The sequence below is a fragment of the Miniopterus natalensis genome, chromosome 6 (assembly GCF_054644295.1).
Source record: "Miniopterus natalensis isolate mMinNat1 chromosome 6, mMinNat1.hap1, whole genome shotgun sequence".
Classification (NCBI taxonomy): domain Eukaryota; kingdom Metazoa; phylum Chordata; class Mammalia; order Chiroptera; family Miniopteridae; genus Miniopterus; species Miniopterus natalensis.
In genome coordinates, this window is record NC_142086.1 from 54,153,523 (window position 1) to 54,297,701 (window position 144,179).

At 42.9% G+C, this 144,179-nt stretch overlaps 1 protein-coding gene across 3 annotated transcripts; it reads right to left on the bottom strand.

Moving 5' to 3' along the window:
* Positions 1 to 14,747: 14,747 nt before the first annotated feature.
* On the bottom strand, positions 14,748 to 96,832 carry ST6GAL1 (ST6 beta-galactoside alpha-2,6-sialyltransferase 1). Of its 3 annotated transcripts, XM_016200074.2 has the most exons (8): positions 67,627 to 67,741; positions 67,023 to 67,140; positions 52,134 to 52,268; positions 47,373 to 48,027; positions 35,284 to 35,381; positions 21,605 to 21,703; positions 20,285 to 20,459; positions 14,748 to 17,725 (listed from the first exon to the last, which is right to left on the bottom strand). In XM_016200074.2, exons 4-8 carry the CDS (start codon positions 47,974 to 47,976, stop codon positions 17,484 to 17,486), a joined length of 1,218 nt encoding a protein of 405 aa, XP_016055560.2. In that variant the 5' UTR covers positions 47,977 to 48,027; positions 52,134 to 52,268; positions 67,023 to 67,140; positions 67,627 to 67,741; the 3' UTR covers positions 14,748 to 17,483. The 3 variants fall into 3 exon arrangements, with proteins under 3 accessions (XP_016055560.2, XP_016055559.2, XP_016055561.2); XM_016200073.2 differs by lacking the exons at positions 67,023 to 67,140; positions 67,627 to 67,741 and adding an exon at positions 96,704 to 96,832; XM_016200075.2 differs by lacking the exon at positions 67,023 to 67,140.
* Positions 96,833 to 144,179: the final 47,347 nt, after the last annotated feature.

Here is a 144,179-nt window from a genome sequence, read left to right on the forward strand (position 1 = left end):
ACTTTAATTGGTGCTGAAGCAATTGGACATACATAGGCAAAAGAAAGAAAGAAAGAAAGAAAGAAAGAAAGAAAGAAAGAAAGAAAGAAAGAAAGAAAGAAAGAAAGAAAGAAAGAAAGAAAGAAAGAAAGAAAGAAAGAAAGAAAGAAAGAAAGAAAGAAAGAAAGAAAGGAGGGAGGGAGGGAGGGAGGGAGGGAGGGAGGGAGGGAGGGAGGGAGGGAGGGAGGGAGGGAGGGAGGAAAGAATCCTGTCATAAGTCTCACATCTCACACAAAATTAACTCAAAATGGGTCAAAACTTAAATGTGAAGTGTGAAGCTATAAAATTTTTTGAGGAAAAATATAAGAAAATCTTCAAGATGTAGGGCTAGGCAAAGAGTTTGTAGGCTTAACACCACAGGCACCACCTTAAAAGGAAAAGTTGATAAATTGGACATCGTAAAAGTTAAAAATGTTTCCTCTGTGAAAGATGCTGTTAAGAAAATGAAAAGACAAGCTACACGATGGGAGAAAATATTTTCAAAACACATATCTGACAAAGAACTAGTATTTAGAATATATAAAGAACTCTCAAAACTCAACAGTTAAATAGGGAGAGGTTGGTAAAAGAGTAGAAACTTCCATTATAAGACAAATAAGGTCTGAGGACCTAACGTGTAATGCTGTGGATATAGTTGCTAACACTGTATTGCAGTGATTTTCAACCTTTGTCATCTCAGGGCACATAAACTAATTACCAAAATTCTGTGGCACACCAAACAATATATTTTTTGCCCATCTGACACACAAAAATAGGTGTAATTTTGATTCATTCACACTGGCTGGCTATTGTGGTGTTGGCTGGCGTCATTTTTTTATTTGCCTATCCAAGGGAAAAGAAGTCGGTGCCGCTGACTAGTCAGGTGCAGCATGTTTTCAAAGTTCTTACCCAGTGGTTGAGCATCACCTATGATCCAGGAGACTGCTGTTTGATTACAGTCCGAGCACAGGTCTGGGTTGTGGGCTGATCCCCAGTAGGGGGCGTGCAGGAGGCAGCCAATCAATGACTCTCTCATCACTGATGTTTCTCTCTCTCTCTCCCTCTCCCTTCCTTTTTCAGAAATCAATAAAGACAAATTTTTTTTAAAAAATTCTTGCTGCATACAGGTTGAAATTAGCTGCTGTGTTGTATTATTAAAATTTACTAAGAGAATAGAACTTAAATGTCCTCACCAAAAAACAAACAAACAAAAAACCACGTAAATATGTGATAGATTTGTTAATTAACTTGATGGAGGGAAACTTTCACAATGTATACATATTAAATCATCACATTGATTTAAGATCTGTGCGATTTATCCTGTTGTGATCGTCTAAAACAACCTCAGTCAGTATTTGCTGGATAACATAGGTAGATATGATACCTGTTCTATCATTTCATCATTTAGCCAGTGTAATTGGAAATATCTAACATAAACTTCCTTTTTTTCTTTCTTTCTTTTTTAAATATATCTTTATTGATTTCAGAGAGAGGAAAGGAGAGGGAGAGAGAGAGATAGAAACATCAATGATGAGAGAGTCATTGATCGAGCCCACAACCTGGGCATGTGCCCTGACCGGGAATCAAGCCCCGATCGCCTGGATCCTAGGTCGACGCTCAACCGCTGAGCCACGCCCGGCTGGGCTAACATAAACTTTCATATACACTTATTTGGAAGGACAATACACTTATTACAAAAACCTGTCCAACTACGTATTTGTTTGAAACAGGTTTCAACGTACCATTGCAGCTGCTGCAGAAGTGAGCAACACCTAAGCTGTTAATAGGAACAGAGGTTTGCAACGCCTTTAAACTTAGAACTAAATTAATGCATTGTACTAACAGGAATCTTATTTTGTCAATATTTTTAAACAGAGTGATTCATTTAAAATTTCGCTAAGAAATCTGATGTGAGACCGGCATCTTGACTCCAGGAGGGAAAGGAGCCAATCGTGAGCGATGAAGAGACAGAAGCAGGTGTAGTTGGTCCTGGTGTCTGAGAGCGCGGCGTTCGCAGGATGGACGAGAGGGCGCCCCCTGGAGGCCTTGGGAGGGGGTCCTCCCCGGTTGACTCGAGGCCCCGCCCTCCTCTGCCCCCCCGCCCCTGCGCGCCCCTGCCCGCCCTACTCGCGAACCTTTCTCTGTTGACCCAGCGCATGAGATAAGCCGCCCGCGCCGAGCGTCCTCGCCAAGGGGCCGACAGGCGCTGCGGCCACACAGGGAACTGAGGGGTAACCCGGGGCCCAGGAGGACCCAAAGCGCGGCGCACCCGCAATCGTCCCCGGGGTCGGGAGAATGGGGTCTTCGTGGCTCAAGGACACCGAGGCCCCTACGACAGTGCGGCCGCGACAAGGCCAAAGCCGGGCAGTAGCGAGGCCCTGGCCTCCCTTGGAGCAGCGGCCGCGGGTCCCAGGGACGATAGGTGCGGTTAGGGTGGGTTAGGGTGGGCTCCCCGTACCTGCTGGCGGCCGTCCCCGGCCCCCCCCCGCAATCTCCTGCAGTCGAGGTCTGCGTCGCCCTAAGGAGAGGGAAGCAGAAGCGCGGACGGCCGCGGCTGGGCGGGAGGCCGGCCGCCGGCTCCTCGCTGTGGCCGTGCCCGGGCCGGGCCGGGCCGGGGGGGCGGACAGGCCGCGGCTCCGACTCCCGCAGCAGCGGCTCCTGGGGTCGCGGCGTCGCCGCGGGTTTCTGGCTCGGAGGGGAAAGCTGACTTCAAGCAGCCTCGGAAGGGTTCCTGCTCAGGCCCCAAGTTCCCCTTCGCAGGCGTCAGTCTCGTGCTGCCAGCCCGCGCGCGGCCCACGGGCGCTTCACCCGATGACGACCGGGCGCCGATTAACCGTCGGTTTAATCACAAAGGCGAGCGTCCCTCCCACCCCCCTCAGCCCTGCCGCCTCTTTCCAGGGGTTTCTCACCGGCTCAAAGCCTCTCCCTCGGGAAATCCAGGAGATGGGATTGTGGAGTCCCCTGTAACGGCCGGTTTTCTGCGATAGTCCTGGAATCTCACCACGTCCTTGCTTCCTCCAGAGACACCAGCCTAACGGGGACCAGCTCCTGAAGGTCCACCCTGTGCAATCACAGGGGCCTGCATGCTCAGGGGGACACTGTGCTGAGACAGCTCTGTGCTTGCTTTAATGCTCTGTGGGTGCAATCTGGAAGCTCTTAATTTTTTTAAACAAAGGGCCTCATATTTTCATTTTTCACTGGGCCCAGTAAATTATGCCCCTGGTACTGGCCCCAACTCTCATCTTTTCCCAAAGGCCTTCTTTGATGACACTCAATTATTTTTTTAAAAGTAGTTAAAAGGGATTCTTTCTTCTCTGGACTTCTCAGTAGCTGTTAAGACATCAAGAGACAGTGAAAAGATTCTATTACTAAACCGAGTTGTTGAAATCATGACACCTTTGTGACCCAGAGCTCACCCCCCACTCCCACACCCATTATATTTCAGGGCCTTTGAAAAATGTGCAGAATGTGGAAGTGCCACACCTCTGAGGGCAACAATGTTTGGCTCCTTGCCTAAAGAGAGCCTGCAGGTGAGGGCTCAGCTGGCCATGTAGTACTGGCTGCTCCAGGACTTCTTCCTTCCTGGAAAGGTGGGTGCAGAGGGTGCAGAGAGGGGAGACTACATTGTTTGACATGATGTGGAGGAAATTATTTTAAATTCCCTCTCTCCTACACTTGCTTATCTCTGAGTTCAGTTCTGTTGACTGCTTTTTATTTTGATGACAGTGTGTTGATTTTTCTTCCTTTTTTACGATTCTCAATTTTTCATTAAATGCCAGGCATCTTGTGTACCACAATAGAGATTAAGATAAAGAGAGTGGCCTTGGCCAGTGTGGCTCAGTTGGTTGGAGCATTGGTCTGTACACCAAAGGGTTGCAGGTTCGATTCCCAATCAAGGCACATAACTAGGTTGCAGGTTCCAGCCCCAGTCTGGGAACGTACAGGAGGCAACCCATTACATTTTCTCTCTCACATCAATCTCTCTCCCCCTTCCTCTCTCTCTAAAATCAATAAAAACATATTCTCAGGTGAGGATTAAAAAAAGAGAAAGAGAAAGAATGTATGCCTTAAAATAAGCATGTTTCTTCTTCTAGGTCAGTAATGTGGGGTAGTGAGTCAATCTAATCAGTAGTTAAGCTGGGTCTGGGTGTTTTGTTTCACCTTCAGTACACCACTGGTTTCAGTTCCCTCTTGTGTTACCTTGTGTTTACAGTGTGGGCTGGAGGGGTTTTCGCAATGTGTTTGTTTCCCTGTCAGAGTCTAGCCTTCCTTATGAACCTGCACCACAAAGGGACCTCTCTCCATGCTTTTGCCCTTCCTCCTGCTGGTTGTTACCTGGCGCTTGCTAGTTTGGTGTCCTAACTTTTCAAGCTAGTTTATTTTTACTAGCTAATTACACTAGAAACTGATGTGAAGGAAGTTACAGCTTGGAACTTTAAAACCCTTTACACTTTTTACTTTGGGGGTTGCTTATAAATGAGGATGGGGGATATAGTGGATGGGATTAGTACAGTGGCATTTGACTTATATGATTGAATGGGAAAAGGACAACCACCGATCTCATTATGCCTTAAAATATAAACATATACTTTAATGGTTATACTTGTGTAATCACCACCAAGATTAAGTAATCAGAAATTGCCAGCATTACAGGAAATTTCTGCATGTTGCTTCCAAATTGCAGCCCTTTTCCTCCCCACAGGTGACCACAAGTCTGACCTGCATAGTAATTCCCTTTTTTATACCAGTGTTTCTCAAAGTATGGTCTGGCATGAGCATCATCTGGAAACTTGTCAGAAATGCAAAGTCTTGGGCCCTTCCCCAACTTAATACACTTACACATTTTTCTGTGGGATGCATATTTATGTGATTAAAGCATAAAGCAGTATTCCTCAAGCTTTAGCTTATATCAGAATGACCCAGGTGACCTATTAAAACACAGATGCTGCCCAGCTGGGCATGGCTCAGCAGATGAGCACTGACCTAAGATCCAGGAGATTGAGGTTCAGCTCCCAGTCAGGGCACATGCCTGGGTTGTGGGCTTGATCCCAAGACAGGGGCGTGCAGGAGGCAGCCGATCAATGACGACTCTCTCATCATTGATGTTTCTATCTCTCTCTCTCCCTCTCCCTTCCTCACTCTGAAATCAATAAAGATATATTTTAAAAGAGAAAACACAAAGATGCTGGGCCCTATACCTAGAGTTTCTGATGACCTTCTGCTGTTGTCTAATTTGTTCACTGATTCTAATTTTCTGGGTATATTTGATTCTGTGCTAGTTATTCCATTTGAAATGTTATTTTGTAAGAGCAATTGTGAGGCCTGTGATGAAAACGCTTTGCTGCAGACTGTTCTGGATTTGCATTTGCTTCTTCCAGGCACCTGGAGGCACGACCAGCCTGTACCACCTGTTCAAAGTTTGCTATGTCCTGGATTACACAAGGGATTCTTGCTATTTTTAAAATTCTCTTCAGATTATTCCAGTTCTTGTTGACCTTCACTCTGGGATCCTGGAACCCAGATTGTTGGGGGGGAAGATCTCCCCTCAGACTCCACCACTGTGTACACCCAGCGTTTTGTTTGCTGTTCCCTTCTGTGTCCTGAAAGGCCATCAGAATGGAGGTTCCACTCTTCTGGGATGAGCTAGTGCTATCAGGGAAAAGGTGGCTTCGGGCCTGTTTACGTCTCTAGGTCTACTTTACTTTTGGCCTGATAATTGTTTACTATTTTATAATCTCTTTGATGCTTTTAAAAGAATTCATTTAAATACATTTTATTCAGTCTTTTAATTGTTTTCAGCTGTAGGACTGATGCAAACAACCTGAGCCATAATTACCAGAAATGGGAAATCTGAAAAATAAATGATTAATGCATAGCATTTTTCTCAATATACTGTGGTTTTTTTCAAAACATTAAGAATCCATGGATGTCTAGTATATCCTTGAAAAAAACTTCTGTTTTTAGCTTACAACTTTACCCAGACATTGGACACACAGGAGGGTTTTTGTATAAAACCTCTCCTTGTGAGAAGATTCCCAGGGCTGCATATTTAGGACCTTTAACCACGCCAGAGCGCTCTGATATTTACTAGTGGGCTCCAAGGAATGCCTCCCACAACCACAGAAAGCCTCACAGAATGCAGAGGTGTGCCTGGAACAGAATCTGTTTCACAGTTCGTGGCACTTTCTATGAAATTTAAATGTTCCATGGCTTTAACACCACATTCTGGAAGCACAAACAGCTTGTACTCTTATCCCTAGGAAGGTCTCTCCATGGGATAGCATATGGAATGCCCAAACTTTATTTACTGTCAAGTTCTAAGCATTTGATGGATAATATTGTTATTGAAACACTCAAGTTCAGCTGTTTACTCCTCCAAAACCATTACTCGAGAAACACATATGGGGTGGAAAGGAAAGGTCGCTTTACTCAGGATGCCGGCAGCTTGGGAGGATGGTGGACTAATGTCCAAAGACCACCTCTGAAGTTGCAGACCAAGCAGAAGGGTTTTAAAGCGGAAACAGCAGGAGCCACGCACTGCTCAGCACTCAGTCAGCATGCAGTTAATCGTTTTCTTGATCATGAGACTTGCCAGGCTGCCGGCTTCTTGCTATAATTTTTGCACACTATCACCACCCCTGCCACCTTAGGGTTGGAAAAAAAAACCTTTGTCACAAAAGATTCATACTGCTTGCATGTCTCTAACATTGTTTGCAGTAAGACTGTGCTGCCATAATTTAATTACTCTTGGCATCTCGAAGTTAGACTTTTTTTGTACCCAAATCCTTTTAAAATAACAATGTGCTTCTTTGTCCCAAGTTCAGAATATGACTTTTCTTATTAGTGGAAGGTCGGAGATCCTCCAGTGGAGTGGTGCCACGTGTTGAAAGCAATTCAGAAGACAACAAGTTGGCCAATTTTGACAATTAGGTTAAAAAAATATCTACAGCTACTGGCTTTTAAAATAATAGTAATATGAATGTACTGTTAGATGGTTTTACAATGTATAGCCTGTTTTAAATGTGTAGATTCATATTTTAATTTTTATGGAGATGAATTACTTTCTTTTTAGATTCCGATTTATTGTCAGCCAGTTATCCCAGCTTTGTACTATTTGTAATAGTGGAACATTGGGACAGAATTAAGATCGCAAATATAAAGGGTTATTGTGACAACTTACCAAGTTCCAAAGTCACGCATTGCTTGGATGAACTGTGGTTACAAAATAGTGTCTACAAATGTCTCACTTTATAGAAAGGTCATTCCTGTGTGTACATATATATTGTCCGGAAGGCTATTATGTCAAGCTGTTACTGGTTTTTTCCTAGTTAAATGAATAATAGTGGGGAGTTTTTGTGTTCTGTTTCTTTTATTTAATCTTTCTGAAATGGGCTGTTATTAACTCTTTCATAAGAACAATTTTTTGAAAGATGGAAAAGTTCTTCTCGATGGACATTTAACAAGCGAAGCAGGAGAGTGTTTCTAAGAAGTGAACAACAGGAGTCAGTCAGGAACAGCAGGAACCAAGGACGCTTGCTTTTGCTGCCGAGACACCAGCATGGCCAGAGGACTTAGACGGCAGGGCCCGTGAAGTGCTCCTGAGCTCCCGGGGACCTGAATGACGAGCCCTAACTACAGTGCTGGGGATTCTCTTTCTTACCTGCTTTCACTTCCTCATATTACCTTACCCCATCCCATGTTCACATGTCTCTCTGGTCCTTAAAAACCGTACTTTCATTTTTCAATGAACACTCTCTGAGTTATATGCTAAACCCCTGAGTAATGCTGAGGCTATACCAGTGAGCCAAACAGATCTTCATGCAATTACTGTCTGTGGTGGGAGGGACAGATGCTAATCAGATGACACAGATATATAGAATGGGACACAGTGGGATAAAGACTATGAAGAAACAAGCTGCTGAAAGGAGTTACTGGGCAAGTGGGGGCACCCACATTACATTATGCTCTCTGTATGCACTCAGAACTCATTCAAGCTGAGAACTGTAGGAGGGGCAAGAGTCAGGTAGGCAATGGCTGTTGTTGGGGGATTATTTTAGAGGGAACAGCATGTGTGAGGGCCCTGGGGACAATGAGCCTTATAGGCTAAGGAGGTGAAAGGGTGATGGCTAGAGAACAGAAAGCGAAGAGAATGGCTCTAGAGGAGTTTGCAGGGGTAAGTAGAGGCCAGGTCACACAGGGCTTTGTAAACCATGATAGGATGATAGGATTTTGTCTTTTTTCCTAAGCAATCAAACCATTGAAAACTTTTGAGCTGAAAAATACCTTAATCAGGTTTGTTTGCACACTTCCTGTCGTGTGGGAAATGGATTGGAGGAAGAGACAAGAATGGGACTGGAAAGGACAGGGATCAGTAGAGGGCCAGCCACAGTGTTAGTCACTATGTTGCTACTCTGTTTAAACGAGACAGTATCCAGAAGCAGCTGTAGACTCTGGCCGAGGATTTGTAACCTTGGCTTTTATAGTTAGCATTCTCTGCTTAGTGAAATTGCTGACCGTCTTCACTCTCCTCTTTCTGGGTCCCCATGTTTGCCATAGATAAACTTGTGGACAGCAGTCACGTTGGAGAGTATAATGTAGACATTTTGTTCTTCCGAAAGTATTGAAGCCACAATTATGAAAAGAATTGAACAAATAATGAGAGCTTACTATGTGCCAAGCACTGTAGTAGGAACTGGCATTTTACTCAGGGAGTGAGTAAAAACAGAGTCCCTACTTTCATGGAACTTACTAGACTGGAAGCAAATATCAAATCTTGTAAATGTAATTACAAACTGTGAGATGTTTACTTGTCAGACACTAAAAAAAAAAAAAATCTTAAGATAATACTCTTCATGATCCCAGACCCAGGGCTACCTTGTGTGATTGTGTGTTTTGAGTGTTACACAAAGATGCCTGGCCCAGGGAGTTAATGGGGACTGCAACCCTACTAGAATAGCCCCTGCCAAGCCACACCCTGTGCAAGGCTACATCTGCCCAGAGGAAGGGTTTGTTTTTCTTTGTACCAAGGTATCATGTGGATAGCACATCTCTTCCTCTGATATTAGGAGGGAATTCCTAGTCTCCAAATAGAATGGGAGGCTCTACCTTATAAATGTATAGCTGCCCTGAGCACAGAAATGTATCTGAGGTGAATGTCAGAGGCATGAGCAAGTGTAATTGTAGGTTTACAAAATATGAAGTATAAAGCTCTAGAGCATAGATATTTTTTTAGGACATAGATAATTTTTAAAAACAGATCCTGCATTTGCAGGAATGAGAGAAATATTATATAGACAGACCTAAGACTATGTGGATAAAGACAATCCAGTGGTGGGACAGTGGAGGAAACAGCTGGCTGTGCATTGTGAGGGAGGTTGTACTTGGGTGGTGGATCTTGTGGGTATCACATTGGGAAAAGCTGTGGTGGAGGAAAAATGAAAACATATATAAAATTCTTTATTGGTTTCTGTATCCTGAGCCTGGCTGATTAAACAAGGCTTTACTCCCATATTACATTTTTAGACTCAGATTTGAAATAATGGACTCTTAGCTTATGGGAGTGATTCTGCTTCTGGGAAGAATCCTGCCAGAATGAACCCAGAAACAAAATGCAGAGGACTGGGAGCCAGGTATCTTAAAGTCTCGTCTCTTCCAAACAGTTCCATATTGGACAACTGGAGTAGACTTCTCTGAACCTTAATTATTTCATCTGAAAGTAAGAGTCTGCCTTTCTCACTGTGTTATGAGTCTCAAAAGATATTGAGAAAACCTTTATAAACTGTGAGGCAAAAAGGGTAATTTTTAAGTGAAATTTTGAGTTTCAGAGTTTCAAAGGCCTGCCTTTGAGCTGGGTGAAGCTGGCAGGGTTGGCTGGATCTCTACCTTAGAATAGTCTGTTTCTAAGGAGAGTCTGGGCTCACCTGTCTTTCAGTTGTGACAAGGGCTTTGACTACACTCTAGCACTGATGTTTGAAAAATTTAAATAATTTGTCATACAGACCCAAGACAGTAAGTAGTTTCCTGAGTCAGGTTGTTTTGACCAGAGAACCTGTCTTTTATTTTGTTTTTTCCAGAGAGAGGAAGAGAGAGAGAGTTGAAACATCAGTGATGAGAGAGAGTCACTGATTGGCTGCCTCCTGCACGCCCCCAACGATCTCTTGGATCCTAGGTCAATGCTCAACTGTTGAGCCACGCTCAGCCAGGCAAGGACATCTGTCTTCTAATGAAACCTGTGGTCGATTAGAGAGGATATTTTCTTCTTTTGATGGGGCCCATAAAATTGAGGTAACTCTCAGGCACTAGCAACAACCATAACAGATGCACTCAAGAGCTCCCTTCTCGTTGGCTGCTGGTTTGTTGGGCATCACAACCTGCACAAGACTGGTCTGCTGTCTTGGCTGGCCTGCTCCTCAGGCTCAATTCCTTGCTTGCCCTCTTTCTTTGACAGATATTTTGAGCTAGTGAGGATCATAGAAAACAGTGGCAAATATAATATAAACATCTATATCAGTCCTTTTTCCTCTTGTGGTCATTACTGAAGCAAGAGCAGTTCATTCCTCTGTTAGAGCAAGAACCCTAAAAGGCATTTCAATGCACCTTCCCATATTCATAGGAAGATTGCCTTTCCCCTTCACAAAGTTGCTGAGACAAATGTCTGACCCATACCCATCCAAAAGGATGTTGAAGTTCAGTTTGTGAGAGGACACTACAAATGTCAGTAAATTGGCAAGGTGGTCCAGGTGACAGGAAGGCCTGTCACACACACTGAACAAGTGCAGTGGGAGACAGCAAATGAAGCTACTGTCCATGTGGGCATTCACCCTCACTAGGCCCAAATTGGACCAAAACTACAAAAAGAGCCTTGAATGTAAGCCAAATATTACCCAGTAGGGAACAAAAAGGGAAACGATAAGGAAGAAACAAGTGAGATGATAGAGAAGTAAAAGAAATCTTACCTACAACTGTTATTAAAGAAAGGCTAAAATATATATGAATATGTATGTATATATAAATATATATACTATACATGAAAATATATTCATATTTATATATTCATATACATTTGTATTAAATATATATGTGAATATATCTCAATGTCTTTATGAAGACCTATGGGAAGGTTTTCTTGACTCCACAGCAAAAATAATTTTGCTTCTCATGAATGATAGCTTTCCCTATTTCATGAAGCCCCAGATAAAGTTTCTCATTTTCATGGACTGCTCTGATGCCCAGAGCACACATATTATAGAAAAATGGGCAAAATACATGAGTAGATTGCACGAGCACGCACACACACATGCGTGCGCGCACACACACACAGAGGATATAAAAATGGTCCTTAAACATATGAAATGATATCCAACCTTACTCAAACACAGAAATGCAAGTTAAAATTACAATGAAATACCATTTTTCACCTTTTAGATTAGGGAAAATTGTATAGTATGATAACATTTGAACACATGGTTATGAGGAAACAGCTACTCATATATTGTGGGTTAACATACAAACCAATAAAATTATTGTGGAGAAAAATTTAATAGTATCTAACAAAACTACATTAATTGCCCTGGCTGGTGTAGTTCAGTTGGTTGAGTGTTGCCCTGTACACCAAAATGCCACTGGTTCAATTCTCGGTTGAGGCACTTTCCCATGGTTGTGGGTTGCAACCCCATTTGGGGTGCATGCAGGAGGCAACCAATTGATATTTTTCTCTTACATTCACCTTTCTCTCTCTCATCCTCTCCCTTCTTCTCTCTCTAAAATAAATAAAAACATTTTTTAAAAAGTTGTAACATACATGCAATGGAATGTCAGAAGAAGAAAACAAGAAAGGAACAGAAGAAATATATGAAACAATGACTGAGAATTTCCCCCAAATAAATGTCAGGCAGCAAACCACAGATCCAGGAAGTCTAGGCAACATCAACTAGGATAAATTCAAAAAATACTACACCTAAGCATATCATTTTCAAATTACAGAAAAATCAAACATAAAGAAAAATCTTAAAAGAAGCCAGAGGACAATCTATATAATCACAACTTTTTAAAAACTTGTTAGATAGCTGAGGTTACTGGATAACTGGTTATCCTAACTTGAAATACAGGAGTCTCTAAAGAGAGACAAGATCCAAACATGGCCAGCTGTCTAATTATTGATCTTTGTGTGGGTACAGAGGCTGAGGTCTTCTATGTTGTCCTTTTGGTGATGTCACTCTCCTTGTCATTATTGTTATTATTATTTTGGTAACTCCATCAAGTGACATTAGGACTGGGCACAATGTGTGTACACCAATATTTATCAGCTGGATAACAGTGGTTGGGTAGATGAGTAGATTGATGAAGAATACATTTAATATATTTTTTAAAGTTCTAAAAGAAGAGAATGCAAAGATATAACTGGCAGGATGAGTGGGCACTAGATTCCAAGAGTATACAATGAACTTCAGGTATGGATTAAAGAGTCTGTCCTAAGTAAAGGCTGCTTAGTTAGGCAAGAGCAGAAACTTCAATGTAAGGATAATTTTAAAAAATGTTACCACTCTTGAATAGTGGCCTGGCAGTATCGGTACCCTTCCAGCTGGTAAACATGAAATACTGCTATGTGGCTTCTGATGGAATTTACCATGGTCTGGTGAGAAATAACTCACATGCGTGAAACTGAAGGGACTAAAAGCTGAGATTACTAACTGCTGGCCAAGTAAAACAGACAGTGAGATCAGCATGATCACCGCAGGCCAAACCACCAACTCCCTCCTCTTGGTAAGCACAGCCCGGAGCATTATAATCTTCTACGGTTGGATTACTTGACTGTAAAAGTGGCTGCCCACAGTTTCTCTGTTTTCACTTCCATCTAGGACTCTCTGTTGAATACTTTATTACTCAGTGGTGCCCAGGGCCACACTTTCCCTGTGCAATATGTTCCAAGAATGGTTTGTTTCTCCTTTGGAAAAGAAGTACTCATGTAAGAACAAAGCAGGTATTTCCCTTTTGATCTCCTTCCACAGAGATTTCTGAAGGCTCACAGCCTTTGTCTCAACCTGAGCTGAAGAGTTTAACAGACTCTTAGCCATTTTCATGCCTGTTCCTGTGTGTGTTCCTTTTCTATTCATCCAATCATGCCTTCAGATAGACCTTTGGCAAGTGGGTTTCGGAGTGTCCCGATAAAGAACTTTATGTAACATTTTCTCGCTCACTTTAAAGCTCCTTCGATCTTTCTTTGGCAAGAGATTAAAACAAACATCTGAAGAAGCACAGTGAGAGCTTTGGGTGATGCCAGCACCTGAGCCTTCAGTTCTGGCCCTGTTTACTCAGCTGGACCGGCCGACCTGTAGGCTGCCCCAGAGCAGAGATGTTGTCACTAGAGACAAACACAGACTTCATCACCACAGATTTAGAGCCACTGTAATTTGGCAAGCATGAATCTCAGTTCCCAAATACACTGAAATCTGTTTTTCTGTCATTTCTATTTTGAGCTCCCATTTTACTGGGATCCAGGCAGAAAGCCAATCTCAGTCAAGATGGTGTTACATCTGAGTTCTGGGGAACTTACACTAAGGTGCAGGGGTCGGCAGGACAGTCTTTGGTGTTATCTGGTCACTCAGCACTGCTCAGGTGTCCCTCATTCATCAAGAAGGGGATTCACTCAGCTGTTTCTACCTCTGCAGGCATGGGATCTCTTCAAGGCTGCCTAAGGTCCCATCTGCATGAACATGCATCCCTGTGAAGCCATATCCTCCAAGGACTTGCAGGTCCTTCCCAGAGCGTTGGCTGGGGAGCAGGGCACAGGACCCTCTCTCTAGACCCTCAGACAGCCACACTCCTTTCATTGTCCTTTCCAGACCCAGGGGACTCTATTGTAGGTGAGGACTTACAAACAGGAGTGCTTGCTAGGGCTGCTGTAACCAAATACCACAAACTGGGTGGCTTCAACCACAGAAATTTATTTTCTCATTGTTCTGGAGGCTGGAAGTCTGAGATCAAGGTGTCATCAGGGTTGGTTCCTTCTGAAGGCTCTGAGGGAGAATCTTCCACGCCTCCCTTCCCTAACTTCTGGTGATTTGCTGGCAATCTTTGGTTTGTAGAAGCATCTCTGATGTGATCTCTGTCTTTGTCTCCACATGGTGTTCTCCCAGTGTGCATGTCTATCCCCAAATTTCTATAGGGACACCAGTGACATTAGATTAGGGGCTCACCATACTCCAGTATGACTTGATTTTAACTAATTACCTCTGCAATAATCCTATTTCCAAATAAGTTCACATTCTGGGGTAAAGGAGATTAGGACTTCAACATAGGAGTTTAGGGGCATACTCAGGTCATAACAAAAGGTGGGCAGGTCATTGGGTAATGGAATTCTTTCTCCCCTTATTCCTGCTTCTCCTCGGGATTTTTATCCAAACATGTTGGCTATTCCCTTAGGACATCATTCCTTTAAGAGTTTTGGGCTTTTGGAAACCAAGGCAAGTACTTTCCTTTCATTTTGCTTTCTCCCCTAGGTGTTGCACAAACAGCAGCTTAGTCGTGTGAATGCAAGCAAAAGGAAGAAAAATCAATAAATCAGTCAATATCTCACAGAAGCTATCCTGACACATAAGTGAGCATTCCTTTTCCTGGAGTACTGAAGAGGAGCTAGTGGGGGAGGATTTGGTGATTCAGGATTCCAGCCACGGCCTCTTTGGAGATGAGAGTTGACAATCAGCAGTCATTCAAATAAGAAGAGAGGAACACACTTTTAAAAAACACATTTATTTTAAAATTTTACATAATCTTTGGGTAATTCAGAATTAGCTTAGGCATTTTTTTAGAAGATGTCTCAATTCCAAACCATGCCAACAGCTATTTGAGTGATAAAATGATTAGAGACCTCATGACAAAGGATGAAGAGATGACTACTGAGGGAGACAGAACCCCTTAGAGACAGGGGCTTTCCTAATTTTAAATTATCTGTAACAAATATGAAACATCTTGCCAGACCAACAGTATGTGAATTTTACCAGAGTATCTATGTAGAGCATAGAATCACACTTGAATTCATTTGATCCCTTATATTAATAATAACTAAAACTAGCATCTACCCAGTGTAGTCTCAGTGTCCACACCAACATCTATCTCCTGAGGATGGAATGACACATTCCTCTGCACTCAGTGTTCATGATTCACGGATCGCAATGAGAGAATCAAATAAGAGCAAAAAGCAAGCCAGGAATGTATGGGCCCTGGGAGGCAGATAAGACTAGTTCCACACAGCAGTTAGCGGCCCAAGAGCTCCTCCACCCATCCCAAGTGGTATCAGGCCCGGGCTGGGCTGCAGATGGGGAGGAGGCATGTTCTACCCCCTCTATTGCCTCAGATGGTTTCCTGGTTGTTCCAAACAGGGTAGTTGTTTCCCAACAGGACAGTTAATTTCCTAAGGACAGGACCCCATCTCTAGCCTCCTTCAAAGAAGGGTGCTGCCCAGGTGTGAGCAGAGAGCAGGTCCTTAGTAAGGGAAGGAAGGAAACTGCCATGTACTGAGCACCTGTTAGGTGCCAGGAACAGAGCCAGGGTAGGTGTTTCATGTGACCCTCACAACAGCCCTGTGAAATAGGCTCATCACCCTCAATTTACAGATGTGGCAACAGAGGTTCAGACAGGAGAATTTGCCCATGGTGGCATAGCTAGTAAAAAGGGGAACCTCAGCCTGAAAACCCAGGGCTTCTCACTCCAGGCTCTTTCCACTGCCTATCGAAGCTGAGCAACTGGCAGCAGGTGAGTACTATAGCTCCCAGGTGGCTGGCCTGGAGCTCAAACATTAGAGGCCCTTGAGCACGAGGGTCCTGCTCCAGAAGTCCAGAGGTCTGGAGATAGGAGGCCTGGCTCTACAGCATTATTTAGTAACCTTGAGTAAGTCCTGTACTTTCTCCACACCAGGACCAGTCCAGGGTGGTTCTCTACCAGGGAGCGGTGGTGAGCAAACTATCTAGAATGTATGTTTACAGACCACAGTGGGGGAGCTTCTGCTGGGAGATTCTGTCCCTGACCCCTTGCTAGAGAGGCAGAGGACAAGGCTATCATCCACCTTGTGAAAATCAGTTATGGTCTCTGACCTCTGAGAGCAACTTTAAGTTCTCAGGAACCATACCCCCACACACTCCCTGAGAGACCTTTCACAGAAGGCCCATGAAGGTCAAAAACATCAGTTCAGGATACTTTTAAAGGAAAAAATGCTTAGAAGTAATCTAGGAGGGGGAAGACCACTTTAAGGGGGAAAAAAAAAGGATGGCAGTTAGAGGGAGGTTTGGGTTGGGCATGAAAAATGAAGTGGTGGATCCAGTTATAAGCCCAGCTAGTAGGACAGGGTCAGGGCAGGCCAAGCTGAGCCTGGAGAAATCAGGTTTTTGGCAACATTTTTGTCCGGTATCTGCCATGGGGCTGCACTTGCTGCCTCACACATGGATTGGGGTTTCCCTCAAAAAATAATTTGAGCCTGTAAGTTCAAGTAGACTTTAGAGAATAAATACGAGTAATAAAGGCAGAAAGGGAAACACAACTCAAATGACTCAGACAAAATCTGTTGGGCATGTTTCTCTTTTTTCTCTAAAATCCATTCCACGGCCCAGCTCTCTGAAGCCCTCTATGACCCACAGACACAATAAGTGTGTGCCCTCCTCTCTGGGTACATAGACAGACAGCTCAAGCACAGCAAGCCCACCTCTCTACAGGCCCCCAGGGCACTGCACTTACTGCATCTACCTGTCTGTTGCTCCCACTAAACTGTAAGCAGCTTGAGGATGTAGACTGTATGTTTCTGTACCTCCATCTCCATATGGAAAGAAATGTAGGGTTCTCAAGACCCTTTACACATAAGAACCCAGGCTAAGCACCTGCCAAATCAGCCTGAATGACAGGAACACTGCCTCTCCCAGGGGCAGGGACCTTAGGAGCAACTTTGTTCTGGAGGAACCAAGCATGTTTCCTTCACCCTGTACCACTTATTTGCCCCGCCTCCTTCCCTAGAGCCACCCGTTACCAGACACAGTCATAATTTGGGAGAATTTCTTTAACACATGAAATCAACGTCTAGGTGCAGATTTCAAGCAATATGGAGTGCTGGTTTGTGAGAATAATATTATTCAGATGGAGAAAACAACCCAGTTTTGGCAGTTCTGGGAGGAAAGGTGGATCTTGCATTTACCCGTGTGGAAGGAAGGGAGGGCGCTGTCTGCATAGAGTGCTAGGTGTGTGTGCATGTGTGTGGCAGGGGGCTTTGCGCTCACACCTCTATAGAAATAGGGCAGGCTGGACCTGGTTCTTCACCCTCAGGGTCCTAAAGCCCCAAGGCTCTTGCAGGCAGAAGGCCTAGAGTTCAAGGAGCAGAAGGGGATTGTTCGGGAGCGTGGTCTTCCCAGGCCCAGGGTGGCCAAGAGAGGGGCTGTAAAATCCCCAATGGAGAAGAGTGAGGGCACCTGTCTAGGGAGCACACCTCAGCAGTGAATGCTCCGGAAACCAGGCAGTGTGGCTTTTCCAAGCAGGTAAATGTCCTTGTCTTTGCCCTGGTTGAGGTACTTCACCATATTCTTCTCAAAGAGGAGCGGGTGGTAGGCGCCCATGGTGCAGGCGCTGTCGAAGAACTTCTGGTAGTAGTGGCACAAGTCTGTCTTGCGCTTGGATGGGAGGAACTCGTAAATATCCACCTGGTCACACAGTGTCATCATGATGATGATCCCTGGAGAAGGGAGCAGAGGTAAGTCCTGCCAGACAACCCATCCCACACCTCGGAGCTCTGCCCAATGAGTCTACAGCTCATGACCCCAAATTTGGGGAGATATCTATCTGGAGTTTCTAGTTATTACTATGGTTCTCAATCTGAGTCCTTCTGGTAAGTCAATGTGGCAAGCTGTTCCTCGAGGGTCACTGAGCGCGATGCACCTTTGTATCCCCAGCATGTAGGCCAGGACCTGGTCATGTTAGGTCCTCCCTAAATATTAGTGGATTGAAGGATTCCATCTACCCTCAATGAATTTATCAATGTAAATAAGCTATATGAAGAGAGAGGACACAGTGAATGAGAAGACAGTACTATCACATGTACATAATACTTTCTAGCACTTTTTTATCCCAGAGGAGCCTCTTAGATGGTGCTATTTGGGAGAAGGTATTTCTTATGGTACTTTTAGGGAACAGTTCTCCCTCCTCTGGGAGGAAGGACATTTAGAACAGGAGCACACCATGGTCTGTATTAATGAGCTCTGCTCATTCGGGCAGGAGATTGGAACCAAGGGGTGGGGCCAGGTTGGTGCTCTTGGGGAGACGGTACAGATACTGAGATGCAAACCCAACAGGAGGCAGGAGACTGCTGCTACCACCCACGCTTGTCCCCACCAGTCATCTCGTGCAGGACACACCCTTCTCTGGGCCTCAGGTTCTTCATCTGCCCCAACAGGGTGATATACCCACCTCCTACCACACAGGCTATTATTGTTAGGAGGCGATAAGATCATGGCTCTAAGACCCCTTTTGTCAACCATAAATATAAAGAATCTTTATATGGAGTGGTTCCCACTAATAGCAAAACTCTAAACTGCTAGCAGCAACTTAGTTCCAGAAGAATCAGACATGGCGAAAGCCCCCCTCTGCCCTCTGGCTGCCCCTGGTCCAATGGGGGAGAAAAAATATCTCTGCAACTAAGGGGTGTATGCCCAGCAAGAGTGCTTCTAGAAATTATGGGAAAGAGTGCTTCCTGTGAGAGAGGGCTCAAGTAAAACTCCTGGAGCACTGGTGTGGGGCCTGGCAGGGGCCATCGCCATGAGGGATGGGCAAGGGGGGAGGACTGGTGGTGGGGGGGGAGAGGATGGGCAAAGGCAGGGCAGTAGAGCAATAAGAAAATATGTTCCCCATGATGCTTCCCCAACTATTCCTGCTCAAAAGGGCTCCAGGATAAGCCCCAAATGCACCCATTCAAAAGTTGAAGAGGAAGATATGAAGATGTGAAACAAGAAGAGACCCTGCCTCTTTTTGTAAGGAATATCTCTGAAATTAAACACTTATTTGTTCATTTACTCAGAGAGCATTTAGCACAGGGCTGTCCTGGGCCAGATCCACAAAGGATGAGTCAACCACAGTCCCCACCCTGAGGGAGTTTTCAGTCTAACGGGAGGTCACAGTCCCCACCCTTGAGGAAGTTTTCAGTCTAACAGAGAAGGTCACAGTCCCCACCCTTGAGGGAGTTTTCAGTCTAACAGGGGAGGTCACGGTCCCCACCCTGAAGGAGTTTTTAGTCTAATATGGGGACAAGTAAAGTACACAGTGATGAGTGGCTGGGGCCATTGGTGGAAAGTGGTCCACTGCAGGAGCCCAGGGGAGGGAGCTTCCCTTCCCGTGCACATACGAAGGCTCGAACCTTGGATATCGTCCATGGTTCAGCCAAGCTTAAAGTGAAAGGACAGAGATGTCATGAGGGCCAAGAGGACTGCAGAAAGTCCAGGGAGAAAGTCTGTGGCCAGCATTCAGGGCCCTCTGCACTCTGAACCCCAGCCCACCCCATGTCAGCTCCCACAGCTCCATTTATGGCTCCTGAACCCAGTCAGGCTTCTCTGCTCATTCTCTCAGGACCACATCTAGCTGAACAATTTTTAGAATTTTGATTAAAGTATTATTGATTTTTCCTTTATCTTCTGATTTTAATATAGCTCAGCATAATATCATTACTGATCCTGTCTTTATTTAAAATATTGATATTTCATGCATCATAAAATTTTGCATTAATTGTGATTTTTAAAAGATAATGTATTAAGATACTGAATTGTTACTGAATTTGGCACCTGTTTAAATTGTGTGCCTGGTGCCAGTGCCTCACTCTTCTCAACTGAGTCCCAGCCCCACTCCTCCAGTGCTCCCGCCTCCCCTATCTGTGCTTTTCTCTATTCCATCTCCACTTGCCAAATCTGCCCCTCTCAAAGGCCTGATCCAAAGCTACTCCTCCACAAAGCTCTTGGACTGTCCACCTAGAGGGGGTCCTTTCTCCTGTGGCACTAGGGTGGTTGCTCCCTCCTGGTACAAAATAAATGTTTCCTCAGACACCTGACTGAACTCTCCCACTGAACACCCTAAAGAAGAAGGAGCCTATCTTATTAATCTCTGTATCTTAGCTAGAACTGGAACAGTGTACAAACCCAGCAAAAACCTAGCAATTGTTTGGTGCACGAATGAATGAATGAGACCCCAGAAGACAGCTAATCTCTTCTAGAAACAAACACGCGAGGTCTTTCCCCAGACATGGACTCACCAAGCATCCCAGAGGACGGGGGGTTTGGCTGAATCTTCTCTGAGGAGATTTCTTGAATGATGTCCCACAGCTCCCAAGGCATCTGGGGTCTGAGGATGTAAAAGGGCTGATCGGGATGGAGCCTACGGTAGCTCTTGTACTTATCAAAGAACCTGTAGTCGGGTTTCTGATACCACTGAAAAATAAGGAAATGGTCTCAAGGAGAGAAGCATCCTCAGCTCTTGGGGGGACCCTGGGGGAAGGCAGCGAAGGAGCAAAGCAGAGCCTGAGGCATGGCTCCTTCCTTGGGCAGCTTCCAGACGTCCCTCCACATCACAGCTCTCACTTGATAGCAGCAGGGAGCAACACGTAGCTTGTGCTCACAGGGAATTTTGAGGTTGGTGACCCTGGAGCAGCTTCAGACTTTAAGATCATAGAATCTGGGAACACTATCAGTGCTGAAAGGGGCCCTTGGCACCATCTAACCCCACTGTCATTTTTATTTTTAAAGGGGTGAAAACTGGGACACAGTTTGTCACATCTATGGGTCGAGAGTTTTTGTCCTGACCCTAGCAAATTTCAGTTTTAAGTTAGATCAATTAAAACTGTAGAAACTGAGGTAGTGAGGGTGCAAAGGATCACCAGAGCCTGTCAGCTATTGCTATGTCCAACTTGAAAATTCAGTGTCCTGAGAATAGTGCACTCTTTCCTTTCTAAAGCCATTCTCCTATGGCCACTGCAGCCCACATCAGGGACAGGCCAATTGCCACACATGACAGAGAGAGGGCCATTCGGAGAGGCCAAGAGGCCAACAGGCCTGACACTCTCTCTTCTTCCCTGAATGAGCGGTTACGCATCTGGTCCTTTGCTTAGGAAATCAAGTCCCGGAACAGGTAACTTTCCCTCTCCACATTCTAGTTTCCTCATCTGCAAAATGGGAACAACAACACTTCTACCTACTTCCTCATGTTGTTTTAAGAGTGAAATGAGGAGAATTCTGGAAACTGAAAGTGTGGGGCAAGTGTGATGATGTGATTTACAGGACTAATAGCAACCACTGTCCATTCCTGCTGATGCTCCATGCCAGATGGTAAGCAGAACCCCTATTCCTCCTGATACAAACCATCATCAGGAGACCAACAGATGGCAGTGTGGACCAGAGCACAGCGAGCACTGGTATAGGACAGGAATACTTCTGAACTGCCTGCCAGTCCAGATGAAATAGAGTGAAACAGCCAGTCCTCGTGGATGGCCCAGCTGTGACTTTAAAATCCAGGAGCTCAGGAAAAACTATTGATAAATAAGAAACTCAATTCCTGTTTCCGAAAGATACCCACTTACCTTGGAGATATCTGAATGGTAAATAGATGGGTCCCATACAATTAAGATTCCTTCATTGTATAAACTGTCTTTGAGGAAGTTCTTTTCTGTGGTGACCAACTGTAGGAAGAAACAGACAAGCTGTCACGTGGGCATTTACATATACATGTTTGGTGTGGACCACATCGCAAGGACCACCTGAGACCTCAGAGCCCCATGAGGCTTCTAAGTTTTCATGCAGCACTTAATTTCAGTGAGGAGAAGGCAAAGATGCTGGAAATGTGTGGCCCTCAAAATCAATTATGATCAATTTTGTTATAATTGATCAGCCACAGAGTAGAAAGAGTTGCACTCAGACTTTGATATTACTGGGGCGAGGGCACAGTAAAAATAGCTTATAGATAGTCCCCTGCAGTTATACTTCAAAAGAGGGCCAAAGGGGTGAAGTTTAAGGTCAGAATTTCAAAATAATATCTGGAAATCCTTTTAATCGCCTATGAAGTCCAGTACACAGTATTTACACATTGTGATGGAGAAAGATATATTATCTCTCATGAGTCCAATACAGCCAATGATTTCTGCAGCTGTGTCTGTGGTTGAGCATCAAATAAAGTCATCAGTTTGTGTGTAGGGGCCAGGGTATATGCAAAAACATGTATCTCTAAACACAAGAATCTCACCAGGCTGATGAGATGATTACAAGTAACCTACTGGAGACCAGTCGCAGCTCCTCTCCTCCCCCACATTCCCATTCTGGCCTCCATGCGCTAGTTCAACCCAGCTGGGCAAAATGTGACTAGCATAAGACTCCAAGGCCAGCTGTGCTGGGTCAATTTTGCAAAATGTATTAACATCCTTAAAAAAATAGTATGTATGCCCTTTGACTCAGTAATGTCACTTTTCAGTATCTATCCTAAGAGAATTTAAACTCAGGGAGAAAATTATGCACAGAAATGTTAATTAAATTACTTACCAGCATAAAAAAAAGTATGGTGGCATCAGGTGAAAGATACTAGAATTGGATACAGAAAGACCTGAGCTTAATTCTTGGCTTTGTCACTAACTTATCTGGTGACCATGAGCAAGTGGGGTGATCTCCTTAGGCCTTCATGCTCATTAGATTGGCTACAGGAGCAAATGAGGAAGACAGAAACGGGGCCCCAAACATTGACAGTGAAAGAAGCCAGGGCCTCTCTTAAGAACTCCAAAACCGAGACATGAGATCAGCTGTCAGACCTTAAAAAGCAGGTGGGAGATGACGTTGCCCAGGTAGAAACTGAGAGGGACATGTGACAGAAATCAAATCAAGAACTGACTGAAAATGAAAGGAAGAATCACAACAATAACAATAACCCACCCCACCTCGGTCACTCGCCACGGAGAAGGTGGAGACTAATCAATGCCACTGCAGTGGCTTCAGAACAACTAGGGGTGTACACGGTCTGTGTACAACCCGAAGAACAGCAATTTGCCACAAGCCTCTTAGGTCATTTGGCTACCTCGTCTCTATACCTTCCCCAGATGTAGAAAGGCGCTGGAAATCTGAAAAATATAATCCTGTTTCTTCAGTATATCTTTGAGACAAGAAATATGGGTGGTGGGCCCGCCTTGGCCAGGGATTGTGCAATTATACAGGGTGCCAGGGTGAGGGTGGCCATGAGGCCAGTGAGTGTTAAGGAATAAATAAGAATAGGCAAAGTCAGGGGAGTGTGACGGCAAGAGGGAGGCTCCTCAGACAGAAGAAACACCATGTGCGAATCTTCACGAAACTACAAAGAGAGTACGTGGCAGAGACTGCTCGGTGTCCCCCAGTAGCCATTCTCTCTTTCTTCTGGGTAACAAACATTCCTGATGTTTACCTCAAAACAAGCTAACTAAAATAAAGACTACAAAATAATACTGAATGTAAGCTGTATTTCAAAAACACTTTTAAATTTAAAATAAATAAATAAAAAGAACAGAGAAAGTAAAAATAAAATATTAGAAGCATAAGTTTTTTCCTGAGTTCTGCTTCTTTCTATGCAGAGTGCTGACAACAGGTGATTTACAGTACTCATGAGGATTAGTGATAACTGGGATTTTTATAAATGTCTCCTCCTGCCACAGCCCCTCTCCAACAGTTTTCTTAGTATACAAAACTGGAGGCGAGTGGCAGCCACTTCTGGCACCCTGAGACCTTCCTAGGATCTGGGGCTCCACTGTGCTCAGAAATCTCAAGAGATGCACAAAGTTTTCTCCTTTACAGTAAAGGGTAACAGTAATGATAACAAGAGATGCTGTTTAATGATAATTATTCCAAGTCAGATACTTTCACATATTGTCTCAATTCATTTTCACGATAGCCCTAGGAGGCAATTATTAATCTGCCCATTTTTATAAACAAGGAAATAGAGATGCTAAGTAACTTGCCCAAGCCAAGTTAGCAAGTAAGCCGAGGAGTCTGAATTAGAACCCTTTTGACTGACACCAGAGTCCACACTTCTAATCTACACAGTGCACTGCCTCATGCAAGGACGGTAGGATAGGACACCCTTGGCTCTTGCAAGGAAATCAGAAAGCAAGCAGGTGGTGAGGGGTATGGAAGTGTCATGAGAATTTTGCTTTTTGTCTGAGTTCTCATGTGTCACAGCTGGAAGATCCTTGAGGGACTAGATCCAAATCCATCATTTTCAGATGGGAAAGCTGAGGTCCAGAGAGAAGAGAGACTGTCTGAGGCTTCAAGGTGAGTTTAAGGCAGTCAGAACCAGAGGTCAGCTCCTACCAAAGTGTTCTTTCTGCTCCCACAGGGCTACATTCATAAACCACAAAATATTAAAACAAGCCAGTGCACTATCAGGATCTAGGCCATCCTCAGTTCTCACAGTACCCAAAGAGGGAATGATCATTCACTTGAGCTAGTTGAGGCAAACAAAAAAGTAATTCATGAAACTACTAAGAAGGGGAGATAAATGCTAGTTTCATCCAGAAAGAAGCAGCAGAAAGTGGCTGGGGCTGGGATCTGGTGGACAGAAAGGGGAGAAGCCAGAAAGCACCCCTCAATCTTAAATAGATATGGCTCTGAACTTAACACATTAATTCTGACATCAAAGAGTCCCTCAAAAAAACAAAAAAGCCTCAAAACTGCTCAGGGAATTGGGAGACTGCTTTGAGTCTAACTCACTCTGTGGTCTTAAGTGGGTCCCTTCACCTCTCCAGGCCTCAGGTTCTTTATTTATAGGACATGACCATCCTGTAGGGTCCTGCCTAGGTGACCAGCTATGCTCAGGGCACATCTCAGTCTGTCATTTTTTTTTCAAATGCAGCAGAAGGGACTTGGGAGAGAATAAAGCTCCTCTCAACTGCACCTATACTCACCCACAAGCAGAGTCTGGCCTGAGTTCAGGGATCCTTGGGGACTCTAGATGAGGAGAGTAAGTCATTGCCAAAGCAACAGATCCCCAAAGAGCACCTGCCAGGAAAAGGCTACACAAGGGAGATGGAGTGTTGTTGTTTTAGCAACCTGTTTAAAACAACCTTCCTAGTCATAAAGTAAGAAATGCTCCCTGCAAAAAGTTAGAAAATACAATATACACACACATTTATATCTATAGAAAGAAGAAAATGATAACCACCCATAATTGCATTCTTCAGATATTACCACTGTGACTGTGTTAGTTTTTCCCTGTTATTGACTAAATTGTGTCCCCTGCTCCCCAAATTCTTATGCTGAAGCCCTAACCCCACATGTGACTATATTGGAGATAAGGTCTTCAGGGAGGTAATTAAGGTTAAATGAGGTCATAAGGATGAGGCCCTAAACTGTTAAGACTGATGTACTTATAAGAAAAGGAAGAGACACCAAAGAGCTCCCTCTCTCCCTATGCACACAGAGGAAAGGCAGTGGGAAGACACAGGGAGAAGGCAGCCATCCACCAGGCAGAAAAAGATCTCCACTTTGATAGTGCCTCAATCTTGTACTTCTGGCCCCTAGAACTGTGAAAAAATAAATCTTTGTTGTTTAAGCCACCCCATCTATTGTGTGTGTGTGTGTGTGTGTGTGTGTGTGTTAGACATTGATATATCTTAACTATAGCATCTACATGTAGTGGTTTTGTTAAACTCACACAACGATCCAGGTCAATGCCTTCTTATTTATTCCTCACAATATTTCCAAGCTCCAAACAGGCATGAAAAGGAAGCTTTCCGAGGTTATGTAGCTGCTCAAGATCATACATCTAGGTAGGGATAGAGCTGAGATACAAAGCAAGGTCTGTGGGATCTTGTCCCACTATACCAGGCAACCTTAATTCAAAAATGTTAAGTTATAAGAAAACGAAGTGTGTGCTCTGGTTGACAGATCTGCAAATTTGCCATAGTTGCAAAGAGAGTCAGTGCTATAGGAAGACATACAAAAGGGTGGTCAGTGTTTTGAGTAGATATTAAAAATCATATGGAGGCTCTGAGCCTTCAGGGAAGGCCTGACCTGAACAGGATGTGCTCTAAAAGAGAGAAGGGCTCCACAAATTGAACCCCCCCACAAACTCCAAATCAGAGGGGCCTGTAATTCTACCCAGCAACACAGGAAGTCATCAAAAGCAACTATAAAATATTGGATGAAGTTAATGTTGAAAAGTACTTAATGGACGCAAAAGAAATTGGTAGAATAAGCTATGAAACTTATCCACAAAAGAGTACCATTCAGCTATAATAAACAATGAGAAAGATTTCTATGAACTGATACGATTTCCAGAAGATAGTGGAAAAAAGCCGAGTGTAAAGAATAGAGTCCACTATATTTTGTGTAAGAAACGAGAGGAATGACAAAATGTATATACATCGATTTGTCTTTATTGATGGAAACAAAAGGATAAATCAGAAAACAATAAAGTTGGATACCTACAGAAGTGGTGGTGGTACAGGGTGGAAGGAATTTGGGAGGGAATGACCCTTCCCTGAGTATACCTTTTTGGATAGTTTGAATTTTGGAAGCATGTTAATAATCTGCATATTTTAAAAAGAGGAATGAAAAGAAAAATCTAAAACTGAAACACAATGAATACAATTGAATTTCAAATGAATTCAGTAATTTTGGTGAAGAGAACCAGGAGGACTAATCCAGGTAACTTAGGTGCATATAATTTGACTCTGTAAAGTGAGTCTTGGGCGGAGTGTGAGGAGAACTCCAAACACATCTGGAACTCTCTTTAGCAGGGTTGCTTTATGTAGAGATATGCAAAGCAATGTGCAAAGAATTTTAGATGTATTATGAATTTGAACAAATAGATAAATGTGCTGAGGTTGTTAGAAGCAGGATTCTCACTGTGAAAGAAGGAGGAATACAAATACAGAATGGAGAAGGCAAGAAATACCTTTAGGTGGATGGACTGAACTTGAAGGTATCAACTTTAGTCTATCATTTCTAAAATAGGCATATTTGCATGTACATGCCTGTGTCTATAAAGATGTGTATATATACACACAGGTATATGTACATATATAGGTAAGTGAATGAATACATGCAGATATTATATATGTACAGGTATACTTGTGTGTGTATACATATAATTCCTAGCTCTACCTGTTTAAAAGGATCAAAAAACAGACACCTCAGTAGGCATGAACACACCCACCTACTGCCCAGATATTGATTTCTAATACCAGTTTTTACTTAAAGGAAACAGGGCTCCTTGGAAAACAATGATAAATCCCAGAGCTAGGATAGAACAGTATGGAGAAATAAAACTTCCCTGGATCTCTCAGTGCTCCTAAAAAAAGAGCCCTAGACTCCTGAGACTCTTCATTTACCATGAGAATAAAACTGTAGCTATTTGTCTAGCTAATTGCTTTGCTCTGATTCAAAACATAAGCCCTGGCCAGTGTAGCTCAGTTGGATGGAACATCGCCCCGTGCATCAAAAAGTTGAGGGTTCCATTCCCGGTCAGGGCACATACCTAGGTTGTGGGTTCAGTCCCTGGTCAGGGCATGTATAGGAAGGCAGCCAATCAATGTTTCTCACATCAATGTTTCTCTTTCTCTCTCCCTTGCCCTTTCTCTAAAATCAATGTGCATGTCCTCTGGTGAGGATTAAAAAAAAACATAATAAAACTTTTCTTATCTCCCCAAGAAGCCAAATGGTTGTAGCCCAGACTATATCTATAGGTTAATATAGAAATAGTCCAAGAGGCCAGGAGAGCTGGAGCAGGAGGAGAGGCCCAGGAACTGAGAAACATCTCTAGGTGAGCTTATATACCAAGGGCTGGGGTAAGAGGGGGACCCTTTCAGGAGAAGAGGGTAGTTACCTCCTGTCCTTTTATAAACAGGGGGAAAATCACTTAATTGTTGTCCCTTGTGCACAAGGTATCTGGCTACTCATGGAGGATAACTGATCTGGCTTTTGTTGCTTTGCCTTATGAGTAAGAACTTGGACAAAGAGGGATAATGACTTAATTATTTATTGTAAATATTTAAGAAACCTGTCTCTGATCCAGAATATTTTGTGTGTACATTTAGGATAAAATTAACAAAGATAAAATATTAAAAACCCAATAGATAGGCACAAAATGAACTGGAACATCTTGTTATGCCAGAAAATATAGAAGAGTTTAAAAAAAAAATGATGAGGGCATGCACACCACAGAGAAACAAGAGCTGCCAGGTTGAGGGAATTCCCACTGGCTAAATCTGGGATGACTGGAGCACCAAAGTAATTAGAACAGTAATGAATTACAAACCACTAAAAAATTAGAAACCCATGAATTCTTACCAATAGTAAATAGAGACAGAAAGGAAAGAAAGTTGGAAGGGAGGGAAGGAATAAATGGAGGCGGGGAAGGGAGGGCTCTCGCTTATAGTAGAATCCTGAGTGCTAAGCAGACGATGTGGAGGAGAGAAAGCTGGGGTTACAAGGCTACCATTTTTCAATCATCATATTAAAGGTTAGTTCAGGCAAAAGTGATCAAAGCATGTTAAACATAGAAGGAAATTTTGATGAGGAGCAGAATAGTGGCACAGTATTACAGGGTTCACACGTGGAGCGAAAAGGAAAAGTGAAGAAATCAGACACCACCTTATCCAAGTGATGATGAAACTTTTTCTAGCTGAGGGGCAGATGCCTCCTGGTATGTGCTCTTAGGAAGACACAGCAGTATTTATGTAATTTTCCAGCCAGGAATGCATAAACTGAATTTAATATAAAAATAAACAGAATCTCATATCAGACAAACCCAAATATTTTCTTAATTTTTTTAAAGGATTTTATTCTTCAAAAACGTCAATGTCTTAAAAGGCAAAGAAAGTTTATAGAAATTTTCTAGATTAAAGGAGATTAAATGCAATACTTGACCCTGAACCATATCTTGGACTAGAAAGGAAAACACATGCCATAAAAGTCATGAGCAAGTCAGTTAACAAAACTGGGATGCAGAGAGATTAGATAAGAGCATGATATCACCATAAATGTATAAAGTTGACAACTATGCTTTGGTTGCATAAAACAGTATCATTAGGAATACAGACTAAAGCATTATCTTAGTCATACTATATAGCTAGTATAAGGAAATACCATAGACTGGGTGGTTTAAACAACAGACATGTATTTCTCACATTTTTGGAGGCTGAGAAGTCCCACCCTGAGGTACACACTGTTTTTTTAAGTTTTTATTGTGGTAAGAACACATACCATGAGATCTCCCATCTTAACAAATTTTTAATTGTACGATACATCATTGTTATAGGAACTGTAGGCACAATGTTGCACAGCAGGTCTCTAGAACTTACTCATCTTGCATAACTGAATCTTTATACCCATTGACCAACAACTACCCATGTCCCCCTCACCTCAGCCCCTAGCAACCACCACTCAACAATCTGTTCCTATAGACTGTTACTCAGCCTCAAAAAAGAAGGAAATTCTACCATATACAACAACACAGATGAACCTGGAAGACAGTATGCTAAATGAAATAAGAGAAACACAGGACAAATACTGCATTATTCCACTTATGTGAGGTATCTAAAATAGTCAGACTCATAGAACAAGAATATGCACAGCTTTTGCCCTGCACCTTTACGGCCTTTGTGTGTGTAGGTGGGGGAAGAAGAGGGAGGTCTTTTCTCTTCAACTAAATGGAAGCCCTTTGCCTTCTCTCGCTCTCCCCCCATACCAAGCAGGGTCCTGTGGGAGCTTATTTGCTTGACTGAATGGAATCCGGGCAGCTGGCTGCACACCTGATGGAAAGGTCACACAAGGAAAGACTGAGAGCAGTCTGACATGTTCAAAACCACTTGTGACTCAAAGCTTAGAAATGAGCTGAATCTCACATCAAATTACACCTCCTTCTCTGGTTCTGAAGAATATCAGCCACCTAGATTGTGTCTGCTGGCCCAAATCCATTGTGTCTAAATTTCAGCTCACAAATCATGATGTTAAAGTACTATATCAAGGGAGGCTGGGGGTGTCCATCAAAATTACCAGCTCACCCTAGCAGTCTTGAGATCTGCTATTGATAGAAACCACCCCACCACCACCACCTATCCAGACGGTCGGCATTTTGAGAAGGAAAATTTGGAGCTTAAAAGAAAGTTTAGGGGATTTAAAGTGCTGCTGGCAAACAAAGCTAGACCCAGATCTATGGTGATCACGTACTCTCTGCACTACCCAGAACAACTCACATAAATTCTTCTTTTATTATTAAATTTACTGGGGTAACATCGAGTAATAACATTATATAAATTTCAGGTGTACAATCATACAATACAACATCTGTCAAAGAAGGGTCCAAGAGCACAAGGTGAGGGAAGTAGAGGTGGTGAGCATACATAAACTTTGAGCTTCAGTGGCCTCATTTAAGATAATGGTTGGCGCCCGGCCGGGCGTGGCTCAGTGGTTGAGCATCAGCCTAGGATCCAGACGATCGGGGTTCGATTCCCGGTCAGGGCACATGCCCGGGTTGCGGGCTGCAGCTGATCAATGACTCTCATCATTGATGTTTCTCTCTCTCTCCCCCTCCCTCTCCTTTCCTCTCTCTGAAATCAATAAAGATATATTTTAAAAAAAAAAAAAGATAATGGTTGGTAATCACACCTCACATGAGTATCAAAAAAATAAAATATGCATGGACCTTAGACAACGAAAGTATTTACTAAGTAGCAATAGCTACTTACTCAGGAAAGCCCCTTTGAGTGATCTGAGGCTGTCTGGTTAAAGTCCAGTCAGCATACACTAGGGCTACCCACAGCACCTAGGTTTTCTCTCCCCAACCTATATGAGAGCTTCTTAGGAAGCCACTAGGCCTTTGTGCCCCATTGTCCCCTCCCTCGGGGCCACTGGGCGCAGCAGGGGCTGAAGCTGAGTTTCAACCTTCTTACACTAAAAGTCAAAAATGAATTTATTTAAAGACTCACACATGTTTTGCTATATATGATTTTCCTGTTGACTCTCCCAACACCGCCTGGCACATACACGCCTGAATAGGTTTGCTGAAACTTCACAGTATGAGACCATTCGCTATAAAAAGCTAGCTTCTCAGTAAGAAAACCACCTTTTGTTTTCCGTTGATTTGTCTCTGCCCAGATGCACAAAAGGTGCCACCCAAGGGAGGTGGGGAGCTGAACAAACCCGGGCCCAGCTGCCATCAGAGACAGCTGCCATCAGGAAGAGCTCTCCCTGTGGGGAGAGAAGGAGCTGCTCCCAGGTAGAATTTACTAAAGCGACAGCTCCTCTCCCAGTGCCTTGGTGCCAGCTGCTCTCAGTGTGCAGTGGTGGCACTCACTTTGCTCCTTCACAGAAACTGACACAAAATAGCTGGGATAACCAAGACAAAAGATAGAGAAGACAGACAGTGAGGAAGGACAGTGGTAGGAAGGTGTCGGTCACAGGTCAGTATCACAGGAAGCGCTGTCATGGAGCGGCCTGGAAAAAAAGTGTTAAAGGAACAGCCCAGAGGCATAGTGCCATGTATGGAAGGAGAGGGAGGAGGGTCGGTGTGCGTGAGGGGGACTGGGAAAGGCTTTCCTGAGAGTGGACAGTGTGGTCACCCACCTCTCAGCCCTGGCAGAGGGAACACAGCGATCTGGAGGCAGAGGGAAAAATGCCATTCTCAGTGAGAAACGATGCACTGTCCTCAGCACCCCCTTTCTCTTCGTCAGATTCCAGTCCTATGGCAGCTGTTTTACAACTCTGTAAACTGTAGTTAACTATAGACATGTTTACCCTATCCTGCCCAGTAGTTTCAACTGACTTCTCGCCTCCTCCTTTCCACCTCACAGATAAAAAGTTTCACTCTTTTACTCAGAATTTGTGCTCTTTTGACTTTTCCCCTGAACTGGTTAGAACATCTGCCTGGTTCTCTCATATGAATAACATAGACTGCTTAACCCAAGTTCATTTTTATATCTATATGAAGGTCATGATCTTACTTTTTTTCTAAAAATTATCCTTTTGTAGAAGTCTTACCTCACCTTGTGCTGGGCACCCCCCCAAGAGGCCCCCAGCCAGTTGACCATCCCTGCCAGGAGACAAGAGGCCCATTTGTCTGGGATCTGGGAAGGCACAGTGATGTCCCAACAGACACAGGCGAGCTTCACCGCCTCTTACAGAGCACTTGCAGAGCACTTGGAGCTGCATACCAGCCTCCAAGTGAAAAGCTCCATGCTTAGTAACCTCATCTGCTCCTACAAAGACCACGCATGGTAACATTTCTTATTTTCCTTTACAAATAAGGGAACTGAGACTCAGAAAGATAAAACAACTTGCTCCAGTCACTCACCTAGGAAGTACTGAGGAGGGAATTTGATCAAAGTCTGTCTCTTAATTCCCAGGCAATCTTACCTTGGCTTTAAATAAAATTCCAGAATCTTTGTGGGATGGAGATTTAGTTCCTCACTAAACACCTGGAGAGATGCCCAAGAAGCAGGTAGCCTCCCCAATCTGAGTTTGCAGAGCTCCTCCAAGCTCCCTCTCTTTATTGCTGTTACCTACTGACCATACCAACCTTGATCAAACAGAGCTTGATTTCTCTCTGAATTCATGCTCTCCAGCCTCAATATGGCCAGCATGGCCTGGAAGTTTTACCCCATTCTACTGGTCTACTCCTTCCTCTACTCTCCCCAAACAATTTCAAACCTTCTTGGCTTACACATCTCCTCTACTAAAAGCTCTCCTTCTTCCCCTCCTCAGCCTCCCTCTGACAGGGCCTTGCATTCTACTTTGCAGAGAAACAGAAGCCCTTTCATGCTTCCATTACTAACTCCCCCAGCTACACCCCTCTTCCTTTTTCCTTCCGACTCCCTCCTGCTGGGCTTTGGATCTACCCCCTCTACTGCTTCATTTACTTCTCTTTTTAGCATATTCAGTTTCTCCCTTTATCGACTGATTTCCCCTCACTGAGTTAATTTTTTTATTGTGGTAAAATATACATAAAATGTGCCATTTTCACTATTTTTAAGAATATGGCTCAGTAGCATTAAGTACAGTCACACTGTAGTACAACCAGCACTGCCATCCATCTCCAGAAATTTTTCATCTTCCCAAACTGAAACCTTGTGCCCATTAGACAATAATTCCTCCCTCCTCCAAAGCCCTGGAAACCACTATCCTACTTTTTGTCTCTATGAATTGACCACTCTAGGTACTTCATATAAGTGGAATCATACAATATTTGCCCTTTTGTGACTGTCTTCCCATTGACTCTTAAACATACTCAATTCTCTCCCATCTAAAAAATAAAAATAACAAAATCTGGCCCTAGGTCCCTTAACTCTCAAGAGCAATTGCCCTATTTCTCTCCTGCCCTTCAGAACCAGACTTCTTGAAAGAACTATCCACTTTCTTTTTTCATTCACTCCTGCCACTCGGTCCTCCATACACTCCAATCTGGCTTCTGGCTGGCTTCAGCACTCTCCTAAAGAACTGTTGCTAAGGTCACCAGTGGTTTCCATTTTTCTAAAGAGAGAACAATGGCTGGGCAGGCATGGCTCAGAGACTGAGCATCAACCTAGGATCCAGGAGATCAAGGTTCAATTACCAGTCAGGGCAGATGCCTGGGTTTCGAGCTCAATCCCCAGCAGGGGGCATGCAGGAGGCAGCCAATCAATGACTCTCTCTCATCATGGATGTTTCTCTCTCTCTCTCTCCCTCTCCCTTCCTTTCTCTGAAATAAAAAAATATTTATTTTTTTTTAAAAAAGAGAGAGAGAGAACAATGCTTTTCCATCTTCATCAACTGGTCTCTCAGCAGCATTGGACAGTGCTCTGTTTTCATTCCCCAAAGCCCCTGCTTAAGACTTCTCCTCTCCCTTCTCTACACACTCTCTAGTCCTCTCATTCAGTCACACTAGTTCATTGCCACATAGATAGAGATGATTCACAAACTCTTATCTCCAGCCTAGACCTTTCCACTGAACTCCAGTCCCATTTGTACAACTGCCTACTTAACACCTCCTCATAAACATTTAAAAAGCAGCTCAGATCAACCATATTCAAAAACCAAGATTTTATCCCTACCCAATCCCTCTGATCCTAGCCCTCACAACCCAAAATATCTTCAAGTACTTTCAATCTCAGTGACTTTTAGCCAGCCAGTTACACAAGTCAGAAACCCATTATACCTGTGGTCCCTCTTCCTTCACCTCTCACAGCCTATCCAACACTAAAGCCTGTTGACTGCACATACCAAATAGCTCTCAAATCCAGTCTTTTCTCACATTCACCTTAATTTCTACTCTGGTGCAATTACCAGCATTTCTATTCCAGGGTGCTCCAAAAGCCTCCAAACTGTGTTTCTCCATCCACTGTAGGGCTTTTGATCACATGGAAGCCAGGGATGTTTACAAAATGTAAGTCTGAAAACATGGATGGATATTGAGAATATTGTGCTAAGTGAAATAAATCAGATGCAAAAAATCAAGAACAACATGATTTGATTTCATTCATATGTGGGATATAAAACTGAAAGCAACAAACAAACAAAAACTCAGAGACACAGACAACAGAATGGGTGGTACCAGAGCTAAAGGGGGTAGAAAAGGGTAAAGGAGGTCAAATATATGGTAATGGAAGAAAATATGACTTTGGGTGGTGAACACACAATGCAATATACAGATGATGTAGAATTATACACTTGAAACCTATATAATTTTATTAACCAATGTCACCCCAATAAATTTAATAAAATTAAAAATACTTAAATGCAGCCCCATAGCTTGGTACCTTCTTGCCTTCAGCCTCATCTCTCACCACACACCACCCCCCCACTACCCCGCCCCACATACGTTCATCTCTTCCTAGGTCCTCTTGCCCCTGCTCCCCTCCACAAGGCCTTGCCTACGCCATTGCCTCTTCTTGAAAACTCTTGCCCCCACCCTTCTTGCCTTCCCCCTCTCTTCCTACACAGCTATGTAACACCTCCTCACTTTTCCTGACTTCCTTAATAAGGGAAAATTTCCCTCTTATGGGCTCTGGAAGCATCCTGACCCTCTTCTTTAGTTCTCTACAGCAACTTTAAATTTCTTTGTATGACTATTTGATTGTATCTGTTAGTAACATGAGAACAGGGGCAAGTCTGTTTTGCTCATCACTGTATCCCCCGCATCCATCTCAATGTCTGCACACATAAATACCAGAGTACCTAACTTTACCAACATATGTGCCAGGTACTTAGTGCTTTGCATGGATTTTCTCACTTATTCCTCAAAACAACCCTGTCTGCACAGAAAAAATTTTACCTGAGAGTTCATTAGGCGAATGGTGGTTTTCATGCCCACATCCTGTTGGAAGTTGGCTGTAGGAGCCCCATTAAGCCTCAGGACTGCATCATGATCATCTATAAACCACAAGGAAACAAGAAGTGATGAGTACCAGAAATATGAAGAAAGAGATAAGTTGTGGAGAAATAGAGGGCAGGAGGGGAGGGAAGAATATAACACTTCCCAATCTTTATCACATCATGATACACAGGAAGAAATTATCATATTTTTATGGTGCATTGGATAAAGTTCATAGACAGAGATGACCACCTGTCTGCTTGGCCACTGCAAGGGCTAAAGAGGTCCATATCATGGCATTCCTGAAATCCATTCAATAATACCCGTATGGCCCTGCTGGGCATGGCTCAGCTGTTGAGCATCGACCTAGGATCCAGGAGATAGAGGTTCGATTCCTGGTCAGGGCACATGCCTGGGTTGCAAGCTTGATCCCCAGTGGGAGACGTGCAGGAGGCAGCCGATCAATGACTCTCTCATCATTGATGTTTCTATTTCTCTCTCTTCCTTTCCCTTCCTCTCTCTTAAAAATATATTTAAATAATAATAATAATACCAGTATGTTTAGGGACAGTGGAAAAGTGACTGGGGCCATTGGGATCATTATTCCAGTTACCAAAGGAGCAAAACCAAATACTCTCTTGGTATTACCAGGAGGTTACACTTCTATCACTGTGAGAAATACGAAGACACTACCATAAGCTCGGTCTAACCTATAAGTGCAAAGCACCCCATTACACTCTTAAAAGCTTGCAGTGCCCAACAAATGGGAGGGATTCACTATGGCATCCAAGAACCACACCCCAAGTGTTCCATTTAAGAATCTGAAGCCTAGAAAGAGTCACAACCTGGTGGTGGCAGAGAAGGGAGAGAAGGTCATAGAGCTAAACTAAACCCCATATTTTTTTTTCTTTTCTTTTTTTTAAGTTATTTATCAGAAACAATGTCCTAAACCCAGCCAAGATCAAACAGACCATTTTTAAAAATCTACTCTCTCTCTGGCTCTAGTTCATGTAGCTGCTTAAGCAGAGCTTGGAAGACTTGGAGAAATTGACTGGCATTGACCAATTCAATGGGGGAGGTAACTGTTGACTTTTATGATTCATCCCAATCCTAAACCTCTGTAATCTTATGAGAGTTCATCCCAGCCTTACTTGATCAAGCAAGTTTGGGTTCACCACTGAAATCTGCACAGATTTGGAGGTCAGGTCAATCTTCCGTGGTTCTATTTCTCTTCACATAAGTTTATTTTGGGTGGTTCTTTATCCACAAAGGTGGCATCAGGAGAAAGGGGTTGGGGGGGTGGGCATATAACTCAAAACAAGATGATCTGAAAAGAGAATACCCTCAGAATTAAAGGATGAAAGCCTACTTCTTTACTTCAGTTCTAACATACTTACGAAACCTGAGGAATCTAGACCTCTCTTTCACAACAACCCAATCTTCCATCCTTGGACAAAATCTTATCAAAAGCACTTGAAAATTGCATGACCTGTGCATAGTCCAAACCTGATAAGTTTACAGGGCAAGCACACTGTACTACAAATATAGCAGAAGGTACATCTTTACACAATTCAGATTGCACTACTTTTGGTCAGAATCAATCTCTGGTTTCACAGGTGACTAGTAATAATCATGCTAGAAATGAGGATCCATCAGAAATTTCACTTAGTCAACTTTCTTTTCTCACAGGTGATAAATGATTCATCTGAGGCTCCCAACAGGAAAGAATGACAAGCTCAAAAGGAGTACTAATCGAGAGTTGAAAAAAAGGACTATTTACAAATTGTAGGTAGAGATTAAGGAAATCAGCAAGGAATGAAGCAATACCCCAGGGTTGGTAACAGCAGGGAACCATTACTACCTCTACAGCGAATGTGGCAAGAGGAGCAGAAGGCCACCTGTTAGGAACTGTGGACTCAAGAATACAGCTACTGCTAATGTCCTGCCAGCAAGAGAGGAATCAATACCCCAACCTCTCTTTCCTTCTTCCTGCTGATTTCTAGGCCCTGAAGGGGGAAAGGGGAAGAACAGGACTCAGAGGCCGTGAGGGCTGTTTGAAAAGGGCTGAGACTTTCAGTCAAGAGAAAGAAGCAGCCTATGGTTACTCTGCCAGGACAGACCCTGGGGGACAGATAGCTTGACCTCACTCCCCTTCTTCACAGTTTCATACCAGCACCTTTATTATTCAACACCAAATAAAAGCCAGAGGGCGAGGAAGCCTAGTGGACACAGTACCAAATTTTAATTTCCCAGGTCACATAGTCAGATAGAAAAAAGTAGAGTGGATTTAGAAGGGCAAAAGGAGAACACCCAGCACAGCAGGCTGAGACTAGGTCCTTGGTGTCCACCATAACAAAGGAGAATGTTTTGTTCATTCAACAAATACTAATTAAGCACCTGCTCTCTGATAGGAATAGTTTTGGGTGCTGAAAACAATGGGTGTGAGCAAGACAAGATCCCTGCCCACAGAGATCTCATAATCTACTGCAAGGAGTGAAACAGTAAAGAAGCACAACAACCTATACTCAAGATAATTACCGATTGTAATTAATACTATGACACAAATAAACTGAGCTATGTAACAGAGACCCTGCGAAATCTCCTTCAGATAGGGTGATGTTTCAGAGAATGCCTCTAGCTGAGACCCAAACAGTGGTTGGGCTTGGAAAGGGCCCAACAAAGTACATTTCAACCAGAGGACACAACAGTGTGAAGACCCAAAGAGAGTAAGGACTTGGCTGGAGACCAGTGAGTGAGAGGCAGAAGAATAAAAGATGTAGTTAAAGAGGTAGGCAGGAACCAGATCACACAGGCTGTGGAGGCCAGGTATAAAGTTTGGATTTTATTCTAAGAAGAAAAAAAATCAATCATAGACAACTTTAAAACAGGCCACTAAATTGGGCTGATAAGGAAAGAGGACAGGATCTTTGTTTGTCAAACTGCCTTTTGCTATGAAGGCTTAAGAGCTTTAAAACCCAAACAGAGGGAACCTTAAAGATTCTACCAAAAAATGGCTAGAATTGATAAATAAATTCAGTAAAGTAACAGAAAGCAAAATAAATATCCAGAAATCAGTTGTATCTTTATACACCAACAATGAACTTCTAGAGAGAGAAACTAAAAAAACAATACCATTTACCATTGCAAATAGAAAAATTAGATACCTAGGAAGAAACTTAACCAAGGATGTAAAAGACTTGTACTCAGAAAACTACGGGACACTGAGAAAAGAAATAGAAGAAGATATAAACAAATGGAAGAATATACCATGCTCATGGATTGGAAGAATTAATATCATTAAAATGTCCATACTACCCAAAGTAATTTATAAATTCAATGCAATTCCTATTAAAATACCAACAGCATATTTCACAGATCTAGAACAAACATTTTGAAAATGTATATGGAACCAAAAAAGACCCCGAATAGCTGCAGCCATCTTGAGAAAAAAGAACAGAGCGGGACAGATCACTTTACCAGACATCAAACTGTACTACAAAGCCATTGTAATCAAAACAGCCTGGTATTGGTACAACAACAGGCATATAGATCAATGGAACAGAACAGAGACCCCAGAAATAGACCCACACCATTATGGCCAGTTAATATTTGACAAAGGAGGCAAGAGCATACAATGGAGTAAAGACAGTCTCTTCAATACATGATGCTGGGAAAATTGAACAGTTACATGCAAAAAAATGAAACTAGACCACCAACTTTCACCATACACAAAAATAAACTCAAAATGGATAAAAGACTTAAACATAAGTTGCAAAACTATAAAAATCCTGGAAGAAAACATAGGCAGTAAAGTCACAGACATCCCACATAGTGGAATTTTCACTGATACAGCTCCTAGGGCAAGAGAAACAAAAGAAAAACTAAACATATGGGACTACATCAAACTAAAAAGCTTCTGCACAGCAAAAGAAAACAGCCTCAAAATGCAAAGGAACCCCACGGTCTGGGGAAACATATTTGCCAAGGATGTACCTGATAAGGGGCTAATTTCCAAAGTGTACAAAGAACTCATACTACTCAGCAAAAGGAAGACAAACAATCCAATTTAAAAATAGGCAAAGGACCTGAATAGACACTTCTCTAAAGAGGGCATACAGATGGCCAAGAGACATATGAGAAAATGCTCAACGTCGATAATCATCAGAGAGATGCAAATTAAAACCACAATGAGGTATTGCTTCACACCTGTCAGAATGGCACCATCAACAAATCAACAAACAACCTGTGCTGGCGAGGGTGTGGACAAGGGAACTCTAATACAGTGCTGGTGGGAATGCGGACTGGTGCAACCACTATGGAAAACAGTATGGAGGTTCCTCAAATATGAAAAATGGAGCTGCCTTTTGACCCAGTGATCCCATTTCTAGGAATATATCCTAAGAATCCTGAAACACTGATCAGAAAGAATATATGCACCCCTATGTTCATAGCAGCACAATTTACAATACCTGAGATCTGGAAACAGACCAAGTGCCCATCAGTAGATGAGTGGATAAAAAAACTGTGGGACATTTACACCATGGAATACTACGCAGTTATAAGAAGAAGGATCTCGTACCCTTTGGGACAGTATAGAAGGACCTGGAGAATATTATGCTAAGCGAAATAAGCCAGGCAGAGAAAGGCAAACATCATATGATCTCGCTTATATGTGGAATCTAAAGAACTTAATAAACTGATGAACAGAAATGATTCAATGACATGGAAGCATGGATCAGACTGATGAATCTCAGAGGGATGGAGGAGGGCGGGGGGGGGGAGATTAGCCAAAGAATTTATATGCATATATGCAGAACCCAAGGACATGGACAATGGTGTGGAGAGGGACTAGGGAGGAGGGTGGGACTGGGTAGAATGGGTTAAAGGGGAGAAAAAGGGACATCTGTAATATTTTAAACAAAAATTAAAAATTTAAAATAAAACAAACAATCCAATTAAGAAATGGACAAAGGATCTTAATTAACCCTTCTCCAAAGAGTATATACAGATGGCCAATAGACCTATGAAGGGTTGTTCAACATCACTAATCATCAGAGAGATGCAAATTAAAAGCACAATGAGATATCACCTCACACCTGTCAGAATGGCTGCCATCAATAAGTCAACAAACAACAAGTGCTGGTGAAGATGTGGAGAAAAGGGAACCCTCATGCATTGCTGTTGACAATGCAGATTGGTGCAGCCACTGTGGAAAAATATATGGAGTTTCCTCAAAAAATTACAAATGGAACTGCCTTATGACCAATCGATTCCACTTCCGGGAATATATCCAAAGAAACCTGAAACACCAATTCAAAAGAATATAAGCGCCCCTCTATGTTCATTGCATTATTTACAACAGCCAAGATTTGGAAGCAGGTCTGCCCATCAGTAAATGAGTGGATACAAAAGCTGTGGTACATTGACACAAAGTAATACTATTCAGGAAAAGGAAGAAGGAAATCTTACCTATTGTGACAGCATGGATGGACTTGGAAAGTATTGTGTTAACTGAAATAAGCCAGTCAGAGAAAGACAAGTACCATATGATTTCACTTATATGTGGAATCTAATGAACAAAATAAACTAACGAAATGGAGACAGACTCATGGATACAGAAAACAGATTGACAGCTGTCGGGAGGGGGGGGTGTTGAGGGCTTGGTGAGAAAGGTGAAGGGATTAAGCAAAGAAAAAAAGGAAAGACTGAAGGACACAGACAACAGGATGTTGACTGCCAGCGGGAAGGAGGGTGAGGAGAGGTAGAAGAAGGGAAAGCAGGGAGTGACTTGGGGTGGTGAACACACTATACAATATACAGATGAGGTATTGTAGAGTTGTATACCAGAAACCAATATAATTTTATTAACCAATGTCACCCCAATAAATTCATTTAAAAACAACAACAACAAAACTCAAACAGGACTCCAGGAAATCACCCAGAGAAACCCATAGATACCGGGATGCCAGCAAACAAACCTTGCAAGGAGGAAGGCTGTAGAATACAGATGTTACCACTTCCCTTTAACTTAGCATTAGAGAGCAGAAAAATGCAAATTAGAAAAGAAGCAATGCACCATTATATGCACAGGACATAACTGCATGCCTAGAAGATTCAGCAGAATCAGCTCCTCAGTAAATTCATAAATACATCAAAATTCACTGCCTCCAGGTGTAGTAACTCTAAGAAATTTTATCACAACTGAACCAAACATTTTTTTATATTTTCAAATTAGCTTAATGAATAATATAACTATCTGTGGAAGACTACATTCTGACTCTGGTTGGGGAAATTAGACATGTAGGTCAGGGTTGACAAGCTATGTTCTGTAGGCCAAATCTGACCAGTCCTCTGATTCTGTCAAGTTTTACTGAATGCAGACAAGCCCCTTTATTTACTATTGCCTATGGCTACTTATGCATTGCAAAGCAGAGTTGAGTAGTTGTGAAAGATAACTGTATGGTTTCAAAACCAAATATATTTACTCTCTGGTCATTTACAGAAAATGTTTGCTGAATTCTAACATAAACAATCATGCTCTGAGTTCCTCAGTCTAAGGGTGTCTTCTCAGTCCTGGCTCTGCCAAAGAACTCCATCTGCCCAAACTCCATACCTCTTTGCCTTCCATTGCATGGTCCCCTCCTGGTTTTCCTCCAGTGCTTCTCACTGGCCTTTCTGATTTTTTTTTGGCTTGGTCCTGTCCTTTCCCTGTCCTTTAAATGTAAACTATTTTCTACGTTTTCTCATCAGTCCTCTTTCTTCCTGGACTACAACTATCACCTCGATACAAATGACTCCTAAATCTGATCTCCCACCCTGACTCTTCTCCAAAAGCATATATCCAATTGCATAGCCCGGCCAGGCGTGGCTCAGCGGTTGAGTATCGACCTAGGATCCAGGTGATCGGGGTTCGATTCCCGGTCAGGGCACATGCCTGGGTTGCAGGCTAGCCGATCAATGACTCTCTCATCATTGATGTTTCTATCTCTCTCTCTCCCTCTCCCTTCCTCTCTCTGAAATCAATAAAGACATATTTTTTAAAAATAAAATAAAACAAAACAATTGCATAGATGTCTACCCAGGGAAATCCACAAACACTACAGACTCAGGACATCCAAGATAGAACCTGTGATTTCCAGAAGCATGCTCCCCTGTAATATGTTATAGCCAGCTCCCAGGCCAGAAACTCCAGCTTCTGCCTCTCAATCAAGGTCATTTCTAGTTAGAGACCAAGTTCTATGTCTTCTACCTCATGATGTCTCTCAAATCAGCCCTGCTCTTTTCACTATCACTACGACTGCTTAGACAAGCTTGGCCATCTCACTTGGATGTGGCAATAGTCCCTGATAAGGAAGAGATGATATAGCAGTCCCCATTGAGAGGGGGACTCAGAGAAGGAGAAATCTCTCCAAACACACACGATGCCATCCCTCACTTGCTCAAAAGCCTTCTAGGTCTCTCTGTGACTTAAGAAATGAAATCCAAAGTCCTTAATGTGACAATCCACAGAACTGAGCCCTGGCCACCTTCCTCGCCTCATTCCTCAGCCTTTTATAGCCCACATCCCAGCCACACAGGATTATCTGTGATGCCCAAATGCACTCTATATTTTTCCCCCTGCAGCTTTTGTTTCTCTTGCTTTTGCCTCAGCTTGAGTGCTCTTCTTCTTTCCTCTAGGGGAGCAAGTAAGCAAGAACATCAAGGGATTTTTCTTAACCTGACAGACACCTCATACCAATGTTTATTGTAAAGCTACAGATACAATGAGACACAAGAGCAGAAAGGCTAAGTATGAGGGCCTTTGCAACAGTGACTGGGTTTCAAGTCCTGGTCGGCTGTTCACCAGCTGTATAACCTCTTTGGGTCTCAAAGCTTAGCGCATCAGTAGAATGGGCACAATAATCTTACTGACCTCCCAGGGTTGCGGGGAAGGTGAAAAGAACAAGCAAGGCATGTTAGGTGCACAGTAGGTGCACAATAAGCATCACTCTCCTCTTGGTTATAGCATTTAAAATATACGCTATTGTTTGAAATGAAAATCCAAACAAATCTAAGATACTTTATATGTATACCTATCAAAAATGATTGAAAATGACTGAGCCCCCATTGGCTGATTTATGGGACTGCTGGAGGCACAATATGTTATTATAATCCCTTTGATAATTTTGCAATGGACAAAATAAAGAGCCATAAAACTTACCTTACTTTGGTCTCATTTCTGAGGATGTTTCCCCTTGGGAGGGCAAGAGTAGTCACTTATCTACCCCAAAACTGTGTCAGCAGTACTATTTGTAAGAGCAAATCATTTTAAACCATCTGATATGTCCAGTAGTTGGGAACAGGCTAGACAAACCTCAGGTACAGTGGAAAGGCTATGGGCCTGGCATGCTGCCTGGTACTCACAGGCCTTCAACAAAGGGCCTTTCCTTTCCCTTTTCTCTTTGTATTCTATGTTCCTATTTAGTATTGTTGATAAATCCATGAATGAATAAAAGGACAAATGAATGAATTCCTTAAAACATGTGTTAAACCAAATGCCCAGAGGATATATCCTTTAAAAGACAGAACATTTGAAGACTAACGTGCAATTTTTTGTCTCAGGATCAAAGTCCTTCCATGGAATACATATTTAAAATTATAACTACATTTTATAGAAAGAGATTATTTTAATTAATGTTAGTTCAATCACTCCAAACTTTTACGGAGTGCATAAAAATAAATAGCAAAGTTCCAATTCATAAAAGTATCAGACTCTGCCTTAAACTTCAACACAATCTCAGCCAGGCAGACACTGATAACTTGCCATAAAGAAGAGGATCAGCTAATACATGGAATTTTCTAAACATTACTGTGATAGAGCAAAAATGGGGAAGAAAGAAAGAAATTGTGTGCCATAATGTGTGAACAAAAACCAATCGGCTGTAATTTCTCGAGAATGCAGCCCAAAAGAAACTGAAAAAGTAAAAGCAGAGGTGAGGCTGGTTGGCTTGGCAGCTCTTATTAGTAAGTACTGCCTATTTGGAGAGGTACAAAATGTGATCTCATCACTTCTTTCTGCTCTAGAGAATCCAATTTGGGTCTACTTTTCTTCTTCTGAGTGCCTGTGCTTGGTTTCAGACCATTTTTCCTGGCAGTCATATGCAAGAAATAAAAAAGGAGACATATGACCTCACCTGCTCCAGTACCTTCCAGAACCTGACAGAGAGCAATGCTTCCTGTGCTTTGCTTTCTTTAGCCTGATTCATTTCACAATAATGGAAAACACATTCTCTCAAAATACGCGAATCACGGAGTTTCAAGCAAAGCTGTAGTTCTGTGTTGCACGTGTTTGCAAGGATGGATAGACTTTCTATCTTTGCTAACTATGAAGGATTTCAAGAAAGAGAAATTTATATATTCTGACCAGTGCCTTTGATCCTTTTTTGGGATCACATACCCCTCTAAGAATCAACTGAAAGCTATGGACTTTCTTTCTAGAAAATGTACAGATCGACTTACACACATATACACACATCATACATACCTTATCCACGGATATTTTTGCATGCAATTTTAAGGATTCGTGAACACCCTGAAGGTAGGCCACAGGACTCAAATTCAACATCCTTGTCATTATTTGCAGATGACATGGAACTATATAAAGAGAACCCTAAAGATTCCACTAAAAATCTACTAAAGCTGATAAATGAATTCAGTAAAGTAGCAGGATACAAAATAAATATTCAGAAGTTGCTTACATGTTTATGCATCAATAATGAACTATCAAAAAGAGATATTAGGAAAACAGTCCTATTAGGAAAATGACAGCATGAAAATAAAAAATAAAAACATACCTGGGAGTAAATTTAACCAAGGAGACAAAAAACTTGTATTCCAAAAATTATAAGACATTGAAGAAAAAAAATTGAAGAAGATACAAATAAATGTAAGCATATGCCATGCTCATGAATAGGAAAAAATAACATCGTTAATTCATCCATATTACACAAAGCAATCCATAGATTCAATGGAATTCCTATCAAAATACCAATGGCATTTTTCACAGAACTAGAACAAATCATTCTAAAATTTATATGGAACCATAAAAGATTCCGAATAGCCATAGCATCTTGAGAAAGAAAAAAGTTGGACATACCACACTACTTGATATCAAATTATACTTTCAGGCTATAGTAATCAAAACAGCATGATACTGGCATAAAAGCAGACACAGAGATCAATGGAACAGAATAGAGAGCCCAGAAATGAACCCATGCCTATGTGGTCAATTAATCTATGACAAGGGAGGCAAGAATATACAATGGGGTAAAGAAAGTTTATTCAATAAGTGGTGTTGGGAAAACTGGACAAATATATGCAAAAAAATAATACTAGGCCACTTTCTTATACCATAAATGAGAGTAAACTCAAAATGAATTAAAGACCTAAATGTAAGACCTGAAACCATAAAACTAGAAGAAAACATACACAGTAAACTGTCTGGCATTGCTCTTAGTATTTTTTCTGATATATCTCCTCAGGCAAGAGAAACAAAAGAAAAAATAAACAAATGTATCTACATCAAACTAAAAGATTTTTGCACAGCAAAGGAAATCATCAAAAAAAACCCCCACAAAGACAACCTAATGATTGGAAGAAGATATCTGTAAATGCTACATCCAATAAGGGGTTAATATCCAAAACATATGAGGAACTTACACAACTTACCGCCAAAAACAACAACAAAAAAACAGCCCAATTAAAAAATGGGCAGAAGAACTGAATAGACACTTCTCCAAAGAGGAATACAGAGGGCCAATAGACATAAAAAGATGCTCAACATCAATAACCATCAGAGAGATGCAAATTAAAAGCACAATGAGATATCACCTCATACCCGTCAGAATGGCTGCCATCAATAAATCAACAAAACAGTAAATGTTGGCAAAGATGTACAGAAAACGGAACCCTCACGCACTGTTGATGAGACATCAAATTGGTGCAGCCCCTATGGAAAACACTATGGAGAGTCCTTAAAAAATTAAAAATAGAACTACCTTATGACCAAGCAATTCTACTTCTGGTTATTTGTATGAAGAAATCTAAAACACGAATTTACAAAGATATACACACCCCTACATTCATTGCAGCATTATTTACAGTAGCCAAAATATGGAAGCAACCTAAGTGCCCATCAATAGACGATTGGATAAAGATGTGGTACATATATGCAACTGAATATTCCTCAGTCAATAAAAAAATGAAATCTTATCATTTGTGACAACATGGATCAACCTAGAAAGTATTATGCTAAGTGAAATAAGTCAGACAGAGAAAGACAAATACCATATGATTTCAGTTATATGTGAAACCTAAAGAATAAAATAAACAAATAAACAAAACAGAAGCAGACTCACAGATACAGAGAACAAAATGAGGGTTTCCTGATGGGATGGGGGTTGTGGAACTAGGTAAAAATGGTGAAGGGATTAAGAAGCAAAAATTAGTAGTCACAAAATAATCATGGGGATGTAAAGTACAGCATGGGGAGCATAGTCAATAACATTGTAGTAACTACGTATGGTGCCAGGTGGGTACTAGGGAAAAAAAATAATTCCTGCTCTAATTCATTGTTTTCAAAAAGAAAAGCTTAAAATTACCCAGGTAGTTCAGGCCAAAAGAGACAATGTACAAATTTCAGAATCTAAAGATAAAGTAGAGATCTGTCCTTCAATTATTTTTATATGTCAATATAAAAGCAGCATTTTGCTTCTTTGTATCAGTAGAACTCTCTTTTCAAACAAAATTTTCAGTAGAACACCAATACTTAAAACAGGTAAAAAATAAAGCTAACTGACAAAGATGCTGGGAGAGTAGATCTCCACCCTTTTCAATCGCCCATGAAGCCTGAGGCACCTCTGGCTCATGGGCAATGAAAAGCACTGACCTGGGCCTGCTCTGCTAGTCCACAGAGACTTACCACAGTCTCCAGTCTTGTCTGTATGCCCAGCTACTCCAAACAAGTTAACAATCTCATGTTCAAATAGCAATCTTAACACCACAGAACCCACCTATTTCTTTGCCCAGTTGAGAGAACTTCAGAGATCCCGCTGAAGAGACGACAGCACACCTGCCCCATGGCCCAGCCTTGATCCTAATGCTCTCCTTGGGCAGGTAACCCTCCCATTCAGATGTATTGAAGGGAAAATCTGTGGCCTCTACCATGGATACATTCACTTGGTCCCGAAGGTGGCAGAGCAGGGCCTCTGCACTGAACTTGACACCAGGCCCTGGCCCCTTGTAGGACACATTGTACTTGTTCAAGCTCAGGTAATTCCTCCAGATCTTCTGCAGCCTGAGGATAAGGTTTTTGGAAGAGCTGTCTTTGCTCCACATCTGGAAAGTTTCTAGCTCGGTCTTGGGCTGATCCCTAGGACTGTGGAGGGCCTGGCTGCTCCTGTGGGTGTCCTGGGTGTTGCTTGAAGGTGCAGACTGGGAACCAGGCCCCATGGCAATTTTCTTCAGACCCCTCAGCACCTGCAATTTCTCGGTTTGCAATTTAAGGGGATCATAGTAACTCCCTTTCTTCTTCTCCTTCCACATAGAGATGACTGCAAACAGGAGAAAGGCCAGCACACAGCAGCTGAATTTTTTTTTCAAGTTGGTGGGAATCATAATGAAAGATGCATTCAAGGGAGCCACTCTGTTCTGAGCAGGAAAACAAGCCTAGAAAAAGTAAGACAAGGCAAAAAACGATGTAAAGAAAATCTACAAGTGTGACTGTCAAGAGGCAAGGTGATGGGCGGAGCAATGAATTTAAAGTGACAAGATTTGAATTCTACCAGGTCTGCAGCGCTCTCGCTCGGTCTCTCTCTGACACACACACACATACACACAAAATCACTCTCAGTTTTGGTTTTGAATGTAGAGAACAGTCCTCAGACACTCCCTTCCTGTGTTCTCCATGATTCCTTTTTACACTCTAAATCCTACTTTCCTCTTGTCTTTGTCTAGCTCCCCAACTGCACTCTGAACTTCCTGAGGTCAGGAATCACATCTTACACATCATTTGGTTCCTAGGGCCTTACACTATCTGTTAAATGAAGGTGTGCATGCTTGAAAAACTAAAAGAAAACGAAGAGCAGACTAACTGGTCTACATCATAAGAACTCAAACTCCCTAAAATCCTAAGGGGCCCAGAATTCTTCTAAAATTGCCAGAAAGAGATCTCTCACCATGGACAACACCATAGCTTTGTGATGCATCTCTCTAAGTGGTGTTGGACTCCTGAGTTAGAAGAAGAGCAAGGGCTAGCTTCACAACAAAACATCCAATTTTATGGAGTGCATTGTGAGTGCTATCAAGTGTCGGGAAGCTAGCTGACCTCATGGTAAAGGATAGGAAATCTTGGTAAGACAGCAGACAAATGATCAATTCAGGACATGAAAACAAAGATGAATTAAGCACACAAGATGTTATTTTATTTAATGTCACCATAAACCAGGGCCACTGTGATATGCAACTCTAGTAAGCACTATGTTTACGACAGTCTAATATGAAGGGCATCTCCTGAGCTGTGCAGAGGCCCTGACCACCGCCAGCAGTGGTATTCTAATCTCCACTTATAGATCAGCCATCTGAGGCTCTGAGAGGTTAAGAGAAGTGCCTAGGATCACAGAGCTGAGTAAATGGTAGCACTATGGTTCAAATCCAAGAGCACTTGATTCTGTAATCCATGTCCTTTCTACAACATCCTGTACAGAACTGCTGGAAGTTCTGGAAAATGGACTTCACTAAGAAAATAGAGCCTAATAGTCCCTTTTATATCTAGGTAAAGACCTACTTTGTTTACCCAGAATATATTGTGTAACTGAATGGAAGGTGAAAGTACTTTAACCTCAAACAATGTCTGTATCTTTTGAAAAACATTAAACTCTTTCATAAATAAATGGGCTAATTTACCATCATGAGTGTAAGGAATCACCCCCTGGGCTTTTGCTAACCCACTAGGATCTACAGTTCCTTCCCATGCAACCTGCTCCTAAGGATATCAGAAATAAGGTGGCAGTGCCCGGCCGGGCGTGGCTCAGCGGTTGAGCGTCGACCTAGGATCCAGGCGATCAGGGTTCGGTTCCCGGTCGGGGCACATGCCCGGGTTGCGGGCTGGGCAGCCGATCAATGACCCTCTCATCATTGATGTTTCTATCTCTCTCTCTCCCTCTCCTTTCCTCTCTCTGAAATCAATAAAGATATATTTAAAAAGAAAAAAAAAAGAAATAAGGTGGCAGGAGTACTAGGCCAGGTATTCGGGAAACCTGGGTTCTCATCCCTGTTCTTGGTGACCGGATACATCACTTAACCTATCCGCACCTAAGTTTCTGTAGAGTAGTCCTCTCTTCCCTATCTCATTTACGGAGTGCTGGGAGAAAAAAACAGGTATGGTATTGTCAGGCTTTGAACTGGGTAAATGTAAAGACACAGGAGGTATTCTAAACAGAGACCAGAGAGCAGCCCCTCGGCATGAGGACCAGGTGGAGGCGACAGGGGACAGTGGAGCACTGGCCAAGCCTCATCAACCTGAGCTTCGGGTCCTTCATCTGAGACTTTAATTTCAGCGGCATCCAGATCACTCTCGGAATCAACTGGCAGTACCATCCAAGCTGCGCTTCCCACCCCCCCAGACCTCAGGAGCCAGGAGCTCTGGGGAGAAGGGTTCCTGCCTTGGGCTGCTGACATTTTGAAAGTGGTGAAAAGTAGGAAGAGGGAGAATTCAAACTTGAAATCAGGAAATGACAGAGAGGGCTTGTTGTATCATCAGAAAACTAAGAAACTCAATTTCCTCAGATACCCAACACAGCTAATCAAATGACTATGACAGCTGAAGAACTAGAGGAGGGAAAGTAGCATCTAAGAAGTGCCTACTATATATGGCAGGCACTTTACCTGCAGTCTCTCATTGAATTTTTACTATAACACTATGAGGTAGATATTAAATGTCCTATTTGAGGAAATGAAGAAACTGAAGCTTAGCAAGGTTACAGGGTTTCTCCAAAGTCAATAGCTAATCAGTACTAGAACCAGGATTCCAACCCAGGTCTCTCTAAAAGTTTGTGGTCTTTGCACCAAAAGGACAGGCATCTGTGATAAAGGACAGTGAAAAGTCAGTGTTAATCAAACAGGACTCAGAAATCAGGGTCACTAGAGACACAACTCAATCTGCCAGACAATCACAGAAAAACCACCTTTACCATTAGCACTATAGCAGCCATCACCTGGGTGCACATTTACCACTCAGGCAACCCTTTCACAGTAATTATATTCATGAGACCCAGTATAATCTTATGAAATAAGGAGGGAAAATTTTGTTAGCACTATTTATAGCTGAAGAAACAGATTTATATATATATATAAAATATATATATATTTTATTGATTTCAGAGAGATATAGAAACATCAATGATGAGAGTCATTGATCAGCTGCCTCTTGCACCACCCCCGCCACACTGGGGATCAAGCCCGAAACCCAGGCATGTGCCCTGACCAGGAACTGAACCTCAATCTCCTGGATCACAGGTCAATGCTCGACCACTGAGCCACAACAGCCAGGCGAGATTTTTTTTTTAAATATAAATAATTTTCAAAGTTGCATGAGTGATTCGGAAATAGTAGAGTTGGGACTTAACTTTTATGTGGATGAGTAATGGGGACTATAGTCTCAGAAAGGGCTGGTGTTCAGCTTCCTGCCACCACCTGCTCTCCAAGGTTGAGTTTCCCAGGGAACAGGAGTTCAGTCAAACAGCCAGGCACAACACAGTCCTGCAGCTTTAAGACAGCCTCAGTCTTCAGGGTCTGTGCCCCATCATGGCCTCAGGACACTCATCTGACACCTCCTGACTCTTCTTGAACACCACCCTCTGTTGAGGCCCCAAATCCACCAGCTCTCTGGAGCTTCTCATCATAGGCACTTTTAGTTTCAAGACCTTTTTCATCTCTCAAGCTGCTCTAAGGAGACAGGGACTAAAGAAATTTAATCTAAGCAGCGAAAGCTGAAGAGAAGAGGTAGGAAATTTTTTGTTTTCAAATCCTTTGGGAAAATACACCAAGTTCTGAATTTTCCAATCTGACTACTTAAGCTTCCAGGCCTCTACACTGCTGTAATCTCTCCCTTAGTGCATTTGTCTGGCGATCAGACAGCATGACTTTTCTGCTTCTGATCTCCTATGGAGCCCACCTCCCTTTTAGCACTATTCTTGCTCTGTCTGCTCCCATCTACTGCTTGCTTTTCACACTGATCTTTGCCAAAAGGAAACTCCTCCTGGCTCATTTCTGAAACCCCAGTGTCCAGCACAGTGCCTAGGGGACACTCAATAAAGACTTATTGAATGAACGGGGCTCTATCAATGAATCCTTACAACCCCCATCAGACATCTAGAAGAATACAATAACAATCCACATTATCACCTACAGAGAACAAGTCAACACTGAACCAACAGAAAGACAATCCCAGCAAACAGAGGATCCTGCCTCCTGTCGCAGTCTATCCATCACTGTATGCATAGCATCAAGCGCAGGATTTGGCAAATGGTGGGGCTATGTGGACTGATTTACAGAATAACTTTAAATCTTGTATTTATAGAGTATAGAAATAGCCAAACCACCTATTCCCACCCCTCATTAAATCAACTAAATATATATATATATATGAAGGAAACAGCAAAGCTGTAGCCAAACATTGAGACCCTGTGACGCTTGTCAGCACACTCTACCACACCACTTTTTATTCAGGGATGTCCCCTTTTGCTGCCAAATCCACACCTCCAAGTGTTTCTTACCTGCTTTGGTTTATCCCCCTAGGGCCGCAGACTCTCCAGGTCCTCAGGATCTAGCACTATTCTTCATGGGAGGGATATTTGCTTTGTTAGGTTTAGAGGCCAAGGCTCATTTTTCTCAGGATGATGAATAAACATCTGCGAAGGCAAAAAAAAAAAAAAGAGAAATAAGAGCTGTTTTCCAACGGGCAGGGTTAAAAATTAACGAGATGGCACTTCTGCTAGTCTCCAGTGTGGGCTCTGGCCTAGGCTATGGCTCAACCCAGAAAGCCCTGAGGACTCAGAAAAAGAGAGATGAGAGCCTATTTCAGGTGCAATGGCCTGGGTCTATGAACAACACAGACAGCCTAGAAATAGCCTGATACTGGATGAGAACATGCTAGAAAGACAAAGCAGACACCACAGATAAATCTGGGGAGAAAGGATTGGTTAGTCATTGGTTTGGGGATATATAAATGGCAATTTGGGGAAGAGAGGAATAAGTTCATTTCAAACTAAACTGTAGACAGAGTTTTTAAAATTATTTATTATCAAAGAATATTTAGTGAAATGTGAAAGTTTAATCATATAATGTTAGTATAAAAAATAGGTCATAACCAGTATATACTATCCAAACACAGAAAAATTTTTTAAATGTGCATGTAGAAAGAAAGGACTAAAAAATAAAATACCCTGGATGGTAGAATAATGTGGTTTCATTTTTTTATAATGTTTTATACATTCCAAATTTCTAAAATGTAGATCATTACTCTTAGAGTTGAAAAAATATTATAAAAATATAATTTTTAAAAGTTAAAAATACAATTCTATATTTGTCAGCTCTTTCTTGTTTCTGATGGAATGTAGAAAAATAACAAGGAAAATTTTGATAGAGTCAGTTGCATGAAAATCCCAAATTCATGCAATGAAAAATACTGTAATAAAAAGGAAAATAAGAGTCAAGGTATGCAAAGGGTTAATACAGTAAAAGCCTCTCAAGCAGGCAATCAACATAAGCAGGCAGACAAGTCACAAAAATGGAAAATACAATTAACAAGCATATGAAATTATAATTAATCTTAACCCAAAAGAGGCAACTGGAATATTAAGATATATAAGATAAACAGAATTTACATTAGCCGGCCATTTTCAAAATGAAAATACTCATTTCTGGACAGACTGTAATGAAATTGTTATATTTCAAAGATGCTGTGGAAATGAACTTAACCTTTTTAGAAAGTAATCAGGCCATAGAATTAAGAGCTCCTGACTATTATCAAACTTCCAGGAAGTAAAACTAAATAAATAATTCAAAGAAGAAAAAGGTTTTACGTTTTGGTTTCTTCACATGTAAAATGATTTCTTCCCTTACACAGTGTGGTGAGGACTGACAGAGGATTAATGGAATAAAGAATGAGTTTTATAAAGCAATATGCACATGCAAAAAAAAAAAAGTTTTCAATTTATAATGGTGAAAAATCTAAGGTTAGCAACTAAGCTTTCAGCAATACTAAAATAATTAAACAATGGCACATCCACCATTATAGAATGTATGTGTGTATAACTGTGTGTGATTTAAGTAGTAATAAGAAAAAAAATGCTTAAAATATTATAACAAAAAAAAAGTGCCAGAAAATGTCACCATTGCGAATAAAAGTTATGCACGGCCAAATACCTAGAAAAAATGTACATGCTTGAGACCTGATGACTGTTGATGAGCAAATGGATAAGAGATGAATTCTCACCTTTCAGTCTGGCTTCCTTTATTCTTTTTTTTCAATTATATTTATTTTACTTTTTCCATCTCCATTTATCCCTCTATGCCCCCTTCCACCTCTGCCCCCCACCCCTGCCCCCAGTCACCACACTGTTGTCCACATCCATGAATTTTCTCTTTCTTTTTCCCTTTTGCTCAATCCCTCCACCCCACCCTCCCAACAGCACCCCCCACCCTTGGACCAGAGCCGGCTTCCTTTATTCTCATTATGTTAGTTGAGTGATTAAAGTAAAACTATTGGGGACAGTATCAAAAATACACTTCAAGCTTAAATATCAACTTGATACACAATATTAAACTGATTCACAATATCGAAGCCTGTCCTGGCGGATGCAGCATTAACAGAACTAAGAGGAAAGAGTAGTGGCCACAAACTGGCTTCATCCCATGATGTATGCAGAAATCTTTCCCTGAAACCCTGAGGTTCAAGCTGGGGGAATTTCAGCTTTTCATAACTGGGAAACAGGCAGGCAGGCCCTGCATATGACTCATAGGGCAAGAGTTAGAGGTGCCATTCTGCTCTTTGTCAAAAATGTCAGGGCTCTGTTTATGAATTTAGAGAACTGACTTCCTGGTAGCCTCCTGGTAGAGTCAGAAAATATTCCTGGTAGCTATCCTTCTTTTCATGTCATGTACATTTTCTTTGTGGCATGAGAGTTTGTAACGATGCATGTATTCATATTATTATTTGGTTCCCTTTGTCTCCTCCTACAAAAAAAATGTAAATTCCATAAGCAGAAACCTCATCAGCTTTCTTCACTACTATCTTCAATGCCCAAATGAGTGTTTGGCACATAGTAGGCATTTAATAACAATTTGTTGAGGGAAGAAAGAAAGGAAGAAAGGGAGGGAGAGGAGGGAGAGAGGGAGGGAGGGAGGGAGGGAGGGAGGGAGGGAGGGAGGGAGGGAGGGAGGGAGGGAGGGAGGGAGGGAGGGAGGGAGGGAGAGGGCATCCCAGCTCTTTAAAGTTCTGTTTCCCCAGGCATCATTAATGGAAAAGGTTCTTTCTCAGCAGCCTCCCAGGGAACACTCGGGGCAGTCACCCTGCATTTTGGATGATGCCTATTGCCTGTGAATACTGGTTCGCTGCCATCCTCCCAAAGTGTGAGCTGCTGGGGCATGAGACATTTGTCCGGGTTCAGGGCACAGACAAAAGAGGAGTACAGCAAACCCAGACCTTCCTTTCTCACATCAACTGCACCTGCTCAGGACAACTTGCCCTCTAAGAAGATAAAAATCACTCCCCGATCTTGGTTTTCAAAAATCAACCAGTTGAAACAAAAGTAGTGCAAATGTAGATCTAAATCTATTATAGGTAATGAGGGCCTTCCAAAAATAGTCACTGCTGCTCATGAGATAATAGGGGTGACCAACCAGCTGCACAAGTGATAAAAGCATCAACTCATGGAGTGAGAAACTTTAGAAATCACAACAATAATAGCTACTATTAATTCAGGACTAGCTAAGTGCTAAGCACTGACTATAGCTTAGGGGTCGAGTAAGAGCCCTAGAATTAGACTGATCTGACCACGAGTCCAAACTCTTGCCTCTCACCAGTTACATGACCTGGGGAAGTTATTAAAGCCCCTAACAGCTTCTTTACCTACAAAACAGAACTAATGAAAACAGAGCCTATCTCATAGGATTTTTTTAAATAATCAAGTAAGAAATACACCCAAAGGATTACACAATAGGGCCTGAGACAAGTACTATACACATCATTTCTTACCATCACCTACTCTGTGAATACCATTGTTACCTCCATTTTATGAATGGGAAGACTGAGACAGGGAAAATGAGTAATTCGCCCAGAGTAACTCAATTGTAGCACTCCACATCTCCCATGCTCTTTCATGCCTTTGTAGCCCTGAACATAAAGATCCTTCTGAATAAAATGTCCTTTCCTACCCTGTTCACATGGGAGCACACCCACTCAGCCTCCAAAACCAGCTCAAGTGTCACCTGGGCTCCACAGAGATTGATACAACTCCACTGTTGTGTCTGGCTCTCATCAGACTACATGACATTTATCTGTCTGCAGGTTTGCCTCAAGGAGACTGAGAGCTCCTTTAAAATTTATCTCTGCTCTCTTGGGTCTAGCCACGCTCTTCTCCAGCCAGGACCTTGAATATCTTAGCTCCTGGATCACTATCATTCTCTCCAACACTATTTCTGTCATAACCCATGGTGATATTAACATCCACCTACAGAATCATTCTAGTCCCGGGTCCCTCAGTCTGGATTGTGACCTCAGCCACTTACTCCCAAGGCCATATCTCTGATCTTGTCATTTACAAAAAATATACCCCCTCCATAGTCTTGACTTCAGGCATACCCTCTGTAATCACCACTCCTGTCTTTGCAACTGAGTCCAACTCATACCCAACTCCAACCAAAAACGGCTGATCCTACCGCCTTCTCAGTCTCTCACTTCCTTTATATCCCCCCTTCCTTTCCCACCCAGTTTAAATTCCATTGTCAATTGTTAAATTGAGCTTTCTATCACACATGGTTGGATAAAGCCCAATTCTGGTTAAATCCAACTCTCTGTCCTACTCCATACCTGCAAATATGTAACTGAACATATTAGAGAAAAATCACACTGTGATGCTTACTGATTTCACTTCAAGTTCATAGTCACTAACTGGAAGTAGCTACTTAATGCTTCCCAGAAATTATGTGCAACTTTTCCAGTCAATTCATCTGCCACTCTCCTAGGGGACTATCTGACCCCCACCCCCATGAAAATTCTCCTCATCCTCACCTTCGCCTTATTCGTGGAGAAAAAGAAAGCTACCAGAATAGAACTTTCACACACATGCCTTTGTATTCAGCTACCTTCCCTACCTACATTTATGCCCAAATGATCTCTTCTTCCTAGGGATGAATTTGATGCATCCAACACTTATAATATCCAACATTTGTCCACTAGATCCTATGTACTATTATCTACTTAAGGACATTCTTGTAGAAAATGTCCCCCTTTGTTCTGCATCAATATAGGTATCCCTCTCTCAAAGATCATGTCCATCAGCAGATAGACATGCTATTATTTTTCCTATCTCAAAAAAAAACCTCTTTTCACTGAGGCAGCCACCTTTGACCCAAATCAGTTGTAGCATCACTGGTAGTGGGACACCTAAGACAATACATGTTTTCTGATGTAAGGCAAGAGGAAATGCACAGCACTTAATATGAAAAATTCTTGACCAAAATGTAGATTAAGTGTATAGATCAAGCCTTTATAATCAATTCCAGTTTTTAGGAAATAAAGGAGAAAAAAAGAGCAAGTTAAATGATACCATAAAGAGTTTTCAGACAAATCGTGAAAGCAGGACATTCTATAGGACAGTACGTTGATGCACATGACAAACAAATGGCTTGAAAGATACGACAATCATATGCAATATGTAGACCTTGTTTGAATTTCAATTTGAAAACACCATTGGGGACAAATGTGATATTTGAATATAGATTTGATATTATATGATATTAAGAAATCATTTTGTTAATTTTGTTGGGTATAATAATAGTATTATTATATTATTTATATATGTAGTTATGTTTTTTAAAATCCTATACATGTGAAGTATTTAGAGATGAAACCTTTCTTTCTCCTTTCTCTCTCTCTCTCTCTCTCTCTCTCTCTCTCTCTCTCTCTCTCTTGTTGTTAGTCCTCACCTGAGGATATTTTTTCCTTTGATCTTTAGAGAGAGTGGAAGGGAGGGAGTGAGGTGGGGGAGACAGAGAGAGACATCGATGTGAGAAAGACACATCAATTGGCTGCCTCCCGTACATGCCCCAAATGGGGCTGGGGATCAAGTCTGCAACCCAGGTAAGTGCCCTTGACCGGGAATTGAACATGGGACCCTTTGGTGCTTGAACCAATGCTCTAACAACTGAGCACACTGGCCAGGGCAGAGATGAAATCTACTTTCAAATACTTCAGCCAAAAAAACAGAAAACAAATATGAAAAATGTAATATCACTTTTTCCCCAAATGTATTCACATTAAGCTATGCAGGAACAAGAGTAATATGTAAACTCTTCTTGGACAATATTGTTTGGGAGTGGGGAGAATCTGAAAGAGCTTCAAGAAAAAAGTTATGGCAGATAATTGTTTCTGTTTTCCTGAAGGGATTAACTGAAAAAGATATATGACTTTAAAAGTCACATAATTAGCCACTGCATGAGTTTTAAATATAGTCCATGTCCCTGTTCCTCCTGCAAAACCTCCTGACCTCAGATTAACGTTCCAGCTCCTGCCCTTTCTCTTTCCTTTAAAATAAAACTCCTCGAAAGAGCTGACTTTAGTCACTCTTTCCAATTTCCCTCTTCCCAGTCTCACTTGAACCCACTCCTTCAGGCCTCCCCTTGTCCAGGAAACTGCTCGTCTACGTCGCCAAAGCCCTCACGGCCTCCATGTATGTGCTCAGCCCTCATCTGACGCAGCCCATCAGCAATGTTTATTCAGTTGGTCACTCCTCCTCCTAGTTTCCCAAGCCTACCCCTCCTGGTTTTTCTCCATCTTACAGATACCTCTTTCTCACGGTCTGTCGCTGGTTCCTCTTCATCTCCCTGCCTCTACACACAGAGGGGCCCCTGCGTTTTGTATTTTGTTCCGTCTGTACTCACTCTCTGCTGGCTGTGAGCACCCGGCCTGCAGTTTGAACTCAACACACATTTGGAGAGGTGCACTAAAACGAGTTCAGAAAGCATGTTCTCTCAGTAAGTTTCTACAGAAAGGAAGTCCTTAAAAATTAAAAAAAACACCCACAGTAGCATGAGGGTGGGGGTATAGAATCAAGCCCTCGACCCACTCCACCGTTCACCCTGTCATCTGTCATCTGAGTGGGGAGGGAGCAGCGCAGAAAACCGTAGCGATCAGACTCAGAGCACATCAAATGATGAGACCGACTTACTAAAAGGCAGATTCCTGAACTCCACTTCAGTCCTTCTGATCCGGGTCCTCTGAGATAGGGCTCAGAAATCTGCATTTAGCAAGACCTGCTGTGTAGCAAGCACTACACGCAATGCTCTGAGAAGCAGGTGGCTTAGAATACTATTACTCAACATGCTAGTCTGAGGAAGCTTTGCCAAGATCCAGCATGGGGAAAGCACAGGAATTCAGTGTAATCAACTTCTATAGTAGTTTGAAAGAGTATTTATGCTTGTTGAATCTAATAACTTTTAAAACAGGGCTTTTTTTTTTCATCATTTCATTATTCTATTGATCTGTGAGAAGGGGGGGCGTGGGAATCTGGTTCTTCCCCACTGATAGTTGGAGAACTTTGGCTTTGGTGAATGAGTTCAGGCTCTGTCATCTCCAAGCCCAGATTCAAATCCTGACTTTTTTGCCTGTCAGTTCTATGTTCGTCAACTTCTGTAAACCTCGTGTCTTCATCTGTAAAGTATGGATAAGAATACATTAAAATATGCTTCTGCAGGGTTGTGGTGACAATTTAATGACAGACTTCATGGCTTTGTAGTTGGCAAATCTGAGAAGCAAGTGAAAGGAACACATGAGAGTTTTACAAAGTGCCTGAATAGCTGCATTTGCTAGTGTTTACCTGAGGATGAGCCCAGCAGCCTGGCTAACAGTAGGGAGGGGGAAATTCTGCCCAGATCAAAGCCCTGAAGATAAAAGGGCTTTTCATTTCTGCTTGTCCCAGCTGTTCCAGACCCAGGAGGCAAAAAGGGTCTCTTAATGGAGATTAGATCTTTTCCCAGCAGGGCAGGTCCTGATGGGGAAGATGATGAAGTCCTCAGACAGGCCTGAGTACACTTCCCTGAGGTTTTCTAAAACATGGAGAGCAGAACTTTGTGGGGGCTGTTAAGTCCCCACCATGGATAGGGCAGCTGCTCCACAGTTTCTGACGAGAATCAGCCACTTTGAATGGCTAAGGAAAGCTCCAAACTCAGGATTAAGAGAGCCACGGCAAAGGGAAATCCAGCCACTTACTACTACCTTCAACCTGTGCCTTCAACTGGCGCATATTTGTAGAAATATTTGCCTTCCTATCTGGCAGGTGCCTGGGGAAAAGCAGGCCCGTCACAGCCCATCAGCTCCCTTTCTGTATGCTGCTCACCCCCAGCCCCAGCCCGCATCCGGCCCAATCTAACCACACTAGAGACCACTCTGCACTCCACTTCTTAGTCAAGGGTAAGCTGAGGAGGAAGGAACAAACAGGAGGCTGAGAAAATACTGCACCCCCACCCTCCAGCAACACAGCCAATCACCCTTCCTTTGCACTGGGTCACAACCAACAGAGAAGTACACAGAAGAAAACAGGCCCCCCTCCTCCTCAGGAAGAGAAACTCTTTCACCTCCTAATCTTTAAAAAGGAGTTCAGTTGGTATTAAGGACGTTTTTACACATACGAAAAGGTAGGGGGATGGGTAAAAAGGCTGCGGGACATTTATACGATAGAGTACTACTCTGCGATAAAGAAAGGTCTCTTACCCTTCGAGACAGCATGGATGGACCTGGAGAGTATCATGTCAAGTGAAATAAGCCAGTCAGAGAAAGATAAGAACCCCATGATTTCACTCATATGTGGAATCTAATGAACAAAATAAACTAACAACATAGAGACAGATTCACAGATAGAGAACAGACTGACAGCTGTCAGAGGGGAGGGGGGTTAGGGGCTGGGTGAAAAAGGCAAAGGGGTTAAAGAAATAAAAGAACTCATAGACCCAGACAACAGCATGGCGATTGCCAGAGGGGAAGAGGGGTTGGGGGAGATAGAGGGTAAAGGGGGTGGTAAATGCTGGTGGAGACTTGACTTGGGGTGGTAAACACACAATACAATATACAAATGATGTATTGTCGAAGTGTACACCTGAAACAGATCATCTTATTAACCAATGTCACCCCAATGAATTCAACAAAAAAATACAAATAAAAATTTTTAAAAAGGTATAGAGAATAACATCATGAACCTCCCTGTGTTCATAACCCAGCTCCAAAGATTATCAATATTTTGCCAATCTTATGTTATCTGTCCCCCACCCCCTTTTCTTTCCTGGAGTCATTTAAAGCAAATGCCAGCCTCATTTGTTTGGCACGTAGGATGGTATTAGCTATGTACCATCCTAGGGAAAACTGAGAATATAGCCTCTCAAATCATGTTCTATGGAGCTTACTTTCCTGTAGTATAACACCCACACACACCCACACCCATAATGCCATTAGCACTTAGTATCCAATTCCCTTTTTTCTCTCTCTCTTTATTGAATTTATTGGGGAGACACTGGTTAACAAAATTATACAACTTTCAGGCACACAATGCCACAACACATCATCTGTACACTGTGTTGTGTGTTCACTACCCCAAGTCAAGTCTCCATGTATCACCATTTATCCACCCTACACCCCCTTCAACCAATTCACTTTCAAATTGTTACCAATTCTATCAAAAATACCTTTTACACTAAATTCCTTGAATGGTGATCCAAACAAGGTGGACACATTTTTTTTTGGATGATATGCCACTCTTAACTCTCTTTTAATTTATAATAGTTCCCCACTCCCTAAATTTTTTTTTTTCATGACATATTTGTTGAAGAAACTAAGTCATTTGCACTGACTCTGGCTGATGAAATCCTCACGGTATTAACTTACTCTTGTTTGCTGTTTCCTCTAAACTGAGTGTTAGATTTCAAGGCTTGTTAAAATTCAGGGGTTTCAGGTTCAATGGTTCTCCCAATATTTTTATACCTAAGAGGATCTAAGTCTTGGTTGTCTAAGGGAGTCATAGTGGGGGAAATGCACAGCGAGGCCTGAACTCATCAACTTTGCAGGGGTCACTGTAAAAACAACAAATACCAATACTCATAAATAGGTTCATTCATTCAGCAAATGCTTATTGTCTACTGGGATCCAAACTGGAGATACAGCAGTGCAGAGAGCAGCCAGAACTTGCCTCCTGGTAAGGAGGTAAATAAAGAGTAGAACAGCCCAGACGTGGCTCAGTGGTTGAGTATCGACCTCGGATGCAGGAGTTCACAGTTCGATTCCCAGTCAGGGCACATGCCCGGGTTGTGGGCTCCATCCCCAGTCAGGGGCGTGCAGGAGGCAGCCGATCAATGATGACTCTCTCATCATTGATGTTTCCATCTCTCTCTCTCTCCTTCTCCCTTCCTCTCTCTGAAATCAATAAAGATTTTTTTTTTTTTTAAAGAGTAAAACAAAATAAATATGTATATAGTGGTATAATTGCTCTGCAGAAAATTAAAGCAGGGAAGACGGAGAGGAGAGAAGGGTATATGTGGGGATAGGATGGAGATGAGTTTTAAATTGGATAGTCAGAGAAAGCGTCACGGAAAAGGCATTTGAGCCAAGATTGGGGATAAAAGAGGGGTCATGCAGATATATGAAGAAATAGGGTTCTAGGTGGAGGAAACAGCAAAACCCATAGGCTATGCCTGGCCTGTTTCAAGGACAGCACAGAGGCCGGGAGAAGAATGGGCGAGTAGAAGGGTAGTCTGAGGTGAGGTCAGGGAAGTGTTTGGAGCAAGATCATGTAGGGCCTTGGACTGGTGTAAGGATTCTAGCTTTCACTCTGATAAGACTTGGCTGACTTATGTTTGATAGAGATCATTCTGGCTGCTGCATTGAGAACCAACCTGTGATGTGCAGAAGGTAGGGGGAAAAAAGACCTTTCAAAAAGCTATTGCAACAATCTAAGTGACAAAGGCCCATGAGCCCATTTACTGAGCTCTTACTGGGTGCTAGCATTTTATATATGTTACCAAATTGAATTCTTACCACCACCCTATGGGGTGGGGTATTAACAACCTTCTTTTATAAATGACGAAACAAAGAATTTAAGCCATTTGCTTAAGATGTCATTGTAAATGGTCAAACCAGGGAGGGAGCCAGATTTTTTAACTTGCAAGCTGCTTGTGCTATCCAACATATGTCCCTCTACTCAGGGCTCTTTGAAACGCTCCTGAGAGCCTGTCTGCTTGACCAGGTCAACCACAGTTGCCAGGAACCATCTTGGACCTTCTGGTGACCCTCTTTACTTTGCTCTGATTCTCATCTCCTTAACTACTCAGTGTGAAAACTTCATTCTCATCTGTATCTTAGGATCCAAACTTTCTGTCCCTGAAGACCTTGACACCCTATAGCCTCCTGAGGCTACCTCAAATATGCCTCCAGGAAATGGTCCATGTGTCCTGTATTCCAGAAATCTACAAAATGATGGGCTCCCTTTCTCTAAAAACATGAACTCTTAATTCGTGCCACTTGAGTTGCCACTTAATCCTGTAATGACTGCTCTTTCTATTTCCTTATTTCAGGGATGGCTGGCTTCCTCATCAAAAATGTACTTTTTATATGGCAGGTGCCATACAAAGTTGTGGTTGAAAGTGGCAACCCGCCCAGGAATTGCATTTTCCAGCAAGTGTACAAGCACATACCTTGCATCTGGGTGGACCATATGACTAGTTAACAGCAATGAAGCGTGAGCAAAAATAGCATATGTCACTTCTGGGTTTAGGTGATTAAGAAGTGAGACTATTTGTTACAGCAGCTGGAATTACTCTAATTAATACTGCTACTTAGCAGAGATTTCCTAAATATTTGTTTCTACTGGTCTAAGAACATCAGCAGAATTCTCAGGTATGGATTTTTTGCCATCCACACAGTTCTCTGCTCACCCAACATTTCACTAGCACAGTCGAAAAACAAATGCTTCCCTTAATTTAGTCAAAGCCACTGGTTCGTAAATTCATCCACACCAAGTACCTCTTGTGTTTGTTTCCCCCACTATGGTCCCCAGGTTCTGAAAGATGCTGTCAGCCAAATTTAATTAAGAATTTGAGTTCTTATTTGTTATCAAGTAAAGACATTGCTGCCAATAAGAGCTTCCGACTAGCATAAGATTGTCATTGTTATCCCAGGCAGTTGATAAAAGTCCAGCATGATACAAAGAAACTTGATGATTTCCTCAGCCTGTGTTGTTGGGATAAATGTGTTTCCCCCATCTAGGTTTTTGAAAACTAAAAGTGTCTGGTGGGTCTCTGGAGACCTGGGACAAGCAAAGGAATTCTGGTTTGTATGGCCTGAAAGTTACCCCAAGACAATCATAATTTTCTGATCCCAGGTGGCTCCTAAATAACAGGTACTATTGGTAGGCTAGACACCAAGGGGTGCTTAAAAATCTGTTTCCAGCTGCCCTCAACTAGGTAGAACTGAGGCATTTTTAAGCTTACCTGGAAGAATCTGGCTCCCAAGTGCTTAAAAATCAGAACGGCTATGTAAAATCAAAAATTTACCCTCTCATCATCTCAACACACAAGGAAACAGTTGAATGCACTGCAGTTACATCAGAAAGATACCCCCTCAGGACAGAACAGCAGAGCTGTAATAGCTGGGTAGGGAAATTAGGCTGCCCACAGTTCTCATATGCTGAAGAGCAAAGGAGAAAAAATGCAAGCAACACAGGAGGAGGAGAATTCTACAGAGAGCCCAAAGATTAAGAATTTTCCCTTAAATATTGATTACAAGGGTCTGATGACCTGCAGCTCTCTCTCTTCAAACCCCAGTTTAATTGACTTTCTTGAGAACAATACTGTCTGTTAATGCTGTCTTGAACATAATTTCCTTCAGGAACTCCTGGGCTGAAAATGATGCCAGGGCTATTTATTCCACCCTCCCATGAGGAAGTCAGGGCCAGAGTTTCTTGACAGAATCATTGAAGTAAGCTCTCCTTAAAATCACCAAAGTGACAACTGTTTACCTCTCTCACCTTAGCAAATCAATCTCTTTTAGGACCAGCCCATGGCGAAATGGGCCACCATACAAAGAGAAAAGGGGAAAGAATGTAGAAGAGAAAAAGTCTGATCAAGTATGTCTTCAGAGATGCATCCTACTCCTAGTCTCACAGCCATAAATGTCGGTGTAGGTCAAAGAAACCACTTAGAACACTACTTCTCTATCTTACCTGGGCATTAACACCACCTAGAAAGCATTTTAAAAATGTAGATGCCAAATATTATCCTCCATAGATTCTGATTTAATTAGTATGGACCAATAAACATTAATATGGACCATGAAGAATATAAAAGTTCACGGGGGCAGGGGGTGGGGGAAGCAGCAGCCTCCCAGAATGGGAGGGGAGTTCAGGACTTTACTGGAAGGAGGGGGGACAATGTCAGTCCAGTTACCATAGGTGATAAGTCAACACATGGGCTCAGGCATTCAATCCCTACCTAACACAGACTCTTCCACAACCCAGGGAGCTTACTGCCTCCTGATGGCCCAGAGTTATTGAGGAGCTGGCGACCCTCAAATTCAATCCAGGTCTTTGAGAATTTCAGGCCAAATTGTCATCAATTCTGAGCTCCTGCCCAAAGGGGAGACATGAACAATTAATGTCTGTGATAAGGCCAAGAGTAGTCAATACTATTAGAGAGAGAGCTAACAGCCCTTGCATCAAGGTGCACCTTTCACCTTTCTCTACTCCTGACTGTGATCTTGACTTTGATCACCAGGTAGCCTAGGCAGCAACGCGGCTGGCAATTAATCTCTTTGGAGAAGGAGTGTTCTGTAGTCTGATCGATCCCAGAAGAGGGCCCACACTCAGCTTCCACTCTTGTCCTGAGGTAATTCCCTCCTAGAAAGTGAGGGCTGGTTCTCTGGGATTTCTCCCTCCCTACAATACATATACAAAGACCAGTTAATATCTGCACCTATTTTGGTGCTCATTGGTACATGTTGACCAATGAAAGTTTTGGATATTTTTCATTAGGGGACAGATCCACAGATTTCAGTACTCACTAATCTCACCTCCAAACTTCCCTACTTGCCACTCCCTCCTTTCACTTCAGGGATCCAAGAGTGTACCCAAGGTGGAAGCTTCCAGTCTTTCGAGTGTGGAGTCCTCAACCTATATGGACTTCCACCACACTCCTGGCCTGAGCAAATGCTCTCTCTCCCATGCTCCTCTAGGTGCTCCAAGTGAGAATATTCTTCTTCCAAAAAGACAGGGCTATGGGGGGATAGAGTTCATCAACACCACTTCTGTTTCCTTTTCAGCACTGCCAAGCAAAAGTTATACAGGTGACACTCAATATCGAATTGGCGCCCACTGCCATGGCTTGTTGGATGTGTGTTGAGAGTAGGAGGTAGTTAATTTGTAAATAAATAATGATTTAGACTTGTACTGAAATCATCAATGAACATGAAGCACCTACTGGGCATGTAGCCGTGTACAGAGAAAGAAGAAAGGGAAGTCATCATGACTGCTTTTAGGGGCTTCCTATGTGTCAGGCACTGTGCTAAACCTGTACATATAATAGTTCATTTGATCCTCACCACCATCCTCGGGGGTTGGTGTAGTTATTTCCATTTTGCAGATAAGAAAGCTGAATCTTAAAGAGGTTAAAGTCTTCTTGCTGGTAAGTGGCAGAGCCAAGACTTGAATCCAGAACACTGTGAGACCGTGTTCTTAATGCTTGTACTCAAACAGTCATCTTGTTGGACCTGTGACTCTCTCAGCCACAACCATGTTCACTTAAGCCCAGAAGTAAACAGCTTCCGTTCATAAGGAAACCAATGGAATTGAAATTCTAAGCCCAGGACACACTTAGAATGCTAGACCTTTGGCACATCATCTCACTGAATCCTTCAGTAGCCTGCATGTCTGCTGTCATTATAGCTGACCTTTAGAATTTACAGTCAACATTTGGGATGTTGACTATTTGAGAACAGCCCCAAAGGTCCTATACATAAAACAGTCTTACATTAAACAGTCTGATTTGGCTGTGGAGTGAAAATGACACGTATGCACTAGGAAGCTGGCATGAGCCAGTCCCTTTAGTGCGTGAGAGAGCTCACCCCCAGGCTATGACCTCCATGTGTCAGGAAGTGATGGCAATAACTGCTTGTGAACTACAGCTCCCAAAGAAACAGACTGCTAGCCCTTGTCACGGCAAGTTTACACTCAGTGATAAATTTCTTTTAAAAAATTTATAAATGCCTGTAGCCCTGTATTCACAGAATCACTAAAGGACAGAAATCACTTAACTTGTTAGATTATGCATGACTGCATGCACAGGGGAAATAATGTGCTCTGGTGGCATGTGCACAAGCTCCTTGTCTGTCCAGAGAACAAACGCCTCACCTTAGGCCTGTTGTCGATAAATGAGATCTTGGTCACAATGATGAAGAGGGTGTTGAAGATTCTCAAAGATCCCAAGAGAACTCTTTCATGAGTGTCAAGTCTAGAATGTTTCAGCATTCTATAGAAGAGGAAACTGAAGCTGAAGAAGGTCCTAGGACTTGCCCGAGAATATCTGGCTACTAAAAGCCAACATGCACCCCTCCCTACAATCCAACAGTAAGGCATCCAAAATATGCCAAATCCTGCATGCAGACCCAATCACATGCAGACTTGAGAGGATATAGGGGAAGGAAGGCTACAGAAGGGAGGGCGCTTTCCCTGGGCTCCCCACTGTCCTTCCAAACCCTCATCAGAGCTGGGGTAGGAATGGCAGAGCTGCGAGCTTACCTTTTGACCACATCCAGTTAGAGCAATCAGTTCAACCAAGATGCTGATAACTGTGAGCTCAGTACAGAGGGCCCAGAGGTAACTGTCGCTCCCCCTTCCCTCAAGATGCAGTCTTAAAAACCACAGGAAATCAGAAGAAGACCCAAATACCTAACACACTATTTACTTTGTCTGTTTCACCCCCACTAAACATTGAGTAATTGAACCATCTAGTTACCTCAGTGTTCCCAGGGCCAAGATCAGTACCAGTGGCTTAGCTTCGTCTGTCAAAGGAGGGAGTGTTTTCTTTTGCAAAGAAGCTCAAGAATCTTAGACCAGAAGGAGGGGCCCCACTGGGATCAAGGAAGCCTTCCTGATGGGAAAGACCTGGAAGAAAGAGGGAAATGGCATGGAGGTGGACCAGGGCAGGGCATAGGGCACAGGGAGAGGTTCAAGTCAGCCCAAGCAGTTATGTAAAGCTGGGGCTGAAAGGGAGACTCGGGCCTCACTGTGTGGCATGGTGAGTGGCAGGCGGAAGAGCCTGGAGTTTATTAGCTACATAGTGAAGAGCCGATAAAAAGCTTCAGAGCAGGGCAGGAAACTGCCGAGCAGGTGGGGGGCTGTGCAAGTTCAGCAGGAGAGGAGGCACCCCCTCTCCACTTCCTGAAAGCAAGTGCCCAATAAACAAATAATAGCCAGTGCTTCTTAGGCACCTACTATGTGCCTGGCACATGCCATATACCTGTTTAATCTTCAAAATAACCCCATAAGACAGGTAATTGTCTAACCTATTTTACAAGTGAGGAAACTGAGGCACAGAGAGGTTATAGGATTGCCCTACTGTGAAGAGGCAAAGCCAGAATCTTAACTCAGACTTGACTCAAGGTCCAACAGGCCAAGAAAGCTGGTTCAGCCCCCTGTGCTGATGAGAACAGAGACTGAAATGAGGAAGATCCTCACACAAGGCCGGGCTTGGAAGACTGGTGCTGAACTTCACGTGACCCCAGCTTTGGAGACAGACAAATCCAGATTTGGATCACAGTTTGGTTATTCATCACTGTGTGATTGTAGGCAAACGACATGAGCCCTTGGGGCCTCAGTTTTCTCATCTATAAAATGTGTGCAAAACCACCCATCTCACAGGATCTCTGTGAGGGTTAGAAGGATCAATCACGCATTATCCAGCATGTGCCAGGTGCTTAGTAAATGGTGACATGCAAACCTGGTGGCGTATGGGAAGGAGGGGCAAAAGGCTGTGGCCTGGCTTAGCCACTGTGGGTAGAGGAAGTCTTCGTTTCTGAGAGTAAGATATAAACTTTTGGGAGTGTCACGGGTCAATATCTGCCTTTGGCTAAACATAGAACCTTGATATTCATCTCAACAAAACTGGTACCTGGCGCTTTCAGGGCTAACAATTTCAAACACTGCTCCACAGCAAAAAGAACCAGAATTTGGGGCCCTCACGAGAGTCAGGGACACGGGGCTGTTACAAGAAGGAGGAATTCCTAGAAAAGCCTGAAACCAGGACACAGTTGTGAGGTCCCCAGCTCTCCTGCCTAATCACTGTGTACTTGAGAGTCACTTTTCCTCTCCGAGCCTATTTCCTCCCAAAGCAAGGGGCTTAATACTCCTTACTTCACAGGGTTGCGATGAAGCACAAGGGAAATAAGAAATGAGAAGGGGCTTTTAAGCTATGCAGATTAAAACAATTAATTTAAATTTCTCCAAGACAGTGGTTGACCTTCATCACCTCAATAAAGCCATAGGAAATAAAGCTGTAGATGAAGTACCCACCCCCATCTGAAAGAGAAAAAAGAAACACTGTTGGACAAACACTCAAGACACTAAAGGTTTCTTCTATTGAAGTATCATTCAATGATGAATTGAGAACTACAACTGTTAAAAGAATCATTTCTCTATGATCATCAAGATGCAAACACAAAGTTGTTCAATCTTCTCAGAGCTTGTATACCCGAGGGCCCAGGGAAGATGCCGGGAAGTTGGGCTCTCGTTTCCGCAGAACGGAGCTCACAGCCCTAGATAGGAAGAGTCAGTAGACCCAAATCCTCACAATGAAGCCTGCTGTCTTCTCTCTGGATTTTCCCTCACTTTAGAAAATAGGCCAAACTCACTCCACCTCCCAGCCTCACCCTTAGGTCTCTTGCAACTGGAATGTGCCCAGGGAAAAAACAGGCAATCAGTGACATGGTCCCAGAGCAAGACCAGGGCAGGCCCACAGCAGAGGCCTGGGCACCCAGTCTTGATTTCCAGAGAAATGCTTCTCTTCTGGTCAGCTGCACCCAGTCTCTGAGCTGAGAGAGTATTGGGGGTTTCCTGGCCTCACCTCTGAGCCTGGGCCAGATGGTGTTCAAATAAACTAAAGGGTACCCACTCCCTTCAACCTCTCAACCCCTACTCCCCCCACCAATCAAAAGCAGTAGAGAAAAAATACTTTGAGTTTTCACTTGGTCTTCAAGCAGACAGGTTATTTAGAATCACAACCCCCTCCTCTGTTTGGGCTCTTCCCAGTCATCTGGAATGGGTGTATGCATGTAGCAGGAACATGTCCAACTTAGGGGCTCTGAGCCTGAACACAGAGTGAGAGTGGGAGGAAGATTTTAAAGATGTTGTTCTACTTTCCTTGGCCTACATGGTTTTGGATGAGAGAAGTCTGCAGTTATTTGAGCAGGTTTTCCTAATGCCTAAGTGCCATATTTCCCTGGCTGCTCTCAATAATTTTTTTTTTAATCTTTGGTTTTCAACAATTTAACTATGATGTGGCTAAGTAGTTGTTGAGTTTACCCTGTTTGGGATTCACTGAGATTCTATAATTTGTAAATTTATGTCTTTCATCAAATTTGGGACATTTTCATCCATTCTAACTTCAAATATTTTTCCTGCACCAAAATCTTTTTTTTTACCTTTTGGAATGACACTCAATAACAGGAATTTTTCAACTTTTAATGTTGTCCCACAGTATCCTGAGACACTCCTCATTTTTTTCCAATAAAAAGTACATTTACAACCTAAAACTAATTATTGAATGCCAACTGTAATTGAAAATTTTTAAGTTAAAACATCAAAAAGTACATTTACAAATATTATGTAATTTCCATTGATCTATCTTCAAGTTCACTGCCTTTTTTCCCCCTGTCATCTTTTTTGTCATTGAGTCCATGCAGTAAATTTATTACTTCAGATGTTGTGTTTTCAGTTCTAAAACACCCATCTGGTTATTTTGTATAGTTTCTATTTTCTGCTGAGAACTTCTATCTTTTAATTCAAGAGTGGAAAATGGTTATAAATAGTTACTTTAAGTCTGTCTGATAATTGCACCATCTGAGTCATCTCAGGGTTGGAACATGCTGTCTTTTCCTTTGAGTATTGTTCAGATTTTCCTGGTTTTTTAATATTGAGTAAACTTGGGTTGTACACTGGACTTTTGAATAGTATGTTGTGAGACGGGATCTTACTAAAAACCTCTGAAAAAATGTTGATATTTTTGTTTGTTTAGCAGATAATTAACTCACCTACATTCAAATTGAAAGTTCTGTCTTACCTTTTGTAACTGCTAACTCTGGTTTCAGTTTGGTTTTCAAAGCATTTCACAGGCCATTTGGGTCTTCCTGTCACATAGGCAACTCATAGGTTTACCTGGGACTTGGGTAGTGTTCATATCAGAGTTAAGTTGTCAAAACCTTTGTTGTGTTTCTTTGGGTCTGTACCATGCACGCAAGCACACCTTGTAGTATGCCCATGACTTACATCAGTCCATACACAGACTTAGTGGGTCCCTTTTCTATCTCTCTGGCTTCCAGTGGCTCCTTTTCCTGGTTCCCCTGGCTGAAAAGATAGGGTTAACCCAGTGACTATCATTTTTGTTTCAGTAAATACTTAAACGAACCAAATTTGTGTGTCTGAGTGGATCCTTTGAGAAGCCATGTAGCAGAATGGGAGGATAACTGCATATGGTGGGCGAGGAGATCTGGCTTCCAGGACTGGATCTCCTTTGGGTCTGAGTTTTCTGTTCTAAATCATGACTACCCAGAATAAACTGATCTTTACCTGCACATAGCTGACCTTTGTAAAAGGCAAATGGAATTGGGTCATTTTTAAGTTTACCCTCCAGTATCTTCCTGATACACACAGAATAAAATCCAAACTCTTTAAAAAAAAAGTCTTTATTGATTTCAAAGAGAGAAAGGAAGAGAAATACCAGTGGTGAGAGAGTCATTGATTGGCTGCCTCCTGCATGCCCCCTGCTGGGGATTGAGCCCACAGCCCGGGCATGTGCCCTGACTGGGAATCGAACCACTATCTCCTGGATCATGGGTTGATGTTCAACTGCTAAGCCACGCTGGCCAGGCAAATCCACTCTTTAAGCTACCCTCTAAGACCTGTTGTGATTTTTACTGCTGCTTCTGTTATCTGTACCCTCATCTGCTGCTGCTTCCCCACAGCCCTCACATTCCAGCCATACTGACCTAAGGTTCATCCCTCCCACTTCACCATTTCCCACATGTACCAGCGTCCTCAACCTTGAGCTGAAATTTCTCTCTCTGTCAAATATATAAATGTCCTGACTTCCATGCAAACTGCTCAAGAACTTCTGTGAGGCTCTCCCAGACTCTCCCAGTCCTTCCCTTCCTGTGTCCCATGGCTCTCTGGAAGCACCCTAGTAGCACTTTCTGGTGGATGGTAATCACATTTTATAGGTCCCTCTCTTACTACACTGGTGTCTTTCAAAATATGTATTAATTTACAGTAGTGGATCTAGAAATCAATTTAGAGCCCAGTACCAGCCTTTAAAAAATAGGCTACACTAATTAAGAAAATAGAAAAATTCATTGCATGTAATAAGGGTGGATCATGTTTCATGAAACTTTTGTCTTGGATACTTAGAAAGATAGATACAGAAAGATGACAGACAATGAACTCCTATGGATCCATGTCCCAGATTCAATAATCATCGACTATGTCCAATCTTATTACTACCCACTCCTGTACCTCCTAGATTATTTTGAAACAAATTACAAACAGCATGTCATTTCATTCATAAATATTTCAGCCTGTATTTCTAAAAAAAATTAAAACTTTTTTAAAGTAACTACAATACCGTAAAATATATTAGTTATTGTTGGTAGCTGTCAAAAAAGCTTGTAAGATGTACAAGCTCCCAGGGACAGGTGCCACTTAATTTATCTCCACATTCTCAGGGCTGGGCACTCAGTAAGAGCTGAGTAATGGAGGGAGAAGAGAGGAAAGGGAAGGATAGAAGGTGGAAAGTTTGCAAATGGGAAGAGAAGGAGCACAGTCTCTTTCCTGTAGCTTTGAATCATCTTGTTCAATTTGGCAAAAATTTAGAGTATATTTTCATATCCACTGCTGGTGATTTTGCGGCAAAACTGATGAGCTCACCTCTCACTTGTTGCTAGGGAAAGGGGAGCTTATGCTGCCCACAAACTGATACAGGGCTGTATGTCAATAAACTGGAAGACATACAGGAAGTGATACCTCAAGGAAATGGAGTACCCCAGAACAACCAATGCATTTAAAACATTTGTGATTTTCTGACCTAGAATTCAAAGGCTGGGGTATTTCCTGCAAAGAAATAGTTTTACATTAATAATTATATTTATAAGTAATATAACATTTTAATTATAAATTTATAATTTTTAGAGCCTAATTATAAAAGACAGAAAAGGAATATTAATCATGTGATTGCAGGCTGTAGCATCAAACATAATGTCAAGAAGTTTGGAAACAACCTAAATATCTAGCCATAGGGACAAATAAATTCTGATACAGAATTCAGTGATATCCTCTGAAGCTATCAGCATACTCTATGCACTATAAAAATGGGAACGTGTTCATGATAAGAAGAAAAACAACATCAACTTCATCCACACTAAAATTATATCAGAAACTATTGTTTTCATAAATGGACAATGATTGCAAACTGAACAGCATTGTGTCAGAATGCCAGGATTTTAAAAGTGTATCTTTATTGTTTTTGCAATGTTTGTGAATAAAATAAGAAAAATAATCATCGAACCAATTTAGTTGCCTTCAGAGCAGGCACAAGGCCCTCTTAATCCAGTTGCCCCTCCATTTGAGCACTATCAGGGCATTCCGGGAAAGGGGTAAAACTGGCCTCCTCCAAAGGATCTGCCTTCTAGTAAGTAGGGTGGAGCAAACATTTACTCAGCACCTCACAACCTGGCCCTGGCTGGCTAGCTGAGCTCTCTGTCTGTGTTACAACCTAAATCTTCACATAACTTCTAAAAGGAAAGCATTATTTTTTATTATTATTTTAATCCCCACCCAAGGATATTTTTCCCATTGCTTTTCTGAGAGTGGAAGGGAGAGAGAGAGGGAGAGAAACATGGATATGAGAGAGACACATCGATTGGTTGCCTCCCGCACTTGCCCCGATAGGGGCAGCGATCGAGCCTGCAACCAAGGTGCATGCCCTTGGCAGGAATCAAACCTGGGACCCTTCAGTCCACAGGCCAAGGCTCTAACCATGGAGCCAAACTGTCTAGGGCTAAAAGGGAAGCATTATTAATGGTCTCAATTTCCATGAGAGGATCCTGCCTAGTGAAAGAACTCCCTGAACTTTGGCATATGCATTTGAAGACAATGGTTCCCTTTACTACACTCTGATCTCTCAGCTACCTCCCAGAAGGAACCATAACAATGGTTTGGAAATTGGCTACCCCTGCTTTGCCCCTAGGCCCCCCTCCCCATCACATTTAACACTGTCAACACCAGCAGCGGCTAAAACCCTCAGGAGTAATATCACAACATGAAGGCCACTGCTCATTTCCACCTATTCAATCCAATCATCCTTCCAGGTCCGTATCAAGCACTGCTCCCTTCCTGGAGGACTGGGAGTCCACCAGAGTGGGAAGAGCAGGGTCAGACCCGGTCAGAATCCAGCTCTGTCACTCTCCAGCTTTGTGACCCCAGGCAAGTTACCTAACCTCTCTGGGCTTCATTTCCTCAGCCATTAGACAGTGCTATAAACAATTCTTCATGTGACTGCTGATCTAAGTGAAATGTAAAACACTTAGACTGTCCTGCCCAATACAGTAGCCGCTAGCCACATGTGGCTATCAAGCCTTAGAAATGTGGCTAATCCATACTGAGATGTGCTATACATGTAAAATACACAACTGAGTTTGAGGATTTCATATGGAAAAAAAGAATGTAAGAAGTTAGAGTAATAATTTTTACATTGACTACATGATAAAGTAAATACTATTTTGGATACATTGAGTTAAATAAAACACAAGTAATCTCATCTGTTTATTTTTACTTTTTAATGTATTAAAATTATTAAATTACATATGTGGCCCACATTTGTGGTTTGTTTTCTATTTCTACTGAATTTAGTAACTGCTCGATGTTAGTTCTTTCTCTATTTTTCCCTTGCCATTCACAGGCCACCTAGAGTGCTCAGCATTGTCAACAGTATCTAAAGTCTTTAACTGCATCTGAGGTACCAGGTGAGTCCCTTCCTCTTTCCAGGCCCCTGGTTACTAACCTGACACATATGAAAAAGAATAGAAAGGAAACTAGATTTAGAACCAGAAGATGGGCTCTACTCCTGATTCTACCATTACTAATTAGGAAGCCCTTGACATGTCATTTTACTCCTCTGAGCCCTAGTTTTGTCATTTACAAAACAGGGAATAATAATATCCTGTTCGTGGCATGAGTGAATGCATATGAAAAGCTTAATAAACTGTAAAGGACCATCCAGGCCAGGATTAAGTAGTATAATTTGCACAGTGAGGAGGTTGGGCAGTCCTGTCTGTCTCCTCTGCTATTCTCTACCTTCCATTTTGTACTGCTATTTAACTATTTTCCAGGTTTCCTGTCTCTAAAATCAAGTTTCCCCAAGAACATATCTCTTCCTTCTCACATGTCGCCCAACACAGCCAAAACAGAGAGCCGCAGGCAGACTCCTCGAACCACCTCCCTGACCGAGTGTACCCTGTGTACCAGGCATTAAGCTCCAGGTGCAGTGGTAGAGACGGCCTTGCAAAAAAAATACAATGCTACAACATGGAATATACTTGTAATGGAGGAATCAAGTAAGTGTAAATGCACCAGGGAAAGAGGAGGGTGCACCTTACTTGGGAAAAGCAGGTAAGGTGGTGGTGAGGCAGATGTATGAAATGGTCAACAAGAAGGACGCTGGGAGGCATTTACCAAACAGAAGGGAGAAAAGGTATGAACGAGCATGGAATGCTGTAGCGTTTAATCCAAAGTAAACATCAGCATATGATGTACAATGTGCCCCCTAACACTATGAATCTTATCGTGAGGGACCCCTGGTTGAGGGGTTCTTCCTGCAGGTGGAACACCATTGCCTTCCTGCTTTTGCTGCTTGAGGTTTCCTGGGCTTATCCCACAATCCACTCAGGGATGTGTGCACTGAGCTCCTAGGAGCTTAAGTACCACCTGTGCCAACCGTATAAACCTCAGCTATTTCCACAGAGAGGCTTGTGAGAGCAGCAGCCCTGTCTCAAAACATCCTCTTTCTATTTTTAGCCAGTAACTACCTCCTTACCATCTACACTCTATTTTCCTCCCCTCAAGGCCAACTAGCATGAAAAACACAAAGCTATACCATCCTGCCGTTGGCAGGGTGGGCTTCTCTGCCTCATAGTGTGTTTCTTCCTAATTCCTAAGTAGGCTCTAGATTATTTCTAGTTAAACTAAACTGCAAACTCTTACTTTACCAAAAACACAATGCTCCACCTGCCCAGGTGGAAGCAAATACACAAAGCTTCTCGGGTGAGGATCTGAAGTTGAATTTCTGCAGTTGAGCTTGTCCTTCAGATTGGTATTCAAATATTTTAAGACTAATCTTGAAAGGTCATATTTTCATTTAAGAATGAAAAGACAAAAGATCAGAAAACGAGTGTTTCAGAGAGGAACGGTGAGCAAAGCAGTAGCTAAGTACCTATGCAGAGATGGCAGCTATGGGCCCGTGGCCACCTCTGCATATGTGGACAATGGAGCCACGCCTTACCCAGTGGTGAGTTACAAAATCAATGTCAGGGCCAAAAGTCCTTCTCCCTTGGAAAACTATTGATTAAAAGCATTTTCAGATTTTAAGTTATATCAACCTAGCGCAGTGTAGGGACTTTATTTGAATCCTGATATGAATAAACAAACTGTTTTTAAATTATATATGTAGCCCTGGTCAGTGTTGCTCAGTTGGTTGAAGCATCATCCCGTACTCTTGTAAGGTAGCGGGTTTGATTCCCATCAGGACACATACCTAGGCTGCAGGTTCAATCCCCGGTCAAGGGGTACATATGGGAGGCAACCAACTGATGTTTCTCTCTCACAACAATGTTTCTCTCTCTCTCTCTCTTCCTCTTCCCCTCTCTCTAAATATCAATGAACATGTCCTTGGGTGAGGATTAAAATAAGAATAATAAAAATTAAATTAAAATTATATATGGGTGTGTATATATATACATATACACACACACACATATATATACATACACACACACTCACACATACACATATATACTATAACAATTGGGAAAATTTTAATATTGACTCCATATCTAATAATATGAAGAAATTGTTCATTATTTAAATGTATAATAGCATATTGTAGTTAAGTTTTATTTTTAAAGAGTGCCTTTTAAACATACACACTGAAATATTTACAGATAAAATAAAAAAATAAACAGCTAAATTGGAAGTCCGCTAAGCTAATATATTATTTTGCATAGATAATCATGTGCAGTGTACATGAAAATTGAATACTAGGGCCTCCTACCCTAAATCACTCATAAAATACAGAATACATAATCTGTTTATACAATCCTGAACACTCATTCAAAAGTTCACTCAGTGGATTCAACATGGCTGGGTTATCCTCCAGTCCTGGAGATTATGAGTTCTTCTGGGTACCAGAATTCATTATCTTGAGTTTAGTATCATGCAGCACAAAAAAACAAGTATTTCAACACTGGGATCACATCCAGCCCAAGATGCTCACCCTGTGGAGACAGAGAAAATCCCTGATTCATGTCTCCCCACTTGCACTTTGCACGCCTTAAATTAAACTTAGTGGCTGTCAAAACTGTGAGCACTATTTTAGTTACTCTCTTTCTTGCTCAATGTCTCTAAAAAGGTGCTGAGAAGAGATTAAAGATGGCAGCGGACAGAGTGGAAGCCACACTGACACTCTCCCAGGACCAAACTGGGATTAAAACTAAAATATAGAAAAACCATCCTGAATAATCAACTGCAACTGAAGACAAGGAGGAAAAGTGGAGACGGCATAGAGACTGGTAGGAAGTGCAGAGGCACGAGAGGGCTGGCTGGGCTCCCAAAGGCAGCAGCTGAAGGTCCAGAGGGAAATCTCAGCTGTTGGAGGGTTCCCACTGAGGACTCTGGGGCCTAAACCCCAAGCTGGGCTCCCCAACCAAGAGCACAGGAACAGAGAAAGGTGCCCATATAACATCTGGCTGTGAAAAGCAGCTGGGTTTCTGTCTGCCAGGGGGACGACTGGAAATGCAGGTGCCCTCTTCATGTGCAGCCACTCACCTTGGGCTCCAGCAGAGGGAGGGCAGAGTGGACTGGAGCTGTGTGAGGAGAATCTAGCGTTGTCCGCTCTGGAGATAGAGCTCAGAGGGCAACCCTCTGGGCTCCTGTGCCGAGTCATTCCTCCATAATGCAGAGGCAGACATTTACCTTCCAAGCAGCTTTTGCCTGAGGGGGAAGCAATTGCCCCACCCTGCTGGAAAACCTCTCACCCTACCCTGTGGAGATTCTACAACCTGAGGCTCATTAAGAGAATCAAATTAATCAGCCTGCAGGTAGAGGCAGACCTCAGAGGGCTTTGAGGCTTTGCCTGATCTGCTTCTGGATCCAGGACTTGGAAAAGCAGACTTTGGTGTGCATCTTGGCCCTGTCCAAAAACACCCAGCCCCAACAGAGGGAGCCTCAAGCCGTGGGTTGTTGATAGCTTCAAACAGGGTACTCAAGGCCAGTCACAAACAGTGTCTGACATTGGCCTGCACCAGAGATCCTCCAAAAAAGACTGAGAGTTGTAGCAGGCCTACCTAATACATAGAAACAAACCTAAACAGGCAGACAAAATGGGGAGATAAAAAACAAGCCCCAAATGAAAGAACAAGAAAAGTCTCCAGAAAAAGAGCTAAATGAAATGGAGATAAGCAATCTGTCAGATAAAGGAGATCGAGGTTTGATTCCCAGTCAAGGCACATGCTGGGGTTGCGAGCTCAGTCCCCACTGCGGGGAGTGCAGGAGGCAGACAATCAACGACTCCCTCATCATTGATATTTCTATCTATCTCTCTCCCTCTCCCTTCCTCTCTCCGAAATCAATAAAGATTTTTTAAAAAAAAAAAAGCCACACAGCTAGAAAGGGACAGAACCAAGATTCAAATCTCACTCCCTAAGCCTAGCACCTTCTAGCATGCTGCTACCCCTGGGTGCAAATGAGGCATGTAAGGCACAGTTATTTAAGAAGATTCCTTTATTTTCTAAAACATTAAAAAAACAAACCAAAAAAAAAAAAAGAACAGGTCCTGTAAGGCAATTTTTTTCTTTAAATCTCAAGTCCATTGGTTTATTTTGGCAACTTAATTGAGTTAGACTGAACCTTCATGAAAGTGAGGTGACAAAGGATGTACTCTGCCCACAGGCCAGCCTAGCAGTGACGGCAGGTACCCCACAGGGAGTTTGACCTTAGAGTAGATGCCTTTATGAACTAGCTACTTCAGTTTCTCATGAAGGTATCTATCAAGTGCCTTCAAAGAGAACCCCACTCCAGGCAGTCTAAGTGCCATGGGAGACACGGCCACTCGGGTCAGAGTCCCAGTCCATAGGCAGCTCCAGGCGTTGTGGGGAGCAGGTATGTGGGGAAACAGTCATCCTCTGTCACAGAAAACTATCCTTCTACCATAACCAGAAAGACTAGAGAGGATGGGTCATGTTGGAAGGGCTTAGTAAAAGGTTCACCTCCTAAGTGCTGACCAGCAGAGGGAACCATCTGACCTAGATAGATAGTGGACTGTGAGCACCTTAAGGGCAAAGACCACATTTAATTTGCCTTTGTATGGCTGAAACCGTAGGCCTCAAATATATGTTGTGGGTGCTTTTGATCACAGTCATGCACCATGTTTACAATTCTGAAAGATATTGTGGTTGAATACTGAAACTGTTCTCAGTTGCCACAACAAAATCAAAAGTGCTATCTGAAGCACTGAATTCCTATCCTTCAAATCTAATTGGCCATATGGGAGATCAGCTGGAGATGAGGGAGATGGTAGAGCGGTACCCAAAAGGCCTCCTAAAGTATAGGATTTACTGATATTTCAAAGGATTATGAGCAGATCACCCCCTGTCATCAGCAGGGAGGGGAGGTGGCTGAGAAACGGAAGGTCGCTGTGGTGTCACTATGGGAAAGTGAAGCTCTGTGACTCAGTGGAACTCACTTCTGCCCACAAGTTAAATGTGCCCTCTTCCATCCAGCAGTAGAGTTAGGGGGACAAAAGAAGCAAGAGATATACAGATCATCACAGAAGGCACCGGGGCAGCTCACACTGGTGCCCAGTATGGGATGAGACCATCAGGCGACTAGCCCATGCTTCCAAGGAACCTAGGTCACAAGAGCATACACCTCACAGGAGATAATCCCAAGGTGGGGAAACTGTGAAAGGTCTATATCAGGCCATCCGGGGAAGAGCTACAGCCTCCTTTCACTTAATGTGTGGAAAGAACCAAAGGGCCTGGCATAAAGAATGTGTTCAATATGAGGTAACGCAGTAATAGGAGCCAAAGTCTCCCTGACCCCCAGTCTGCATTAGGAGGTCCTCTGCTGTGCTCCCACAGCACTCTGTGCAGACCACATCTTAGCACAACTCTCACAGTTTCTATGTTTCTCTCCTTTATAAGGGTGTGACCTTTCAGAGCACAGGAACCATTCTAGTCCTCCTGGGAATGAACCACACTGCTAGGTACTAAGCAATGACTTTTCCATGCCCTGAATTAATGAATCCTGAATGAGATCCCTATAGGAGACTCCCACTCCACCCAAGAGAAAATAAATGCCTGGCCTGGTAGAAAACCAAATCATAACAAGTCTAGGAAAGGGCAACTGGCTAGGTCCTATCTGCTTCTCCCATATTATAAACTAAAAGCTTCAATGGAAAGGTCTTGATCACATAAGAAAAAAAAAAAAAAGAACCAGTTAATTGCCACCAGGAGCACAGGGCAGGAGGCTGGCAAGGTGATTTATGACAAAACTGGAAAACCCTACTCAGCTGTTTGCAGGTGACCTGGAAGCGGGAGTAGAGGAAGTGGGGGACGGACAACCAAGATAGGCAATCATGGAGAACTCAGTGGAACCAGGATCTGAGTCAGCTGGATCTGGATAAAGCCAGGATGTGGTTTATATTATTTACTAAAATGTTAGAGAAAATCAGAAAAGACTGCAGGAAAGGACTGCAATGGCTTAAGAGAGAAGGACTGGAGAAGGTGATGCTGATAAACCTCACCCCACTTGCAATGGTCCCTGCCAGGGACTTCTTCATACTAGGTAACCATCCTTGGGGTAGGTTGAATACAGCTGTGAAGCCTGATGCCTATAAATAATCATCATATATGAACACCACTGTCTGAATGTGAACTATGTGTCAGGTGCAGTTTGTCTCCACCGAATTATTATAACAACATTGCAAGGTAGATGCAAGTCACCTGCATTTTGTAGGTAAAGATGAATGTCTTTCCATGAAGAGTTAAGCCCCTTGCCCAAGGTCATGTAGCTATTATAGAGCCAGGATTCAAATCCAACTAGTGGAGAGCCCAGGCCTACGGCACACAAGGGCAAGACCACGCCCACAGGCAGGAGTAGGTAAGGGAAGGCTTCCTGTGAAGAAATAGTGCTGGACCTAGACCTAGACAGATGTGTAGAATTTGAATGGCTGGAACAGTGCTGGAAGGACATCAGGAGATCCCGAAGATCCCTGAGATCCTGCAGGAGAAGATATTCAAATTCCAGTGCCCTGGAGTTATGCTACTTCTTAGCTGTGTGATTTTAAATAGGCTACTCAACTGCTTGGAGTGTATTTCCTCACCTGTTACCACAAATAACAGTACCTGCCTCGTAGGGTTATAATGAGGAAAAAATGAGCAGTTCATGTTAATTACCTTGCACATAGTAATAAGCACCCAATATATGCTAGTAATTAGAACCTTGTCCCCTACCTTCACCATCTCTTACCATCTTTCTCAGCTTGGTATCTTCACTTTTCCTTCTTTCTTATGCCATATTCAGCCCACCCCTCACCCTGCATGCTCCTGGATCGCTTCTTCATCTTCTACCTCATCACCACTGGAACCAGCCCTTAAAACATATTGAATCCAACTAAGGAAGTTCTATTTCCACTCAAGACATTTGTTAAATCTGTCTCCATCTCTCTTTTCTCATATTTTCTCATCTGAGCCCCCAATAAATTTTACTGTAGCTCAAATAAAATTAAAATGTAATTTTAATTTGCTTACATGTCTGTCTTCCCTTAAAACTACAAGCATTTCAACCAAGTAATAATTAGCTCCATATCCATAGCACTTTTGTGTCCAGTGCCAAGGCCATGGTAAGTATCCAATAAACTTCAGTTGAACTAATGAGAAAATAATTTTATTGACTACCTATTACCTTCTAGACACTGAAATGAAAATACAATTATTCCTACCTCCACACAAAATACTGTCCCTGCCCATTAGGAGTTTTGAGAAACCAATAATATACCTCAGGCAGAAAACAAACTAGCTGAATAAATGTAATGACATCACTCTAATGAAAGGACAAGCTACATAAAATTGATCCTATTTACACAAGGAGCTCCAAGAAAAAGATACCATCTTGACTAAAGCTAAAAATGAAGACAGGGATCATCTTATAGCTCAAACTTTCCCAAAGAATAATACAGGATTTTATGCCAAATTCTAAGCTACCATGCAACTTTTTAAAACCATAATAAGGAGGAGAAAGTGTTCTCAACTTTACTTATATGTTGAGCTTTTTGGTCCAGAAATGTCAAATCTTTTAAAAGATGGTACGATGTTGAGTCTGGTTTGAGCATCACGGCATGTCAATTTCGTCATAGTCATAGGAGAGCTGTTCTTTGTATAACAGCTCAGAGTTGCAAAATCGCATGTGAAGGATATGGGAACTTTAAAAAGTCTGCATTGTATTTAAAGACTGTTTGCCATAAACCTGAAGCCTGAACTTACGCACTTCAGTTTGGTATGCTAAAGAAGTACTGAATTAATGTAACAATCTTTCTTTTTAACTTACAATATTGTAATCTAGGTTCAGGATTTAAAAATATAAAACCCAAATGATTTCTGTATGGTAAATTGAACTGGAAAGAAAGGAAGGAAGAAAGGGAGGGAGGAAAGAAAATGAAGACAGGGACCGTTATTAGAATGTTTGGCTACAGCCATAAGCCTTCAAGAAGGAAAAGAGGTGTAAGCAAGGATTTTGTAAAGAAGATGGAGAAGTGAGGCAAGCCACTGGGGGCTTCATCAGTGGTCAGAGATGACAGAGGAGAAAAGTGTGTGAGCGTACCCAGCTTGAAGTAGAGGCCAAAGGAGCTGCTGGAAGACAAGATGGCAGATAGGCAGTCACAAAGAGGAGTGTGGTAGAGGACTCCACATCTTTTTTTTAAGATTTTTTATTGATTTTTACAGAGAGAGGAAGGGAGAGGGAGAAGGAGAGAGAAACATCCATGTGAGAGCAAAACATGGATCAGCTCCCTCCTGCATGCCCCCTACTGTGGGATCAAACCCACAGCTGGGGCATGTGCCGTGACCAGGAATCAAACTGGAAACCTTTCGGTACACGGGATGACAGGCAACCAACTGAGCCACACCGGCCAGAGGACCCCCCCCCACACACACATTCTTAATATGAGTACATGAATGAATGTAAAACAAAAAAATAAGATTGGTTCATAGTTACAGAAAATAAAACTTGAGTTGGAGAAGCCCTCAAATTCCTTTGCCACTCTTGGAGGATTTTGTCTATCTAACACATCAGAACTATATACTAAAAATGAAATCTCCTTGTATTGGCAGAGAGGGGACTCAGACGGTCTCCTTATCCAAGATAATATACATAGGCGCCCTTTGGTCTCAAGCTCAAGGTTGATTAAGTGATACACAGTTCACACTCCCTTCCTCTCACTTCATCTTCCCAGCTGTCATCACTCCTCAAGAGCAGTCAAATTCCTGGCCCTTGACACCCTCGCTGCAGAGCCCCAGCAGTTTGCAGACACATGTTCCCCAACATAGTGAGCCACCATTCTTGGTGTTAATGGAGCCTCACTGAGAGTCATTAGTAATCAGAAATCTCTCTCTGCTGCAATTATCAACAGATGACTTGAGGAAGGTCACGGCTCTCCACATTAATAAGGGTTAAGGATAACTTCAAATGTGAATGTGGGGATCTGCCATCCCTTTGATACACTGTGTACAAAGCTTTCGATCCCCAGGCAGGGTAACCAATCTCTAAGTTTTGTTCTCATCAAGAGAAGCAAAATGATACAGGCATAATAACTTCTACTTGGTGAGTCACATAGACCTGGGTTTGAAATCCAGCTCCACTGTTCACTAGCTCTGTCACATAGAGCAACTTAACTGAATTCTCTGGGCTCAGTTTATTAACCTGTAAAACAGGAGCAGTGTTACCTATACCATAGGGTTACTGGGAGAATTAAGTGAGAAAAGATATGTAAAGCATCCAGCACACAGTCAGTGTTCAAAGTGGCAGCTATTATCATGGATCTTAGAATGGAAGTATCCAAGGCAATCATTCAGTAGGGGTTCCTTCAGCTCTTAGCAGGATATTATAGATGGCTCTCAGTCTATAAGAAAGCTGTGCTGTTTTGTCATTAAGGCTGAGATTGGAAAAAGGTCAATGAACCAAGGTAGTGGTCAAGCCTTACTCCAAGCTCTGATGGGACAATATTCCCTGACTGCGTTCTATAGTTATATGCTCACAGGATGGGCACTGAGAACTTAAAAACAAAGGCAAGAAGACCCAGAAATACAGATATGAGATAGAAAGGCATCTGCCCACCATCAGTCCCTTCCTGACTTTCCATAGTGGCTCAACTCCACTTCTACTAGAACCTTAACAAACCGAAGTCCTCCTCAATTCATGCATGCATGGGGCAGACAGTGACCAGGTACTGGGTCCTTAAAGAACAGACTTCTCGACCAGCACACCCCATACGTAGTGTCACCGACTGCTTGAACACAAGTGACAGGAACCTTTGAAGGGAGCTTATTCCATTTGCAGGAAGTTCTGAGTTTAGAGTTTAAGAATGTAGATTCACTGATCCAGAATGTACTTCCCTTTACTTCTACCTTTAAGAGCTAGTTCTAAGACTAATGTACTTTTAAAAGATAAAAATCTTGTGTAAGATATCCTTTCAATTAAATTACATCACAATACTCAGCTAATATTTACTGAGGGCCAACCATGAGCCACACCTTAAAGGCATGAGAACACAATATAGTGTTTCCTGAACTTGTCAGGTTTTAATATTAGTCTAGGTACCTGTTACATCCTCTGCTCCCCAAGCCCCACCCCAACCAAGCTGAATTAGAACCTGAGACCGAGCCTGGCAATTGCTCTTTTAACAAGAGCCTCAGGTGACTGTTAGCATCAAGCAACCTGGAGGCTGGTGGCATAGTGGACCAGATGTAGCATACCTGGGTCCATCATTTATTCACTATGTGACCTTGGACAACTTATTTAACTTTTATGAACCTCAGTTACACATCTGTGAGTTCAGAATGATAACAGCATCTACCTATAGGGCACTCAAAGGAATAAATAAGATGCCATAAGCCACCATAACACAAGGCCTGTCAAGGCCTAGAAAAATAGCATCCCTATTATTTTTGCTCAGTGCTACACAATTAGCAATTAAAGTGCCTGAGACCAGTATTTAAACTCATATCTGACCACCTGCAAAACCTGAGTGCCGACACCCAGCATCAGGGGAAGAAGGAATTAAGTGGGCAGGAGGCCCAGTAGGACAGAATGACCTACATATCCAGGTCTTGGCTCCAAATTCAAGCTTGGAACCAGCTCATATTGCATCCTCAGGAGTAGCCATCAGGCAGCAGTTCTGGCCGGCAAGATGCCCCCAGTACCACAGTAAGGAAAGAAAGTTGGCCTTGGACTTTCTCCTGCTTCTGCTTCTACTCCTCCTTCATGCCACCCCTCTCCTTTCTTTTAGGATCATCCACAATTCCCACTCTTTCTCCAGGTCTGCACCAGCCCTGCCCTAAGGAATTCCTTTCCTGGGAGGTAGGGCAAGGACAAAGTTTGAGAGGCTGGCTTGGAGAACAGGGAAGGCCATGTTTCATTCCCAAGCTTCAAGGCACTGCATTATTACTTCACTCTGAGTCTGCCTCTCCCTCTCCCCTCCCTTCGCCCCTCAGCTTATTTGCAGTAATGCCCTCAACACAGTGTCTGTCTCACCTGTCAAACAATCAAGACCATCACAGCCCTAGCCTATCACCAAAGTCCCTCGACACTGCATTTCAGTTAAAGCGGGACCACCTGTGATTCATGCTTTGGTACACAGTATTAGCGAGCCCCCATTCATTTGTTCACAAAAATATGCCCAAGTACAGGTGATACAGAAATAAATAGTATGCAATCCCTGCTCCTGAAGCCTTAGAACAGGGGTGAGGAACATCCAGCCCACAAAATCATTTGGTCTGGCCCTGCCAAGGCCTCACCAAAGAGAAGCAGTTGCAGCCATCACATTAGGGATGACTTAATTAAATATTTGACCAAGTATAGCAGGCTAATTTTTAAGCTGATAATTTTGTATGGCCTGTGAATGATGTTATAAATATCCAAATAGCCCTTGGCAGGAAAAAAGTTCCCCACCACTGCCTTAGAAGAAAAGACTCATAAATTGATGGGTGGAAAATCATGTAAGGCATTAAGAACTAAGGGCTGGGTTATATCAGCTCTGCTAGAGGAAGTCAGAAAAAATGTTCATCCTGGGTTCTGAAGAATAAACAGACATTTTCCAGCCAGAGAAAGGCAGGCCCAACAGAAAGTGGTTCAAAGGCTCAGTCATGAAAGTGGGCGCATTGTACTCAGGAAATGGTGAGAAACTGTGAGGGGTGAGGGTAAGAGAGCTGCAGTTATGTGAAATGGGCTTCAGCAGAAATATCTGCTCCAGACATAAGTGTTTCTAGTCCAACTTTATCCTGCAAGAAACTGGGACTGGTGGCGGTTTTCTAAGCAAACCAGTGACATGATTGGATGATTTTCTCAAAACTCAAGAGCACTAAAAAGGAGCTTTGATGGAGCATGAAGAGGTGAAGTGGAGCCACTTAAGTTGATAGACGGACGGTGCCAGAGACCATCTTTCCTCATCCCTGGTCTGGCCTGCAGCACCACCATCCACCTCACCACCATCCACCTCACCACCTGGCCAGGCTGATTTCAAACTCTAGTCAAGTCCTCACTGGAATACCAGGCTCCAAAACAGGTTTACAGAGCGATGGGAAGAGACAAAGATGAGAGACAGAGTTGAGATAGCTGCAGGGATAACCTGAAAGTGAGCAAGGAAAATATGATTCTGTGTCTGGTGGTTTACAAAATCCTGAAAGGAACGTGAGACAGAACTGGGTTCAAATCCCACCTCCACCCTTTTCTACCTGCATGATCTTGGGTAATTCTCTTAATCTCTCAGAGGCTGTTTACTCATCCATTGAACTGAGGTGACAAGCCCCACCTCAAAGACTTGTTCTGAGAATTAAACTATAGGCATACCTCATTTTATTGCGCTTTGTTTTATGGGGATTCTCGCTTTATTATGGTGGTCTGGAACCAAACCCGCAATATCTCTCAGGTATGCCTGTAATGTATTTCAAGTGTCCAGCATAGCGCCCACTGTAAGGAATAATGGATCTCTAAATATTACTAAATTGATTACTAATATCCTTATTATTATCTTATGGGGGAGGGGGCCATCAGACTAGAAAGACCTTCAAAAATTGTGGGGCCCCCCAGGATGTTCACTGTGCTGTTGCAAATTCCTAGGTGAGTCCCTGATCAGTCCCTCCCAAGTTGCCTTCTGCCCTCCTAGACTGTGTGCAGTTTCTGTAGGATAGGATCACATTTCCCACCTGAGCCAGTGAGCCTGAGAGTGTGTGGGCCTTGCAGCTCAGGGCTTTTCAGAGGGATCACATGACAACCTGGCAGGGTGCAGCTGTTCCTGGCAAGGACATTAATAATCCAGGCCTTTTTCCGCAAACTCTGGCAAACAGTCTAAAGTGACAAGTGAAAACACTGGGTCCAAATTTCTCACTGGGGCTAGGGGCAGAGGAAGCCAAAATACTTGACTTTATCAGGGCTAAATCAAGGAACTGAATAAGACCTGCTTGGGAGGTAAGGGGGGTGAGGGACAATGCTTCCTGCATCATAAACTATATTGCCTATGGGTAATTTTGGTGAAATGGCTCAAAGCCCAGCAGAGAGAAGGAGTCCATATGACTTAGTGGCTGAGGGATAAACTGGGCCATGGATTTCATCTCAGCAACAACCAAAAAACACAGCAGCCACCACAGGCAGCCCACAGACACTTGTGACAGGAGGCCTTACTGGGAGCGAGCCCATCGCCCCACACAGACAGGGGGACAAGTGAGGTTTGTCTCCTTTGCTTATACTATATCAGAAAATATAGTATAATATATAGTATAAAATATAGTATAAATACAGAAAATAGTGCCTGGCATCAAGGCACACAGTCAACATGAAAGACTAAAGAAACATGGGGTGTGGAGGAAGAACACAGGCTTCAGATCCAGCAGCACCAGTTAGTGACGGTGCACGCCTAAGCAAGCCATTTGTTTTCTCTGGGCCTCAGTCTCCTCATCAGGAAAATGTGATAATGGCATACACTTTCAAAAGTTCTTATAAGAAATAACTAAAATAATCTATGTAAAAGTCCCTAAGGTAATACTTGGTAGGTATCATTCAGTAAATGGTCCTTTACAGTCTAATTCTTTCCCAAGGTCACCAGCATCCTCCCAAATACCAGTTCCCTCCAGGAATGTAGTCCAAGGCTACAGTGAGTCAAGGGAGGTATTTAGAGTGTAAAATTAAGGAGACCCTCACTCTCATTTTGTGCAAGTATAGTGTTGGCACCCAAGTGTGAGGGCCTCCTTAAAGGTTACATCTGGCCTCATGCTTGTACCAGGCCTGAGTCCCCAGGCCTTCTTCGGTGCCCATCCTCACTCACCTCTTTAGCACTTGGCACTGCCAGCCACCCTCTCTGAAAATTTCTCACCACTGTCCTCCATGGCACTGCCTTCCAAGGATAGGTACAGTGTTGTGTTTGGCTTTGGCTTTTTCCGGCTCCTCTCCTTCCTCCTGGCAAGAGGAGTGGGACAAAGAGAGAAATGGAGGGGACAGAAAAGCATGCCAGGCAAGGGGAAAGCATGGAAGGGGGGGCTGTTGAGTCTGGCTTTCGACAGACTTTGAGGGGTTGGTTGAAGTGCAACAGGCAAGTGGGCAAGGTAGGTAGGAGCGGTTGGGACAGAGAGATTTTCTCCCCTCACCTGGCAGGATCTTCTCTCCTACCCACTTCCTTCCTTTCCCCACCACCTCTGCCCAAACCAAGTCCACATCACCTAATATCAGCACCCTCATGATAGCCTCTTAACCCATGCCTGCTTCCCTCTCTCTCCGCACCGCAAAATTACTCTCCCAAGTCCAGCTCTGAATAATCATGCCCTTCCTGGGAGACTTAAAATGGTGTCTTCCAGGTTTGCCCCACTAAGTCCAAATTCCTCAGTCTAGCATATAAGACTGCACTCCCTCCTCACCCCCAAACCTCCAAGCAATGCCCCACCACATGCAAATATGCCACTCAGCTGTACGCTACCTCCTGTGCCACTGCTCCCCGAATTTGCCCAGGCCTGCTGCCCTGATTCTGCTCGAGCTCTTTTCTTCCCTCAGTGCATCTTCACCCCAGTTCCACCTGTCGAATCTCTGTACCCTAAACAGCACACTCACTTTCTTCTCTTCCCAAATCCTGCATCCAGGCTTGCCAAAGCCTAGAGCTGTTTGCAGATCTTGGAGAGTACATGTCCCTTTCTGCTCGGCCAATATTGTCAGTGCAATGCCAGTTCAGGCATACCGCGCGGAATTGCAGGTTCGGTTCCAGACCACAACAGTAGAGCAAATGTTTCAATTTGTAGAAAACACAACATCTGTGATGCGCAATAAAGCAAAGCACAATAAAACGACGTATGCCCGTACTGCAAAAGCAAGGCCCTTGCCTGGTCCTCAGTTAAGAGCCACAGGGTAAAAACCAACTGGGCAGCAGCTGCCAGAAGACCCAGACAAACAAGTAGGTTGCATTTAACAGTATCTTGAGTAGGACGTTTGTCAGCTGCAGGGACGTAGCCATCTCCAGTCATTTATCCCTTTATTCCCTTTTGCACCTAGCCCAGCTGTGGGCTCCAGCAGGCTCTCAGTAAATACTAAGTGAATTAAATTAAGGAGATCCTCCTGCTGGGAACACAGAACTAATTCCAGAAAATATAATTATGAAATTATTTTCATGAAAAATAATTTTCTTGCTTTTTCCATGTAAGGATGACCCCACTGATGATGGAAATGTTCTAAAACTGAGTTGTGCTAATGGTTCACAACTCAGTAAATTTACTAAAAAACCCTGAATTTACACTTAAAGCAAGTCAATGTCATGGACTATAAAGTTGTTTTTAAATACCTGTATAATGAGCCCTAGCCAGGTGGTTCAGCTGGTTGGAGCATTGTCCCATACACCAAAAGGGTGGGGGTTCAATCCCCAGTTGGGGTGCATATCCATAAGGTATTATAGCATAATGACATAAAAGGACAGATTTGAGTGTCAGACCATCTGGGTTCAAATCCCAACTTTATGACACCCCTCTGTGCCTGTTTTCTCCTTTACAAAATTGAGATATTAACAGTACGTAACTCTTAGGATTGTTTGGAGGAATTAAATGAGTTAGTATATAGAAAGCACTTTGCGTAGAAAGGGCCCAAGGCCATGGCAGCTTCCCTTGAAACTTCAGACCTTGACATCGAGAAAACAATCATCTTGGGTCAACTCCAGGGGTTATTCACTTCAGCTACCAGGCAGAGATGTTGAAACACTGGCACCAGGAAGGGCCCAGGTAGAGAAAACTTACCCAACAGCACATTAAAAAAGTAACACTTTACAGGTTTTTTTGTTCATCTGCAGGAAAAACAATATACACATCTCTATAAAATATTACTTTCCTGGAGCCACCCAGGACAGTGAAGAAGGAAGAACTTCCTGTAACTGGCTAACCTGGTCAAAGGATAAAGGAATCAGACTCCCAGGGCAGCTCCAGAAGTGGTGGGAGGAGGGTTGTCAGCACTAGGTCCTCTTGCTTCTCACTTTTAAAAAGTACAGCCTGAGCCTGGTCAGCATGGCTCAGCGGTTGAGCATCAACCTACAATCCAGATCATGGTTTGATTCCCAGGCACAGCACATGCCTGAGTTGCAGGCTCAGTCCCCAGCCGGAGGCATACAGGAGGCAGCTGACCAATGACTCTCATTCATCATTGATGTTTCTATCTCTCTCTCTTCTTCTCCCTTCCTCTCTCTGAAATCAATAAAAATATTTTTAAATAAATAAATAAATAAATAAAATAAAAAGTACAGGCTGAGGTCTAGTCACACAGCCAGACCTAAGTGACAAGAAGAGTAAAAGTCACACAACTAGCCATTAGAGAAATGCAAATTAAGACCATAATGAGATACCACTGCCCACCTATTAGAACAACTAAAGTTAAAATATGACACCACCAAATGCTGGCAAGGAGGTGGAGAAAGTGAATTGCTCCTGTATCGGTGGTGGGAATGTGAAATGGTGCAGCCACTATAGAAAGAGTTTGACGGTTTCTTTAAAAATTAACAATATACTTACCATACAGCTCAGAGATTGCATTCCTGGGCATTTACCCCAGAAAAAGGAAAAATATATGTCTACACAAAAACCTGTACATGATTGTTCATAGCACCTTTATTGGTAACAGTCAAAAATTGAAAACAACCAAAATGTCCTTCAATGGGTCAATAGTAAAATGGTGGGTGGTCCATCCATACATGAAATACCACTCAGCAATAAAAAGAGCAAACTATTGATATTCTCAACTACCTGGATGTACCTGAATGAAGTGCACTATTATGAAGGAAAACAAGTTAATCTCAGAAGGTTGCATATTGTATTATTCTATTTATAGAACATTCTCAAAATGACAAAATCATACAAATGAAAAATAGGGGAGGGGGCCAGACCAGTGTGACAATGAAGGGGTGGCATGAGGGAGATCTTTATGGTGATGGAACAGTTCTGTATCTTGATTGCAGTGATAGCTCCACTCATCTACACATTAGAGAAAATGACACAGAACCATACACATATCGTAACAATCTCATATTCCTGGTTTTGATACTGTACTATAATTATGTAAGATGAAGTCATTGGGAAAAACTAAATAAAGGATGCACCAGACACCTCCGTACTATCTTTGCAACTTTCTGTGAATCTATCATTGTTTCCAAATAAAAAAGTGTTTGGGGTTTTTCTTTAAAAAAGGGGGGGGGGGGGGAGTGCACAGCCAGTAAGTGGGGCAGCTGGGATTCTAGTCCACGTCCTTCTATTCCAAAACCTCAGTGCTCAAATCATATTTACAATTTTGCATGCACCTGACATTCTATATCTCCTTGCCTTTGCACATACAAACTTCTACCTAGACTGTTCTTTCCCCACCTAGCTAACTTTTAATTTCCTTTAAGGCTCAGTTCACATACCTTCTCCTCCAAGAAGCTTCCCTGACTTCACCTAAGATTACTGACTTTCCTTCATACTTCCTGTGCATAGCACTTATTCAACTAAATTGTAACCCTAACCCTAACCCACCACATGCAAGCCACAGAATTGGAAAATATATTGCAAACATCTCCAATAAAGCACTAGTCTGTGGAATATATAAAGAACTCATAATTCAATCATAAGATAACAAATAACCCTTTTTTTAATGGGTTTATTTAAAAGATCTTTATTTAAAAGATCTGAACAGACATTTCGCCAAAGGAAATACACAGATGGCAAATAAACACATGAAAATATGATAAACAATTAATCTGTAGGGAAATGCAAATAAAACCACAATAAGATAGCACCACACACATATTACAATAGCTAAAATTAAAAAGACTGAACATACTAAGTGTTGACAAGGAAGTGGAGCACCTGGAACGCTCAGGCACTGCTGGTGGGAATGTACAATGGTACCACCTCTCTAGAAAAGTTTGGCAGCTTCTTAAAAAGTTAAACATACCCTACCATATGATCCAGTCATTCTACTCCTAGGTATTTACCCAAGAGAACAGAATGAATATGTCCTCACAAAATTTTTACACAAATGCTTACAGTGGCTTTACTTTAATAGCCAAAAAACTGGAAACAACGCAAATATCTGTCAACAAGTGAATGGATAAACAAATTGTGGTATATTCATACAATGCAATACTATTCAGCAATAAAGGAATGAACTATTGATACACATAACAAATGAATATCAGTAGAATTATACTGAGCATAAGAAGAGCACATGCTGTATTATGCTATTTACAGAAAGTTCTAGAAAATGCAGTTACCAATAGAAAGTAGATTAGTGATAGCCTGGGCATGGGAGGCAGGACATCGAGAGGGGCAGGAGGGAAGGATTGGTGTGAAGGACCCCAATCAAACATTCAGAAGAGCAGACTCCAGTTTCACTTGTGTCATAGACCCTCCCCCTGTCTGGGCCTTTATTTCCTCAGATGTAAGATGTGGAGGCCAACCATCAAGCTTTCCAAAGAGCTCTTTCAACCCTGATTAGCATTCTGAGTGCCCTGCTGAATGGAGATTTTTCTCCTGAAGTGGATCAGGTGCCACTGATGGATAGGATTCTTGATTGTCTACAAAACTGTACATTCAGCTCCCCCCATCCACCCCAGCTCCACAGGAAAATACACCTACCTGATTTATCAATGCCTACCCAATTCACTTCCTCCACCATGCTGCCTCCTCCCCTTGGCCCCACCCCTCTGCAAGGGTCTTCCAAAGACCCCAACCCACCCCCACTGTTTGTTGCTTTGTGACCCCAGTTAGCAAGTTGAGCACTTAAAACTATTTTCAGAAGTCTAGGAACCCTGGGACACACAGAACAACTTGAGACATGATTTCCCCCTTTAGAATTCTTGCAAAAGATTGGAGCTGAGTAGTTACAGGATGATATATGTAATATACAATCTTGATGTAGGGAGCTCCTCCCATTGTCACACCTGTATACCCAGCGATGAGCCAGAATTCCTTTTGCATACAGGCTGGGATATTTGGGTGGGCACAGTAGGCTTTCAGTAAATATTTATGGAATTGAATTAAATCCCTCTTGCCAAAGGAATAATCTTACTCAAACCCAGATGAAAACCGAACAGACCCACCTGAGTATGATCCACCTCAGAGCGCTGACAGTCCAGAGGCTGAGAAAGCCCCTGATTCTAACTAGCTGAGGGACATGAGGCCACCAGCATGCATCCTCACTCCTGGGACGACACCACATGAATAAGGAAACTACTCTAGAGGACTCTGGATGGCCCCAGCTCTGATGCTATCTTACTGTACACGGAAGAACCATTGAGCTTGACTGGAACAGTGTGGCCCTTTGTAAAGCTCCAAGAACTTTGAGCTGCAACTGTTCAGGTAGCTTCAAAGATGGAACGATGTTCCTTGAAGAAAGGGAACCTACTTATTGAAACTTGACTTGGAAACTCCAACCCATGTAGGTGAGTACTTGCTGTAAAAAGCACTCACTAACTTCGAGAAGCTGTGGAGGTTACAGACAGGCTTAGTTTACATCTCCGTTGCTTATGAGCTGTGAAATCTTAGGCAAGTCTCTTTACCTCTGCAAGAGGTAAACTTCTGACACAAGGTGATAGAAATACCTGCCTCATTAGGTCATTGCAAAATTAAATGAGATCATTCAGCCAGAGCACAAAGCACAGTGCCTGGAGCTATCATGAGCTCAAACACCCTTCCCTTCCCCTTATATACACCTAAAGGTCCCCAGATTAAGATCTCAGCTGATTTCACTGGCTTAGAAAACCAGATCCCTGATAAGAAAGGGGGCTTAGTCTCTAGCACTCCAGAGGGGCACCTCATGAAGTGCAATGAGGCTGTGGAAGCAGATGCAGGGGAGGGTCTGAGAAGGGTAGAGGCAGAGCTGGCACCCAAAGACCATCTACCATACTTCCTTACCAGCAGTATGCAAGGGCTCAGTGAGCAAACAGGTGGCCTGTGGAGCAATGTCCCATCCCCTCAGCCTGGTTCCCCACCTCTCCAGGAGCACAGACCTTCGCCTCAGTCATGAAATCACCAGCTGTGTGACCTGGCTTCTTAAAATGAGTGTGTGGGACCAGATGGCCTCTATAGTCCTTTCCACCCTTATAATTTCCTGAACTACAATTCTATAGTCAACTGGTGCTTAACAGATGCCTCACCTTCTCTCATCCTCTCCAGGATCCAGGAAAGAGGTGAGGAGAAGGAACCAAGATGTTCAGAAAGTGGAGGGAGAGGGCAGAAACTGGGGCTCCATTATGCTAATTTCATTAGCTCTAATCTGCTGACAGAAGGGCCTTGAAGAAAGAGGCCTTTGTTTAAATGTCACATTTGGCAGGAAGTGCCCCTTCTCCTCCCTCCTCTAAACCCCCCATTAGAGCTTATGAGTCAAAAGCTCTGACTTCAGTCTTGGCTCTCACAACTGGGAGCGCTGGAGCTTCCTGCTCACACTTCTCTGACCGACTTCTTGATTTTACCAGCAAGGAAATTTGCCCCAGATGTTGGTCAGTAAATGGAGAGTTTTCATCTGCCCCTTATGAAAGGATGTCAGTAATTCACAGATTCCTCCAAGTAGCAAGAGCCAATGGGGGAAATGCCAGCCACTTCCCTCCATCAGTAAACCAAAGGTTTACCAATAAACTAAAACTCCTCCCTCCATCACCAGGGAGCCTCACCACATGCAAAGCATTTCATTTTCACAATCTTATGGGACCCTCACTACTGTCTTATGGGATAATAAGAACAGAAATCTCACCCTCATTCATTCATTTAACAAAGGCTTATAGAGCACCTCCTGTTCACAGGAGGGGAAGTGGAGAGATGCCCCAGTGGCGTGACTTGCCCATGACACCGAGCCTGTTGGTGGTACAGCAAGCATTGGAACCAGAGATGTGCTGGTAACCTGAATCTCCAAAACAAAACAGCTCTGGTTTGTAGCACTGGCTAATGTCCACATTGTAAATTTTCCCACCATGGCCAATTTCAAGCTGCGAACAGTCTTTAGCAACCAGTTTGCCAAATTCCTGGATATTAAAAATCTGCTCTCAAGAGCTTCCAGATTAGAAACCAGTTCTCCTGCCTCCTGAGTGTCCTATCTGCCCCACTTCTCTACCTCCATGCAAGAGGAGTGAATATGCTATAGAGGCTTAAAGAGTAACCTTAATAAAAACCACCAGGATTGTTAACAGCAGTAGGATTTCAAGCATGTTTTATTTTCTTCCACATCAGTAGTTTTCCAAATGTCCTATGAGCACATGTTACCTTTATAATCAGAATGATCTTGGTGATTAAAGACATTTTTAGTGATCTTAGTAGAATATTTTGCAATAATCTCCCCCACACATTTTCTGCTACTCTGTTTCTCTTGGGTTGGAGAGAGAGACAGAGAGAGACCAACAGAGAGAAAGAGGTTCCTAAGAGCTCGACTTCCCTTGCAGAACCAAACAGGTGCACCTAAGTTAAGCATTCACCTGAATCAGGGGCAGTCTTACCTAGAGAATAAATTTAACTACCTTTGGAGTTCAAATTTCACCAGCAATTTGGTAAATACAACTCCCTATAAAGATTCCAAAAGACCTGCTCTGAAAAATCAAAGCCTCTGGCCACCAAATGACCTTGCCTCCCAATGGGCTGAGGTGGAAGCAGATGCTTGACTTAACCGGGAACAACTGCTCCTTCTTTCCTGAGCCTTAGAGGAGGAGCCTTTCACACACTCACCACCACCACCACCACCACCACCACCCCAGCTAGAGGCATTCTGCTTTCTCTGTCCTCAAGCTGGGACTCAAGGGGTCTTACCTCAGCGCTGGGACAGAGACGTGGCACCAGGGCTGGGGCAGGTTCAAGGAGACCGGCTCACTTCAGCTGGGCTCCATAGCTGCTTCTCTCTGGGCTGCTGGCTGCAGAGCTCTACACGATTGCCTCTACCTTGCCTGCAGAGAAGAAAAAAACAAAGAAAGTTGCCTGCAGAGCACCAGAGGAAGCAGAAGCACCCTTGCCCCTCCCCCCCAGCCCTGGTTACTCCTACCATGAGAAAGCCCCTTCCAGAACAGCCTCACCTGAAGGAGCCAACCTCCTTCTCAGGGTTGAAACTGGCCATCCAGTCCCCCACACCTACCCCCTCCGGAGCTGGCTAATTTCAGTGAACTGTAGACTAAGCAAAGCAAACTACTACAGTTGCTGAATCCTGGTGCTACTTACTTGCTATCACTGGTAAGAAAAATAAGAGTAAACCCCAAGTATTGTGTTTAAATAAGTCTTGTGGACAACCGATTTTTTTTTTTGCCTTTTTTTTTTTTTTTTACTATTCATTAAAGAAAAGCAAAAAGGTCTAATGATCATACGTGCTTACTAGAGCAGATATCTACATTTCTGAGCATAACCACAAAAAGGCAGCACATGTTAATTCAAAGTCAGAACGGGAGTGGGGGTGCTCAATGGTTTTGCCATCCACGGTTTCTTCCTGTGAAAGCAATTACCCACGTACTGCAGAATATTTCTTGTGTACTCCGCCTCCCTGGTACTGGGTCTGACCATGTGACTAGTTCTGGTCAATACTTTACAAGCAGAAGCGATGGGTCACTTCCTAACTGAGCATTTAACTATTAGTGTAAAATCCTCCAGAACTGTCTTTTTCTCTCTAGTGCAGCTGCCAGTGGCTTCTTCGTCTGTTTGGGTCCTGTAGGATCCATGCTGCCATTCAGGATGGACATGAATTGTCTTAAGCTACTGATATTTTGTGGTTTGTAGATATCAGAGCATACCTTAGTCTATTCTGATAGATTTTTTTTTTTAATATATCTTTTTTATTGATTTCAGAGAGAGGAAAGGAGAGGGAGAGAGAGAGATAGAAACATCCATGATGAGAGAGTCATTGATCGAGCCCGCAACCCAAGCATGTGCCCTGACCAGGAATCGAACCCCGACTGCCTGGATCCTAGGTCGACGCTCAGCCGCTGAGCCACGCCAGACCAGGCTCTGATAGATTTTTAAAGAGAAATGTTCGCAAGAGTTGAGTTGATTCTATATCTTCCCTTATGGTTGTCTACATTAAAGCAGTGCAAAGCTGGGTTACTATGCAGTGGTGAATGGACAGAAAGCAGGAAAGGATAATGGCCATGAAGATAGGCCTTTTTTTCTAATTCGGGGAACTAAAAATACTTGGAGGCTGCCATGGAACAAGAGCCCAGGTTGAGAGATAGATACCTGTCCTTTTTTTTTTTACAAGAGAAATCTGGTTAAAATGAACTTCAGAACTTGCTTTGAAAAGGGGGGGAAAGGTGGGTGTGACATAATATACAGCTAGAACCAAGTAGGTAGGCAGAGGTATCTGGTATTTATATACTCATTATATGTGTATGAATTTCAGAACTCTGATTGTTTTCTGGTGGGGTTTTTTTCTTCTTTTTTTTTAAGTTTCTTTATCTTTATTGTTGAAAATATTACAGATGTCTCCTTTTTATCCCCATTGATCCCCTCCACCCCACATCCATCCCACCCCCAGGCTTTCCCCATACCAGTGTCTGTGTCCATGGGTTATGCTTATAAACATATAAGTTCTTTGATTAATCTCTCCCCACCCACTCCCCCCTCCCCACCTTCCCCCTGAGATCTCTCAGTCTGTTCCAAGCTTCTATGTCTCTGGATCCATTTTGTTCATCAGTTTATTTTGTTTATTATGTTCCACATATAAGTGAGATCATGTGGTACTTGTCTTTCTCTGATTGGCTTATTTCACTTAGCATAATACTTTCTAGTTCCCTCCATGCTGTGCCAAAGAATAAAAGACCCTTCTTTTTTATAGCTGCATAGTATTCCATGGTGTGAATGTGCCACAGCTTTTTTATCCACTCATCTACTGATGGGCATTTGGACTGTTTCCAGATCTTAGCTATTGTAAACTGTGCTATTATGAACATAGGGGTGCTATGTTCTGATTGGTGTTTCGGGTTCCTTAGGATAGATTCCTAGAAGTGGGATCACTGTGTCAAATGGCAGGTTAATTTTTAATCTTTTGAGGAAACTCCACACTGCTTTCCATAGTGGCTGCACCAGTCTGCATTCCCACCAGCAGTGTACCAGGCCTCCCCTTTCTCCACACCCTCGCCAGCACGTGTCAGTTGTTGATTTGCTGATGGCAGCCATTCTTACTGGTGTGAAGTGATACCTCATTGTTGTTTCAATTTGCATCTCTGATAATTAGCGACGTTGAGCATTTTTTCATATGTCTCTTAGCCATTTGTAGGTCCTCTTTTGAGAAGTGTCTGTTTAGGTCCTTTGCCCATTTTTTAATTGGATTATTTGTCTTCCTTTTGTTAAGTTGTATGAGTTCCTTATATATTTTGGATATTAACCCTTTATCAGATGTGTCATTGGCAAATAAGTTCTCCCATACAGTGGGCTCCCTTTTCATTTTGTTGATGGTTTTCTTTGCTGTGCAGAAGCTTTTTATTTTGAAGCAGTCCCATTTGTTTATTTTCTCCTTAGTTTCTCTAGCCCTAAGAAATGTATCAGCAAACATATTGCTATGAGAAATGTCTGAGATTTTGCTGCCTATGTTTTCCTCTAGGATTTTTATGCTTTCATGTCTTACATTTAAGTCTTTTATCCATTTTGAATTTACTTTTGTGTAAGGTGTAAGTTGGTGGTCTAGTTTCATTTTTTTTGTATGTGTACCTGTCCAATTTTCCCAGTACCGTTTATTGAAGAGACTATCTTTACTCCATTGTATGTTCTCGCCTCCTTTGCCAAATAGTAACTGACCATAACGGCATGGGCCAATTTCTGGGTTGTCTGTCCTGTTCCACTCATCTACATGTCTGTTCTTGTGCTAGTTCCAGGCTGTTTTGGTTACAGTGGCTTTGTAGTATAACTTGATATCTAGTATTGTGATCCCACCAACTTTGTTCTTCTTTCTCAAGATTGCCGTGGCTATTTGGGGTGTTTTTTGGTTCCAGATAAATTTTTGAAGTGTTTGCTCTAGATCTGTGAAATATGCTGTTGGTATTTTATTGGAGATTGCATGGAATTTATAGATTGCTTTGGGTAGTATGGACATTTTAATGATGTTAATTCTTCCAATCCATGAACATGGTATATTTTTCCATATGTTTATATCTCCCTCTATTTCTTTTTTCAGTGTCCTGTAGTTTTCCCAGTAAAGGTCTTTTACATCTTTGGTTAAGTTTATTCTTAGGTATCTTATTTTTGTAGGTGCAGTGGTAAATGAAAATTTATTTTTAGTTTCTCCTTCTGAGAGTTCATTATTGGTGTGTAAAAATGCCATCGATTTCTGGGTGTTAATTTTGTACCCTGCTACCTTGCTGAATTCATTTATTAAATCTAGTAGTTTTTTGGTGGAGTCTTTACAATTCTCTATGTACAATATCATGTCATCTGCAAATAATGACAGTTTGGTTTCCTTCTTTCCAATTTGGATGCCTTTTATGTTTTCTTCTTGTCTGATTGCTGTGGCTAGGACTTCCAGTACTATGTTGAATAAGAGTGGTGAAAGTGGACACCCCTGTCTTGTTCCTGTTCTTAGGGGAAATGGTTTTAGTTTTTGCCCATTGAGTATGATGTTGGCTGTAGGTTTGTCATATATGGCCTTTATTAGGTTGAGGTATGATCCTTCTATTCCCACTTTGCTGAAAGTTTTTATCAAAAATGGGTATTAGATTTTATCAAATGCTTTTTCTGCATCTATTGATATGATCATGTGATTTTTGTCTTTCAATTTGTTTATGTGATATATCACATTTATTGACTTGTGAATATTGTACCAGCCTTGAATCCCTGGAATAAATGCCACTTGGTCATAGTGTATGTTCTTTTTAATATATTGCTGAACCCGATTTGCTAATATTTTGTTGAGGATTTTAACATCTATGTTCATAAGGGATATTGGCTTGTAATTCTCTTTCTTTGTAGTGTCTTTATCTGGTTTTGGAATTAGGCTAATGCTGGCCTTATAAAAAGAGTTTAGAAATGTTCCTTCCTCTTGGATTTTTTGAAATAGTTTGAGGAGGATAGGTGTTAATTCTTCTTTGAATGTTTGGTAAAACTCCCCTGTGAAGCCACCTGGACCAGGGCTTTTGTGTGCTGGGAGCCCTTTGATTACTGCTTCAACTTCATCAGCAGTTATCAGCCTATTTAGGCTTTCTGACTCTTCCTGATTGAGTTTTGGAAAGTTGTATTTTTCTAGGAATTTATCATCCAGGTTGTCCAGCTTGGTGGCATATAGTTGTTCATAGTATTTTCTTACAATTCTTTTATTTCTGTTGGGTCAGTTGTTATTTCGCCTCTTTTCTTTCTGATCTTGTTTATTTGGGTCCTCTCTCTTTGTTTCCTGATGAGTCTGGCTAAAGGTTCATCACTCTTGTTTATCTTTTCAAAGAACCAGCTCTTGGCTTCATTGATGTTTTGTATTGTTTTTTTATTCTCTATGTCGTTTATTTCTGCTCTGATCTTTATTAATAATGTCTTTCCTTCTACTTACTCTGGACTTTTCTTGTTGTTCTCTTTCTAAGTTTTTAAGTTGTAGGATTAGAGAGTCTATTAGAAGTTTTTCTTGTTTTTTGAGGTAGTGCTCTCTCAGGACTGCTTTCATTAAGTGCCATAGATTTGGAGTTGTTGTGTGTTCATTTTCATGTTTCCAGGAAGTTTTTTCTTTCTTTCTTGATCTCTTTGGTAACCCATTCATGTTTAAAAACATGCTTTTCAGCCTCCATGTGTTTAAATGTTTTTTGGTGTTTTTATTGTAGTTGATTTCTAATTTCATGCCATTGTAATCTGAGAGGCTTGATATTTCAATCTTCTTGAACTTGTAGAGATTTGTTTTGTGTCCTAACATGTGGTCTGTCTTTGAGGACACCCCATGTGCACTTGAGAAGAATGCATATTCTGCAGCTTTGGGGTAGAAAGTTCTGTAAATGTCAATTAAATCTATCTGATCTAGTGTGTCATTTAGGGTCACTGGTTCCTTGTTGATTTTTTGTCCAGAAGACCTATCCAGTGAAGTCAGTGGGGTGTTAAAGTCCCCTAGTATGACTGTATTGCTCTCGATCTCTCCCTTAAAGTCCTCTAGAAGTTTTTTTATAAATTTAGGTGCTCCTATATTGGGTGCATATATGTTTATCAGGGTTATATCCTCTTGTTGAATTGATCCCTTTCTTGTCTCTTGTTATGGTCTTCATTTGAAATCTATTTTGTCTTATGAGTATTGCTACCCCAGCTTTTTCATTTCCATTTGCATGGAAAAATTTTTTTTCATCCCTTCACTCTCATCCTGTGTCTTTTGTTCTGAGGTGGGTCTCTTGTAGACAGCATATATTTGGATCATGTTTTCTTATCCATTCAGCCACTCTATATATTTTTACTGGGGCATTTAATCCATTTACATTTAAGGTTATTATTGAAAGATACTTATCTACTGCCATTTTGTTTCCTTATGCCTATAATTCTCATTCTCTTTATTTCTACTTCTAATTAAAGCAGTCCCTTTAACATTTCCTGTAATGCTGGTTTTGTAGTGATAAAGTCTTTTAGCCTTTTTTTTTTGTCTGGGAAGCTCTTTATTTCACCATCTATCTTGATTGATAATCTTGCTGGATAGAGTAGTCTTGGTTTCAGATCCTTGTTTTTCATTACCTTAAATACTTCATGCCATTCCCTTTTAGCTTGTAGAGTTTCTGATGAGAAGTCAGATGACAGCCTTATGGGGACTCCTATGTAGGTAACAGATTGCTTTTCTCTAGATTCCTTTAAGATTCTTTCTTTGTCTTGGATTCATGGCACTTTAATTATGATATGTCTGGGCATGGATCTCTTTGGATTCTTTTTACTTGGGACTCTCTGTGTTTCCTGAACTTGTGTGACTTTTTCCTTGACCAGGTTAGGGAAGGTTTCTGCCATTATTTCACCAAACAGGTTTTCTAACCCCTGCTTACTTTCAACCTCCTCTGGTACTCCTATAATACGAACATTGTTACATTTCATGGTGTCCCACAGCTCCTTTAGACCGTCATCCTGTTTTTTAATTGTTTTTTGTTTTGAGGTCTCTGATTGAGTGATTTTTTTCTACCCTGTCTTCTAATTCACTGATCCGATCCTCAGCTTCCTCTAATCTGTTGTTTATTCCTTTCAATGTATCCTTTATTTCTGCTATGTCATTCTTCATTTCTTACTGGTCATTTTTCATAGTTTCCATATCTTTTTCATGCTGTTGAGCATCCTTACAATCAGTATTCTGAACTCTATATCTGATAGATTGCTTACCTCCATTTCATTTAGCTCTTTTTCTGGAGATTTCTCTTGTTCTTTCATTTGGAGCTTGTTTTTTGGTCTCCCCATTTTGGCTACATTTTTGGGTTTGTTTTTAAGTGTTAGGTAGATCTGCTAGGACTCTCAGTCTTTCTGGAGGATCTCCGGTACAGGCCAATGTCAGGCACAGTTTGTAACTGGCCCTGAGTACCCTGTTTGGAGCTATCAACAACCCTAGGCTTGAGGTCTCCACTGCTGGGGCTGGGTGCATTTGGACAGGACCAAGATGCACACCAAAGTCTGATTTTCTAAGGCCCGGGTCTCGAAGCAGATCAGGGAAAGACTCAAAGCACCCTGAGGTCTGCCTCTGCTGCAGACTGATTAATCTGATTCTCTTAATGAGCCTCAGTCTGTAGAAGCTCCACAGGGTGGGGAGGCTGGTTGTAATCAGTCTCCTAATAAGCCTTAGGCTGTTGAAACTCCTCTGAGTAGGGCGAGAGGCTTTCCAGCAGGGTGGAGCAATTGTTTCCCCCCTCAGAGAAAAGCCAAAAATTTGCTGCCTGAGAAAGATGTCCTCCACAGTCTGGGGGGATGACTTCGCACAGGAATCCAGACAGGCGTCCCCTGATCTCATTCTCCAGAACCCACAACCCCAGTCTACTCCATTCCTCCTCCGCTGGAGCCAAAGTGAGTGGCTGCACATGAAACATTGTGCGTTGGCTCTTTAAGAGAGTGCCTGCAGTCCCAGCTGCCTTTCCCTAGGAGACATAAACCCAGCTGCTTTTCACAGCCAGATGTTATGTGGGCACCTTTCTCAGTTCTGGTGCTCTTGGCTGGGAAGCCCAGCTTGGGATTTAGGCCCCAGAGTCCTCAGTGGGAACCCCCACAGCTGAGATATCCCTCTGGACCCTCAGCTGCTGCCTGTGGGAGCCCAGCCAGCCATCTCACTCCGCACTTGCTACCAGTCTCTGTGCGGTCTCCACTTTTCTTCCTTGGTTATGAAGGTTCTCTCCAGGTAGTCTTCAGTTGGTTTTCAGGATGGTTTTTCTATGTTTTAGTTGTAAATCTCAGATTGGTTCCGGGAGAGTGTCAGTGTAGCTTCCACTCAGTCCGCCACCATCTTGGATCTATAAATAGCATTTGTTTTTAAAGTAATTGTTCTTCTAGTGCCAAAGAATTTTATGTTTATTCCAGAAATTTTAGAAAAATATAATTCAATCAAGAGAAGGAGAAAAATTATCCATTCTTTCTCCATCCACCCAAGATAACTACAGATAACACATCCTTCCTGGTTTTATTTTATTTTCCAGATTTTTTACAAAGACGCAATAAAGCCAGAAAATTTATATGGCTGTACATAAATTTACCCCACCCCCAAAGGCTGGACATTTAAGTCATCTCCAACATTTTTTTGCTAATTACAAATAGTGCTTTGTAAAACTTAGTCTCCTGGCAGAAATTCATAGTTATTTCCGTAAGACACAGCCTTAGAAGTCAAATTGCTGGATCAAATTTCCAAATTTCTCATGTGAAACATTTCTTGTGGACGTGAGTGTAGGCTTCAAGGAGTCTGCGTTTTTCTAGTTCATGCTCACACTCAGCTCAGCCCAAGTCTAAGATAAGATCCATGATGATAAAATGAGCTCCTCTAATCAAGGTTGGAAAGGGGGTGCATGAGTAAAAATTGGTAAGGAGGAAAAAAGTGAGAAATCCACTGAGGAACAGAGAAATAGTGGTAATACACCAGGGCAGTGTCCAGGAAAAAGATCCTGAGACGCAAAGAGAAACAAGTATCACACTGATGCTAGTAGGAACAAACTGACGTCAGATGAAGCAGAAGCTGAAGTGAACCATTTGAGGGAATGGAAATGTCAAGGTCTTACAAAGATTCAGGGCAGATCAGAGCAAATAACAAAAGCATCAGATAAGAGGGGAAAATAAAGTGTTGCTTACAGCATTTGAGCATTTTGCTGCTGTCTATAATTAATGCCAACAAAACACCAGGAGCCACAGTCACTACTGGGAAAGTGAGCCAGGCCAAGAAGAGATCTCTACTTGCAAACATAGCTGAGCTGGTGGCCACCTGGGAGCCTGCCAGTAAAGAGTGTTCCCCAGGGAACAGGAGTGAGGTGCTCCTTAACAGGAAAGAGGTCCCCACTTTCCATCCCTCTCTAGACAGCCTCTCAACCTCCCTCCTTTTACTCCAGGCCAAATCTTCAATGAGAGATGGATAATTCACCAAGTAACCTGTCTAAACAGGCTGAATGGATTTCTGTGACCCTATGACCCAGGCAAATTTCATGCCCCTTCCTAGCTGACCAGCTCCCTTACCACTCCACCCCAAGTACCTGCATCTAGCCACAGCAATTCACAGACTGAGGGAACATGGGGTTCCATTAATGCTTTTTAAATTCTTTCGCAGATGGCTTGAAGGCCTCCAATGTTACTCAAATAGGCAAGTCATTTTACCTGCCCAACCTCCCACAACCCCACCCCCTCATACTTTGGGCCTCCCCTGGTGGTCAAAGGGTGGAATTTTCACTTAAGAGCAACTTATCAATAAATAAGGGAGCAGGACCAATCAGACACTTTCAAAACTGCCTATGAAAAAAGACTACAGTGAGCTGGTGGAGGGCCCTAAATCTTAAAGGATAGGTAGTGGGGGACCTACAAGAAGCGAATGCCATGCACGAGATCAAGTGATGGGGCTGTGGGGATCTACAGATGAAAAGGAAGTTGGCCTACAAAGAAAACATTGCAGAGGCTTGGGGTGAGGCAGACAGGAAACCATGAAGCCCCAGAGAAACCAGTTGCTTGGTGACTTCCTAGTGGCTGCGAGGCTCATCTGTACTTCCTACTTTTTATTTTCATAAGCACTCCCTGAATCACTGCAGTAAACCTTTGAAGAGCTCGGTTTAGACCAGCTCCGGGGTCCCAGCTGCCTCTGGCTTGCTTTGCTGAAGCCTAGCAGGGCTGTGCGTGAGAGCAGGGGACTTGCCCATGAGCCAGTGCATGGCTTTATGGTAGGGCTTCGCCCATTCATTGTGGCTGCTCAAAGCCTTTTTTTTTTTAACCTTCCTTCCAAAGGTTGTGCCTGGGCTTTTGATAGATAAGACAACTGGAAGGGATAGTCCCGGATTGCAGGTGTAGCTTTGCGAAAACATGAGAAATAAACAATAACAGAGCTGTAGAGACTATAGATTCTTCTATTACAAGATTTTTCTATTAAATGGCTGATGCTAACCCTATCAGCTTTACACATTCAGCTAATCACAGGGTGCCCTTGCAGCCCCCTTGTTGCTGAGCCACTTATATATACTCGTAGGCCTCTTTGCAGTTTTAATACAGTGTCTGTTTAATGCACGACCCCACGGTAGCCTATGTGTCTTCTGCTCCCCAACCTCCCTCCTATTCCACAGGCTCTGGCTTAGCATCTAGACTTGGTTTCACTACAATTTTCCCAAGGCCTAGCCAGCCAAGCTTTACTTTCCTCCTTTCTCATGCTCAGGGCCTGTCCTCTACTTTATCCCTGCTGCCTGACTCCCACCTCCAACCCTGCCTTACAGTCCCTGACAGCTCCTCAGCTAATTCCCCTTCTCCTCCACCCTCAGGCAGACCCAGAAGCATCACAAGATAATTCTAAAGAGGAAGAGAGCTGGTGAGAGGCTGCATTGGCCTCATTAACTCCCTCGAGCCTTCAAAACGTGTTTCCTTCGGGTGTACAATATTGAGGCACTGACCACAGACAAGAACCAGGATTTACAAAGACCTCCAAGAACCATATAAGTTCATAAAATGAGCCAAGAACATCCATCCTAATGATTTTGTGGCCCAGCATCCCCTGATGTAGGAATCCTCCCAGCAGACCATTACTGAAGGGCTAGGTTTTGAATCAGAGAATGGTTTAGCCTGGTACAGGGGCAGGGCTCTGGCCTCAGGTCCTTGGCTTAAATAGGTGATCACCACAAGGCACACAGAAGCCTTGGAGTAAAAGATAAGCTGTTAACTCTGCCTGGATCTATTGTTCCACACTATCCAGGAGGTGAGCAATTGTTCTGATTGTGTTTGGATATGAAAGCTAAATTAGCTAAGAGCTTTTATAGATTCTTTTGTGTTAAACATCCCAGGATTTGGGTCTCTGCAAATTTGCTGAGCTCCGCAGTCAGATCAGAAGACACTGTACCCAAAACATGGTAAGAACTTCTGCTAAAATCAGAAAACTTCCTGGATTATTTCTTCCCTCCCTTCCCAGAGTTCTTGCCCCATCTGAACGGTTCATCTGTGGAGCACAGACCCAACATTATGGGGCTCCTGTCCTAGATCAAGAAGTAACCACAGTGTTCCTTCATATTTTTTTAATTTAAATTTTTTTGGCAATTACTATGTGCCAGCCACTCTATGTACCAAATTATTTATTTATTCCTCACACAATCCTATTTTTAAGTGAGCAAATATGGCTTAAGAGTCTACACACAAAACTGGTGTCCCAGTTTCTCTGGAGACGTAAACGCAGGTGGTCTAACTCCCAATATGTGGCTATACCACCGTGAGGGTCAAGAGACACTTTAATTCAATAAGACCGAGCCAATAATTCAAGTTTCAAGAAGGGAGACAGAGACAAACATAAAGCAAATCACACAGGGTTTATTTACCAGTTCCCAATGGCTCTTGGCACCAGCAGGCCACCCGGAGGATCCGCTGAAAGACACACACAAGGTCTGGGGGTGCGGCCGCGACGGCGTCGGTCACTGCAGCCCTCTGGAAGTTCTCCTAGAGAGGTGCGGGGCAGAGCAAGGCAGGGTCAGCTTTCCCCGAGCTGGGGATGAAGTCTGTGGAGGGCAGACAAGCATCCAAAGATGTGGCCCCTGCTTTTAACAGCTGAGTTGAAGGTGTGGTGCGTCTTCAGTGTGTCTTATAAGGGTCCTGCTTGGAAGCCAGGGCTACAAAGTGTTAATCTTATCGTGGCTCGGAGGCATCACAATTACACTCAGTCACACAAGATGAATTTACTTATTTCAAATCTAATACACACATCAAACTTATATTCCTGACTCTAATACACACACAAATCTATTTCTATAACAACTGGTAAATAACTAAGCCAGAATCCCACACAGTAGCCTTCCTCCCTGAGGCCTTTCTTCCCGCCAGTGTTAGGATAGAGGCCAAGCTCTTTCAATAAAGGAGCTGAAATTAAAGATGAGTTGAACACTCAATACACAGGTTCTGAAAAAAGAGAAATGGTGTAGGAATTTATTTTCAGAGAACTAGAAAAGGGAAGTGCTCTGCGCACTACTGAATGCAAAACACCCGAGGGAAGGTCCTCCTGCTGTTTCTTTGTATTCTGACTGTTTCTTTGTATTCTACAGCAAACAATCAATCAGCTTTCATTGTGCCTACTAGAGGGGCCTGTCGGGTTACATGGAGAAACACTGAGCCCCTTTTTTAGTCAAAACAGAACACATACAGGATTTCAAGCCCTACCCCACCTGTTCAGGCCCCTCTTTAGTTTCTGTTCCCCAAATGCAACAACTGTTAACTCTTATCTATGTCTAGAGTTGCCTCGGTGTACATAAATAGTGTGCTTAAATGGCTCATTTTTTAAATGTTATTCATTAACTTCCTAAACCAGAAAATGAGGATTTAGCTCTTTTACCACCATCCCACATACCTCTTCTATTTACCACATCCTCTTAATATAGTGATACAGTGTCAAGATATTCAGAAGCTAGGGAAATTCCTCGCCAAGAGGAATGAGGAAACTGAAATAAGAAAATAAAACAAGGCTAAACAGTCTGGGAAGCATGCAGACATCTTGCGAATCATAAGACCTTATGTTTCCCAACCAAGGACACTCGAGAGAAAATAGTTTATACTCCTCCCTAAGCAGAGAATACATAGCTTAAATCACCTTGGCCTGGGAAAATAGAGAACAAAGACCCAATTAATGCCATTTGTGCCAGCTAAGCCCAGGGACAGATACCACTTGAGGGGGAAATGTAAGGTAGAATAGATAACTGTTAGGTCAGGAAAGGGGGGGGAAGGAAAAAGAGGAGTTTATCTCACCCATTAAACAAAGAAGCCAGCTGCCTTAGGACTTGCCAAACAAGATGACCAGATATATGTACAAACATTCTGAGATAAGCCACAACAATGTAGCAGAATCCTTGTCTGCTACCCACAATATCTGGCAGGGGAACTTTGAAAGCTATAGGGAGAAAGGTATAAAATCCCTTGAACCCCCACCAGACGCAGTGCTTAGACTAGCTGAATTGCCCACTTGTGCTTTATGCCAAATGTATTTTCAATAAATTTGCTTGCTTTGCTTCCTTAATAAATTTGCTTGCTTTGCTTCAACACTGCTGTCACTCGCTGAAATCTGTCTTGAAAAATTGGCAAGAGCCAAGGAGGGGACAGCCCCACCCCTTTGACTCAGTGGGCTGTCCACTAATAACATTTTTTTATTAAGTCAACACTAGAAGTTACATTATTATGACCAGATAAATTATTGTTCACAGCTCAGCCATGTGGTATGTTATGATAATTCCTCCCTTGTACATTCCTTAGTTGTAAATACCTATCACTAATACAGCCTTCAACTTTCCAACAGTTCCTTTTTTTCATTTTAGGATTCATTTTTGTCTTTATTTTCTTTTTTCCATCACCATTTATCCCCGCTATACCCTCTTCCACCTTCACACTGTTGTCTGTGTCCATGAGTTCTTTCTCTTTTTTCTTTTTTGCTCAATCCCTCCACCTGCCACACACACACACACACACACACACACACACACACACACACACACACCCCTCCCTAGAGCTGTCTGCCTGCTCTCTGTCTCTGTTTTGTTTGTTAGTTCAGTTTGTTCATTAAATTCCACATATGAGTGAAATCATATGGTATTTATCGTTCTCTGACTGGCTTATTTCACTCAGCATAATGTTCTCCATTCTGGAACCTTCTGTCCACCTACTCCAACGCAAGCTAGTTAGTGGCTCTCTGTTAAAAGGAACATCCATTTCTTCTGTCTTAATTTACTCCCTAACATTGGAGGAATGTATCTACAGAAGCTTCCTCAAAAAGGATGTAGGGGAGGTAAAATAGTTGAGACTCCTCATATCTGAAAATGCCAGTATTCCACCCTTACATTTGATTAATAATTTATCCAGATATAAATTCTCAGTTAGAAATAATTTTCTCTCAGAATTTTAAAGGTATGGCTCCATTGTCTTCTAGATTCTAATGTTAGTGTAGAATCAGATTTCTATTCTTATACGTAATAGTTTGGGGTTTGTTTCTTTCCCCTCTGTCTATAAGCTTTTCCTCACTTTTTTCACAATGATATGCTTTGGTGTATGCCTTTTTTCATTCATAGGCCTGGGCACTCAAGTAAGTTTTTTAATCTAGAAGCCCATATTCTTCAGTTCTCAGGATTTTTCTTGTATTATTTCTTATCATTCTTGCCCTCTGTTGTCTCTATTCCTCTTTTTCTGTAAGTCCTATCACTCAGATGTTCAACTTTTTAGAATGATTCTTATTTTTCATTTCATTGTCTTTTTTTGTTTGACTTTCTGCAATACTTCTTCAACTTCATATTCCAAATCCTCTACTGATTCATTTATTTCTGCTATCATACTTCTAATTTGCAGGAGTTCTTTCTTAGTCTCTGCATGTACTTTTAAAATGTGAAAAATTCTGAATTCCAATACTTATCAGGTCCCAAAGATTCTTGGTAAGTGATTATAAACCTGTGTTAATACTTTTTTAAATATCCAGCATTTGAAGCTATGTCTGTAAAAAAAAAAAAAAAAAAAAAAAAGCTTGTTTTTTTCCTGGTAACTAAAATTTCTTTTGAGGATCTTTCCAGCAGGAACAAACTCAATTTTCAGACATAAAGATCAGGCACAGCAGGCCAAACTGAGACGGGCATGTGTGAGATGACATTCTAAAACAGAGGCAGTCATTTTCTCTGCAGTCTTTATTTAATTAATGTGATATTTTTCTCTTGTCTCTATGACACTAGTAATTACAGTTTTTGTGAAGTTTTCTTCTGTTTCCTACATTGTCTCTATTTCTCATGAGGTGGTGTTTTTTGTTTTTTTTTTATGTTGTTTTTTGATTGTCTCGGTTTCTGTCTTTCATGTTTCAAACTTTCTCAAATATCTGGTAATGCTTAGTGGCCTTTTAAATTTAAAAGTGACACACTAAAAAGCTGACCAGAAGCTCTGTGTGCATGGGCAGGGTAGCTGGACTGGTGGATCTTACAAGAAAGGGATTGAGAGTAATCTGTCCATTTTATTTAAAGAACCCTAAATAGCAATATCTTTAGGCATTTTTCTCTTGAGCTATTTAGTTTTACAGAGAGACTCCTCTCATGTTATAACTAGGGAAAAGGGAGTATAACCCTAGCTTGACAGTACTGTGGGAACCCACACAAAAATGAGGTTAGGGAGTAGTGATCTCTCTGTTCAGTATGTAGACTTTCATTCACTCCCTCTTTTTTAGAATGGCATCTCACACATGCCTATCTCAGCTTGGCTTGCTGAGTCTGATCTTAATCAGGTCTGAAAATACAGTTTGTTCCTGAAAAGTTCCTTAAAAGAAATGTTAGTTACCGGGGGAAAAAAACCAAACTTTTTTTTTACAGGCGTAGTTTCAAATGCTGGACATTTAGAAAAGTTTTAACACAGGTTCATAATTACTTATCAGGAATCTTTGGGACCTAATAAGCATTGGAATTCAAGATTCTTCATATTTTAGAAGAGTAATATATTGACTAAATCCTATATTACATCACATCCACAGCAGGGTTAGGGCACCTCTTCATAATTATATGGATTAATATTTATGTCACAAAACAAATAAATATTTAAGCTAAGTAGGTTAAATAAAAATTTATAAATAGACTCACATGAATCCAGGTCAGGTTTTGCCACCAAATGGGTTAAAAATTAAACTTGGTTTTCACAAATTTTTCTATTTGGACATTGCAGATAAGGAAATTGCACTTGAGTATCCGTTTCCTATGTGCTTTCTACACCTCCTGTCACGTTGGGGCCTTTTCACGGGGATGCTATAACTATGTGAGGTTGCTTAAGAAAAAAGCAGCAGTTCAGCCTTGGACTTGGCATCATTGAGATGTCTATTAGACACCCAAGGAAATGTGTTGAGTAGAGGAGTGAATACATGAGTGTGGTGTTCAGAAAAAAGGTCTGGGATGGAGCTATAAACTGAGGGATGCCAGCATGTGGATGGCAGGAGACAGTCAGGGAGTGAGGAGACAGAGAGGAGGCCAAGTCCAAGGGTTGCCCCCTGGGATATTCCAAAATGAACAAGTGAAGATGAGCCAACAAAAGAAAGTGAGAAGGAAAAGCCAGTGAGAGACAAGGAGAACCAAAGAGAGTGATATTCCAGAAGCCAAGAGAAGATATTTTTTGAGAGGAAGTGGGATAATCAACTATATAAAATGCTGCTGATAAATGAAAATTAAGACTGAGATTTGGACATTGGATATGACAATATGGAGGTGACTGGTGAACCCTACAGGTGTAGTTCTGTGAAGTAATAAAGGCAAAACAGTGACTAGATGGGGTTAAAATAATGAGAGAAGAGGAACTGCAGGGAGCAAGCACAGATGACTCAAGAAGCAGAGAAATGAGACAGTAGCTAGAGGGGTAGATGAGGTCAAGAATATGTTTGTGTATATGTGGGGGGGGGGAGGAAGCAACAGCCATAGATGGGTTGGGGGGAGGAGAGAGAGAGCAGGGAGAGAAAGGAATGGTCCAATAGAAAAACAGTGGAGAGAGAAGGGAGAATTGCTGAGGTCATATCCTTAAATAAGGGAACAGGGTGCAGTACAAGTGGAGGCGCTGGTCTCACACAGAAGCAGAAACAATTCATCATCCAGCGTAACGGGAAGAAAGTAGAATACAGGGCATAGGTCTGGTAGTGGCAAGATGAGAAAGTTTTCTTCTGCCATTATTTTCTCAGGTGAGCGGGAAACAATGTTCTCAACTGAGAGTAAGGATGGAGAGGCTGTGTTAAAAGTCTGAAGAGAGGGAAAAAGGTCTGAGACAGCCACCTAGATTAGAGAGAGTGGCAGAGGTTCTCAACCAAGGCTGCCCACTGGAATAACTGCAGAGCTTTAAAAATATGTACCAATGCCCAGGTCCAACCTGAATGAAATCAAAGTCTTTGATTTCATTCATTTTGGGTGGAATTCAGGCAGCAGTACTTTTTATGATCTCCCCCAGGTAATGATAATAGAAGCCAGAGTTGAGACCCACTGGAAATAAAGCAAGGTGGCCTGACAACACCAAAGTCCACTCAAGGGCCGTGGTCATGGATTAGTGTGGGGCAGGCCAGGATGATGGTGTTCTTTTCTGTGTCACATTCAGCTGTGTGGAGCAGGCATGGGGTACAGTGAGAGAGATGGATTTAACTCGGGTTAAATGAAATACCTGTAAAGCATATAACATGCCTGGACATGGTAAGAGTTCAGTAAACAAAACCTGCTATGTTTATTTTTATTACCAGCTAAGTGACATATACCAGCCTTGTAGCAAGTATAATTTTGTTTTTATCTCATCCAGATGAGTCATCCAATTTGTGTATATCATAGGGTTTTGAAGTCATTTGTGAATAACTAAAATCACAAATGTATATCCTCTGGGGTGTGTGTGTGTGTGTGTGTGTGTGTGTGTGTGTGTGTGTGTGTGTGTGTGTGTGTTTGACACTGAGCACTGCACATAGCCGTGGCTGAAATTCACAGGTTACTCTCCTTCTCACCCCTCCCCGTGTCCAAATTTAATAACAGTTTTGTACCAAACTTTTGTGAAGCCCCTTCCAGTCCACACCACTTGAAACCTGCCTTTTAGGGGTTCCATGTTTGCAATTCCTGTCTAGTAATCTGTTCTACTCCCTCTGGGAAGGTCCACCCTTGATCCTAACCCTGAGCCTGTAGAGAGCTCTGTAATGATAAGTGCCATCTCAACACCCTCTCTCCAAGTCAAGCCTGGTGGGTCCATGTCCTCCCAACTGATGGAGAAAGGCTGCAGACTCTACCCTGAGCCAAACTGGGTGGGCTCCAGTGCCAGCAGAGGGCATAAGCCCTGTGGGCTCACCTGCTGGGGGAGTCCCTACTGTCAGCTCCTGCCTCCTTCCACAATGGATGGATCTAATGTTAAATCTCTGTGTGAACCTTCTTCTGTGTGGGCCTGCTGTTCTCCTCAGCCCCCACCCTAAATGCCTGCAAACCCCTCCTGTGGGGGGTCTACCCTCTTCTTCTCTGACTCTACCCTGCCCTGCCTTTTGCTCCCGCAGCAATGTGTGCAGCTCCCATGCCCTGATTACACATGTCCATCTCTCCCAGATGGAGGCCCCTCAAGGGAGAGGCTGGCCCTGTCTTTCTTCATATCCATGGTGCCCAGCAGAGTGTCTGGCCCATTAGGTGACCAAAAACTGAGAATAATCAGTGACAAGTGCTGTGACATTAAAAATTACTACCATTTATTGATCACTAAGCACATGCGGGCACTAGGTTAAGCACTAGATAGCACTCACACAATGCTATGGGGTAGGAATGATCCATACAGACTACAGATGAAAAACCGAGGGTCAGAGAAGTTCCCAAGTTCACACAGCTGACAAGTGCCACATTTGGAATTAAACCAAAGTCTATGGGCTACAAGGCATGTGGTTTTTCCCCCCCAATATGGTAAGGGCTTTCTCAGAAAGGTGACCCTGCAGATGGTGATGGGGAAGACAGTGAGTTACCCCCCAGCCCCTGCACTGTGAGTCACCTGAACGGTGTGGGAGACAAGGGCAGAACTCTCCAAAGGCAGAAGCATTTCCCTGGGGTGTGCCTTTCTTTCATCTCCCTCCCTACCTGTTCTTTTCTCTCCTCCAATTTTACAGGCCAGAATAAGTTATTTATTGTGTAGAGCAAAAAAGGAGCCAGCACTAACCCTGGAGCAAGAAGCATCTTCTGGGGATTTCATACTAATGTTGTCATGAGCCACCCCCAGCTCAGGCCCTGGGCCAGCCTCCTCCCAACACTGTACAATTGACAAAAGATAATCCCTGTGGTCTGCTTAGATATATGATGATTCAGCCTAACTGCCTTTGTCAGAGCTCCCTATCTTCCTCCCGCTCTCACCTTGGACACACTCCCATGACCCTGGCTCCCAATAGGAAAAGAAAAACAAGAGCAAAGTCCCAAACCTGACTCCCCACCAGGGTTCAGCATCATGATCAGCCCAGAGGACATTCCCTATTGCATCTTGCTGCTTGTCTCTCACTCAAGGCCAGAGGTAACAGGTAGAAAAAGGTCTGTCCTGTGGGCCAGGAGGACCCACCAGAGCCCTCGGTGTTTCCCACCATGGGGTCCTGCAGCCCCACATTACCTAGAGAGCTCCAGCTTACGCCCAGTGGTGGTTGAGTGCATCCTGGTCTCAGTGGGCAGACAGCACGCATCGGGAGAGCTGAGCTCACTCCATGAGGCCTCCTAAGGGCTGGGCACTGTGCTGGGCCCAGGGCTGTGCAGAGAGCCCAGTCAGCAACTTGCCGATCAGGAGTCCAGTGTCTAACATAGCTACCTTCATGTAACATAGTGAGAACAGTAAGGGAGATAAAGGCCTTCTCTTTCCTTTGGATGTCATGGAGTTGAGGGGTTATCCTGGGCTGAGAATGAGCTAAAAGGCTAGTCTGGGCACAGTAGAGAGACCAGTGAGATAAAGAAGGAACTAATCACTGCAGCCGTAAGAAGTTGGCTCTCTCAAAAACCACCATCCCCATAACCCCTACACACAACACATACAATGGGGCATTCGGACCCCCAGCAGCACGCGAGTCCCCATCCCAGACCCTACAACAATCCTGATCCTTCCTGGAGCAAATGTAAGTTGCCTCAAGCCACACTAGCTCAGTGCTGAGGTTGGCTGCTGGCCCACCCTGATAGGTTGGGTCAGAGCCCAGTTTCTCTGAGGCCAGGGCCTGCCTTGTCCTCATCAGCACTCCTGGAGAAGACACATGCTCCAGGGTCCCCTGACAGCTTTGTTCCTCCTATCCCTTTTCTAGACCATGAGCCTCTACCAGACAGCCGTAGCAGGGGCCTGACAGCTCTGACATTCCTTCCTGTAGCCTGGGATGTCTGGAACACCCTGCTCTGTCCTGTATAACTCACCAAGCTGTTGACAGCCATCCCAACTCAACTCTCTGGCCCAGGCTTTCCCAGCAACCCTGAGGACAGGCCCGCAGCTTGCCTCCTCCCTCTCCTGCACCTCCCACAGCAGCCCCCAGCTGGTTATCTGAGTCAGGAGAGCACAGCTTCTTGCCTGTTCACCAAGTTGTTTGTTGCAAGCCTGTGGAGACCATGTCCATGACTGTGGGATTTTTTATAGACACCTGTGGGTACTTTAACAGATGTCTGTAAGTTCACAGAAGAGCAACAGGTGTGTCAGCAATAACAAACTCTTCTGTGTAGCTTTTATATTTTTTCATCTTTTCACATCTATGATCTAATTTGAACATAAAAACAAATTTGAGGGTGGACAGCCCCACCATTATTTTCCCCTGTTGTGGAAAAGGAAATTAGGGTTTGGATTAAGTAGCTTGGGGTCATACAGCTGCTGGATAGCAGAGTCTAAACCACAATTTAATCTTTTATATTTACCTAAAGATTTACCTATAAAACTTGCATGTAAAATATATTTACATTTCATAGGTCTACATATATGTAAATATATAAAACAGATTTACCTATAAAGTATCAACCTATAAAATTTTTTTTTTTACATTTATTTGTATTTTTATACTCTGCATTCACAAAGTTGGCTAATTCAGGTCTCCCGCGCACTCTAAGTCATAGCACAGAAGAACCATGGGCTTGGGAGCACAGAAAGCTCAGGGTTCAAATCACAATCTCACTACTGTGCAACTTTGGGCAAATAAGTCTCTCTTTTTTAATTTCAGTTTCTCATCTGTACCATAAGGCTAATTATACCCATCCTGTAAGCTGTCAGGCAGCCTAGAGATATCTGTGTGTCATGCCTTGTACCTTGGGCACTTACTGAACAGTAGCTACTCTTTCGTGCATCTTTTGTGCTCCAGCTATAACAAATGACTCCCCATTACGCAGACATGCTGCATACTTTCACTCCTCCAGGCGCTGTGTGTTGATCAAATGTCCTTTCTTCATTCTCAACCTGTCAGCCCTCTCCTCATCCCCCAACACCCAGTTCAACTTTATCTCCTTTGTGAAACCTTCCCCATTGTCCTCTGGGCCCCAACACACAATTGTTCATCTGATTTACGAAGTGTTTTGTTCTGCCTACACTTTGGTGTTCTCATAATTGACTTGCCAACTTCCCCATGAAAAGACACTGTTCTGTTCCACCCAGCTCTTCACACTATTAGACTGTAACAGTGCATTTTAGAATAGGCTTAGTGGTATTATTCAAATAAGACCAGCTCATTATCTGTTTAAAAATAAGTCAACACACAAAATTATCTCGAGCTAAATGTCACCTATGACCCACAAAAAATAGATTACTATCATTCTTCCCATGTTTCTACATTTTCACATGGATAGAAGTATGGATGATGGAAGGATGTATGAAAAAAGAATGGATGAAATTGCTTTATAGAATAACTATTTTTTAAAGATTTTTTTTATTGATTTGGAGAGAGAGAGAAAAAAACATCAATGTGCTCAGGATGATGCCCAACCAACTGAGCCACACTGGCCAAGGCTAAAATAGCTATTTTTTTTAAACTTTATTTTATTTTAATTCTACAGAGAAGAAAACTAATAGAAAAGCTGAACTTTTAATACATTTCTCCACCAAAAGATTACTTTCTTAAAGATCCTTCCAAGTAAAAAGTGATAATAATAATTGAAAGGTTCAAATCATGACTTTAACACCCTATTTAGTCAGTATGAGAGGGAAAGTTAGCACATGTTCTCCCACTTCCTCCCCAGCTCTCCAATTCTGCTACATTCTTTTTACTTTGTTACATTCTATTTCTTAAACTTACCGCCCACCTTTGCTTAGCTTTGCTCTGTTTGAGGGGATGAAGAGTAAGCCTTCCTAAGTTTGCTTTTGATTGACCTTTTTCATCATCAAGTAGGTTTTCCCAAGAAGGGTTCATATGTGCTGCTCTCCCTGAGTTCCTGTATGTATGAGAATGGCTGGCTGCCGTATCCTTGCAGAGTGATTTAATTAAGTATAAAAGTCTTCAGTCACACTGCCTTTCCCTCAGAACTCTAAATATTTCTACTCCGTGTTCTCAAGTTTTTCTTCTGCTGCAGATCAAGTCTGAGGTCACCACTGCTTTTTCCTTGTGGCAGAGACAAATTGCTCCCAATATCCATTTGCTCATTTCCCTTTTGGTAATGGAAAAACCCTGCATCTTAAGAGGGCACAAGGCCACCCAGCTGGAGATGTTTTCCCAGCCTCCTTTGCAGCCATGTAGGTCCAGGTGACTATGTTTTGGTCAATGGAACGTAAGCAGAAGTGGCGTTTTCCACAGATGCCCCAGTTACCCTTCTGAGGGATCATCTTTGTACGACCTTTAAATCTCTGATTTTCTGATGAATTTTTTTTTTTCTCAGCATATATTGTAATTTTCTTCAGGCCTTCCCTCTTTGTTAGTAATTTCGTTTTCAGTTGATTCTACTCTGTTCCTTTATTAACGTTTTCTCTAACATGGTTGTTTGTATCTTCAACTTTTCCCTTAGCTCTGTAATTGCCCTTCTTATTTCATTCTGTAGTTTCATCTTGTCTTTGTGCTCTCAGTTGATTAGTTTTCAATGAACTTTATTTTGAATGAATGAGTGAATAAATGAATGAATGAATGAATGAATGAATACCCCTACTACCTCTCCCACTGCATAAGAACCAACTCCAATGCAGAAATTATCCTGGGGGATGGGGAGAATGAGTCACAGGTACCCCACTTATCACTGGGTGAGACAGAATAAGTTTTACTCACTGTCAGGCCTTCCACCTTTCTGATCCTACTCATCCTCAGAGGGACAGCTCAAGGCCCACCTGCTTCAGACTCTTCCAACCCACACTGATTGCTTCCTCTCCAGTCCCTACAGGGCTTCTCTGAACTAAAGGATTCCCAGGTAACCCCTGGGCTACTAAATGAACCTGGAACTTTTGAGAAAGTGGATGAACCTTTCTCCCTCTCCCTTGTCACACATGGCTGGGCACATAAAGGTTTTTGGGGTGTATGTGTTTTTAAAGATTTCTGACTACTGATTTTCTAATGAAAAGGAGTATAACAGCTAGAACCAAGACTCAGAAGAGGTTTCAATACCAGACCTGCCCATCCCAATTTAACCACAAGGTGGAAAACACTATGAGGCAGGTGGAAGAAAGGGGGTTCAACAAGAGTATTACTCTTGACAGATTAATATGAGGGAATAAGTGCCTTAGCAAGCAAACCGAACCTTCCCAACCTGCCCTGCAGGAGGGTTGTGCAAGCCTACATTCAAGTCCAAGCACCTCAGCTCACTTGCTGTCTGACTGAACAAACCTCCAAACCTCCCTCAGCCTTTGTTTCCTCATCTATTAAATGGAGACAATAATAGTATGTGCCACATAAGAAGATTATGAACATTATATAGATAATGTATGCAATGATTCCAGCCGCATCCCTCACCACTTACTGCCTTGCAAATTATTCTCTCCAGGAACATCAACCTGCTAGTGGTTCCCCCACACATACAAGCCATTCTTCACCCCACACCTTTGCTCCTGTATCCCCTTCTCTTTCAAATGCCCTTTTCCCAGAGGCTAACAGCTACTGCCCTCTAAGACCCAGCTTAGGCATCACCTCCTCCAGGAAGCTTTCTCGAACTTGCTATACCTTCTTCCCAGTCTCTGTGTACACCCAAAACATAATTTTATCACATTACATTATAATTAATATCTGCATGTCCGCCTTCAACTAAGCTCTTGAAGGAACAGAAGTGAGGGAATATCTGAGTCTATGTTCTAAAAGTGAGTATTGTGCTACAGCATGCACTCAAAGCTTGTTGAAAAGTAAACAGGGCAAGTACTCTGAGAAGAGAGGAAGAGAGTGATAGAGGAACTTTGAGTGCCACTAACTCCCAAGGCCCTGATAGGCACACTGAGTGTGTGTGTGCATACCTACAATGTGTGTGTGTGTTTTATGTAGATATTCCCAATGCCTAGCACATAATAGGCACTCAATAAATATTTGATGAACAAAGTAATATTAAATAAGCTTTACAAAAGAAGAAATTGTTTAAGAGCCTAGAAGCACAACTGCAAGACAAGCCCTTAACAATGTTGATATTCAGTTCCAGTTACAAGCTAAAGGCATTGAAAGGTATCTGAGGAGCGGTAGCCAACAATCTGTGGCCATGCTCACTACCAGTATTTATTCCGTCATAACCAAATAATGAATACGAGTGGATATCAGAGTTTTAAAGGGCAAGCAAAAAAAAAAAAAAAAAAAAAAGATAAACCAGACTTGATGCAATTAACTCTGACCAAAAAAGGAAATGTGCAAATGTATGCTGGATCCAAATGTCAGGCTATTCCTGTCACTGTCCATTCCTTCCATTCATATGTTCTTAAGGGAATGACCGAAAGCTTCCATAGCCCTTGTAAGAAGAAATTCAGCCAAGTCCCCAATGAAACACAAGGACAAAGCACTTCTCAGACTCAGAGGACTGGGTACTATTAGCAGTGAGAAAACCTATAACATGATGTAGGAAAGAGCTACACCCAATACCAGCCTCACTACTTAGCAACAGTGAGTCTTCAGGTGAGTCTCTACCCCTCTCTGAAACTTAGTTTTCTCAACTGCAAAATGGAGCTAATGATAATCAGGACACAGTGTTGCTGTGAGGGCTGGATGAGAGAACACACGCTGCCTCCTCAGGCCCAGGCTCACAGCAAAAGCCAGAAGATGGTAAACTTGCCATGCTTCCCTCACCAAGACTTTGGCTAAGACTGAAGTCCAAGAGACTCTTCGTCATCCCCAGGAAAGAAAGGGAAAAGCATTCAACATGGTGCGTGCTGTCAACTCCGGCTCAGAGGCCCTTCCAGAGGCTGCAAAGGGAAGAATAGTCCTAAAATTAAAGTGATGTCCCAGCACTGTGCTAGGGGAACCAGGAGATGGATGCAAATTTAGAAAGACTATAATGAGAAAAAAAAAAATAACAGTTATCCTCCTGGGACATGTAGTTCTTTTCTGGTTGCCAGATTTCCTGGTCATCTAAAGTATATGTGATATATTTATTCCTGTGGAAATAATTTATAAACATAGAGTCAAGCAGAGCTGAAGCCAAAGACAGACAGGAGGAGGGTTGCCAAGACCCAGTGTTTAAGCCTCCTTTGGAGGTTTCCATTTTGTTTCACCTTTTCCGAGCAGGTGAAAGCTGTTCCAGTTACATCGTGCATAACTTGTCCCACCCACTCAGTCGGATTTTGCATGTTTCTGCTGATCTTATATTCATAGAGAGTCAGACTCTCAAAGTTGGAAGGGGCATTTGAGGTCAACCTTTCTGCAAAGCAGGAATCCCCTGGTGACAAACAAGTTCACTTGCAACATTTGCTTGGATACGCCTGTGACAAGACGTCTGCTGCCTCATGACATGTCTTGTTCCATGGTTGGACAGTTCGACCGAGCAAACTCTTTCTTATCAGCCATCCGGCAACTTATCCCACATCCTAGACTAGCTCTCCCCTAAACAGCAGTCACTCTAATGGGACTCTACTCCTTCTTCCACTTGAAGAAGGTGCCTCTTATTTTATCTCCTGCAGGCTAGAAACCTCCCAGTTTTCACATTTATTCCACCTCCAATACAGTGTCCGAAACCTCAGCTTCTAAGTAGCCCATTTTTGGGGTGTTTCTTTTTATCATGATCTGTATTGGACCCAGAGAGACATAATGCTCCAGATGGGTCTGAGCCACCTGACAGAGTAGAGCAGAACTGGCACAGTCCCTCCTCCTGTGCCTGAGATCAAATGCTTCTCTTCGTGGCTTCTCTCTCCTTCCTCACTCAAGTTCCAGTCATTCCATTAGGTCTCCAGTGACCCTGAGATCAGAAACAAATTTGGAAGTGCCAGAGACAGTGGAAAGTGGAGGGAGAGATGACGCAGCTCAATTTCTTGCCCTGGCAGCCGAGGGCACCCAACCAGGCAGGCTGGCTCCAAAAATAGCCATTCATCCAAACACTCAGCCTCTTAGTAACTTCCTGGGAGCCCTTTATTCCAGCTCTCCAGGGTGTGGGCCTCAGTGTGCATGCACCCATTCCATTCCCTTGCCACCCTCTCCAGAGTTTGAGAGACCGGCTTCATATAGCCACTGACATTGACAACCATGGTTCTGTATGCCCAAGGTCTAAATACGCTTAGAAATACCTTTTTTATGGAAATAGATTAATGTCCATCAACAGAAGACTGGTGAAGTAAACACAACCATAATACAGAATGTGATGCTGCTGTGAAAAAAATAATGTATACGCTGATATGGAAATACCTCTAATACATATAATAAAGTGAAAAGGGCAGGTTTGTAAAGTGGCAGTCATAATGTAATCCATTTACTAAGTTTTTAAAATGTGTTTGCACCTGACTATGAATACAACAAAATGCATGCAAAAGGGGTGAAAAAATCCACGACAAACTGTAAACAGCAGTCACTTCAGGGATTGGGGGGAATGGAGGCAAAAAGTAAGGGGGTGATTTTTTACCCTATTTGAAAATTCTAAAAGCAAACAGATTCATTTATTATTTGTGTAAAGAAGCTCCCTGACCTCTATCTTTCACACTTGGCCATTGGATGATTTCAGAGCTGAAAGGGCCTAAAGAGCTGAGAGTTGAGTCCCTGAGGGAGCATGCCCAGGGTGGCATGCATCCTGCTCAAGGCCACACAGCCAGTGAGCAACAGTAGAACACAAGTCACACGGCAGACGCTCACATAATGGGAGTCCCAGTAGATTCAGGAGAGGGCTTTGATTTAATTACTAAATCAAATCAACATTTTTCTGTTAGGTGAGTCAAAAATTCCTACTTGAGTGCAACAGTGTGTTAGAAGAGACCAAGACTCCTTTAAATTGGAGTGGAAAGGGGAGCCTGTCTCTTTCCATGGGGGAAAAGCAGAGACAGGTGACAGGGCCTTACTTTCTCTGGGCTTCCATGCCCTCAGCCCTAAATCAAAGATAAGGGGCTGAGTGAGACAGGATGAGAGAGATTTGCAAGCATGGGGTGCTCTGCATGCTAGGTCTCATCTGAGCCATGACCACATCTTCAGGATGAGAGACAAGTGGCAATGCTACACGAATGAGCCCTGCTGCAGAAGGGCCATCAGTTGGTGACCCTAGTTCCATATGGACATTCTAATTCCCAGGGAGAGGAGGCTGGGTTTGAATCTAATTCATGACCAACTAATATGGAGCTGCTGGGCTGTCACATGGATTACCTCATTCCATACCCACCAAATTTTTATAATGTGCTCAAAGAAGTTCAGAAGTCACTTGCCAAAAGCCTACAACTGGTTAAGAGTGGAGTCCTTATGCAAAATCAGGTCTCCTGACTAAATTCAGTGCTCCCTCTACCCTGTCTCTTTGGGACACAGGACCTGGCAGGAAAAGTCACTTGAGCAGTAAAACTTAAGAAGTTCTCAGGCTGGTACTCTCTGTCTCCCTGTCTCTGTCTCCCTGTCTCTGTCTCTCTCTGTCTCCCTGTCTCTCTCTGCCTCTGTCTCTCTCTGCCTCTGTGTGTCTCTCTCTCTGTCTCTCTCCCTCTCTCTTTTTCTGTCTCTCTCTCTCTCTCTCTCTCTCACACACACACACACACACACACACACACACACACACACACACGGTCCCATAACAATGAGAGCAGAGACAGGATCCAAGAGCAGCACAACAGTACCTCAAATACGCATCATGTGACTCAGTGAAATATTTACGGCTGAGCTGATACCACAAATGTGCTTCAAAGTATCTGTGCTCTCCTTATACACCTTTGGTTTAGAGTGGACATTTGAATATGTGAGGAATGAATCAATAAGTGACCCAGAGCGGCTTATTTAACACATCTAGAAACTGAAAACTGGGGTGTTAAAGTAAGTTGTTGGAGGTCACAAGGGCAGGACTAGAACCCAAGGCCATATGCAGGGCCCTTCCCCCTCCACCTTAAACCTAAGATTCTAAAATAAAAATGGCTGGTGTTTGCCTAACAAACAAATAATCCAATTTTAAAATGGGCAGAGGACCTGAACAAACACTTCTTCTGTCAGGAAGACATACAAATGGCCAACAAATATATGAAAAGATGCTCAACTTCACTAGCTATGAGAGAAATGCGAACCAAAACTACAGTGAGATACCACCTCACACCTTTTAGAATGGCTATTATCAACATGACAAGTAATAATAACAAGTGTTGGAGAGGTTGTAAAGAAAAATGAACTCTCATTCACTGCTAGTGGGAATGTAAACTGGGTACCACTGCTACAGAAAACAGTATGGAGGTTCCTCAAAAAATTAAGAATAGAGTTACCATATGACCCAACAACTCCCCTTCTGGATCTCTACTAGAAAAATTTGAAAACATTTTTTTGCAAAAATATATGTACCCCTATATTCATTGCAGCATTATTCACGGTGGCCAAGACATGAAAACAACCAAAAAGTCCTTCAATAGATGATTGGAAAAAGATGTGGTGCATATATACTATGGAATACTCTCAGCCAGAAGAAAAGATGAAATACTGCCATGTGACCTTGGAGATGCTGAGCAGCTGACATGGATGATGAATGAAAAGGCACAGCTTTAAGGCAGATATAAACTCTGACATATATATGAGAAAGTTAAGCAAGAAAAGCAAGAGATAATCGATAACGGGACACACAATGTGCTCTCAACCACTTAGAGAAAAACAAATCCATAAAAAGAAAGACCAGAAGGAAAATTGCCAAATGTTAACAGTCATTGCCTTTGAATAACAGAATTTTTTTTGTTTCTTTTCACCAAATTAATTCTGAAGGCTAACCTAACCCTTCTAGTAATGACTTAGAAAATCATCCCAGTATTTAAAGTGAAACTAAGTTACTGTTACATATAAGCCCATGAAAAGTACATCTACTGGAATCAGAACACATGTAGCATACATGCAAACAAGCAAGAAAAATGTGTTCTCCCCCAATTCGGTCCTTATTGAACAAATCACTGGCACGAGTCTGAGCAAATTCTCAGAACTCTAATGTTGCGCAAGATTACTATGAATTTCATTAATGATTTCTTCCTGTCATTTTTTTTAAATGCTGCCTCATCCTCACAGTCTCTTTGAAGCCTTCCCTCCTCGACTCTCTCATTTTACCACCTGCTTTTGTTTGGCTCATGAAGAAAAGGGGAACCACCCTCACCCCAGGTCAATATTGAGGTGAATGAGATCTATTTTCTGAGGTAAATTTCTAAGGGAGGATTCAAATGTGTTCTGAGCAAGGGTGGGGGAGCAGAGAATGGGTCATGTTCCTTATAGCTCCAGGCCAAGCACAGGACACCTCCCCCCCAGCCCACCCCACTTGTCAGTAAACATGAAATGAATGAATGGAATGACTTTAAGTCTCGCTCACTTGGGCCTAAAAGTTCTGGTTTTGATTCATGTTTCACTAAGTTTACTTACCTTAGAGTCGTACACACTTCACAACCGCCCAAAGGCCCACTGTACAGTTTGGCAAACATTCTGATCTGTTTGTAACTTGGTAGGGTCTCCTCGAGCACGGGACTTACCCTCCGGGGTTATCCCCCCACCCCATCACTCTGTCACTTAAAAAGCTGAGGAGCACCCAAGCCTGCCAAGAGGTCTGAACAGGCCTAAGCCTGGGTGCTATGATTTAATAGAGCATGTTCTTCCCCTCACATTATACACTGTGGATGCAGCCTGCTGGTTTTCAAGGAACACGGGAGAAAGGAGGGCTGACCCAAACCTGCTCCTCTGACTCTAAGGCCTGAGCATATTCCACTTCACTAGAACAGCCTGTGCAGACACTGGGCAGAAGGGACTCCCCGCTGTACAAGGGGGGACACTGAAGCCCATGAAGTTCAGGATCACAAAAAGTTAAGTGGGACCTCTCTCCTGAGATTTTGCTGCCTTTTGTTTTATGATTGTACTTAAAGCAGCTCTCTACTGGGGAAAAAAAAAGTATGTAGGAGCGCAGGGCAAGAGGAAAATGAACCATTTAGTAAACACTAAAGAAAACAGATCCCCAATGGTAACCTCACCAGATCTACCACGGGGATCTATGGCTTTGTTTAATAACCAAAACCTATTTGAATCCATAAGAAATTCAACAACCACCGTAACTTTGACTTTACTGTAACATACTAATAAAAATTCCTTTGATTCCCTTTTACACACAAAGAGGCACCAGCCCTGGTGCAGCGGGTCAGTTGGTTGGACCACCGTCCCAGGCACTAAAAAGCTGCAGGTTCAATTCCCGGTCAGGGCACATACCTAGTTGCAGGTTCAATCCCTGGGCAACTGATTGATGTTTCTCCCTTCTTCCTCTCCCTCCCCTCCCCCCTCTCTCTATGTCTCCCTTCCTCTCTCAAAATGATATCCTCTGGGTGAGGATTCAAAAAAAAAAGAGGCACTAAAAGCAGACAGCTTGCCGAGCATCCTTAGGCAAGTAATTTCTCCTCTCTGAGCCTCAATTTTTCTATTTAGAAAATGAAAGGGACTGACCAGATGATTTCTGAAGTTCCTTATGCCCAGTGGAATCACCATGAAAATGAAACACCCTGAAAACCCTAAGAAAAGAAGCAAATCTGTCCAAGAGATAACAGGGACAGGACAGAACGGCATGTTAACTTTGGGGAAACCCAGACTCCAAGGGGTTGGGTTTTGTTTTTTTGGGTGGGTTTTTTTTTTTTTTTTTTGGTTTTCCAACTTTTCCTCTGCCAAATACAAAAATAAGCAGCTACTTACATGGAACTCTCATAAAAATTTTTAATGAAATAAAATCAATAAAAACCAAGCTTTGTTCTCCCACAAGTGGCCTAGGAGTAGCACGCTAAGAGACACTTTCTTCCCAGAGGGGCTGATGTCAACAGCCCATGCTTATGCCCAAACAAAGGCCTTCTGGCCCTGGGATGGGAGGCAAAACATTTAAGTCTCCGCAGTTGGCCCTATTCCAATTTGCAGGGAGGGGGCAGCCAGGAGAGAAAAACAACTAAGCTCACGAAAGGCCAGAAGAAGAGAAAGGAATTACTAAATCTATCTTTTTCTCAGAAGAATAAAGAACTCTTGAAAAGGATAATGGAAGGGTGCAGCTTTCAACCTGAATTACTTTCTTTGTTTAACTCTGTTTTGCCTAAAGCCACTGCCTTTTAAGCCAACCACAGAATCGTGGTTTTGCCTTTAGTTGTTGGCCCGGCGTGTGCAGCGTGGGAGTTGGGAGACCCAGACTCAAGTCCTGTCTCTGTCATGGTTTTAGTTTAATCTTGGACAAGTGGCTGAACTCAACAGGTCCCCGCTTTCCACTTATAAAATAAAAGGGTTCACTGGATGCTCCCTAGACTCTCGATAATAGTGTGGGGCCATAGAAGTGGTGCGGGGTGGAAGGCTCCCCAGTTCTCCCCAGAGACAGGTTAATCTCCTGCGGTGCTAGTCAAGGTGAAGCCACAGGCCCATCACTCATCAAGGACACCGAAGCAGTGGTACCTGCCTTCCTGCTCCCACAACCTTCAGCATTTACTTCTGCACCGACACTAACACCTAACAGGCCAATTCATCTTCCCAAACATCTTGCTGCCTGAACAGGTCTGATTAACCAAAATCTGCAAAGCTGAGCTGAGCACATGTAAGTAAGCAAAACAAACCAGAGGGCCCTCTTTCCAGACCTCCGAATTCCTCTCAAACTCTAATAGAACTGAAAATAAGAGCGCCCCCGCCTAGAGCAGGAGGCCTCCGCTGGCCCGACGCGTAAAGATGCCTAACAAACCAAAAGGGGCCAATGACACCGGGCAGGCTAGAAGCACGCACCTACAAAGAAAGCGCCACTGAAGCCCAAGAGCGCACTGGGCACTGTTTAAATGGGACTGTTCTTCCTGCAGGCTGCCGAGGTGCTTGCAACCTCCCACCAGAGCGCGGGGACAATGGCCTACTAGGCACGGTGGGTTTTTTGGAGGGAGACCCACAGACCCTTCATTCAACCCCCACCCCTAAACAACCTCCGTGCGGTGGAAGTAAGGGGTTGCCCCGATCACATCAGGTAATGCACCACCCCCGGGGACAGGCTCAGCCTGCAGTCATCTTTGAGAGCTGCTTTCCCGTTTCGCTCTCCGGGTGTAAGTCCGGCAGTTTGGCCTGAAGCCCGGTGGTACCTTTTCCACGTTCGCGTCGACCGCCTGCAGCCCCGGCGCCCGCCGCTCCCCGCCCGGAAGCTGAGACAATGGCCGGGCCCGCCGGCGGCTCGGGAGCGTCGGCTGCGCCCCGGGATCCCGGCGCTGGGCCGGGCGCACGTGCATTTGTTGTGGTGCCCGAGTCCCCACCCCGCGCCGGGAGGCTCGGTTTCCTGGTCTTTGAACCCACAGGGGGATCCGAGGAACCCTGCTGCTGGGAGGCGTCTCGCCCTTCCTTACTGACAGTGCCGTGGAGAAAGCAGGGTTCCCGGCGGCCCGGCGCACGTGGGTTTGTTGTGGGTCCGCAGGATCAGGGAGCTGGGGACAAACCCGGGCAGCCCCTCTGCCAGGACGAAAACACAGGCACCCCCAGCCAAAAGGTGGCCCAGCCGCAGCGGAGGCGGCGGAGGCGGCGCTGGGCACCGATTCTTCGCGCCCTAGGCGAGCCGGGGGCCCCGCTCCCCTCCGCTCCTGAGCCCCTGCGCATCCCCCTCCGCATCGCTCCTCCCCGGGACGGCCCCCCAGGCTGCGCTGCGGGCCGAGGCTCCCCCACTCACTGTGCGCGCCCGCGGCTCCGCGGCTCCGCACCCGGCCTGCCGGCAGCTGGCTCCCTTTGTTAGCGCCGAGCAGTGCCCCAGGCGTCTTCCCAGCTGGCCCAACCCAGGACTCCCCTCCCCCAGGTGCCTCCCGACTCTGCCAAGGCGAGGGCAGGAGAACCCCAAGACTGGGAGTCCCCGGAGGGAGGAAGGTCTGCTGGGGAGGAGCGGGAGACATGGGATGAGGGGTGGGGGGGCTGGGGGAGAAGGGAAGGGGAGCTGGGCGGAGGGGCGGGGAAGCAAACGGTCTCCGTTATGCAAATAGGAAGGCTGAGTGGGTCCCCCCTCCACGTGGAGCCCCAAACCGGTCTGGCCCTCCGGAGGTCGCTAGTGAGCAAGCTTCGGGATTAGGGGTGCCTGGTTGGGGTACCACGTGATGCTGGGACCCAGCCTCCCCGAGGCGGGCAGACCTGAACAAGGGGGAGGGGCGAAGCAGCGGAGCCTGGATCCCCAATGCTGTCTCTGCCCCCCGGTCCCTGGGGTGGAACCCAGCCCTCCGCTGCGGTTTTCACCCTGCTAAGCGGAACTGTCATTCTGGCCGGGCTACCGGCCGACTGCGGGACTGAGCGAGCCGCGGAGCTTCTCTGAGCCTCGGCTCCTTCTGTAGACCAGGAAGCAACAAAATGTTTCACAGGGTTAGGCGAGAACCTCCCAACATCCCGTGTCGCACGTGCTTGGTGCCCTAAGACCGCGGCAGACGACAGGAAGGAGTGCGGGCCGTCCCCGCGCCCCCGAGACTCGCACCCCAAGGTGTCTATCTGCAGGCGGGTGGGCCGCGGCCTCGGGGAGGGCGCCCGGAAGGAGGGGAGCAGGCTCCTTCCCGTCCCTGGGGCCGCTGGAGGAAACTGCATGTTGAGCAAGCGCCCCCGGCCGCGTAGTGACCGTCCCCGCAGGGCCGGGACGGCGTCCCGAAGACAGAACCCGCCCCACGGGAGGAGGGCCGAAAGCAGCCTCGAGCCACGGCCTGGGTAGGAAGGATGTGACCACCACCGGCAATGATCGTGTCCCAAATGCCTCTAGAGCGCCCCCTCGGCCCCTGGCTCGGAGCTTAGAGGGAAGGGGGTGTGGCAGGGGAGGAGAGACTGGAAAAGGGAAGGTAGTCCAGGTCCTGGGGCACAAGAGGTGGGGTACACACTCTGGGAGCGCTTGAAGCCCGGCTCAGAACCCTCTCTAAATAGAAGTGGCCACTCCCCACCGCCAGCCTGGGAAAGGGGAGGCAGCATCCCCATCTCACCCCAATACTCTTCTTCCAAACACTCCTTCGCCCTCCCCAGGTTCCGGACCCCTCCAGTTTTCTCAGCTGGCCCTTCCCAGCTGCTGGCTGCCAAGCACAATGAATTCAAATCTCCGTGACAACTAGCTGTGTGTTGGTGTGAGTTCCTTAGCTCCTCTGAGCCTCTCTGAGCCTCCCTTCCCCCTTCTGTAACATGGAGATATTAATGACAGTGCTGTTTCCAAGATTACATGAAATCATCTCCATGAAGCACTTAGCTTACTATCTGGCATACCGAAGGTGCTCATAACAGTAAAATGTATGTGTGAGTGAGTGGAAGCAGACAAACTCCTAAGGTTATTTGGGGAGGTTTTAGACTTCATTCTGAGTAAATTGGAAGCTATTAGATTTTTGTGCAGGGTCATGACATGCATCTTTGTGTTTTACACTAATTTCTCTGGCAGACTACTGTAAAATGAATGGCAGGAGCAGAGTCTGCAAGCATGGAGTGCAGAAACCAACTTGGAAGGTCCCATCAGTGGACATATAATAGGAACTATGGCAGTAACAGGGAATGAAAAAGGGACATCCAAATAATACCATTTGGGGAGCAAAAGCACTCGCTAGTTATATTGCTTCTCCTCATTGTAAGATAGGTGGTGGCCTTAGCCCACTGTATGGTTGAAGAAACTGAAGTCACCTCGGAAATGGAAGAGCTAGAATTCGAACCCTCTTCCACATTCATTGAAAGCCCTAATCATTTCCTTCTTGGGTATCACTTTTGTGTCAACACTACTTAGGAACCAAGAACAAGAAACAGAAGAGAAGCTTTTTTATAAATGTTATTGAGTCCCTACTTCACAGTTGTCTTTACCAGCACTCCAACCAAATGGGGGAAACAAGGGGAAAGTCTCACTGTGGATTCTTCACTTGCAGAATTGAAATGACCACAGATGACATGATAAGCCCAAGAAGTTCTTGGGGCTCTGAGGCATAAGAGCAGGCAAGTAGGGGTGCCCCTGGCAAGCTTCTGGGATGGAGCTATTCCATTTAGGGGCTGCTCCCTCAAGGTTGCTATCTGGCCAGCTGGCCAGCTGGAGCTGTTTGACCCATACTTACGAGGCAGGAGGCTGAACCATTAGCTGGGGAGCAGTCCTGTCCTCCTCAGCCTATTTATGAGGCTTCCACACCTATTGTGTCTATGGTCCCTGCATTGACAAATTTTCTTCCTTAAGAAATACAGATACCTACTTTCCCTCTGGACACTATCTCAGCCCCTCGTAACCTCAGTCTTTGCCCATGAAGAATATTTTAGGTCCTGTGTTTCTCCATCATCATTTTATGCACTTTACTAGCTAACGGTTGTAATGTATATTTACAACTTACTCGCAAACAATATTTTCATAGCACTCTTGAATTGGAGGAAGTATTATTGAAGTCTTGTGTGGGGGAAAAAGGAGGTGCAGGCAGTTGAAAGTGTCCTCTCAAACCCTTCTTCTTCACTCCACTATAGATGCTCATCAAAACCCTTAGATAGCCTTCTCAGTTCTCCTCTACACGCTTTCAGCACCTATTGTCCAATATGAGGATATGCCCCAGGTTAAAGGAGCTGCTCTGTGGTCTGTGTTTGCCCCTACCTTGGGCCTCAGTGCTGTCAGCTTCAAGGATAAACCTAGAGACAGCTAAGTCTATAGAACCTAAGTCACAAAATAAAACTAAAGTAATGGCATCTCTAATTTAGGAACCCAGGGACTGCTCCTACTGTCCCTGCACAGATGGGCCAGTGGAGCATGGAGTAGGGGCAGGAGTGAATACTAGAAGGCAGAGGCTTAACCCTAGACACAGGCCTCATGGGAGGACCACAGCCATAGACAAGGAAAATGCAGCCACATAGCCCCTGCTATAGCAAACAGTGGCTCCAAGACCTCAGAGTAAATTTTGAGCATGGTGTGATCAGGATGGGTCAGAGAAATGGACCTATCGTGTGGGTATAGGTGTGGTTGGACTGCCCTTCACCCAATCAGCTTCAGTGTTCAGCCCTGTCCTAGGAAATACAAGGAAAAACCAAGTTTCCATTATCAAATCACTTATGTTTTAGCAAAATTTCTCCCGGTTCACAATAATAATAATCACCATGTATTGAATATCTACTGTGTGCAAGGCAGTCTATGTGCATGTTCTCATTCAATCCTGACTTGGTAGAGGAGGTATCGTTCTAGAACCCTAGTGTACTTAAGTCATCTTGAGTTCTCCCTGTTCTTACTTTAAGGCCAATCTTAGCATGAGATTAATGCATGGGGGTAAAGGGATGACTACAAACCTCACTCCAAGAACATGAAAAAGTGAGCAAAGTCTTTACCGAAAATTTCTTAAGGAGGCAAAATAGTGTAGCACCAAACATCATGAGAAGACTCACAGCATCCCTTTCTGCAAAGTCTACTCCTGGCAGCCACCCTCTCACATTCCTACTCCTCCCTCCTCAACACCCCTCACTCTCCCATAGGACTCTTCCAGCTCCCTTCCCATCAAGGTTCTACCCTCTAGATGAGCTCCCTAATGTTAATGCCAATTAATTTAATGTCAATGCATTTTAATTAGCCTTTCCCAGTGACTCCAAACGGTGTAAGAAAGAAAGTGGGAAGCTACAAATACATGAAGAGAATTTACATGAATATAAATTTTTACATTTACAAAAGGCTTTCATATACATTATTTCACTTGAGTAGTCCTCTTCAGACTCACAATAACCTGTGAGGTAGGGAAGGTTCTTTATCATTCCCATTTACAGATGAGAACCCTGAGGCCCAGGGGAAAAGTGAGTTGCTCAAAGTCCATTAGAGAGTTGAGCTGTGTGTTGAAATTAAGGCCTCTTTTTTTTTTTTTTTTTTTTTTTTAAATACCAGAGCTGCAAAAGGCTGGACAAGCCCATCAAATGTCAGTGACACCTCACAGTCTTCAGTTGCCAAAACTGCTACCCTGTTGCCTGGGGGCAGGGTTCATAAACTATGCCCAGAAGACCAGTTGCACCACGAATGGCAAGAAATACAGTGGCAAAGGGACTCTGAGAAATCAAAGATGCTTATAATAGATTCTCTCAAAAAGATCCAGGATGGCCCGGCCAGGTGTGGCTCAGCGGTTGAGCATCGACCTAGGATCCAGGAGATCAGGGTTCGATTCCTGGTTGGGGCACATGCCCAGGTTGCGGGCTCCATCCCCAATGACTCTCTCATCATTGGTGTTTCTATCTCTCTCTTCCTCTGCTGCCCTCTCCCTGAAATCTATTAAGATATATAAAAAAAAAAAAAAAAATTTTTAAAAAAAAAAGATCCAGGAAATTGCTTTCTCTCAAGGGACATCCATTGGAACAAAAGTGGAAGCTGCCTACTGTGTGTTCGTGACCTGAGAATGACCATCTGAATAACCTGCAGTAATGGTCAGGTTTTGTGTAAGAGAAGATGTTGGTCAATGAAACTTATTTGATATTAACAAATTTGGGGGCCGGGGTGAGGGGGGACACACACACTAGTATACCAGTTGGTATTTGTCTTAAATGTGCTTCTATACAGTTTCATGTTTTTAAAATCTATTTTAAATGTTTTTTTCCCTGATTTTACTGATAAAGTCTGCTTTTGGAAATTTAGGAAAGTCAGACAAGTATAAAGAAACAAGGTGGAAAAATGGACACAAGCAGAATTCACCTTTTGGCCTATTTTTTTCTCACTTCCTGTGTATTTTTCTAGAACTTTCCATAGTTGAGATCATAATGTATATATGTAATATCTTGCTTTTCTCCCCCATTTAGAGTACATTATAAGCATTTTCTCTGTATATGTATTAATTCACTTCAGCCTTTATTAGATACAAGGGTAATACTACTCTTAGGCAAGTTACTAGTAGTTTATTGCAGTATTTGTTTGCTCTCTGGGAGACAGTTTAGTTTAGTGGCTGAGAAAACTGACTCTGGAGTCAAGCTGTCTGATTTTGAATCCTGACTCTGCTACCTCCTAGCTGTGTGACATTGGACAAATTAATTAACCTCTCTGGCTCTTTTTTCTTACCTGCAAAATGAAGATAGTAGTATGTACCTCACAAAATGGTTCTGTAGATTAAATGAGTTAATCACATTAAACTGCTTAGAACAAAACATGGCATGGTGTAAGTGATAGCTATTAGCAATATATGAGTGCATCATAAATTATTCAACCATTCTCCTGCAGCTGCACATTAAGGTTGTTTTCCATTTTTCCACTAGTATAAATAGTCCTTCAATAAACCATTCACTGGACTCATGAGAAGAGGAAAGGTGGATTGAAAATCCACTGTGAAGTGTTCTAAATGCCAAGATAAAGCATTCTGACTTAAGAAATTCAGGATGAATGACCCAGGAGGAAAGTGTTCCTTGGGGGGAAGCATCCAATCAACTTGAAGAGATGATCTCTAATTCTATTTGACAAACATTAACAGAACATTATGGGTGAAGAAAGGGTCTAGGCTATGTCAGGTAACACCAAGAGGAGTAGAAGATGCCAAGATGCACATGGACATGCTTCACTCTCAAGGAACCTTAGTAAGATTTCCAAAAATTTCACAAACATTACCTCCAGGAAGATATTTTCACCATGACATATTTCTACATATCACCTATGTGGATAGAGGTTACAAAATTCCTAATTTCAAATAACCAATACAGCAGAAGGCACAAGCCCAGTCAGTCCTCCTTCCTCCTCATCGGGAAGGCTTGTTCAAGAATGTCTGCTTCATAGAAGGGTTGTGAGCATTAGGGATGACATCTGTGATGTTCTCAGTATAATATCTGGCACATAGTAAGTGCTCAACAAGTAATAGCTAGCAATTACTGAACATTTGTCTCGTGCCAGGCACTACATTGAGCACTTTTGAATATTCTGTCATTGATCCTTTGTTACGACCCTATTAGGCAGACACTATCAATTTTATTATTCATATTTTATAGATGAGAAAACTAAGAGGTAAGTAATTTAACCAGGGTCATACAAGTAATAAGTGGTGAAGCTGGATTCTTTACCAAGGCATTTGATTAATTACACTAAGCTAACAGCTAGTGCTAGATTTTGGTGACTTACACATTCAAAGAATCATACCACAGTTTATTGTGCTTCATCAGCATGTATTTTACACATGTCTTCCCAAAGAGAGCTGATTGTTTCATGAAAGAAGCCACACAACATAGAGTGCACTGATCTGGGAATCAACAGGCCTGAATTCTGCTCCCAACTCTCACAGTCCAGCTTGCAGACCTCAGTCAAGGCAGTTTCCCTTTACTACTTCATGAAATGAAGTCAGTTGGACTAAATAAGTTGTTTCCAAATATGACTTACCTTTGGATTCACCTGCAGAAATTATATAAAATATAAATTCTATTCCCCCACCCCACCCCTTGTGGATCCAGGGTCCAACCCTGGCTATCTGTAATCGTTAACACACTCTCCAGGCAATGTTGATGATCAGCAGGATTTGTAAGCAAATCACTAGTTTACTTCTAAGGCTATTTCTAGGTTGAACCAGAGAAGTTCCCCCACAGGGTAAAAAGCCACTATCCACGCCTGAGCATGTGGCACTCCATGACCAGGGGAGCCTTCTCTCCTGGCACTGCCCTTAGTGAGGGACCCTTTGCCCAAGGATTATGAGCTGTAGGCAGAGACACGGCTGCAGCCTCCGCCACTTTCTTGTTAGCTGCATCACCAATTGTTAATTGACCACAGGGATCTGGGCAATAACATTTGGGATAGTTCCTGAAGTTTAAATGTCTTCTGGAAAGCTACTCCAGTTTTCCAATCCCTTTTTGTATAAAGTACAATACAAAAGCTTGATAGCGTCCCATGAGAAGCCTCAGTTCCCCTACCAGGAGCTGGTGAGGAGACGTGATTTGAATTAACCAGTCACCAGTTCTGCTAAGGTCTAAGTATGTGGGCAATCAGAAAGGCATTTGGGGAGCTTTGGCAAGGTTCAGTGCAGGGTGTAGTCCCTGAATGATGCAGATTATCTATTATAGCCTTCCTTGGTGATATCATAAAGCATTCAACTGTCCGGTTCCATTAGCAAAGAGATAGTTTGTCACAACAGCCTGCACCTCTCTAACTGAAAGGGCTCCAAATACTACAAGGCCATGGCCTGAAGGCCTCAGAATGACTCCATCCAGAAGGTAGAAACACCTTCTGGGCAGGCCCACTGAGGCAGAAGATTGATGTGTGTTTGTGAGGGTTTGGGGATGGGGAGTACAGGTGCTCGTATGAAATATATGCCATTGTATTAAAAGGGTTGCATCAAATCAGCTTGGGGTCCCATCAAATGGGCTATAATTCCAGGGAGCAAAGGGATAACACCTATCACATCTCTTTGGCCAGTTCTTCTGGGAGACTCTTTTCAAACTTACAAGAGGGGTGTATACTAGGAAACTCATTTCCTTGCCCAAAATAGGTGCAAAATTTTGTAAGTTCATATTCATAGTGAACTTCACAGGAAGGATTTGTATTTGCAAAGTCTGGGACTCTTCTGATGGTTCAGTGTACCTGCTTGATTTTAATCTACCCACTTTAATATATGTTACTCGTTAAGAGACCTCCAAGGTACATCTTTCAATTTATTTCTATTTTATAGATAAATAAACTGAGGCCTACGGACTGAAATGCCCCGCTAACCCTTGCTAATAAGTGACAGAATTTGGACTAAGGCCCACATCTTTCAACTCACCTGTAAATGCTGATAAAGGCGCCACAGGGCAGTCAGAAAACATAGAGACCAAGACTTGAGAAAAAACAGAAACTGCTGTGGGCCAGCCGCACATAATGATGCCCCCAAGAGGAATCCAGACCTGCTTATCATTTTCATAGTGGTCGGGGATTATTAGGCTGGCTTTTCAGCCTCTCTTCAAAGGGCTAAGGAAAATATAGAAAGTGATAAAGGGACATTGTGGAGAATGACCAGAAGCCTGGTGGAATGCTATTGCTGGTGGTGTGCAGAAGGAAGTCACCCATCTGAGATAGCATGTGAAGCTGGACCTCTGATAAGGCATTTCCTTCTCCCCAGTGTTTTTGGCACAGAGGGTGAGGTGCGTGCAGCCTTACTGCTTCTTAGATCTCATGAGATAGAAGAGATTGTAATTCTCAGTTATTGATTAGGAGGTGAAAGAAAGTGTGTTAAAATTACAATCTGGATATTCCAGAATGATGTGAGAGATAATAACGACTTCCTCAAATTACTGAACCAGAAACTGAACTATTCATGGTTAATCCTCACAAAGACCCTGTGCAGCATACATCATTAACTGCATTTGGAAACGAGATAACTGAGGCTTAAGGAGTTTAAATAATTGGGCCAAGTCTGGGTGTCTTGTAACCGGCAGAGCTGGGGACTGAACTAACAAGTGTATGACTTCAAAGCTACTCTTTAAGCACTATGTTCATCAGTTTTTCTTTGGAGGCAAAGTAATGTGAGCATCGCCTGACTCATCTCCCCATCATTTCTGCCACTAGGACATGCTTCTACTTTTTTATTCTTCTGAAATACCCCCTTTCCTCTCACTTCTCCTCTAAGGTCAAGTTCAACCCTAAGCTTCTCCAGGAAGCTGTGAGTACAAAATGATCCCTTCCTTCCCTAAAATCTTAAAGATACTTGTAGAATTTCCTGGAACCTTAATTGTTTTCATTCATTAAATGTATAACTAAATGAGATTTAGTTTTTATGCTCTTTCAAATAAATATATTAAGTATTTCATAGAAACACCCTTTGTTTTATGAAAATAAATCCACAAATGAGGACAAAAACTTCCTTTAACAGATTCAGGGATGTGAACTGAGTCATTTCAGAATCTTTCCTCCTCACTAGGCCATTCCCCAAATTTGGACCCAGGATCACATGGGTAGGGAAGTGTGAGCCCCTCCTGGCTCATCCATGGCGTGGAAATAGGCTTACTCCTATTAGCTGACATTTTCCTCTCTGATCCCCTCCAAGGTCTTTAATGAAACTACAAAAGGCTATGCCTCTGTGATGGGCTTTCCATTCCCTAAATAACTAGAGCCAGTCGCTAACTCTGTGTGGTAGGGGTGCTTCAGCGGGCTTTGGGGCAAAGAAAAACAGAGTTTGATAGCTGCCTTGCTTTTTACTGGCCAGGTGGCTTTGAGCAAGGCTTTTAACACCTCTGAGCCTATGAAATGGGGTTGCTGTAGTGCCTGAAGAATCATAGTAAAGATCAGCTATATGCTATTATGTGCAGTACCAGCCATTCTACAGGTACTGAAATTGTCACCAGAAAGGGACAAGACCAAGTCCAGTCCTCCTCGACATGATTTGGGATGTGAAGTTTCTCGACCTGTGCAGGAAATATTTCAATTCTGCTTGTCAGGGCATTTTCCTAGCTTCTTACTAACCTACCTCAAAGTGATGGTAGCTATGATAACTATCAGACGTGAACCTGGTTAAAGGTTGGTGGCCAACTAACATTTCTAACCCCAGGGCCATTCAGAAAAACACACAAATGCTTATGAAATTGTGTAAGAAGCCTCCTTATTATCCTCTTTCTCTTTCTTCTTTTAATCCATTTAAAAAGATAAATATTGTAACTGTGATTACCCACTGTTATAAAGATTTATGTCCCCCCAATATTTATTTGTTGCAAGCCTAATGCCCAAGGTGACTGTATTAAGAGGTAGGGTGTTTGGGAGGTGATTAGGTCATGAGGATGGAGCCCTCATGAATAGGATTAGTGCCCTACAAAAGCTGCCTGAGAAAGCTCCCTTGCTCCTTCATAAGGACACAGCTGATAGACGTCACCTACGAACCAGGAAGCAGGCCCTCAGCAGACACTGAATCTGCTCGTACCTTGATTGTGGACGTCTCAACCTCTAGACTGTTATGAATAAATTTCTGTTCTTGATAAGCCACCCAGTGTATGGTATTTTGTTATAGCAGCCTGAACTGACTAAGACACCTAGTTTATGAAATAGACACATGTCCATCAGAATATTAATACTGCTTTTTAGCTTCTAAAAGATTTATACTCACATCTGGGCATACTGAAAAAGAAGCAACATGGAGACAACTTTTCCATATTTAACCCTGAAATTATAGGCCTTGGACTCAATCAGAGAGCTAGAGGCCACAGGAGGGTCTTGTAATAGTGGCTGCTCGTTACCACGTGAGAAACACCTGAAGTATTACTGGGAGATCTTACTACACTCATAGAATTCAAAGATTATCTCATTTCTCTTATGAGGAAACAAACACCAGGCTGGTAGAGAAACCTCCCCTGTGTTGCATAGTGATAGAACCCAAAGTAAAACCTGGTCTCCAGATGCTCAGATCTCTTTCTACTACCTCCCACCCATCAGTTCAAAGGCATTACTGAATAACCCTTGTGCATTAGCTGTGTGCTCCTTGGGATGCAAGGCAGAAGGAGACAGGGCCCAAGCCCTGCAGGAGCTCACGGGTTGGAGAAGCAAGCGCTTACCCACATAGAGCCATAAGGGAAAAACTCGGGATCAGTATGATCCAGAGCTAAGTGGGGCACTCAGGCTTTAAGTCAGCTCCATAGTCCAGGAAGTATACTTGTTTGTTCAACGATCCATCTCCAGTCCCTAGAGCAGTTTAGCTGAGGCTAATTCATAAAATGAATTAATTACTTTGAATCCATTAAAATGACATTTCCAAAGAATATTTAAAGGCAAATATGCTCAAATTATAATAAAATACAAAAAAGCCTTACACATTATAGACAGTATAATCTCAACTAAGTAAAAAATCCATTTGTGTATAAAAAGAAAGAAAAGAAATTCCAAAAATGTTAGAAGGGAGGAATACGGATAATTTTGTTTCTTTAAATCTTTCTTAATTTTTCAAATTGTCTACAATGACCGTGTATCATTTTACTACTTTTATTTTTAATTATGGCAACTTTTGCCATTTTAACTATTTTTAGGTGTACAGTCTAATTAATAATATTTTCTAAAGTCTCCTTGTATTTTTTCCAGGTGAAGAAGAATCCCAGACTTAGGACCTTATGCACACTGTTGTCTCCTCAGAGTGACTGACAGACACTGTGAGTGGAAGGAAGCATGGCCACTGTGAGTGCCTGAACACCTGGCCCTTTGCCCTAGTAAACACCACAATGACTTTGGAGCATGTACCTGCCTGCTGAGGGTTGGCACTTTGGCCCCCCAGGGTAAGGAATAATTCTTCCCTAAAGTCAGGGCATTAACATGCTTGTCATTTCTGGACAATGAGAGGCCTCTGCCATCTCCAGGCCTCTTCATTTGGTCTTTGATACTGTTCCAAACAAATGCAATTTTCAGGCATTTCCTCCAATGCTCACCATTCAGGGGAGTTTCCCTTAAGCTTCAGAATCCCAAAAAAACTTTCTTGTGTTTCCCGAAAAGTGGGATGTGGGGACTCTTTACTTAGTTCTGAAAGCTTGGCCTCATTCTGCAGCTTGCATAATGAATTACCACACAAGTTAGAGAGAACACCTTGTGTAACAGAAGCCTAGCTAGAGGGAAGAGCTACCTGGTCACAGGCCTGCATTTTTGCTATGAGCCCAAGTGCAAGTGGGGAATGCCAACCTTGACATGCCTCCTTGATTTTCCTGTAATTCCATCATTTTAATGTCCATTGTCTTCCTTCTCCATTTTCATGCATCTAATTCATTTATTCAACAATCATTATTTACCTCCTATTATATACCAAGATATGTGTTAGGGATGAGATGCTGACACTAAAGATAATGGTAATAATCTTATTAACTGCCAAGCACTGTGTTCAAAAGCTTTACCTTCACTATCTCATTCAACTCTTACAACAGCTCTACAAAGAAGGGACTATTTCCCTTGTTTTACAGATTATAAATCTGAGGCTCAAAGGATAAGATACTTGCGCAAAAGAACTTCTGGATAAAGGTGGCAAAATGACACTAGATTAAAGGATCTCTCTCCTCCAACATTTTACACACTGAACAGCAAAAGTAAAAACAGTAATAAAATTAAGCAATTTTCACTTTGGGTATGAACAAATAAGCACCTACCAGCTTATCCACTTATCTGCTCTCCCACAGGTTGCTATGAACTCTGGACAAAATACAAAAACAACAACCTGAAGGTACAAAAACTAAATAGAAGCAGAAAGACTCTGGGGGGACTCAAATCTTGGAAGAATGTAATAGCCAGGGGTGAGTTACCTATTTTTCTTGTTTTTAGCTTGGAAACAGGCTGAAATCAGCACCATGTGAGGAGACTAAAAACTGATAAAAATACATAATCCTCTGGCCTAAAGAACAAGAGGACAGAGTGTGCTAGGAAGTAAGGTGGGAGGAGAAATAGTGGGAGGAATAAGCCAAAGAGAAAGAGAGGCCCAAATTCTGTGTATGAACTCTCATCAAGCTTCTGTCAGATCCTGCACCACACAAGCACAAGGCAGACTCAAGAAGCAAAGCTAAAGATAGGGGAACTGAGCGGAGCCGATCTGTTTCCCAAAGGGCAGAGTTTCGCAGTTTGGATACACCTAAGTTCATTTGCTTGCAAAAAAATTAAAAAAGGGCAATTTTAAAACAACCAATGGAAATTCTAGAACTGAAAAATACAATATTTGAAATAAAAAATACTCTGGAAGGACATGACAAAAAAAAAAGTCAAAGAACTTGAAGATAGTTGAATAGAAATTTTCCAATCTGAAGAACATAAAGGAAAAAAAAAAAACATTGAAAAATATAAACAAAGTCTCAGGGACATGTAGAACAATACATATAATTTGAATTCTAAAAGTGGGGGAGGGAGAGAATAAGGCCATAAAAAATATTTGAAGAAATAATGGTTTAAAAAAATGTTCCCTATTTGTTGAAAGACAAAAATGTATTGATTTAAGAAGTTCAGTGAACCCCAAGCAGCATAAGTGTAAATAAAATCACACACAGGCATATCATAGTCAAATTGTTGGAAACTAAATAAGGAGAAGTTTTTGAAAGCAGCCAGAGGGGGGAAAATGGTACATCACATAGTGGAAGAGCCATTTAAATCATTGCTGAATTCTGATTAGAAACTATGGAGATGGGAAGTTAGTGAAACATCTTCAAAGTGCTGGGGGGAGGGGGGGAGGAAACACCTGGCAACCAAGAATACTATATTAATTGAAAATATCCTTCCAAAATGAAGGCAAAGTAAAGCCATTTTTAGTTTTTATTTTTTAATATTTTTATTGATTTTTAGAGAGAGAGGAAGGGAGAAGGAGAGAGAGAGAAACATCGATTGGCTGCCTCCAGCATGTGCCTTGACCAGTAAGTAACCTTTTGGTGAACGGGATGACTCCCAACCAACTGAGCCACAACAGCCAGGGCAAGTAAAGGCGTTTTTTAAAATCCACAAAAAAAGGAACAAGGTTCCATCTTATGCCATGAATGTTGCAAAGGAGTTGTCTGAGAAAAGAGGGGAGAGTTCTGATGTGGTGTCACACCCATCATGATCTCAAACTTACCTTCCCTAGAAGTAGTATGGAGGAAAGTAGATGAGATGGAAAAACCCTGATAATTTTCAGCCCTCCCGCCCCCCTTCCAATTTGGAGAGAATGTGACTGGGGGGGTAAAAAGGCAGCTTGAAGGAAAGTCAGGAGAAAACACTTGGGAGCAGAAGTACCTACACACGACCACAGGAGCATGATGGACAGTTTCCAGATCACTGTGCTAAGCTGGGGCAAGCCCATAGGAGTGGCATACACACCCAGCTGGGAGGCATGGCACTGGAACAGGACCTGTTCAAGGGATCTCAGGAAAGCAGAGCTTCCAGGTCTGCCAGCAAGGGCTGCATACAGCCCCATCCCCTGTCCATCCCCTGAAACTATAGAAAAGGAAACAGAAGTAACTCACAGCCCTCACGCTATAGCTGTGATGGGAAGGAAACTAAGTTGTAGATAAGACAGAAGGAGTTCCAGAGAAAGTCACCACATCCTGTATCAAACCAAACAATCCCTGGTAATCGCAGGCTAAGTAAAAAAGAAAGGACAGAAGCTATGAAAGCACTCCATTTAGAGGAAAAAATCAATCCATTCAGAGAAAAATAGCCCAAATCAAAGAACAGAAGAATACTCACTGTGAATGAGTCGCTCTGCAGGCATACATATTTAATAAGGGTATGACTTTAATAAATCAGAACACAAAGACAAAAGAATAAAATGACAGCACGTGATTTAAAAAAGGGGAAGTTAAAGTGCTAAAGAGACAAAGTGCTTAACAAAGTTTGTCTTCAGAGCTGACAAATAACTGAGAAAAATAAACAAGTAACAGAATAGATGCAGTTGAACATCAAATCATTTTCATGGGGGGAAGACTTGAAATAGTCTTAATGAATATTGAGGGAAAGACTTGAAATTTAGAACAATTAAAGAATAGATGACAAAGACAAACTGACAAGAATTGCTGATGTCCTGGAAGTGAAGAGCTACAGTAAGTAGAAAAACTATGCAGAAATGTAATAGAGAAAAATTTCTCCAAAATGTAAGAATTCAACCTTTTAATCAAAATTATATAGTGTTTTCTCAATAATATTGGTAGAAAAAGGAGATATTTATACATAAGCTTAATAACCTAAGTTGAAGGGTAAAAAAAGAAAAAAGAATTCTTCAGATATACAGGAAGAAAAATCCAATCACCTATGAAGATGAAAAAATCAGATTTTGCACTGCACTTTTCAATGGCAGAGGACAGTAGAGCAATGTCTACAAAGTTCCAAAGGAAAGAAAAAGTGTCCCCAAATTATAGCATCCCATTAACATGTCATTCAAGTATAAACACAAA

Coding starts and splice junctions, on each gene's coding strand:
- ST6GAL1 (XM_016200073.2), bottom strand. CDS start 47,976: ATGATTCCCACCAACTTGAAAAAAAAATTCAGCTGCTGTGTGCTGGCC. Junction 35,382..47,372: donor TCAACTGGGCAAAGAAATAG/GTGGGTTCTGTG, acceptor TGTGGTTTATAG/ATGATCATGATGCAGTCCTG. Junction 21,704..35,283: donor TTCGCCTAATGAACTCTCAG/GTAAAATTTTTT, acceptor TTCTTCCTACAG/TTGGTCACCACAGAAAAGAA.